The sequence below is a fragment of the Melopsittacus undulatus genome, chromosome 8 (assembly GCF_012275295.1).
Source record: "Melopsittacus undulatus isolate bMelUnd1 chromosome 8, bMelUnd1.mat.Z, whole genome shotgun sequence".
In the NCBI taxonomy this organism is placed as follows: Eukaryota; Metazoa; Chordata; class Aves; order Psittaciformes; family Psittaculidae; genus Melopsittacus; species Melopsittacus undulatus.
This window is the reverse complement of record NC_047534.1, coordinates 21,011,007-21,155,185: the sequence shown is the minus strand read 5'-3', so window position 1 is coordinate 21,155,185 and position 144,179 is coordinate 21,011,007. Positions and strand designations below refer to the sequence as shown.

The 144,179-nt window shown below is 39.1% G+C and overlaps 1 protein-coding gene across 1 annotated transcript; it reads left to right on the top strand.

Annotated features, from left to right (window-relative positions):
* The first annotated feature begins 48,567 nt into the window (after window positions 1-48,567).
* On the top strand, window positions 48,568-120,039 carry SYT9 (synaptotagmin 9). Its single transcript, XM_034065730.1, has 8 exons — window positions 48,568-48,741; window positions 80,139-80,490; window positions 83,422-83,968; window positions 112,089-112,209; window positions 113,261-113,432; window positions 114,049-114,178; window positions 114,749-114,905; window positions 115,972-120,039. The coding sequence occupies exons 1-7, from the start codon at window positions 48,594-48,596 to the stop codon at window positions 114,854-114,856; spliced, it is 1,578 nt and encodes a 525-aa protein (XP_033921621.1). The 5' UTR covers window positions 48,568-48,593; the 3' UTR covers window positions 114,857-114,905; window positions 115,972-120,039.
* The last annotated feature ends 24,140 nt before the right edge of the window (window positions 120,040-144,179 follow it).

Here is a 144,179-nt window from a genome sequence, read left to right as displayed (position 1 = left end):
ATTTTTTGGTTAACATATATTCAACCATACATGTAGCAGATACACCCCTACTGCAGCCTCAGCAACAGAGAAGGGCTGAGGCATTAACTGCAGACTCTTAACAGGTTTTCCTGTGCAATAAGCAGTTCTAATAGCTAACCAATATTTAATTAATAAAATTCAGGGATCATCTCTAAGATAAGACTACAAATGGGAAGCTGCAAATATATTTGTTAATATTTAATATGAATTGATTACATTCAAAGGAAACTCATAATTTGTACAAAGAGGACCTATTTAATAACACAAAATATTCATCAGCAGCAAAGAGCCAGTGGTTTAATATAGAAAAATAAAAGACCACTGTATCTGAAGCCAAGTACATCTACTTCAGGGTTATTCAGAATACAAAGGAAAAATGGATTCCTAAAAGCCTTCCTTTAGAGTAGCCACTATATTTTGTGCTTGCTCTCTCTCACACACACAATCAACCTGGGAAACATTAGTGGTTTTCTAAGTCTTGATGGTTTCTTTATGTACCAATATATTTCTTACTATTGACAGGATATCAGGCCAGTAATGTATGTTTCAAGGGAATAAAAGCTGTATTTAGAAGATAAAAATAACAAACCGACAAGGTAAAAACTACGTCTACACAGAACTTACAAGAGAATATATGATATGCAACAGAAGGGGGCATCCTTGTTGGAATGAACTATAAACATGGTAGCATTAAGCAAAGAGATTACAGGAAATTATAAGCAATGATGTCACCAGTTCAAGGAAACATGCATACTGAACTGTAACCTATCTATTTTTCACTTTTCAGGGTATTAGACACATTCAGGTTTTTTAATAGCTTTAATGCCTTTATTTTAAAAGATAAATTATGCACACAGGTTGCTACAGCTCATTTTGATGCCTAACATGGTGCCACCTTCCTTTAGTTTCCTTACCTCAGTTTTCAGGTAATTTCTTTAAATATCCTGAGTTTCATTTCCATTTTATATTCTCCATTTTCACCCTAATATCACATCTCTCTATTTACTTTTCTCCCAGATGCCTACATTATCTCCTTTATCATGGACTTTATCTTTTTATCCTTAAATCTTCTCATTTGCTCTCCACTCTAATTTCTTTTTGCTTTCTGTGATGCAGCCTGACCCTTTTATCAGCTATTCCATCACCTTCCTGTCTTTCTTTTCTCACTAAAATGACTCCTGAGAGACTCTGTAGACTTACAGAGCTGAATGAGAGACCCCCTAACGATCATCAGTGTCTGGGGGACAGAAATTAAAGTTCTTGACTTCCAAAAAGATCCTGTTTCAAAACTCTTCACTTTTACAAAATCAGAAATTTTGCAGTACCATCAGCATATTCTGAAATTGTCATTGCATTTTATATTCTTTTGGGGAACCTAAGGACTTTAAGATTCCTTTGTGACTTGCAAAATCTAAGTAACTGAATTATGTGATTCTCTTTTGTGCTGTAAAAAGCTAATAATTTACAGGAGACTAGAGGAATGAGGAATAACTAAAATAAACAATGCCTGTCTACTAGTTCTCAAAACCCAGAGTACATGTATGTATGAGAACCTGCCAGCCAACTGGGTATGAAGGTTTTTATAAATTAACCAGAGGATGAAATTTCCAGTGTATGGTCATGTGAAATGTGTTGCTAACTGTAATAAAACTGAGTACAATAATAAGCCTCAGAAGTATCATTAAATATAATATATATTTGAGATTGCAGTGAGTTATGGCTGTATGCAAAGTACAAAGAGAAACTCCTCTGATGACGTAAATTATAAATATATAGATGTCAATGAATATTTTCAGAAAATACAGTTAATATCCATCAAATCAGTGCTGCAATTCTGAAGAGACATTTTTTAACACTGAACAAAATTACCCTTAATCCTTGCCATAGCTTCAATAACTCAGCTGTTAATCACAGTGTTGTGACATGTACTTCTCTATATAAAAAGCTGAAGTAACAAAAGGAAAAAAAAATAAAATCACAGTTAAACACATAGCTGAACAGAGATCTGATGGTTTTAATATCCCCACTTGAGATCTAAACATGACTGCACTTGCAGTTATCTCCATCCCCCTCTCCCACCCGCCCTACTTCATGGCATATGATAGCTAAGAATCAAATCCTTCCATTTTATCATCTGGCCATTCACTGTATAAACTATATGCAATGGTAATATTTTAATAATTCACCCATAATAAACTAGAGGTATCAAAATAACATTTATTACGGTATCTAAAATGCCATTTATCTATTTTTTACTTCAAAAAGAGAAAAGCAGAACCATCGTGGACATCATGAATCGTCACCGAAAATTAGATACCATCATTACGTTTTATAAAACCAAGTAGCCTAAAAATACTGAAAATGTAATAAAATGTTCACCATGCTAACAGCTGACACTTGCTGGGAGAGAAAGTGGCTCTTTTATACCCCAAAGCCACAGTTTTCCAAAGAACCTGTTTACATCTCATCAAAGCAAAAGGATGTAATAGAGGACCTTACCAGTATAACCTTGCCCTTGGGTCTTACATCATGCGTTCTGATACATCAGAAAGAAGAAAAGACAATTCCTCAGAGGGACTCAATGCCACTTACAGTTCCACAGTCAGAAACATGCTAAGTCTACCCCAAAAACAAAAGAAAGAGCAGGAGCCTTAATGATGCTCCTACACACATGCACCTGTTTCTCACCATATTAAACAGCCTTAAAATGAAGCATCATTACAACTGCTTTCTCTAATCCACTTATGAAGATAAACAATTACTAAATTTTCTTTATCCTGCAAACATCACCCTTAGTCTCTTCATCTTTCAAGACTGACACAGACCTTTCAGGCTGTATGGCAACAGGACAAGGAAAACCATACATACCATATATTACGTTAACATAATAAAGTTGTCAGTGTTAGATACTGACTACTGACCTTATGCTGCTGGGTGTAAGAATATTAAGTGACAAAATGCATGGATTTAATAATATATGCCAAATATTTACTTTAAATAAATATTGTAGAATCAAGTGTTTCAGAAAATTAAAACATGCAATTCCAACTTAACACAGGATATGGGATGAACATCTTACCAAGGGCAAATGCAGCTTATTTCAGGACTTGTTGCAGTAACTTTTGTCACTGGGATCCACACCATGATTCGAATTCTGTCTCTCCTCTCAGGCTGCAGTGCACTTTAAATATTCTGTGAATCAAGAGAAATGTTTTTTCTTGAATGTGCTCTCAAAAAGATAAAAACAGTTCATGCTATAAGACAAGTATGAGTGAATAATTATCCAGGATACTCCCAAATGGCCAAGTATTGTATACTAATCAACAAATTACATTTGCTTACTAATATTGATCAAGATCATACAATGATTTTCCTATTGATTAACTGAAGAAATATCATAAAGTGTTAAGTTAAATAATGAAATACCATGGTTTTCTTCACATTATTCTATTTCCACAGTATTAATGTCTTATTTCTTTTTATTTACTCATAAAAATATTCTCCATACTGTAGCTATTTATCTACAAAAATTTCTGCCAGGTGAGCAATTACAGTCTTCTAACTTTCCTCTATATATTTATTCAGCATTAAGACAAACTATCTTGTGACACCTTGACACAGGTTTCCCACTGTGCAAACAACCTTACTATGCTTTCAGTTAAGCAGCACTTCTAATGTGGACTTCTACTTTACCACCTACATTAATACCCACTTTCCTGGTTTAGCTGTAAGGTGAAAAATTTCCTTGAAGCTTAATGATTAATAAAAGGGGGGGGGGGAATCCCCCAAAAATAGCCCACTTTTTTTTTTTCTGTTTACATACAAACTGCATTAAGTATCATGTTTTTGCATTCAGTTTGGGTTCACCGTTACCACTGAGAGTTGTGTTTTTCAATTAACTCAAAATATTCTATTTACTAGATACATTATTGAATCCTCCACATGCATGCAGCATAGTCCTGATCAAATGAACAGATAAAACATAGCAGAAAGGATTGCAAAAAGTTTCATGTAGAGCTTTCTAATCCTTGTACTATCTCCTGAAAATTAATGAATTCCCTTTCAGACAAAGGAATAGGATCTGTTGCTATTGCAAAGGCTGAAGATGCTCTAAACAACTAAGCGACAAGAGAAAGAAGTTACACATGGTCTTGCAAAGTTAACAATGCAAGAGACAAGGAATAAACAATCTCAAATTAAAATAACTGCATTATTTTCTACAATACAACCTAATCTCCATGCACATGAGATTTGAGAAGTAGTTTGTAGCTATGAACTGTTTAGGATGCCAACCCTTCCACTGTCAGTGTTTGACTCCTAACAGGTAATGGGAGACTCCTGCACTGAAAGCAAGCATCCCAGTTGTGCACACAGCACACCAAATGGCCAACTTCCCTCCTGGAGGAGCATGACCAGATACAACACTGTGGTACTATTACAAACAGTTAATAACAGAGGTCATTTAGGGTGCAGCATTTAAAAAAATAAATAAATAAAATCTAATTAAACCCCCAACATACTACTACAGCCAATATGAAACTGGGAAAAATTACAGGTAGATGCTGTTAATCAATATAGAAACAATCAAGAGTTTATTAATTCATATTAAATTGTCTTCTTGAGTGAAGAGAATTGGCAGAGAGGAGCCCCGAGACCAAATGCCTCAGAGCAAGGTAAGTGGGATTTTTTTCCAAGTGTCAGAAGGACCTAATAAAGTTTTTCCTCTTATTAATACTTGTTGCTTCTTGCCACCCTTAATCTTCTTCATTTATCCTTTTTCTTTTTTTTTCCCTCCATTTCATATAAACCATACACAAACTGTAACTGAACACTAACTATAACTGATAGAAACATGCCTGTATCAGAGCAACAACTGAGTCTTTCAAAACCAGCAAAGCCTGACCAGTCATTACTTGAGGGAAGTCTCTGAGCAGTTTCTGCTCTGTGAAAAAAAAAAAAAAAAAAAAACAAACCTAAAAATTATTCTCAGGGTTAAGTTCAGATGTTTTATAGAAAACGTTTAATTACATAATGCAGCCACAAGAGGGAAGCTCAACCCACCTGTTAATTCTTGTTAACTAGTTTACCAAAGCTCAAACCACTCACAGGCTAGATTCATCGATTTGCAATAAATCTCAGATTCATGACTTAAACTTCAAAATGCTAGTCTACACTGGTGCCAAAACCTACAATATAAAGGCATCAGAAGAGAGGGAACATACATAAGACTAAATGTAAGCTTTTCCCCTAGCTATTTTGTTTGGGCTAACCAAGGAGCAGCAGGCTACATGCCTTGTGGTGAACCTGTGAGAAGGAAAGCTCCTGGCTCATGTACAAGGAAGTGAAAGTGCCTCAGAAAAACATTTCAAAAGGCTGTTTTGAAGCCCAAGAACACTAGATAACCAAAGTACAGAACATGATACCAGTGCTGAAACAAAGACATCTACTCTTGTCTATACTAGTTACCAGCAGCCTATTACTTTATAAATATTGCCATATGGGTGAATCCAATTTGAGCTCTCCCTGAACTGGAAATGGACTGGACATCTGATAGCTTTCCCTTTGAGCAAGGATATCTCCCAAGGTTTGGGACTCCTTAGCTGAGACTAAGAGATCCTTCTTTGCCCAAGGCAGAAAGATCCCTTACCTCTGACAGATCCTCAGTGATTGATAGCATACCAAATTAATGCTAGTGAAACATTACTAATCCACATAGCTATTCAATATTATTATAAACACTGTATAGATAACACCATTTGGCATAAGTCTATGTCCAAGACTGAGGCTGGACCTAGCTGCACCTAGGCTCCCTAAGGAGTTAGAAAAACAAGGGGGTACGCTCTGAACCTCATGACTCAATGGAAGTGTCATCAAAATCAGGTAACAGGAACGTCTTCTTTACCCTTTGTGCCACCGCTCTCTGTATGAATTATTCCAACTCAGCTCTAGCTCAATTTTCCTTGTATGTTCCTTCCATGCAGTAATTAATGAGATGAATCTTGCCATCAAACATTTTAAACCTTGGTAAACCACTGTTAAACTTTGTTAAATTACACTGAATATATTGAACTATGTCTAATTATTATTTTACCTCAGTATTTTTTTGCTGCTTCTCTCTTTCAAGTGATGTGCATTCCACTCATCCGAGACAGCTGCACAATGATGAAAATGAAGATACCAGAACAAATGAAGAGTCCTTTTGTACAGAACTTAAATTATACCCAATCAAATTGCTGAATATATGGTCTCTGAGATTTAAGGCAAATAATACAGCCAGAGAAGGACCTGGCAGAGGCAGAGGAGAAACTACAGTTATTTGGTTAAGAACAGAGCAAGCGTTTGAGCAAGAAGAACCATGGCAAGCATGGGAAGGAGCCATGAGCTCTCTTGCCTATACTGACAGTTAATTCAGCAACCAGCTGTAACACAAAGAAATACAAGCTATTGGCAATATTTATAAAGTAATAGGCTGCTGGTAACTAGTATAGAACATCAGATTCCCTCAGACCAAGTTCCATTTGTTGACCTGGTGAAGTGGAGAGATAGTACACTGCTGGTCATTTTCACCTCTGAGCTACCAGCAACTGTTTTGTTGAGGAAGAGGCACATTCAGCAATCCCATACAGCAAGCTCATTTTGCTCACCTCCATGGGATGAGGACTCAACACTGCTCTGGGAAATGAGATCTGTGGTGGGTACTGCCCACTGGAAAATAAGCAGGTGTCCTCCTACACCAAAGTTATACCCCTGAAAACAGGAATGATTGCAAAAAGGAATACGTGAGTTTGACTGTATCAGACAAGAAGGCACCTAGGTTTATCCATCTGGAAAGGCCTGCCTAGCAATTGATTTTGATACACTGTTCCTTTCCATAATGCTTCTCAAATACGTACATAAGCAAAATTAAAAACTAGTGATTAAAAAATAAATGGTTATCCTTGAAAGTCTGCTTCCCTTAGATTTCAAGTTTAGCAAAATCTTGGATGCTGAAAAAAGCTTACAGTCAATATTTGAGTCTACAACCAGCCATTGTTTTTTATAATGTAAGGCCACAGGGACTTCACAGCCGGATATACACCATGTGGTGCTCAGCGTCATTCACAAATTCTTTTTCCAGAATCACTCTACACACATTCAGAAATAAAAAACACCTTTTCCTAATTTGATCATGTATCTGGGCAGTGTTTATGAAGAGGCTACACATCCGAACCCGCCACGTGGTGAGGATATATGCAACCAGCATTACACCAGTGCCAATCCCTTTCTTCCTTTCAGAACAATGTCAGACACCAATTAGGTCTCTTTTTCTGAGGCAAGATATGCTTCCCAAAGTTTATACCCGAAAGGTCTATCTTGACTCAGTGCAGCCTGGCAGAACTAATAGGGAATAACTAACCAGTAAAACATAAGGTTTTCTACCTGTATTCTTTCTTGCCTATAGCACTAGGTCACTTTTCTAGTAGAAACCCATGATGCTGCTTAGAATATTTTTTTTTCTGTTTGTGTATATTAATCTCCCAAAGGGAGAAGCAAAATTTATAAAAGCCATAAAACATGTAAGTACGTCTTTGTATAGTCGTAAATACAGAGAGCTTTCCAACTGCCAAATGACAGCTTAGCAAATGATTACCCGATCTTCTCTCTGATGGTTATTTCTCACTCTTACACCAAGGAATAAATCTTTCCAAATACTGGTATCATTGTATAAACATTACCGATTACTTTGCACTGCTGCAGTATCCTATGGTAGTAGTCCCAGATATGGAAATCGTGACCAGACATTCCTACTGAAGGATTCCCCAAGGGCTGGCCACAGCAGCCCCACTCAGACAGTCATTAGGATGAGGCATTAATGAAGCCCACACTCTTCTGCACAGCAAGGGAAGGGAAGGAGCTTCACAGCACATTTCTTACCAATGAATGTTGCTAAGCACTGCCTTTGCATCACAGAGCAGCTTAATAAAAAGAGAACTATCTTGCATGATACAGCTGCTGATGACAGCCCTCCTGGACTCAACTGAGACAGACATTAAAGTAATGCAGTGCAAACTAATGCAAAAAGCTGCACGCCTGTTTCTAGCTCTAAACAAAGGATGACATAATTTTTAAAAAACCTTTTTCTAAACCTATCTGGCTGCTGGATGAATAATCATCATGAGCAGCTTCATCTGGATGCTCACAGGTAGTGCAAATGCATCAGAGATGGATGCAGAGTTCTGTGTAGAAGCCTATGATTAAGAAAGCTAATGATCTGAGAAGATGATCTGTGGCAGAACTGGTTTGATTTTATTTTGAACTGACTTTGGAATTCTCAAAGAAGTGTTTTGCATTAGTGGATAAAACTCCCTGGTAAGTAATTTGTGCTTGCTGGTAGATGCTAAATGCCTCTCAGAAAACGTACAAGTCCCTGAAATGTTATGGAAAGCCTGTGCATACACAGATTATTACAGCCAGCATTTCTTCCAGTTAATGTATTCAATTGATAACAAAAATCACTGAATAATTTTAAGGTTGAAAGGGACGTGTGGAGTTCATCTGATCTAACACCTTACTTCAGTTGGGACCCTGGCACCCAACAGCAGTATTTTCAGTCCAGCTATATCCCTTGCAAGGACTGAAAACAATGATGTGTACCAGCCAAGTTTCAAATGTGGGTTTAAAGCAGGAAATGAATTCATTTTATATAGCACTAGTGACAGCCATTCTAGCCCTTGCAGCCACTACAAAATGGGATACAGAAAACAACTGATATTTTACTAGAACAGAATATATCATTTGGGAGTTCTAAAAATCTAATTTGAAATACCCCAGCAGTACCTTATGGTAGCAAAGGTTTACCTCCCCCAGGCTTCCCTTTTCCCTCAGCCACTGTGGAGGGGTGACATTTCCCACTTCATTCTCCTTTGATGAGCACATGTCATGCACTACAGGAATTGCATGGCTGCGCATCCAATGCTGGGCTGACCCAGAAGAAAGCAGTGGCTGGTAAGGCAAACTGTATCTGTCCTAAGGTAAATACCAAGACAGCTACAGAGAACTTGCAGCATATCCAGCAAAAACATTATCTATTTGGGTGTGGTTTTTTTTGATGGTTGATTGTTGAAAAGGATTTCCACGGTAAACAAACACTCGTGATGGACACTGAGTAAACACTACTGATAAAAATATTGGGCCAGGCATCCTGATGACATCTCAGATTTCTTCATATTATCTTTTTACAAAACCAGAAGCTGTCAGGATGAGTGACATCTGATTAACTCCATGTTACTTTTTGCTTATTATTTGTCTTAGTTTTAAAGGCGTTATTGAAACCTATTCTATGTGAAAACACTGTCCTTTGAATAATTATAATCATGAGATAGTGTATAAAATCTTTCTTCTAACATTTTTCTTTCCCACTCGTATGCTTATAAGTAGGTTTTACTTGCATTAGAATATTCATGGAGTATAAATAATAAAAAAAGCATGAAAGCCACTAGAGTGTAGGTAGAAAATTTATGCTCCTTTCTAGTTCTTATCTTTCAGTTAACTTTCTTATAACTGTACAATAACTTGAAGCAAAATCTCTCCTTTGAGAGAAACTGCTAAGCAACTTTTCCAGTTAACAGTGTACTCCATTTTTTAAATATACATATTGTCACAGGATATTAATGCAACAGTCTCAATCTCTGATAACGTAACACTGCTGGCTATTAAGAGCAGGAGCTGGGATAGCTAAAGAAATCCTTGCAAAACCAAGCAAAGGCAAATTCTGGTGCTTAAGCAGATGTTATGTGCAGGAAATTTTAAAATAAACTTATTTCCAGTCTTTGCCAGGTCAGTTCTCTCTTTACAGCCCATTTTCCCTAACATTGTTTCAGTTACCTCCCACTGGCTGGGTAGTTTTTTACAGGCATATAACTTTCCTTCACACCTCTACAGATACCATGCATTTAGTAGACAGAGTCTTGAGTTTGAAAACAAAACAAAGAGAAGCAACAAAAAAAAAAGGAAGAAATTCATATTTATGTTTTAAAAGTTCTGGCTCATTATTAGACAGTGCTTTCCCCAAAAACTGTTGTGGGTTTTTTAGTAGTTAATCAAACATTATTGCTTTATAAGCTATTAATATTGTATCTGCATAATTAATACTATATAGCAGTCTCAAAAAAGTACAAGTCAAAGTGAATTCACTAATATTTTGAGAGTCCTTTAAGAACCAACCCTTTCAGTACACTGTAGTGTGGGTATGCTATTTAGGGAAACACAAATTGAAATAACACAGCTTTGTTCTTAGCTTAATGGCTATGTCTCCTTTGCTAACTCCAGAATTTTCAAAATGCTAGTAAGCACTTAAATGAAGGTTTGGAAAATTTAGGTTATTTTAAAACTCTCCTTTATAACCTTACTTTGCTTTATGAAACTTTAATATGGTATTCCAGTTTTATTCTGAATCTTTTGTTTGCCTTTTTAAGCCACCTGATACAATGGGCCCTCTCAAAGTCCTGAAACTATCCTCCAGCAATAGCTGTTAGCAACCAAGTGAGATTAGTTTTATTGTGGAGAACTTTTCTGTGAGACTTTAGATGTTGACTATACATTTAGCTTACTAAAGTTCTTTTGCAAGACTGGTGGTGAGCATTTTTGCCATGTTTGACTGTTCCTTAGAAGAGCTAGCACAACAAAACATGCCAGTAAATAAGTCAGTAATCTTGAACGTCTTTGTCTTTAAAGAACAGAACATTAAGCTAAACAAAGCTTGAACTGAAAAAGCCACAACAATTTCCCCATGATAGCTTACAAGATGCAGTCAACATTTCAGGTTATTTGTCCTTTTGGGAACTAATACATTTCAACATTATACTGTTCATCTCTGAACTGTGAAAACAGATGCTGAAGATTCATGTGCAAGTGAGCCTCAAAGGCAAAGATTGACAAAATCTTTCTTGCACATACGTTATAGGAAGAGAAAGTAGTTTCAGAAGTGTGGGGTAAGAGGAGAAAGAAGCTGACAATATAGAATAGGAAAAGAAAAGCAGTAGTTTTTTCCCTAACAAGACTCCATCCATTACATACTTATATTTGCTTATAAACAGTAAAGGTATTTATATTCAGGGTGATAATAAAATTACAAAGGCAGTATACATTGCAAGGAGTGTTTCCATAGCTATTTCAGTATTCTTTCATAATTTGAATAATTAACATTAGTATTACCACGATTTTTAAAGCAAGGGTGTGTATCAGGAATTAACTGACAACAAAATGGAAATGCTGAGTACATTTGCAAGTAACAGACTTAAAATGGTAGCAATCAAGTAACACTACCTCATGTTTGCAATTATTCAGACTTATGCACTGTCCTATGAAGGATGAATAATACATGATTTTATTTTTTTCTAACCCAGATTGTTCAAATTTTCATTGAGAAATACAGTCATTATGTTATTTGGGTTTTTTTTGTTTGTTTGTTTTGGGTTTTGTTGGTTTTTTTTAATTACAACTTGGTCAAACAGAATTTCCTTTGCCAAAACTTCTCAGCAAATACGTATATAATTCTGAAAAGCATTTGGCTTAGAGCTACCAAGTTTCGTACATGGATGTCATTTTGTGCAAATTATCTCATAAACACGTTCGTATGTTTCAAAATAAGACAAGATAACAGACAAACTGTTCTAACTTTACCAGCTGTGGCAGATGGCAGGATGCAGAATGTCTGGAGCCTGCCAGATAGATGGCTTTGTCTAGACCAGACAGCCTCAGAAAGCATGGTACAAAGGATGGCAATGACCATTATTGTCTCCCTCCCTCCATCCCTCCCTCCATCTTTTTCTGTTTATACCTTCCACATCCAAATCCAATAGATTCAGGTCTTTAATCTCCTGTTGAAGAGAACATTCACTAGCCTGGCAGGCCAGCTGAAAATGGACATAGGCACAGAAATGCCTCAGCACAGAGGTGTAACTCCTTTCATCAGCTACTCTCTGACAAAAACCACGAGTGTCTTTAGGGAAAAAGAAACAAGACAGGTCACTTTGCATATCCTACTTGCTTCTGGAAATCTGCTGCTGTCTGGAAACCTCTTGAACCTCAGATGACTGGGCTACTAGACGCTCTACCTCTCTTTTTCTCCTCTGTAAGTATATCAGATTCTTTTCTGAACTCTTAGCTTTGCCCTCTATTGCATCCTGAAATAGTAAATACCATAAATTGACAATTTTTAAGGAAAACCAACCCAACCTCAAAATCTCCAAACCTCTGTTATAACAGTATTGTCCAGGAACTTCATACCAAAGCCCTGCAAAAAAATATCATCTCCAAACATAAAAAAAGATTACAAACAGAAGTTATCACAGAATACCTCAAGTTGGAAGGGACCTTTAAGGATCAAGTCCAACTCCCTGCTGTCAAACCATCTAGCAGAAGAAAAATTCAGTTCCCAAACCAGCCTCCCCCCAACATGCTTCTCCCAGTCTATAGAAACCCAAATGTGAAAGTCTCAGTGCTCCTCCCATGCAGGTGCAAGCAGAGAACAAACTTTGTCAACTCTGCTCTGGCCACGGTTGATACGTGCTCCCACAGCTTAACAGAACTCCTCTCCCAGATGGCCTTAACCACAAGATTCGAAATAGGTTATTCGTGTTATTTACTCCCTAAATAAAAATCTTCAGTTCAATTGCTAATAGCATCTTCTTTTTAAGTATCATAACTCTGACTTCTGCTGGATCGCACTATTAGGCTTCAACAAGGAAAAAGCAGGCAGAGATCACTTTTCACCATGCCATACCTTGAGATGAGCATTTTGAGAAATACAGCATATCGACTGTTCCCACTCAGGACTTGACTCTGAGTGCACATACAGAGTGCCAGGACTACATGCTAAGGAAGTAGCGAGGCATGGGAGAAAATATCCTAAACCACAGGATAAATTTTTCAGCATTTTGGAAGTTACCTCTTATCTCAGAACAAAGACACTCAACACAGGAACTCTAGAGGGCAAAGGGGAAAGAAAAATTTGTGTCCTGGAGAAACAACCTCCTCTCAGACCTCTTGGAGGGAAAAAGCATTTCAAATTGCAATAAAGTCAAAACACTCCATCCAGCCCTTAATAAATTTCTTTATGTAGAGATAAAAGTTTGTAGCCAGGGCCCAGAAGTTCTGCTCTGTTGCGCTTTTAATGCCAATACAACTTTTCTCTCACATGCACTCCTAAAATACATAAAGTTAGTGTCCAGCACAGTGCTGCTTTACTCAAAAAAGCCTGGACACACTTAGAAACTAAATGTTAAAGACCCTCACCTCACCTTGAATCATAACATATGTGATTCAATATGTTTCAGTACTGACTGAAATGTAAAGAAATACAGTTAGCAAAAACTCTAGCACCTGAGTACCCAGTAGAGTTCTACAATTTGTATCCCACACAGTGCCAACAGCTCCAAAGCGAATTAGGAAAGATGAAATTTTTCCAAGGACTTTGTGCACGTTGAAGCCAAAAGAGCTATCATATACTATTTCTTAAATGCTACTTTCTAAATGTCTGAGAGCAGCTATTTCTGTTTGGCTCAGAAACTGCTTTAAAGAAAGAGGGAAAAACCCCACCAAAACTAATTTAAAAATTTAAAAACAAAAAATCCCACCAAAACTAATTTCCTTTTAATGGAGAGCGGCACTTGAATCTTATGACTCTCAACTTTTATTACCAATTTACTGTATATTGCATCCAGCTGCCTGCATAGGAAGGTTTCATTTTGATATGCAGCACACCTTAAAGTAATGAAGGTCCTTTTTTATTCATTAAAAAAATATATAGGAAATTATCTAATTCTTTAAGATCTTTCCTCTGATTGTTCAGCAAAAGCTCTAATATTTGATTACTTTTCATATTTGTTTGCCAGATATTGGTTTATATGCATAGAAGAGGACTAGTAAATGCCTTCTGTCATATTCCATGAATCATAGAACCATAGAATAGTTAGGGTTGTGAAGGATCTCATTCCAAACCCACTGCCATGGGCAGGGACACTACACTAGACCATGTTGCTCTGTTCAGCCTGGTCTTGAACATTGCCAGGGATGGAGCATTGACCACTTCTTTGGGCAACCTGTTCCAGTGCCTCACCACCCTCAGAGAAAGGAACTTCTTCCTTATATCTAACATGTTTAAGTTTAAACCTATTCCTTCTCCTGTTGCTACAGTGCCTAATGAAGAGTCCCTCTCCAGCATCCCTATCGCCCCCCTTCAGATACTGGAAGGCTGCTATGAGATCTCCACACAGCCTTCTCTTCTCCAGGCTGAACATTCCCAACTTTCTCAGCCTATCAAATACACAGCTTAGATTTTGTAGAAGTAAATCCAAATAACATTTTTTTATCTAATGATTTCTGACTATTCACAAGAAATTATAGAAAGTCACAAGCACACTGCAGGAGATTGGAGTTACATGGCAAAAATAACAACAGTTATTACCTCATTTATTTCCACATGACCAGGCAAAAGAAGAAGCTGGATTTCCCCCAACATCCCATTGAACACATCTGTTGTATCTTTTCCCTGAAAAACGTATCCACAAGTGGAATCAGTGCTTCTGTTGCTTCTTACACTGCAACTCAACCTAGCACATTTCTTATTGACCAAAACCAGATTCTAGCAAACGGCCTTGATATCCTGATGCAGCAAACATGGCACCCTTATCTTTCTTTTGAAACCAACAAGAAAGGTCAACCAAATATTTATAAGAAACTGCAAAACTTCAGCATTCTTTAGGCTTAGTGCACTGTACTGAGCATGCTTGACAAATGCTTCAGTTTCTGTAAAACCAGGATGGGTCAATAGGATATGTAACTGTTGGTAAATTATCTTCTCCTGGCACTATTGCAGCAACAATGAGCACTATTGCAGTGCTCATGGATGGCTATGTCCTTTTTAGGAAAGATAGGTCAGCAAAGCGAGGTGGTGGAGTTGCTCTTTATGTGAGAGAGCGACTAGAGTGTATTGAGTTCTGTCCAGGGGCAGATGAGGAGAAAGTGGAATGTCTGTGGGTACGAATTAAGGGACAGGCTGGTACAGGTGATACAGTTGTGGGAGTCTATTATACACCTCCTTATCAGGACGAAGGAGTTGATGAAGCTTTCTACAGGCAACTGGAAGTAGCCTCGCGACTACATGCTTTAGTCCTCATGGGGGATTTTAACTACCCTGATATTTGCTGGAAGACTCACACAGCCAATCATTCACAGTCTGGGAAGTTCCTCCAGTGCATTGATGATAACCTCTTAATGCAAATGGTGGACAAACCAACTAGGAGAGGAGCGCTGCTAGATTTAGTACTCACCAACAAGGAGGGTCTGGTTGAAGTGGTGATGGTCAATGGCAGCCTTGGCTGCAGTGACCATGAGATGGTGGAGTTTAGGATCCTGTGTGGGAGGAATAGAATACCTAGCAAGGCCACAGTTCTGGATTTCCAAAGGGCCAAATTTGGCCTGTTCAATCAACTGCTAAGGGAAGTCCCATGGGAAAGGGTACTAGGCGGTAAAGGGGCTCATAATAGTTGGTCAGTATTCAAGGACCACTTCTTCCAAGCTCAGGATCAGAGTGTCCCAATGGGTAGGAAATCAAGTAAGGGATCAAGGAGACCAGAGTGGTTAAACAAGGAGCTGCTGGGCAAACTCACGTGGAAAAAGAGAATCTATGGATTATGGAAGGAGGGGCTGGGCACTTGGGAGGAATATAGGACAGTTGTTAGAGGATGTAGGGAGGCAATTAGGACAGCTAAGGCCTCCTTGGAAATTAATCTTGTTAGTTGGGTTAAAGACAACAGAAAGGGCTTCTTCAAATACATAGCAAATAAAACTAACACGAGAGGCAGTATAGGCCCACTGCTGAACGAGGTGGGTGCCCTGGAGACAGAGAATACAAAGAAGGCAGAGGTGCTGAATGCTTTCTTTGCCTCTGTCTTTACTCCTGCAGACTTTCCCCAGGGGCCCCAGATTCCTATAGCCCCAGAAGGAGTCAGGACAGAGGAGGAGTTTGCTTTGGTAGATGAGGATTGGGTTAGGGATCAGCTATGTAATCTGGACATCTATAAATTGATGGGTCCGGATGGAATGCACCCACGGATGCTGAGGGAGCTGGCAGAGGTCATTGCTAGGCCACTCTCCATCATCTTTGGTAAGTTGTGGGAAATGGGAGAGGTGCCTGAGGATTGGAAGATGGCAAAGGTCACACCAGTCTATAAGAAGGGCAAGAAGGAGGACCTGGGTAATTATAGACCAGTCAGCCTTACCTCCATCCCTGGAAAGGTGATGGAACAACTTATTCTTGACTCCATCTCTAGGCATATAAAGGATGAGGGGGTTATTAAGAACAGCCAACATGGTTTTATGAGGGGGAAGTCATGTTTGACCAACCTTATAGCCTTCTATGAGGAAGTGACTAAGTGGAGGGATGATGGTAGAGCGGTAGATGTGGTTTTGCTTAATTTCAGTAAGGCATTTGATACTGTCTCCCACAGCATTCTCATAGATAAGCTAAGAAAGCGTGGGCTTGATGATCAGGTAGTGAGGTGGATCAAGAACTGGTTGGAAGGAAGAAGGCACAGAGTTGTGGTCAATGTGGCAGAATCTAGCTGGAGGTCTGTGACTCGTGGAGTCCCTCAGGGGTCGGTGCTGGGACCAGTGCTGTTTAATATTTTCATCAACGACCTGGATGAGGGAACTGAGTGTACGCTCAGCAAGTTCGCTGATGACACTAAACTGGGAGGAGTGGCTGACACACCAGAAGGCTGTGCTCCCATTCAGTGAGACTTGGACAGGCTGGAGAGTTGGGCAGGGAGAAACTTGATGAAATTCAACAAGGGCAAGTGTAGAGTCTTGCATCTGGGGAAGAACAACCCCATGTACCAGTACAGGTTGGGGGTTGACCTGCTGGAAAGGAGTGAAGGGGAAAGGGACCTGGGGGTCCTGGTGGATAGGACGGTGACCATGAGCCAGCAATGTGCCCTTGTGGCCAAGAAGGCCACTGGCATCCCAGGGTGCATTAGAAAGGGTGTGGTTAGTAGGGCAAGAGAGGTTCTCCTCCCCCTCTGCTCTGCCTTGGTGAGGCTGCATCCAGAGTATTGCATCCAGTTCTGGACCCCTCAGTTCAAGAAGGACAGGGAATTGCTTGAAAGAGTCCAGCGCAGAGCCACAAAGATGATGAAGGGAGTGGAACACCTCCATTATGAGGAGAGGCTGAGGGAGCTGGGTCTCTTTAGCTTGGAGGAGAGGAGACTGAGGGGTGACCTCATCAGTGTTTACAGATATGTAAAGGGTGGGTGTCAGGATGATGGAGCTAGGCTTTTTTCAGTGATATCCAGTGGTAGGACAAGGGGCAGTGGGTGTAAACTGGGGCATAGGAGGTTCCACGTTAACATCAGGAAGAACTTCTTTACTGTGAGAGTGACAGAGCACTGGAACAGGTTGCCCAGGGGGGTTGTGGAGTCTCCTACATTGGAGATACTCAAGGCCCGCCTGGACAAGTTTCTGTGTGATGTACTCTGGGTTACCCTGCTCTTGCAGGGGGGTTGGACTAGATGATCTTTTGAGGTCCCTTCCAACCCTCGGGATTCTGTGATTCTGTCATTCTGTGATTCAACAACTAAACTGCAAGAATAAGGAAGTTAGTTGCTGCCTTTGAGGAAGTACCCCAACAGAGCTCCGTTTTCCCTGTGACCTAACAATACATTTTTAAAAAAATGTGTTTGTATAAACAAAGAGTCAAAACCCATCAGTTTAGAATTGTGCAGGCAGTACAGCATTAAGTGATGCAAACTAAATAACAGGCAATAGCTAAAATGAAACAAATGCATCTCTTGTGGATACTATTGATTAGAACCAGATTAAAAATACCCATATTCTCAGAATATCTCTTAGATAAACTATTCATGGAGTAAAGTCACAAAGTTTTCCATGGAGTAAAAACCTATCCACAGAGCAAGGGCTTCTCAGTCTGTCTTTCCTGCATGCTTATATCTATTACACAGGGAACACAGAATCACAGAATCCCAAGGGTTGGAAGGGACCTCGAAAGGTTGTCTAGTCCAACCCCCCTGCAAGAGCAGGGTAACCTAGAGTACATCACACAGAAACTTGTCCAGGCGGGCCTTGAATATCCCCAACGTAGGAGACTCCACAACCCCCCTGGGCAACCTGTTCCTGTTCTCTGTCACTCTCACAGTAAAGAAGTTCTTCCTGATGTTAACGTGGAACCTCCTATGCCCCAGTTTACACCCACTGCCCCTTGTCCTACCACTGGATATCACTGAAAAAAGCCTAGCTCCATCATCCTGACACCCACCCTTTACATATCTGTAAACACTGATGAGGCCACCCCTCAGTCTCCTCTCCTCCAAGCTAAAGAGACCCAGCTCCCTCAGCCTCTCCTCATAACGGAGGTGTTCCACTCCCTTCATCATCTTTGTGGCTCTGCGCTGGACTCTTTCAAGCAATTCCCTGTCCTTCTTGAACTGAGGGGCCCAGAACTGGATGCAATATTCCAGATGCGGCCTCACCAAGGCAGAGTAGAGGGGGAGGAGAACCTCTCTTGCCCTACTAACCACAGCCTTTCTAATGCACCCTAGGATGCCATTGACCTTCTTGGCCACAAGGGCACAGGAAGTTCTGCATCAAATTGTACTTTTTAATTAACTGCAACTGTATTCACCTCCAGCATTTTGCAAAGTCAGGTCACTTGCAGTCTCCTGGAAAAGCTTTTTTCAGAAAGTATCTGAAAGCTCTCAAAACCTAAGTGCTAGGCTAATCTAATAAAACATCTCAAGCATCCCAAATAAAAAGTTTTATACTGAAACTGCCACCTTGCTGATAAATAGCTTCATATAACCTTGAGTCACGTAAATAATTCATAGGATTATTCAGTAAATAGTGTAAAAGTTGCAGGATTTTTATAAATTTTATGAAACCTAAGCATTGTTATTAGAACAAAAGCATTTGCTTTTATTTTCCAGCTTCTTTTCGGTGGAATAAAAGTATTTTAAGCCAAGCTGGAGTTGGTTACTAGTATAATTATGTATACCAAAAAAAAAAAAATTGGTAAAATATATCTAGCTGCAGCTATTCTCCACAAAGCAAGGACCTATAAAGAGCAATAAAATGCTAACTTCAACTAATTACCTTTAAAAAAGTGGAGCTGCAGTACACAAACTTTGTATTTAACTGAAATTCAAAGTATCATTTCAATACATTTCTATCATGTAACATTTTAGAATCATTAATTCTGCTTTCTTTCTGCTGTTGAATACTCATACTAGTGCCACAGACACAGACGGAAAGTGCGTAAAAAAAAATCTTAGGTGCAGATAAGGAAATCAGGATTTTATCTGTAAATGAAGGAACATCAGATCACCTACAGTCAGCAAGGCTTTGTCACTCAGCTCTCCCTAGGACAACCATTCGCCTTGATGATTACTCCTAATAGGTCTAAAAACCTGACAGCACTAGTCAGTTCTGCTGGGTTTCACTATCATTGCCACTGACACTGTATGTCCAGCTTAAAGGTTTCTGGTTTATTACTCTTCTGGGAATAAAATAAGCATCTAGAGACTCCTAAGTCTTGTCATATCACCAAGTAAGATGGACTTATTTGCCTGGTGAGTCACTTGACCATATTCAAAGGCTAGTTAATGAAACTAGCAAAGACCCCTATAGGTTAATCCCTGGCATTGTTCACCAGCTATACAGACCCTTAACACCATGCTGGTAACAAGGACACAAAGGTAAGCACCTCTATAGAATAACTATAACACTTGTTCCTAACATTTTCATTTACTATGACTCGGTTAATAAAATGAAGCTTCCCAATTTTTGTCAGTTTTCATACAAGGACATGACAATACGTTTTCTGGTAGAAATTCACGTGTCTTTTGGAAAGCGACTTTGGCTTTTAAAAATATGTCCTATTTTTTTCTGCATCTAGATAGTTTCGTTTTCCTTTTCTTTTTGAAGTGTTGTACTGTATGTCAAAGTTTTAGAACAATTATCCTATAAAAGTACTTACAGTAGCTAAACATAGACCAGCTTGCAGGATAATAATTAAAAAAAAAAAGTTCACAGATGGTACCAATAAGGTATGGAATAAGCTAAGATCTAATGACAGTGTACCTATTAATTTTCATCCAAGTTTACCTATACATAGCTGGGCTTTGTATTACCTCATTAAATAAATTGGACAATGGAAGATACTTATAAAAGCAAATGTACACTATGATTAGTTATCCAGAAATGAAACAATTCTGATCTGGATAATCCTGTTCATTACTGTAGCTTTGCTCATCTAATTGACTACTGTATTTGTCATGAATTCACTGAAAGTCAGATCTACGCGTTTCAGAGATTTACATTATCATGTATTAGAGACCTTTGTATACAAGCAGCCATATTAACCTCATAGAATGCAATTCCCCAAAATGGTGAGTTGTGTTTTGCATTTTTTACTTACTGCTAGCTAGCTGCATTACAATACTGAGTTTGAAATTTATAGTACAAATATTAAGCTGTATTAGCCCTTGAACAGAAGTTAATTGCTTTTCCCATTAAGCAGAGTTTTTATTTTAGAGAGCATTTCAAGCTTGTGACAGTCAGAAAAAAACTTTAAATGTATGGGAAGTGCAATACAGCCAACAAGAAATATGTCAATGAGGAAGGTGTCTTCTGCAATCATTGAGAAAGCAGGATTTTACTTTGCATTTTACTTTGTCAAGAAGGTGCTGTCATACTAAAACTGTAAAATCTGTTACATGATTCCAAAGCACTCAGTACCTCCAGACTCTCTTAGACAACTCAGTCTTTTTATTTTTTTTAATCTAAAGGAATTAAGACAAACACTGACACTCTTACCAGGACTGCCACATTACACTTCTGTGGTTATGTGGTTAAGGAAGAAGTTCTTTTCTGTAAGGGTGGTGAGGTACTGGAATGGGTTGCCCAGGGAAGTTGTGAACACTCCATTCCTGGCAGTGCTGAAGGCCAGGTTGGACAGAGCCTTGGGTGACATGGTTTAGTGTGAGGTGTCCCTGCCCATGGCAGAGGGGTTGGAAATAGATGATCTTAAGGTCCTTTCCAACCCTAACTATTCTATGATTCTATGTTTTCAGCAGCCATGTTTCCAAGATTCCTAGTACAACACCCAATAAAACATCAAAGAATGCTTCAAACAGGCTGGTTTTAATGTCAGACACCCTAAAAAAGAGAAATAAAAACCTGAAACAAACAAAAAAAACCCCAACAACAGCAACAAAAAAAATCCCAAACAAACAAACAAAAACCAACAAACAAATAAACCTCCTAGTAATATGTCTCTAAAAGAGTAAAAATTAAGAAATGTTTTGGACAGACATATTTTTTTTTACATTTAGTGCTACACAATTTGTTATTCCTTGTTATATTATCAGTCAGGAAAACAAATCAAACCCAAACACTAGTGACTTTTTCATGGGAAAAAGTAACTAACAGCTAACCACAACAAAAATACTGCATAATACTAAATACTAATAGTGACTGGTGTCCATTGTTCCTTGGATAACTTAATTTGAACACCTGGAAACCCATTATCAAGCTTTGCACTCACACCAAGTGCTTCACCTCATATTCCTGTTTAAGATTACCAGCTTCCATTCAGGAGTATCATCATAGCATTAAAGCTAGGCTCCAGACATTATTAGGATGTATGAACATGAAATCAAGAAATCAGGTTCTCAGCTGGAAAGTCACAGAAACAACACGTATGCAGACCATTCCAATGCTATTGCAATTTCTTGCCACCTAACACTGCCATATCACTCACCCAAACACTCAACTGCACTGTCAGGTCCATCAACCATTTTCAGCCAAACCACTGTTAGCTCTACTGCAGTCTGATCAAAGCAGAACCCAGCAATGCAAAATCCAGTCTTCTAAAATCATAATTCAGTGAACATAGACACAAGATCTTTGGTGACAATCTGCAGTTGATTGGCATGGTGATAGAATAAAGTCCACTGACCAGGAAAAAAATCAGGAAAGGGAGTGAGAATGCTGGCAGAAGCGGTGCACTCCAACTCCACCAACAGTCTCCAAGAGCCCAATAACAACCAGAGCACACAACAAGGAGTGGAAAGGAAATGCACATTTTGCCAGCAGAGCAAGTCTTCCACATTTTTTAGCAACTCAAAAATTCAACAGAATATAGCAGCCTTGGAGACTGCATTTTCCACAAGAGACAATGTGGATTGCATGCTATACTAATTACACAATTGCTGATAGTACTAGCAAAACGATATGCCAGTTGGACCGCCTTAGCCCACAACAAAAACGCAATGTGTGAAATAAAGTCACCTCTCGAGGCACACAAGATGGCATAAACATAGCTGCTGTTCTAGAACAGTGCAATGCACTCCTGGCAATGAAACTATTTCTATAGAAAATGTTCAGCAATTTGTTTGAAGAAAAACACCAAAATACATCCTAATTCATAGAGATAAACACATTCTGTGCCAGTATGTTCAACTAGAGGACTCTCAAATTGTCTTAGTATGCAATTCCTCTGATCAGCCTAAACTGATACTAGATTTTTGTCCATCTGGAATTTTCACAAGTCAAAACTCATACCACCACACTGTTCTGTTCGGTCTTAGAAACTGATTTATACTAGTTCTTTTAAAAGTCTAGCACTGAAGCAAATCTCATCCTTTATTATAGAGGAAAACCACATTAGGAGTTGAGAAGCTCAGCTGTTTGCTGTTACTTGTGAAACATGTCACAGTTGGCATCAAGAGAGAATCAAAAATAGATCAAAGGATGAAATAATTATTTTTTTCCTGCACTGCAAGAATAATTTCATTATCTTAGAGCACATGCATTACACTACATGTATGTGTAGATATTATACTGGAGAACATTCCTATTACACTATCATCTTTCTAATGCTTGAATACAAGCCATAAGGTCAATAGTTGTATACAAATCAAACCCAAGTAGGCTCATTGCAGGTGGTCACTTTTTCTTGTGTTATATGCTGCAACACTCAAGAAATATCCTTGCAAATAAAGATGCTTAGAGACAAAACACTCAGAAGACTGTATCTGCCTAGTTACTGCTTGTTATCACACCAGGATTAGTAGAAATCACCTGTCACACCCTATCTACATTTTAAAGAGAACACAGTTCTTCTTTTACATTGCTAGAGTATTTCTGACCTACAGTTTTCCGACTTTTAGCACCTTCCTGTGCTTACTCTTCTTGCAGTGTATCATCAGTATCTCCATGGGAATAACAACTACTCCAGTGACATATATTATAAATGAGCTCTTTACCATTAGCAGTCTGAGTTTTATAGAAAGAACATATTCTACAAAGCTTTATTTTAAATATTTGCAAACAAACACAACCTTGCACTGAAGACAAGGCTGGACAAAAGACAGAGAAACTCCTCAAATTGGGAGCAGCAGGAGGCAAAGGGAACACCTTGTAATGCTTTGATTTCTAATTAGAAAGCAAGATGCTTGAGGCAAACAATGTATCTGTACCAGTCAATTAAGAGTGCTGTTACTGTTCTTCCACTGTAAGTCCCCTTGCCTTAGCAGAAGACAAAAAATCATTACAAAATGCTTAATGCCTCAGTGTCTAGGTAGCTTTCGGGAAACAAAAAAATTCTTACATCAAAATACAAGCTAGAGATAAAAAAAAATCCAGATACAACTAGAACTATATATACATATATACTAAATTATTTTGGTTTCTTCAATTCAGTCAAACTAAAACAGGGGAAGTTCAGATTAGATGTAAGGAAGAAGTTCTTTACTGTAAGGGTGGTGAGGCACTGGAATGGGTTGCCCAGGGAGGTAGTGAATGCTCCATCCCTGGCAGTGCTGAAGGCCAGGTTGGACAGAGCCTTGGGTGATATGGTTTAGTGTGAGGTGTCCCTGCCCATGGCAGGGGGGTTGGAAGTAGATGATCTTAAGGTCCTTTCCAACCCTAACTATTCTGTGATACTATGACTCTAATTTCATCTTCTGGTTTCCAAGGAGACAAGTGACCTCTATATATTTTTCCTAACAAGTGTATCAAAGTTACAGCAAGTAAAGCCATAAAATCTGTAAGAAAGTACCTTAATGACACAGAAAAAAATTGTCTCCTCCAAAATTAAATTAGTCTTAAGCAGAACAACTTGGGTAGTTAGTTTATCAATACAGCTTTCACTATTGGTGTCAGTTCACAAGCTTCCTTTTAAGAGAGCATACACTGTAATGTATGTTGCCAATCTTTATTTTAAAGAAGGAAAAATAAGGCAAGAAAGGCTCCAGTATGGAAGCACAGATAGTATACTACAACTAACAGATGATCAGGGCAGTATACATGGGGCAAAACTTCTTGTGATCTGAAATCCATCTTTTTGTAGTCCACCAGCAATTCTTTGAAGTAAACATTTATGTTGTACCAGCAATTCTCATTTCAGTCTTCCAGAATCTCAGGAGAATTCTGCTTTCTTCCTCAGTCAATTTCAGGGAACCTACTAGAGCCCACAGTACATATAATCACATTTTCAATACCCTCCTAATCTACAAAAAGCAGATTCAGTTTGGCAAAGCACGTAATTAAAGAGATTCCCTGTCTTCCCCTACTTCTCTATCAAGTATCACTCACACATTTACAACTATCTTTTTCCAGAGAAACTGCTTCAAGTTTCTCCATTTAAATTTTACCACCCATTTCCAGGCATCAGCACACATTTTTACTTTCTTGTGTCCCCCACCCTCATTTTCCTGCTGTCTTTCTTCCACATATTCATTTCAGGCTGAATACTCCAGTAATACAGAGATGAAGATAGCAAGCTGCAAGACTCTGGTATGCTGCTGTGAGTAGACAACAAGCAAATAGCAAGCCTGGGGTAAGTTAGGGCTAATTTCAGGCTGTCTCTAATCTATCTCAGCTGACCGTAAGAGGAAACCAAGAGTTCAACAAAATATCTCAAAGCTGTAGGTACCAGTTCTGTTTTGTAATTGTATAGCAGATGATCAGGTTCTTTGTGATGTTTCTGAGATTAGCTTTAGAGCCCTATACTACTTGCATAATAGGACTAGAAAAGGGGCTTTGAGATTTGCTATTGATGATGAGTCCCTGCATCCTCAAACACATACCTGGACACAGGCTAAGCAAAACATCCATGAAATGCACTGAGAAAAAGTTTTGTTTCAGGAGACAAGAAAAAAATCAAAAAATCTGGAAGTGACAGTTATTTTTGGCCTGGCTAATAACATGTGTGAGAATATCAATGTCTGAAGGTGTTTTGAACAAGATCGTGAGAAAGACGTTCGTGATTCTGAGGAAAATAAGAACTGAGGGAAGCTGAACAGCAGCAGAGCTATAGGTCAGACTCACAAAAGCATTAAATGAAGGGAAATGCTAATAAACACAGGAGAAAATAACAACAGCCTGTAGTGCTAGAATCAGAGGTTGCAGTGGAAAATGGATTAGCAAAATGACAAAAAAAAACCAATAAGAAACCTAAAAAAAACAGACTTAGAAAACTGTAAGTTTAGGACTTTCCCAAGAAGGCAAACAACTAATGCAAAACTGCAAACACATTCAATACCTGGTTTTTGTTAATCTTCAAAGAATACTAAGAGACCAAATATTAAGCACAACTGATTATAAAACAGAACAAAGAAAAGAATTTGAAAAATCCAAACAAAACACCACACAAAATACACACACACACAATCACAAATATACCATATGGAAAAAGATTCCTAGCTGTTCTGTTGCCCTTGATCCCACACCTGACAAAACACACGCAGAAAAAATCCCCACATAGAAGTGGCCTAGTGAATGCTTACAGTGCCAATACCACTGAGCAGGACTTTGATCCACTACAAATTCAACAGCAGAACTGTCACCCAGGTTCTTTTACTTACCAGCTACCTGGATCATAGACTTTCTGCTACTTGTGATGTTTTTTACAGACAAACAGTTTCTGTCTTCACAACTACTTTCCACTACAGAATTCTGTTTTCACACCCTTTGTTGACATATACATACTACAGTACCCTATTTTACCTCTTGATCAGTCAAGCAGGCCTTAGACTTTTATTTGGCTTATAATTCTCTCCAATTCTTTGTATAAAGGATAGTCTTTCACTGCAGAGGACAAATAGAATCACTACTCTATTTTTTATTTTTGAAGAATTTTTTTTAGAGAAAATGTGCTGAAATTACCACTTTTGTGTTTTCCTGTCCTCAAGGCTTTTTGAGAAATGTATATAGCCCATTACTATAGCATTTTCCTACTACTGGAGGAGCTCTTTTGTTACACAGATAGAAAGCAAACTGAAGCAAATAAAAAAAAAAAAGTTGAGTGCTCCTGTGCCCACTCTAAATTCTCCTTTGGAGCACAGCCTCATCTGATTACAAGACCCTTAGCATTCACAGATGTGTAGTACAACCTGACACAGGTATGCAGCATCATTGCACTAACAAGATGAGGAAAACATGGCTCTTGCACTGATATCTCTGTGACAGGGCATTTGCCAGAATTCCTGTGCTGATGAGCATTTCATTATACAGAAGCTTGCATAAATAGGCAGATAGACCAAGCTAGATAAGAGAACATGTGACACACATCGATAAATACATTTTTGGGGTACAAGTCTTACAGCACATTCAGCAGAAAGTCCATGGCAAAAATGGTATTTTATTAAGGTAAATCACATGGCATGAAGCAAGGCTAAGCAAGGTTATTAATCCTTTTCATCTAATCAAAAATAAAAAAGGTCTGCTGTATACAGTTTAAAGAAAGGGCAGACAAGTATGAACCTTAGCCCATGGAGTTCTCACTAAAACCACTGCTCTTACAAAAGGCCTTCTTTTCCCACAGACAAACAACAAAGCACCTGTCTGTTCAAAAGTTCGCAAACTAAAAGCACAGTAACAGATTCAAACCCATGTATGCTATAAAGCTATAAATCAAAAAGCTGTAGTATGATTTGGCTAAGAGTGAGTGATTTTTTTTTTTTACTATAATCAAAGCTCTTAAGATCTGTGGCCTTCATGACTACCAATAAACAGCTGAGAGATATTTGTAGCCGCATGTAAATCTCAATTGAAGGGGGAAAAAAAGGACCTTCTTTACCTGCAGCAGAAAGTCTTCCAGGGATTCACAGTTGCTGGGTGCAACTTCTTAGTTTAATATCACTGAACATTGTCTTCAGTCCGCCGCCTGGTGAGGCAGCAGGATGCTGACAAGACCTTAGCACTCAGAACATCTGTAGCACTCCAGGAAACTTAGGTATTGCCTACTTCTCATTGTTCTCTTTAGACAGAGCATTTACTGAAATCTCTTCATAGAATGAATCTAATCTAAGAGTAGGTCACTAAATTTTGCTAGGATCTTATTCAGTCTGAAAATTCAAAAACTGATTTTGCATTATACAAGCTGTATTAACAAACTGTGTTTATGGATTAATTCTAATCTGGGTTTTCTGCTTCCAGCCTACTTTTAGAACATTAACCTTCCCAGCTAAATTCTACTATTTACAGCTAGGATATTGCACTTAATTCACAGTGAGTTCTTTGCAAATTAGTGATCTTAGTTTTTGCAAGACAGAATTTATTTTATAAATACACTTCATCATCTAAAGGATTAAGTATTTTTAAAATTCTACCATTCAAATGGTTAAGATGCATACTTGAGCAGCATATTTCTTGAGAATGTTTTGAATGCATCAGTGAAAAACGTGCTTAGGCTGAATTCAAGCCGCATGAAAAGTCACAATATGTATACAGCTTTCTTACTAAGATCATCATGTGTCCACTGAGAAAGGCTGTACTGCATACATATATGCTGGTTCACTTAGATGAAAGCCAGATGTTCTAAGAGATCAGCTGCCATGCAAAGATCATAGCAGGTTGACATATTTTCAAGAGCGCACAGCACACAGAGTACTCCCTGTGCTCCTCCTAAAGAGAGGTGCTGCTTGGAGAAATCTAGCCCTAAGGGAAGGGAGGGGGTGGAGGGTTGAGCCCTTTCCCTTATGCTCTGAAAATGTAATGTAATTGCACAAGGACAGGCTACACACACACAAAAATATCTTTATATTAGTCCTATTAGCATATATATGATATCATTCTGTAAAAGAGGTAGTAATCTCTAACCATAAAAATGTGTATGTGTATATTCCATTGTTTATGTAAAAACATTATATCTGCAAGCTTTTCAATGAAAATTTTAGTTATGATTTGTACTGCTTAGTTATAAACTCTGTTTATTTATTTACCAAACTAAACACAGCATGGAAAATAACAGTTATACATTGCTAGGCTAGATTGTCAAGAAGAAGGTTTGAGTTTCAGAAAACATAATAAAGAACTAAATTCAGTACTGCATATACAACTGCCTCAAGGTTACAAGCAGGACAGGAGCAGCTGGACTAATTACTACTAAAGTTATGGATCTGCATATGACGGGTTGTAAAGCTAGAATTTTTAATGAATGAGTCTTTTATTTTGGACAAAATTTACTTGGCTAGCTGTGGAACAATGGCTGATGGAGTGTGGGCATGCAAATTATGAAGGGCTGAATAATCCCTGATTTTGACTTGCACAACCCAGGCTTAAAACTGAGTGAATGACAGTGAACTGTTACGGACTGGCTGCAAATCAGTGGGCATCTTGTGCCCAATCCCGATGTCTTAGCATTAGAAAATGGCATTTATGGAGAGTGCAGGCCACAGTCCTAAATCAGCAAGTGCCTACGTGGAGCCTGACATGAACCGAGGATGAAGAAAGCTGTGGGTAAAGAAGCAAAAGTAGCAGTGCAAGCAGGATGAGAGGAAACTGTGGACTGTTAGCAAGTTTTGGAGACCAGGCTCTCATCCGCTTAATGTAACAAATTGTATCTTAGTTGCTGTGTGCTACACTGTACATGTATCCACTAATACAGCAAGCTATTGATTATGTATCCAATCTTAATACAGACAGTTATTGTGTATGTATCAAAGTAAAATACACTGAGGCATTGTAAGCAGACAGACTAACATGGAAATTCTAGCTTAGCCAATAGCTATATATAGATAGGCAGGTGAACAAACTAATGCAACCAATAAAAGAGTGTTTAGTAGCGCACGGGCTATCAGTAACTTTATAAATATAGGCGATCATGATCAATAAAGTGGAACAAGATGTGTAACTCATATTGAGTCGTCCTCTTGATTCTGGGTTCCTCCAACAGCTAGCTACCTAGAAAATCAGGTTTGTATCACTGGCTAGGCTTATTATTTGAAATAAGGCTCAGACCAAGCTATGAACAGGAATTTGGAAAGCACAGGCTAAAGACCTACAACAATGCTTGATGCTAGCAACAATAAATGGAAATTCCTTTGCATAGGAATCTGAAGTATGCTTAATCTAGACTCATTGCTGAAGCTGGATATCTTCCAGAGAACAATATTCCAAAATGTAACTCTAATTCCAGTTCCAACCTGAGTAAGAGATACAGGTTTTTTTTTCCATCTGATACATTTATAGTGAAAGTACAAGTTAATGATTTATAATACAAATGGGAAATGGTCATATGGCCAGGGATCTATTCAGGGCTGAGGGAAAAATAATCTTTAGCACTAGATCTTTGAAACAGTTACATAGCATTATTACAGAATCATAGAAGGGTTTGGGTTGAAAAGGACCATAGGATTATTGTCATAGTTTAAGTCCAGTCATTAACTCAAAACCATGCAGATGCTTGCTCACTCATTCCCCCCTCACTCCTGGACAGATGGGGAGGAGAACCAAAAGAATGTAAACCGCATTGGTTGAGATAAGAACAGTCCAGTAACTAAGGTATAACATAAAACCACTACCACTACCACCAATAAAGAGTAGAGAATATTAAAGGGGAAAAGGAGAACAATAAACCCAAATGATGCACAATGCAATTGCTCACGACCAGCTGACAGATACCCACCCTGACCTGAGCAGTGGTCTGGGTCTTCTTGGTAACTCCACCCCTGTATATACTGGGCATGATGTGCTGTGGTATGGAATACCCCTTTACCTAGTTTGGGTCAGTTGTCCTGTCTCTGCTTCCTGACAGCTTCTTGTGCCCCTCCTCACTGGCAGAGCATAAGACTGAAAAAGTCCTTGGTCAAGGTAAGTACTACTTAACAACAGCTAAAACCATTTGTGTGTTATCAGCACTGTTCTCAGGCTAAAGTAAAAAATGCAGCACTGCACCAGCTACTAAGAAGGAGAAAAGCAACTGTTACAGCTGAACCCAGGACAATTATCTAGTTCCAACTCCCTGCCACAGGCAGGAACACCTTTCACTAGACCAGGTCTCTCCAAGCCCCATCTAACCTGGCCTTGAACACTGCCAGGGATGGAGCAGCCACAGCTTCTCTGGGCAACCTGTGCCAGTGCCTCAGCACCCTCACAGGGAAGAACTTCTGCCTAAGAGCTCATCTCAGACTCCCCTCTGTCAGGTTAAAGCCATTCCCCCTTATCCTGTCACTACAGGCCCCTGTAAAAAACTTGTCTCCACATTTCTTGTCAGCCCCCTTAGGCACTGGAAGTTGCTCTAAGGTCTCCCTGGAGCCTTCTCTTCTCCAGGCTGAGCAAGCCCAGCTCTCTCAGCCTGTCTGCATAGCAGAACTGGTCCAGACCTCAGAACATCTCCATGGCCTCCTCTGGTCTTGCTCCAACAGGTCCACATTCCTCTTGTGTTGGGGGCCCCACAGCTGGATGCAGCACTGAAAGAGGATCTCACCAGAGCTGCATAGAGGTGGAGAATGCCCTCCCTCGACCTGCTGGTCACACTGCTGGTGATGCAGCCCAGCACAGGATTGGCTTTCTGGTCTGTAAGAGCACACTGCCAGGTCATGCTGGGCTTCTCTTCAGCAAATATCCTCCAGTCCTAGAAAGTCAAGTTTCTAGTATGGGAAGACAACAGCCCAGCAGTCATGGCTTAGACTGTAGCTAGGGACTGCTCAAGAAAGGAGAGCCTATGAACCTGACATGGGTGTCAGATCACTCAATACAAGCAAAATCACAGGTAAAAGGATAATAAAAATGTATTAATAAGGTTAGAAGTTATAACAGATGTTTATCTGCTCCATTTTAGCCCTTTAGATACTTAAATACCCAGCACACATTTCACCCTCTCCCAAGTCCTGCAAACTGTATTGTATTTTTCTCTCCTGTCCATAGCACTCACTTCAGACCTCTGAGCCTTTCAAGAGTCAGCACTACCTTCAGTTCTGCAGATGCTCCCAAAATGAGAGTTGGAGGAAGCACAGCTAAATGAGCTGTCACTCCAGTTAAGGCAAGTACTAACTAGGATGCAAGCCTACAGTCGGAGTTAGCTTACAGGAAAGTAGAGAGGCAGGAGTGAGATGAATGCTGCAGGTTAGGAGCCTTCAGGGTGATATGAGGACTGGGGAACAGAGGTGTAAATATGCTGCCACTGGCTGTCGGGTATGTTAAGTCCCACTGCATTGCTGAAAAATGGGATTAAGGTTAAGGACAGAGTTTGAAAAAGGAGAGCATATGCAGCTGAGTGATAGAACTTGACATGCTCACACAGCAAAAATAAGAGCTTGAAGAAATAGGAAGAAACGTAATGTCACTCCTAAAACCTGATTAAGACTCGTGGGTACAGCTCAGGCTGTGACTAGTCAGGGAAAGAAAAACTCTAGAGGTGAAACCAGTCATGGATCATGAACGACTTAAAATGAAGACACATGAAAGAAACTGTAAAGGAGTTACTACTCCTGCTAAAGCAGGCAACAATCCAGAGCAGAGGTTGAGTTGGTGTAAAACTGGAAATGGATAGCTGGAATGCCAAAATTAATGGTGATTCTTTAAAACCTCACAGGGATAAAATGAAACACAGAGGAAGCAGAGGGAATTAAGCTACTACTTCTAAGACAGATACCAGTTCATGCTAGTGATAAGACTGGATTTTGGAATTAAATCTAAGGAAATAAGAGCCCACTAAGGACTGATAATGCTCCTTGAGTGCTAAGCAAGGTGTAGGGCCAGTTCAGTTAGCATAGGTCCAACAGCATAGTCTCTGCCTTCTCAAAGATCACCTACGCTAGGAAAGGTCTAAAGGCCTGTCAGAAATATCTGCCATAAAATACTGAAACTTTAAATTCAAATAATGGTGTAAATGGGCTCAAGATAGTTGGTCAGTATTCAAGGACCACTTCTTCCAAGCTCAGGATCAGAGTGTCCCAATGGGTAGGAAATCAAGTAAGGGATCTAGGAGACCAGCATGGTTAAACAAGGAGCTGCTGGGCAAACTCAAGTGGAAAAGGAGAATCTATGGATTATGGAAGGAGGGGCTGGCCATCTGGGAGGAATATAGGACAGTTGATAGAGGATGTAGGGAGGCAATTAGGACAGCTAAGGCCTCCTTGGAACTTAATCTTGTTAGTTGGGTTAAAGACAACAGAAAGGGCTTCTTCAAATACATAGCAAATAAAACTAACACGAGAGGCAGTATAGGCCCACTGCTGAACGAGGTGGGTGCCCTGGAGACAGAGGATACAAAGAAGGCAGAGGTGCTGAATGCTTTCTTTGCCTCTGTCTTTACTCCTGCAGACTTTCCCCAGGGGCCCCAGATTCCTATAGCCCCAGAAGGAGTCAGGACAGAGGAGGAGTTTGCTTTGGTAGATGAGGATTGGGTTAGGGATCAGCTATGTAATCTGGACATCTATAAATTGATGGGTCCGGATGGAATGCACCCACGGATGCTGAGGGAGCTGGCAGAGGTCATTGCTAGGCTACTCTCCATCATCTTTGGTAAGTCGTGGGAAATGGGAGAGGTGCCTGAGGATTGGAAGATGGCAAAGGTCACACCAGTCTATAAGAAGGGCAAGAAGGAGGACCTGGGTAATTATAGACCAGTCAGCCTTACCTCCATCCCTGGAAAGGTGATGGAACAACTTATTCTTGACTCCATCTCTAGGCATATCAAGGATGAGGGGGTTATTAAGAACAGCCAACATGGTTTTATGAGGGGGAAGTCATGTTTGACCAACCTTATAGCCTTCTATGAGGAAGTGACTAAGTGGAGGGATGATGGTAGAGCGGTAGATGTGGTTTTGCTTGATTTCAGTAAGGCATTTGATACTGTCTCCCACAGCATTCTCATAGATAAGCTAAGAAAGCGTGGGCTTGATGATCAGGTAGTGAGGTGGATCAAGAACTGGTTGGAAGGAAGAAGGCACAGAGTTGTGGTCAATGTGGCAGAATCTAGCTGGAGGTCTGTGACTCGTGGAGTCCCTCAGGGGTCGGTGCTGGGACCAGTGCTGTTTAATATTTTCATCAACGACCTGGATGAGGGAACTGAGTGTACGCTCAGCAAGTTTGCTGATGACACTAAACTGGGAGGAGTGGCTGACACACCAGAAGGCTGTGCTCCCATTCAGCGAGACCTGGACAGGCTGGAGAGTTGGGCAGGGAGAAACTTGATGAAATTCAACAAGGGCAAGTGTAGAGTCTTGCATCTGGGGAAGAACAACCCCATGTACCAGTACAGGTTGGGGGTTGACCTGCTGGAAAGGAGTGAAGAGGAAAGGGACCTGGGGGTCCTGGTGGATAGGAGGATGACCATGAGCCAGCAATGTGCCCTTGTGGCCAAGAAGGCCACTGGCATCCTAGGGTGCATTAGAAAGGCTGTGGTTAGTAGGGCAAGAGAGGTTCTCCTCCCCCTCTACTCTGCCTTGGTGAGGCCGCATCCAGAGTATTGCATCCAGTTCTGGACCCCTCAGTTCAAGAAGGACAGGGAATTGCTTGAAAGAGTCCAGCGCAGAGCCACAAAGATGATGAAGGGAGTGGAACACCTCCATTATGAGGAGAGGCTGAGGGAGCTGGGTCTCTTTAGCTTGGAGGAGAGGAGACTGAGGGGTGACCTCATCAGTGTTTACAGATATGTAAAGGGTGGGTGTCAGGATGATGGAGCTAGGCTTTTTTCAGTGATATCCAGTGGTAGGACAAGGGGCAGCGGGTGTAAACTGGGGCATAGGAGGTTCCACGTTAACATCAGGAAGAACTTCTTTACTGTGAGAGTGACAGAGCACTGGAACAGGTTGCCCAGGGGGGTTGTGGAGTCTCCTACGTTGGGGATATTCAAGGCCCGCCTGGACAAGTTCCTGTGTGATGTACTCTGGGTTACCCTGCTCTTGCAGGGGGGTTGGACTAGATGATCTTTCGAGGTCCCTTCCAACCCTTGGGATTCTGGGATTCTGTAATGCTGCACATGACCATCACACACACACAAACATGTGTCTGTGCTTCAAAAACCCAGTAATCATCAATAGCCTTCAATAGAGTGCTCTTACTTTTACCATTTAACAGATGTCTTAATACATCTTAAGTAGTGTACATGGTAGAAAAAATATTGGCCTCAGATTTCAAGTACTACCTCTCTTTTATTTGTAAGCTTCTCTTGAAAGGCGGAGTTTTAAGTTTTGCAAGGGCAAGTTTTGCCTTTGATGGAAGAAAACCTCCCTCTCATAGCAGCCTTGAACCATGTTTTCTTTTAGATATTGTCAAAAGATGGCTGACAAGATCTGCAGATGGCCATACAGTACATGAGAATTGCCTGTAATCTTAGGATTCTGTAAACTCACAAAGATAACCGGTGAATGCTTTTGTTCAGGTAGAGGCTAAAGAGTAAGTTAGTTATAATTTGGCTAAAATCAGGTTAGTGGTTATGGTTACATCCCTCACAATTTAGTAAAGTTAACAGTAAGAAAACATACTGTAAAGGCCCAACTGTTCTCTGAAAATACACTATAGACTATTTTTGGTGCTTCCTGATGAGGAAAAAAAAAAAACCCAAAACAATGTAACATTTGTATCACCTTATGTCTCAGCAAGAGAATTTATATTAATGGGGGAAAAAATAGGAGTTAAAGAATCTTCTTTAAAAGTGCATATTATGAAGTATTTCAGAATCCATTAGCTTTCTGCATACAGAAGCAGATACATAATGACAATTCCCATTCTAAGGTCTCACACTTTTATCTGACCCCACATGAGGATATTACAGTACTATGATGTTTTAAGTCTTCTCTCTTGGCATTCACAGTTCTAATGATGACCTACGCACCTTCTCCTTCCACAGCCTCTATGTACCAGTGCTCACATTGGTTTATAATCCTGTCTACTCGAGTTTAGTTATATACAACTCACTGTTTTTAATTTCATAAAAGTTTCTTTCATACTTTCAATGCTTTTAGACTTACAGTACTTCCTCCACATTGCTTTGTGTTGCTCCATATACTCTCTGTTGTTACTGATTTTATTCAGAGTTGATGCTCAGCATCTTTCAGAACATAATCTTATTTTATAGACAGAGGCTGTAATACTTCCTTAGGGCTTGTCTGGTCATTGCTATGTTCCTTGGTTGAGATGAACATAAAATGCTCAGAAAGTCAGTGATGTGGCACCACTGAGCCTCTCCCGCAGCAGGTGTAATCAGAAGCTAGGATGGGTGTAGCTGTGACAATAACTGAAGGTTTAGCAGCTTGCCACCCCCTTCATCCTGTTGCACAGAACATCTGCTGAATCTGCTGAACTGGACGTTAATGGCAATTAGCCCTTCAGTGCCTCCTGAAGGAAATATTACAAAATGTGATCAATCAAAGACAAAATACTGCATCTAAATTCCAACCTGCAAGAGCCACCAATTTCCTGAGGCTGTGTAAAGGTATTATCAACTATACAAGGAATGTTAGAAACTATAAAAAGGGATGAAAAATATATTTGAAACTGCTTTGTGTGGAACCCTTATTATTTTTTTTTTTCCATTACATAAACAAATATAAGCACACTTCAGGACTTCAGTTTAAAACAAACAAAAAACTGCAAACTGCACAATATTTATTATGTTGCCTTAGATCTACAGGGTATATCAAAAAGCCACAAATTCCACAAGGCAATTAAACTTTAAGGTCAGATGGAGATGTAGAAGCACGATGCATGCTGAACTGAATCCTCAGTAGTACTTGCTAAATTAAACCAAGGAGCATTGGAAGAGGCCTACCTGTTATGCTTAGTTTTTTGCCCTGACAACAATAATGAAGGTGTTGTTCCATGCACTTACGGAATTATAAAGAATTGGTCTGGCTGATGTTTTAGAATATTTAATCTGTTTACATCAGCAGAGGGATTCATTGGCAAAGAAAGCAGGCAGCAGAGTGAATGCTGTAATCTTTTTCTTTAAAAATGCAGTTGGCACAGAAACTGTCCATTTTACTCAGGAGGATGCAATTACATTTCAGCCTTCATGCAAAGCTGGCTTCATGAAATTGAAAAGCCTGTGTATGAAAAGAAACATAACAGCAGGGAAAAAAACAAAGACTATAGCTGGTTATGGATCATTTCTCCTTCTCCACATGGTTTGAGGGAAAAATTAGCTGGATACACTGGGTGAAGCCAATCTGCAGTAAGCAAGCTTGTACCAGCCCTGCCGACCTAACGGCAACAAAGAATCGAGGAATGAAGAGTACAGACTCCTGGGGAAAGCAGATAATCAAGCCTTCATGTCTTGAAGAAGAGATTTTACGAGCTGCACAAGAGAAAAAAAGCAACCAAAAAAAAAACCAAAACCAAGAAAGGCCAAAAACCCACAAACAAACAAAAAAAAAACAAAACCAATAAACAAACAACAAACTGAAAACCCAACCCACAAAAACCATCAGCAAAAAAAGACACAGAAATAGGAAGTCATCCTAGGTCTCAAGGAAAGAAGAAGAATCTTGCTGATTGACTCAAATCCAGCATCTGAGGCTGGAATAGAGAAGCCCCCCGCTTACCCCTCACTCTGCCAAAGCCTTTGAGAAACGACAACACAAATTGCAGAAATGCTTGAACAGAACACGTTTCCATAAGGAAGTGCCAATCTGTTTCTTTGATTTAGGAATGTTAATAAGAAAAATCAACTTTCTGAGCAAGAGGGGAAGACAGAAAATGTATAAGGTAGATTTTCTTCCTTCCTCTCAGCTGGATATAGCAAAACTGTCTGTGAGAAAACTCACAGAGAAGGAGCTATTAGGCGTTTGATTCAGGGTTCTCTGTTCCCAAGATGTGCTCCTACCACCAAAGTCTTTGGCTAAATGAAGACAGTCCCAATTTTATTAGAAAAAAAAAATAAAATAAAAAAAACCAACACACTCCAAAACACTGAAAAAAGCACATTCTCTTTCCACACTGGAACAGAGGTTACTATGAAATTCCTCAAAATTTCAAAGAACTGGAAAGACATTTCTCATCCAACTCTGGTCGTACCATAATAAACAGAAGGAAAGTTTGGACTCAGATACAAACTATAAATACAACTTTTAGGTCAGAAACTGTCAGCTTAAGAAGTTGCACTCCAATTATATAAGACTACAGTAAGTTAATTAACATTTATTAAGTAATGTTAGTTCCCAAAGTGAGAGGCAGCAAATCCAGTCAGAAGACTGCTTCTACATTCACACAAATACAGCTTATGTTGTGAGACAAGAACTGAATGCAAGTATTGGCCTGTAAATTATTGAGGTCATTACTATGTGGACTTAGGTACTTTGATTAATGTTAAGGACTATGACAGATAGATGTGCACTTAGAAAATAAATGGTGCTCACATTTTATCAGCACTTATTCTTTTTTTATGAGCATCAAGTCATTGGACAGAAGAAAAAGTTTGAAGAACTTTTTGATGAGCATCTTAAAAATGTCTAGTTGCTATCAATAATAAGGTTAAAATTCCATACCCTTGATAATTTGGAATGTCTGTCAAGAAAAAGGCAAGTTATTAATAATAACCTCTTTGTTAAGTGAAGAAATTTAAGTCACTTTTGACAGTTCAATGAGGAAAACTACCAATAAAATGTGTGATGTGATTTTTTCATAGTTTGCACACATTTATACTGGCATAAAACATACACTGAAAAGTAAGCATATCTGTCTGCTGTGACAACTGTATTTTTTAAATAAAAACAAAAGATGAAGTGTGATAAATTAAGACTGAACTATGTGATTCAGGAGGAACTGTAAAAGTTTCATATCCCAATCCTTTCATTCAATGCAACAGTGCAGTACTAAAGTAATCCCCTAATTACCCATGCTTATACTACAGCAGGACAGTTCAAACATGATGTAAATGAAATAAATTTGTTTCTGAAGGAAGTGAAGTATGCTCCAACAACTGATTAAACACTCTTCAAGTCCAGTGGGATTTTGCAACCATGACTGGTTCACTGGTCAGCTTTGAATTGCATTTACAAATGGAAACCTGTCATCCAGAGGACTAAATAAACTAAACCTTGAACTAAGATCCCACACACAAACAAATTTCAGAACCACTTCTGCAATATGTTGAAATGTACCTGTTGTGTAAAATCTTATCAAACACCTATACAGATTACTTTGCTTTTATCAAATTTTATGAAGTAAAGGCTGTTCTTCAGTGTAAATACAGTCACCATAGTCTTCACAATGAATTTGGTGGGAATTTCACTGGAGGTTAAATGGTCTGAGATGGGCTGCTTTTGAAATAAGGCAAGCTTTTATATTTTGTCTAAGCTTAATATTCAACAGCAACTGCAAAGCTATACTTATTTACTTAGAAAAAATATTTTAAATCAAAATATTTTTTTTGTTTAAACCACTTCTAAGACATCAAGACAAAATGCTTTTGCACGATTTGCATTAAAGATAAAAATTCATTGCTCACTTGAATTTCTTCATTATCCACCTAGATACCCTGCTATTGAATAAAAACTTTATTTTCTTTACTATTTGTAGAGTTGATTATGTTCTGTCCCACTTTTCTACGTAACCATACTCACCTTCTTTTTTGGTTTCTCTTTTACGGAGACTCTTCAGCTTGCCTATATCTGAGACTGCAGTACCCAAAACTTGCATGAGATGAAGCCTCAACAATTCAAAACCAGGATAATTCTGTCCTTAGGGTGGATAATTCATTCTTCACCTTCCACTTCCTAATGTGGGGGGGAAGGTGCAATCTACTTTTGTGCATAATCCTTGGGGACAGGCAGATGCCTCAACCAAATTCAAAACAGCTCAGTTACTGACCAAGGAGCTTATTGAAGTCAGCCCCCTCCAAGTACAGCCCAGGGGAATGCTGAGACTGGCACATTATTTTACATTTTCCCTGTGTCCTGTGGACTGAAAGGTGGATACCATCATTCACCTGCAGTACTGCTTAGAATCCTCCCCCAAAGACAGACACTCTTCCAGGAGGTTAGCATCTAAAGATACAGCAGATAAAAAGAAAGAACCTCAGTATAGGAGCATCTCATTTAGATCACATTCCAAAAAGGCAAGACTAGGAGTCAATTCTTCACAGAAAAGATTTTTGCCCACAGGTTTTGGCTCACAGAAAAACTTAGCCCAGTTACAGACACCCTGTGCCCTCTGCCTTACTGAAGCAACCTTAACCCTTTGGCTGAGAAGATACTGCTCTGTTGAAAAGAACTAGAAAATTCACAGTGCCAAAAGAAGAATGCACTTGACATTTAAGGCTAAGAGTAGCTGACATAGGATGGGGAACATTTCTGTGACAACTTCAACACTTAAGAAGAAAAGTATGGAACATTGAATCTCAGTTTCCTATGTAGTGGTCTACAGTGGATTTTTCTTCCTGCAGTAACTAACAGCAAAAGCAAACCCTTCTCACATAGCAAACTAGGTGCTTACCATCCTTTGTTTCTTAGCAAACAACCCATATGTTCTCCAGACACTGATAATTTGTAAGAGTTTATTTTTTAACATAAACTCTGGCACAATATGAAAGTTCAACTGCTAGCAATTGTCAATCTTCCCTAGATTTAGGCAACAATATATTTTGGGAGTATGACTCAATAAAGTATTCACATGAGCAAGTAAAGCAGGTGGCCAGGACCTAGCACATAGCATCAGCTTCATCAGAACATCCTCAGAGAAGGAAAATAGCTCTTAACTGTTTGGGGAGATGATCAGCGGGTGGAAGAAAAACTGATCTGTGTCGTAACTATTACCAATTACATAACCAGTAAATCAAATTTCAGAGTCTATTGCCTCAGCATCACAAAAAGACATATAAAATCCCAGACTCTTCTGATCAAAGTGTTTATCATGCTGTTGCCATTAAGTCTCAGAGAAACTCATTTACACACAGGACCTCAGTCATAAGTTATGCCTGCACCAAAGGAACAGCTTTCCTGAGTTTCTGTCAGAAGTATCTCATACAGCCACACAATTCATTTATTCACCTGTTTCAACTGCAGTAGAAGAAATTGTTTGTTAGTCTGTTGGGAAGGGAAATATCCAAGCTACCCATAAAACTCCTGCTGTCTTATGCAGATTTATGCTGGGCACTGGGTCCTGTGGTTGCAGAGGAGAGACCAGCAGTCACTGCACTGAAGTACCACAAGTCTCACTGCAGCCAAAATGCAAGTTCAGCTGGGATTTTTTAACCTCCTTCTTCAAGTGAATTAAGCAGAAGAGGAAACTGAACAATGTTATTTCTGTCATTTGTTTGCTTAGTAACAAGGCTGTGACCAAGTTATAAAAGCTGGGTAGTTTCAGGATAAAGTTTTTCATCTTTAGATGCAGATTTGAGAAAAGGATCCTACCATCTTTACTCACACAAGCAGTCCAGGAACATTATTGTAGGCAGTTCTGATTCAGAGTGACAACTTGGGAAATGTCTAACTTTAGGGATATGGATTGTCCCATTTAATTAAAACCAGAAGTATTCTGGTGATTGAATCAAAAATGTATGGGCATGTGCTTCAACTCTGATTTGAATTCACATCTGTGAGAAAAAGGATTACATGCCCAAACCCTGCCTTGACCCCAGAACAATGCATATGACACATGCTTCAGAGGGATTACAGAAAGAGTCAAGGCAAGGTAACTTCCAAAAAGAAGTTGCCATTCTGACCTCCAACAGAAGGGCTTGATCCCAAAGGTCCAATATGACTGTTGGGACACCATACTTGCAACAACATTACTGCTGTGGTAACAGTTTCTCAAAAATTTAGTTAACATACAAAAATAACAGGTACAAGTGATACATAGATATTTACTGCCAGAACCCAAATTCATAACTTCCTCTCCCCTTGCATTTCCAGATTTTTCCCTTTTTAGGCGTGTCAAATAAAATACAGAAAGAAGGCAAAAAATTCATGTCAGAAAGAAATGAAGCATTCCAATGAGACTAAAATTAAACGATCATAAAGTCCCCCTGTTTAAAACAAAGAGACAGGAATAACTTGAGAAAGAAAATACTGCTCTTAACAGACCTGAAGAGGAAGAGAAAAATGTTTGACCTCTCTACCCCTGTATTTTCTTTACCATCAGTCCACATCTGTTCATGAGTGTACTATCTAGAAACCATGGAGCTGAAGCAGAATGTGACAAATGAGGCCAACTGGCCTTTTCAGATTTTTACAATACAAAAGTTGAACTTTCTGACCAAGCAAATCCTCAATTCTGTTGAGGATTTATACTATTATTTCAGTTAGCATTTCTAACTTCCCACTTCAAGAACACCTAGCAGAAAGGATATTTTTCTTGCAATTAATTTACTATTTTTAACCAATACTGCCTTCTGCATGTCCTCTAGCTTATCTGATTATATGTTAACCAAAACTAAAGACAGATCTAAAAGGAATAAAACTTTTCATCAATCTATAAGGGCACTTGTGAATTTATTTTACTTGCAAGAAGATCCCATCTGATCTGTCATTTAATTAAAAATGTTTTTCAGACTTAACAACCTTTCAAAGAAGGCCATGAATATAGAAACACTAGTGATAATTATAATTTATAAGGCCTCAAATCACCAGGAATCAAAAAAGGATTTTCTTCTGGGTGTTTGGGTTTCTTTGGTCTTCTTGTTTAGCTGAAGGTTTTGTAATGTTTTAAGGTTCAAAGATAAGGGACTATATTGTCCTCACCAAAAGGTACTTTCTTAGCATTCTCTTACAAATTCATCAAACTGTAAAGCATAAAACCACAAAATATTTTTTCCTTCTTTTGGTTAGGAAATAGTAACATGCAGCTGTAAGCAGCTGAGTGGAAATACATTAGCAGAACCTTCCTGCAGTACACATTATGATTGAGGTCTTATATATTTATTCACATGAACTAAGAGAGACCAACAATTATATAAAGGTTCTACTAGACAGTATGATACCAATTTTCAGATTAATTTTTATCACAGATGATTCTGCTTCTTGAACTAGGGAAGAAACAAAGCTTTGGAGGTAATAGCATTTACATTACTCAGTGCCTTTAAGGTTTGTTAAGCCTAGTTCAGGTTTTATATACAGCCCTTCATACTAGCTAGGTTCTTATCTTTTTCTTTTTTCCTGACAAGCTGCTTTCAGTGACATTTACCACATCATCATTCCACCTTGCAGAAAATGGGATCTATTTTTCTATGCATTTACATATTCTCAAATGACATAAAGATTTTAATTTGTTTGTTTGTTTTGGGATGGGGTTTTTTTTGTTGTTGTTACTTATTGACTATAGATGCGCAAAGTATGGGACCAATTCCTATTTCACCTGGCTCCTATTAGCATGTTAACATAAACAACAAACTTCATGGCTATATCTGTAATAAGTAAGACACCCCACTTTCAGGAGATTTTTTTTTTATATCAAGCTTCCATCTTCCTTAAGCTTCCACACATGAGAGGAGGATACTAGGAGCAGTGTCTCAGAAAAGAACAGAGTGATGGTTGTCCAGATTAATGTGGGAAAACTTTCCAACATATTCCCTTTTTCTATAACACAGTCCACCAAGCAATGTAAAGGTCAACACTACTCCTCTTTAACCAGGAATGACTAGCTATTAGAGAGGGAAACGGGGCTTTGCCCCCAACCTAGCTACAGCCCTCGCACAGTTTAGGGGACACATTGTAGCAGTAAAAGACAGACATCACAGATGATGCTTTGGTTATTGGATCATCATTTTCTTGCAAGGTAAAATGAAAGTGATTATTTGATTGTTTCTGCCTGGAATATCAATTTCCTTCTTTCACACCATGCCTTCATGTGTATTTGTAAGATTAAAACTTCAGTAATAAAAGAAGCATGAGCTAACAGGCAAACATTAGGGCAAAGTGTGATAAATAATAGCCAATAGCACAGGAACAAAACCACCAGACCTTAGAAGTCAGAAAGGATGGCTTCATACTCAGCATGTTGACTCCATCAACTTCCACTTGATTTTCTTCAACATTTGGGTCCAGTTTCTGATTTACAGCTGCATAGATATATGCAGAACTTCAGCTAGAGAGGAGCTCAGTGTAGCTCATGCCATGGCTTTGGCTCCTCTTGGTAGCAGGAAGTTTTTTTGATGGTTCTCCATATGTTTATTCACAAGATCAGATTGCTGGCAGTAAGGGATGGAAAGCTGGACAAAATTGCTAAGGGGAGATAAAAACCACTGACTGTGGAGACAAGACTTTAAATCCATGTGAGCAGTCAATAACAAAAACCACAGACCACAGACTTGGGAATTCAACAGTTCTCCTCAAGCTCAATTCACTCTCAAGACTGAATTATTCAGTAAACATTTTTATTTTATTTTTTATTCCCCATTAATGTTTGCAAAAGCTGCTAAAGAAGAGATTGTCAAATTAGAATTAAAATTAAATCAGAAGAGGTGTTTTCCTCCCTCTCTCTCTAGCTTTGAGGAAGCTTTCTTAAGGTAGATGAAAATAGCAGCTGACAAGTTACAGCACCTATAGTCCTCTCTTAACAATGTGAGGTGTATGAAGATCAAGGAAAAAAACCAAGCAACCTGGCTATCTTCTGTAAAGGGGTTATGAAAACGGTTCATCATCTGAAATAGCTTGTCTTCATGTTACACTGTTTACAGTCTTCTGGGCAGTGTCTTCTACTTTGAGCTTGCATCTCTTTCTCTTCCCTAGGCAATAAAGCTTTGTCCAACAGCAACATGGGAAAAAAAAAACCTTCCCCTAAAATCCCATTGATGAGCTACAGTAGACATAAAGTAGCTGTCTTGCTTTTTTTCATAACCTTCATTCAAGCAACACATTCACTATCCACACCCCTTCAACTCATTTCATAAAATCTAGCTGAGACCCAGTTGTATCAAGACACCGGCTGTCAGATGTATATTCCTAATCCTCTAATACAGCACAGCTTCTAGTGATGCTTGATGGTATCTAAGAGATCTGACATACTTTTTTTCTGCTCAGTGAAGGACAGACATTTTGCTCTTCCTCCAGGACCTGCTATGAGAAAGCAACCAACCTACCTACCATAATTGAGAATACTCTGTAATGACATTTTACCAATTCTGACTAGAAACAGCTTACAGGCCTCCTGCAGAGGAAAGAACAAAGCTTTGTACTATACAGTGTTTAACACTGTTTTTATGCATTATGTTTTAAAAATCTGAACAGATGTCAATAAAAGACATGTGACTCTACATAAAAAGCCTTAAAATTTTATAAATACCATAATGAAAATACACCACCATCTCTTCGCATGTTCCTGTAACACAGTATTGAATACTGATCTCAGAATCTTTAAACGTCTCCATATTATTACCTCTATGCAAGAACAGCTATCAAGGTTTCATAAGACATTCCCTCTAGTTAACACCTGTGTCCATAGGACCTGTAGCAGTCAATGAGTCAAAAGCCCAAAGAGGGGAATACCTATTTTCTAACTACCCTCCCCTTATAAGCATTCCTAAAACCTTCTGTGAAGAATAACTAACGGACCTTAAGAAGAAAGCTGCCCAGAAAAGTACCAGCTCACAAACACTCAGTAGTCATTACCCATGTTACTATTTCTTGTACATTCACCTAAGCATTTTCTACTTTCAAGGAGTATAAAAAGATATATCCATTAAGAACAGAAGGTAAAGATTAAATGCATGTATGAGGGATAGTGAGGCAGAAAGTCTGGTGCAGCCAATAACAAAGATTTGATAGGCGTATCAATCTTTGGTCCTAGAATGGCATTTCCCTTCTCCAGCTGGACTTCAGCACAAGGGCATCCTTTAACCACAGCAATGTCCTCCTTGATTTCTGCCTTTTCTGTAACCACAGAGTTCATCCAATTTGATTTCTGGATTAAAAAAAAAACAAACAAACAAACAAAAAAACCCAACCTTGTTTGTTGTGTTGCATTTAGTAAGTCAATTGCTCTACATGTTTTCCTGATTCCCTGAAATACACTGGCCTCTTTCTTCCCTTTTGTTACAGAAAAAAGTATTAAGATGATGAGCTATATCCACGTATTTGTGGCCAAATGTCATTCAACCAGTTATAAATAGTTGATACTAATCTTTGATATGCTCTAGTTGCAGCATAGCCATAATAAAAATTCTGATACAAGTTGCCTCACTTTCTTCCAGAAAGGCATTTGTTTCATCAACGCCTTAGCTTTGAAGATGACTTCATTGCCAAGCAACCCCTCTGTGACTGCCAGAATACTGGGGGAAAACTTCCTTTCAAGAAAAGAAAGAAGAACATGGCAATTGATGATGACAGAACTGTTGCAGGTCAAACAGTTAAACTTATTCTGACTTCATGTATAGCAGTCTTGGGGATTTTTTTTTCTGACTTCTGAGTACACTGTACTGCATGAGGGCTGCTCTGAGCTAAACAGCAAAAGGGAGACTTATGGTCAGTACAACTTGTAACTTGTAAAATAAAGTTAACAGGAGTGATCCACTGCAATGCCCTTCTAGGACCAAAGTTAATTAGTACTACATTCACTAGGGGTCTCAAACATAACACCAAGCCCCTGAATGGGCAAAATCTGCAGCTGACACAGGAGAAAACTCACCACAACTAGGAGTGCCTGCAAGAACAGAAACATGCAATCGATGACAACAAAATGGCAGATAAGATCCAGCTCTCACAACAGGAAGGAAAAGTTGCATTTCCTTTGAGACACAGCAGATTGCATTTACTGCTGTTATGTCCAGAGAGAGAGATGGGAAATTGCTTCGAGAGTACATTTAGTACCTGCCCAGAGCTTCTGAGAATAGATGCCTTTGGTTACTAGCAGTAATGTCCAAACAATTTAATGGTCTTTCCTCCACCAGATTAAAAAATTTCCATTTCTCACCATCTTTATTACATACATCTCAGTACCTTCAAATTGCTGCTATTTAAAAAATTAGGCAAGATACTTTAGTTGAAGGAGAAAGGTACAGAAATTATTGCTTCATCACCAGCCTGTCCAGAGCTTACTCTGCAGCAAGCCAGATTCCCAAGCTAGTGATGGGCTTGTGGTCCCATGGGATAAAAACCACAATCTAGTAAATGCATTAATATCATGTTGCAGTTGATCTATTGTCTATCCTGCACAGCGTACAAGCTATAGAACAGCACAGCCACCTAGATCAGGGCCAGACTACCAAAATATAGCCAAATAAGCTGCATGAATAAGTCACGATGTACAAATTGTACAGTAATTCCAAACCTGGTCACATGTGATCGCTGAACGACTTGGACTGTAATTCACTAATGTTTCTGGCTGCGGTCTTTGATAGCTCCTCTGTCTTTCCTCCTCTTTATTAGGTATTGCCAGCACTGTCCAGGACTTGGATTTTGTCCATACAGATGGAAAAGTTCCTATTCCTAGAAAACTTACATATGCACAAGTAATTCACCAGCCCTCTTGAAACTGGTTTTCCTGAAAATGTATTCTGGTATCTCTGGTTCTATCAGGTTCTCTAAATTTTACTCTTTCTTCACTGAAGCAGGAAGAGCAGTAGTACTGCTAAAGCCTGCTCTCTAGTTTCAGAGAAGAACTGTGATTGACAGCACCTTTGCAAAGCTGTACCTGCTCATGCTCAGAGAAGAAAGCATGCTCAGAGAAGTAAGCCAATCACACTGGTATTTCCAGAACCAAATAAATATTTGTGCAGCACTTATTGAGATCAGTAAGGAGTTTCTCCATGTCTAGATGTGAAAACATATACTTAATGTTATAAGAATCCCTCAGCTTCAGAAATATGATAGCAACAATTGTAAGAGCTACACACCATTTTATTACCTATTTTCTTCCCTAATAACAGGCCAGTGTGAAAGAGTTGCCTGTTGGCTGACAGAATTATACCTGGCTTATACAATCAAGTTTTACAGACATTTTCTGTTAAAAGGGGAAAAAGTAATGGTTTTAAGACACAAGCAGTGCTTTAAATCACTAATAGATAACAAGCTATATTAATATAAAATTTTTGTTAACACCTACTCCATTCACAGAATGCACTTTATTTCAATGATGTACTTTTCCCTTAAAAGAAGGGAGAAAATAAAAAAAAAGTTTCTACTAGAAGATGTTGCTGCCTACACACTTTCTAGAAGTATTATTCACCAGCCTTCAAAGAGTAGGCTGAACATCCATACCAGTCTGAACTTCCCAAGCTCATCATGACCTCTAACATTTGCTTAAACTATGCCAAAAGAGGGGAGAGGGGTGGAATCACGTTAAATGGAGCAGCCATTTCTCAGCTTGTCCCTTCATGACACCCACCAGCCTCCCTCCCTACAAACCCAGAAAGCCAAGCAGCACCTTACAAATCTCCTGCTTGTCAGGATAAACATGCTTAATGGCAGACAGATTCTCAGCCTTCAGCTCCTCCAGAAGGCTCTCCTACCTTTCCCCTCAGGCTATGGCCGGTTGGCAGGTGCCTGAGATTTCTCATCGGTGCTTTAACTCTTTCTAACCCATCACCCATGCCAAACTATGAACTCGCTTAAGAGCATTCTCCCGTCCAGAGCAAATTTCTAACGTTTTCCCCTCTGCTAGGTTCCCGACAGTGAGGACACGCATTATTTATCGATTGTAATTTCAAGACAATTAGCTGAGTGAATGGAGTAATTTCTGAACAGGCAGTGGGACGCAGAGAACATACGGTATTTACCAGACTGTTAACATTAAACGCCCACCAGCAAGGCGGAGGTCTGGGGCCGGCCGGTGATGGAGGGCAGGATGCTGAGGGTCTGCCTACAGGACCTGCGCTCAGGACCACCCTCCATCAGACCCTGCGCCGCTTCTCAAGTTTTCCTCCTCACCCCTGTCCAGACACGTCCGGGTCACGGGTCGTGGAGTGGTGCGACCGGACCCCGTCGCCGAGAGGGCTCCCAGGCAGAGCGCGGCTGGGGCCGGGGGCCGCGGCCCGGGGCAGCCCTACCCTTGGGGGCGGAGGGGCGCGGCGCAGCCGGGCCGGGCGGAGGCACGGCCCGTCCCCGCCCGCTCCCGCCGCGGGGAAGAGCTGCGCCAGCGCGGCCGCGGCCCTCCCCACCCTCGCGTTCAACTGGTGGGACGCTGCCGTTCCCCCCGCTCTCCACCCCCGGCAGCGGCGCGCAGGAGCCGGCGGGACGAAGCCGGCGGCGGGGACAAGCGGCGGGCGGCCCGGCTCGGCCCGGCGGGGCGGGCGCCGCTGGCTAAGGATGCGGGCGGCGGCCCGGCGGCGCGGGCGGCTGCAGGCGGGCGGCGGGCAGCGGCGCAGCGCCTGACCGCAGGGCTCGGCTCCGCTCCGCTCCCGAGGATGCTGCGGGGCGATGCCCGGCGACAGGGAGGACGAGATTTGCGAGAAAGCGCTGCAGCTCCTGGCCGAGCTGTGCTCCGTCGGGGCGGTGGAGAACGAGAACTGCCGGGATTTCATCTACTACCTGCGGGACAGAGCCCGGCCCCGCCTCACCGACTCAGGTACGGCCGCCGCCGTTGGCCTTCAGGCACTGGCGGCCTCCCCCGTCCCCTGCATACCGGAGGAGGGTGAACATCCCCCGGCGTCCCGTGGAGGCCGGGTGCCGCGGGGCGAGGCCTGCCGCTGGGAGCGAGCGAGAGGCAGGGGAGTGTGTGTGTGGCGGGGGGGGGGTTGCCCCGATCTGGCTGGCGGAGGATGCTCGTCCTGGCTCAGCTGCTTGCCGCTACGCCCTAAGCTGCCGGCGTCCGGCGAGCAGCTCTTGGAGGAGATGCAGAGCCCTCCTTCGGCAGCTCTCCCCGCCGCATCCCGGTGCCGGCAGTGCGGGCTAGCCGGCAACTTCGTCCCGCCGCTGGGTTCGGCTCGGCTCCGCCTGGCCCGGTCTCTCTGCCCAGAGCCGCCTCCCCGGAGCTTGCTGCAGTGCCACAAGCCCGGGGCCCTGCCTGGGTTCCTGCGGCCCTCCCCGCTACGCCGGATTCAGTTGTAAAGACCGAGGGGGGGTAGTGTTATTGGGAGTGGGTGTCGTAGCTCAGTTTAGATGCAGCACAATTTAACCGAACTTTCTAATTCTGTGTATTTCACAAAGAAAAAAAGACTGTTTCTCGGTTTCTGTAGCAGATGTGGGGTTGTAGGTCTGATACTATGTACACTGAGTGCTTCTGTGCGTGTGTGCCTGGATTATGATTGCCTTTTCATGCCTTGGTATAACACAGAAACTTAAACTTAAGGAAGCTTTTTAACAAGAAAGCTGAGCTCCAGCTACATGAAAATGTTGAAAGATTGCTAATGTTCTGTACATCTCTGGCTATAAGGAAAAGGTAACTTGCAGTTTGAAGTAGGAGTTTGTTATATTTCTTTTTATACCGTCAGGTTGAGTTTGCTCAATTTGAGGAGAAATCTAGAGAGTGAAAGGTGAAGTTGATAAACATTTGCCGTACTGGAAAGCTTGGCTCAGCTCAGCTGATCCTCACAGCACGGTATTAATTTATTTAATATTCTCTGACATAAATTAGGTCATTTAGCATGGAGCAGTCTGATGACATGCTAGTCTTAAATATTTTTTCTGTAATTTGTTGTGTCTGAACTAACAGTGCAGTTTACTGACAAATGCTTGGATGTGCTGAAAGGCCTGGCAGAAACTAAGAAAAAAATTGGTGACAAAATGATCTGCTATGACAATAAATGAATAAGGAATTTTCTGACGTTCAGTTTGCTTGTATCCAAAGCTATTTGCAGCCATTCTGGTTTGTTTTTGTTTTCAAATTGAAGTGATTTATGCAATGTTTTATAATGATTCTATAAAATTTGGTAAATCTGTTTTGTTCATACAGGCAGATTGAATTGCTTTGTTCACATAAGCAGTCATTTTTGTGACAGACACCTGTGATTTTTTGTAATTTTCATTTATCAAGGGATCAGTCATGTATTTGTATGTCAGGTGATGAGTCCAGAAATGTTTTAAATCAGTGCTGACTTTGAATACTAAATTATTTGAAATGTGGATGGAGACTTTAACCTCAGCTACTTGGATAACAGCTCTTCAGATTTCTTTCAGAAGCTACCTCCTTCTTTTCTATCAGCCTTGGGCAAAAAGTCTACCCGGCATCTGTTTGGGAGCATTTTTAAAACACAGCCTGCTCAGTAAAAATTTATCACCTCTACCTAAAGATTAAAAAAAAATATAAATAGTCTGTGTTTACTTCTACCTGTTTTGCTTCAACCACTATTATACAACAGCCTTCTGGTATTGTTGCAAACCTGCTCAATTACACAGAACAGCGGTCCCTAACCTCTGCCAGCCAATGTGCAGCAACAGGGAGCAATTACGCTGCAGGCAGCATCTTCCTGTTGGCCTCAATTTTTTATTTTTTGCAGCTGCAGCCAGTCTCAGAGGGTCTAGCAGGCAACGTTTTCCATAAAACCTGACTGGCAACCACTTCCATAGGGAAGCAATGTCAGCAATGTATTAATTTACCTTGTCTTCTGTTTCTTTGATTAAAATACATAGATTGTCCCAGCAAACTGGCTGCCCATTGGTATGTTTATCTGGTCCTTGGATATGATGGTATGGGCTGCAAGAAGGCAGTGTACCTGACTTCCAAAATAAAGTAATGTGATTCACAATCAAAGGGTAGTACATTGACCCATCTAAATTTGCTTAGTGACTTTCATTGTCTTAATGATGGCGTTAAAAAGCCCTGACAGCTAATCCATTTGCTTTCCAGCCACTAGTGATCTAAACACAGGGGGATGAAGAAAACCTTTTCTGAAAGACAGCGTCTTCTTGTTAGAATTAGGCAAAAGATGAAGCTAGCCTTGTCATAATTTTTCCCCTTTGTGAAGGTGATGTGTACTTGCCAAACTGAGCAACTTCCTCTTAGGCCAACCAAAAGAGCTACCAAAAAATGTGGGCAACTTTGTTAGGTTGAAAAAAGTGCAGCTAGAAAACACATGCACTCAGCTTTTGTACAGGAATTAAAGGCTATCCTTATGGTAGTTTTTCTGCAATAAAGTGGCTACTTGTCTAAACCCAGGTATGTGGTGGATACAGATGATTTTACAGCACATTTGGTTTGAGCTATTCCTGTAGGGTATTTCTCTCACGTGAGTGGAAGGGTGGCTGTACAACAGCAGTAGTTATTGGAAAAATCAAACTCTAGTTGAGGGAGGGAGAGCGCGGAGGGGTTGCTGGGCCTTATACCAGGGTTCATCTACAAGCTCAACCTCCTGGCACCCCTCGGTCCCAGCACGAAGCAGCCAGATCCCTGGAGATCCGCTCACTTCTTGCCTGACATCTGATGCAGTTGGCTGTGTGGCTCCCCAGCATCTGGTCTGAGTATTTGGTGTGTGACTCAGCCTGTGAGGGCAACAGAAGGGGACTAGATGGTTGTGATATGCACAGCGTCTTCAGGTTTTGTAATTTGCCCTGTTATGGGAACTGCTGCACAGTGCTTAGAGCGTAAGCTTAAGGGCTGGTCTGCTGGATTTACAGGGTGACCTGGGGAGTCAGATTTTAGAGGTTTTTGGGAAACTAAAAATGCTAATCAGGCATTTGGTGAAAAACCTTAACTTAGTTCTGTAAGAGTTGTGTGTCAGAGCACTTTTAAAAATCCAAGAGGCATTTACATGCCTTAATAAGCTGCTTCTTTTTCTGTTCCATTCCTCCATTCCCTGTTTGTAAAATGTTCATAATATTTCTATGTTCTACCACTCTAGTCATACTGGCATTTGAAAACCATCATTCAAGATCATGTAATATCACCCCATGGCAGTGGATGAAGCAAATACTTAAGATGAAGAATAGAAGTTGCTTGACTAGAAGAATTATACTAATGTGTTTAAAAAAAAAACAAAACAAAACAAAAAAAAGCAACAACAAAAAACCAAACCAAAATCAAACAACAAAACCAGCAAACAGGAAAAACAACAACAAAAAAAAACCCTAAACAAGCAAAAAAACAAACAGCAAACCAGAAACAAATAAAACCCATGAAGGCAGAAAATCTTAATAGAGGCTCTGACTATTGGAAGAAGTATTAAGAACAAAACCAGTTGCATTTCCATGTGGATCATTTGTCTAATAGATTGGTCTTACAACTTCTTAACTGAAAAACTTGGTGTGTCATAAATCAAACCTAACAGAAAAAGTGGATACTTGTTATTGCTGTTGTTGTAGTGAATCTGTGTTTATAAAACACCAGCTTCCTAACAATTGAAGTGGGAGACTGGTATTGCTCTTTGTAGACATGATGAATTTCTGCACTCCTTTTGTTGTAGTGTTTTGCCAACTTTGCAGCAACTAGTGCTTCCTGCATACCTTCCAGTGACTGCTAGATAGCGCAATAAAATGTTCAAGGCATAGTTGCATGTTTGCTGGCATTTGCTGAATATCAGTAAAATTAAGTTATATATAGGAAAAGTATATGAGTTTCACACTGTGGAGCTTTGCACAAAACTTCATCTCCTTAGCACATTCTGCAGATTGAATTTTTCTTCCCTTAGTTAAAAAGTATGCAACCCTTGAAAACCAGGAATAAAAAAAATATAAAAAGACGAAGCCGTTATGAGCCCAATACTTACAAAGATAAGGGATATAAAAAAAGTCTAGGCCATTAATCATAATGAATTTTCATTAATTTCATAGCAGAAAAATGAATAGAAATAAAAGGTAAGCTAGGAAAAAAAAAAGCTCTCCTTTTCCGTTGTGTTGGATTGCATGTCTCGAGGATAAGCCAGTAAGTCTTAAAATGTTCTTAATTATGTGCTTATAGATACTAAAAGGTGATGAATCTTGTGGGCATAGTGATGGCCATTAGGCATGAAGAATGCTGCGGGTTATAAGATCAGTACTGTACAGTGACAGAAAGTCAGAATTTAGTACTTGATGGAGCGTAAAGGTAGTTGACAAATCAAGAAACTTAAAAATGTGGGAATGGAAACGTGATGGATATTGAAGAAAATGTATGAGAAGGTGCAGTTATGGCCTTGCAGTAGGATTAAAGAATGTAATCAGTGCTGTATTTTTAAATGTATACTTTTAACTACAGGAAGGAAAAGCACAAAGAAACAAAAGGCATGACTAGCATAAATGTAGCCTCAGCCCAGTGGTGGAGTGCAAGAGCCGAGGCTGTGGCGAGTGTCATTCCAGCGGACTTGTCATTTGCTAGGAAGCTGACACTTGCAATTAAAAAGTATCTGAGCAAGCTTGTCTTTAATTCAGAGCTGAGTTTAAAACAAAACCTTTTTTTCAAAGATTTTCAGAAAGTGATCTAATTTCTTAAGAAATTTCTGTAACTCAGATGACTTAGTGATTTATTCCCCCCACAGCTTTCGGCAACATATCAAGCTGCAGTTTCATCAAGATGATAAGCACATCTAGATTTATCTAGGTAAATGCGAGAAGCATTTTTGGGTTGTAAAGACATGAAAAAGATCCGAGTGGGTGAAGCAGCTTTCAGTTTTTTTTTTTATTTTTATTTTACTCGTGATGAGCTCACTGTATTTTTAAATCTATTTTCCTCCTGCGAAATTAATGTAAAATGCTGCCACTTCAAATTGATAGTATTCTATATATCATGCTAGTGCAAAATTCCACAAGATAGAGAAGAAGCATGAATTATATTCACTGACGTGATGTCAAATGACCAAAGGAGTGTGAGGCCCAAGTTCTTTTGGGTTTCAGGAACCAAAGTACTGGAAGGAGTTTAAAAAAAAGTACAGTGATGTTATATATTTTAGGCTGAAGGTATGTATTCTTTTTCTCTTCTGTAAAGTCAAGAACATGTTTGCAGAAGGTAAAAATTATTTCCTGTTGCTCTGCTGCTGTAATTCCCATCAAAGAAATAGGCTCTTAGAGGTTTTCCTGTCATATTGGAAGAGCTTAGTATTGTTTTTCCCTGCAGATCTGTTTTAAGCAGATAACTAAACTTTGAAACAAAGTGTAGAAAAGAGCAAATTAGGTTCAAAGAAAGGGGACTGCCTGTGTGCTTAATAATGGTTTGAAGCTGTAGTTAAATTAATTTAAATAAAAGTAAAGTAAATTAAAGATTTTACTTTAACATCATTGCATATAACAGCTAATCTAAAGATGTATAGATCATTAAGTTATAATTGACACTTCAGAACCAGAGAAAATGAAGGCTACAAAGATCATTCTTACAGTAAAACTGACGTTGGGCTTTGATCAGGTTGGATCATAGTCACATTAAATACTGTTTAAATATGAAAGGACCCTTGCACTACTGAAATCACTTTACAGTTTTCAGTGATGCAGAACAACTTTAGTGTTGTAGTACTTTCCTCTGACTTCAGAAGCCAAACATAAGTTTTCTGTAGTTCCTCTGACCAAGACTCAGGCCACTGAGTCTGTGGCTGCTCTTGAATGTTGTGAGATGGAGAGCAAGTGTAACTATGAGAAAAAGACAAGAGGATGGTGGCTTCCAGCCCTGGTTGGCCTCTGCATCCATGCTCAGTATAGGTGTGGAATCCAAGAACATTCTACGGCTTCCATTTTGGTTTCACTTCTCACCTATATGGGAATTGTACCAGATGTCTGTTGTTTACAGTGAACTCTTAGGCACTATAGCATAACATTGTATTATGCTTGTGTTAAATAGACTGATGCCAACTACACCACTTTGTATTTAGTAAAAAAAAAAGCATGTTTGCTCATATGCTATATTCATTATATATACATTAAAATAGTATCTATTTACTGAAGTCGTTGCAAGCAGTTTTGTGAAGTCATCCTAAAAGTTTGGATAACATAACTGACTTCTGGCTCAGTTGGTACCACAGTTTATGGAAGTCTCGTCCAATGTACAGTGAATGTTCAAGAAAATGGTTATTTTGAACTATAACAAAAATAGATCTCGTTGAAAATAATCTAATGAGTAATGATAAAAACATAAACCTTTTGAGAATCAGGATGGCTAAATAGCATACAGTCTGTCTTACTCCTGAATTCTCATCTGAAATGCCAGTTTTGTAATGCAGAACATTAGGGTAAATTTAGCCCTTATACATGTGACTTTACTTGCCAGTAAAAGTTATCCCTGCATTTGTCATAGCTCTTCAGTGGGATTTGCACATTTCTTCTAGATAGAGAGGAGAGGAGAAAGAGTTGGCTAATTGTAGGTCCCTAAGAAATATGCCTAAGCTTTCTACAGGCAACAGTTTGTGTTTGAGGGCCCAAAGCTCTGATCACTGAAGTAGAGGTGCTACTGTAATGGATTTATGGGTCATTAATTCCTAAAAAACCCATGAACCTGTGTTACAATAATGCCATTTTTAGTAAGGGTGGAATTCTAAGTTGTTACATTTTTGTGATTCATTCCTTTAGTGACCCAAGTACAGATGATTTGCCTCACTTCCACCCAGATAATTTTCTGTAATTTTCCTTTATAAACTAATTAGTGAGAGTTTAATTACACTGACAATTCAGAAACCTAGAAATGTAAGTCCAAAATGGTTGCTGTCGTAACAGCAGATGCGTTTAAATTTGGTCTTGAGGCTTTGCAGCTCTATGGCATCTGTGTAATAAGTAGAGGTTGAACATAAACTGCAAGTTACGTATTTGTGTTTAAAACCACATTTTTAGGTTTTGGTTCTTCCTCCACTGAAAGTAATAATCACTGTTGGCTTAGTGCAAAGCTATACTAAAGAACATTGTATCGTGCATCTTATGCTATATTTTGTAGTTAATTTAAGTGCTTCTGTGGTTTTATTTAGACCAAAGAGATAAAGAGAGATTATTTTGGTCTAAAGCTTTATGTCCGTTTTCTGTTGCTAACAAAATTTTAGTTTGAAGGGTAAGAATTTATAATAATTAATTACAAATGGAAGGATTTTTCATAAAAATGCTGACCATTGCAAGTTAAAGGATCTAATTCCCAAAATTCATCATCTTACAAGGTAAGTCTTTTTTGCATGTTCTGTAGACTAAGTAGTGAGTACTTGATCCAGTTATTGGAGAGTAGAGAAAAAAAATTGTCCCATTAAGAAAATGTTACATAGAACAGCTGATGGCTTGCACATTTGTTACATTAGCTATTGTAATCACCCTGAATCTTTGATGTTCTAAATTCCTCAGTATGTTCAGCTGCATTTTTCTTTTTTGATTTTAGACATTCATTAGCCAAGTAAAATCAATTTGGCTTCCTTTGGCAGACATGTACACTTCAGGATTTTATCTTGAATACTTCCTATGGTTAGTTGGAATTCAGGAAGACAGTAGATGCAATTGAAACTGGCACATGCGTTTGTGTATCTTGAACCAGTTTACAGTTGATGTGTGTCTACCAAAGATGAATGTTAGATTAGTTAGAATGGAATAGTCAGAATATATAATCAGTCAGAAAATGCTTTTAGATTATTGATGTAAATCCACAAAAAAATCAGACACTAATGTTTTTTGGAGCTAAAACTTTCAAAGGACATATAAAATCATAAGAAATAGGATTTGAAATAGGGTCATGCCAATGGAGTTAATGGTTTCACTAATGCATATTAAGATATTACAAAAGGTGCTTATCGTATCAAAGTATATAAATAATTACAACTTGTAATTCAGTAAGAATTATCCTACTATAATATGTAGAAAGAAATGTACAATGCTAATTAGAAAATTATCAATGAGGTTTTGTGACCTTTGTTTCCATTTGTACCAGATTTTTTTATCCATTTAAAAAAAGTTTATTTATTTGGCTAAGGTCTCTCTGCACAGCATAAAGAAAGAGAGTGTTTCCTGAGTCTGGCTAGAAGGAAATAAAGCAGGTATTGGATTGGTTCTCAGTGAGTGCTATTCTATTCCCTATAGTAGGGCTGATGTAGGATGTGTAGCAGTGGCATTATGGCAATTGCTACCTGCTGAAAAAAGCTTTTAGATCCATTAGCAACCAAATACAAGGGAAAACAGATCTGGTATTGCTTAAGAAAATACGGAAAGCTCTGAACAGAAAATTCTTGTATCAGTACTGTTTGTTTTTTTAAGCTTTTCCAATTTGCTTGGGGTAACATAAGGCACAGGTCTAGACTAATAGCTCCAATTTTGTTTAATTTTATGATTGTCCTCTCTTTGCAGTAGATCATGCTATCAGAAAAAGCTCCTATTTCTGCAGATGTCACTAAGGCAGCCATGGTAACAAAAGTCTAACTTCTCAATTTTTTTTGTTTAAATTAGTTACTAATGATTATTAATGTTTGTTCTAAATTTTCTAGCTGTTACACAAAGAAAGAGGTGAGAGACCTCATGGTGCAGCAGGCATAAGCATGAAGCCTGTCACTTATGCTGCACAGGAGATGGGCATGAGGAGCAGGACAGGCAGCCAAGCATCTGACAAGGGAAATGTCACTCATGTTCCTAAGGGACCAAAAGAGCACCAAGCAGATTTGCTGTCACTCAGAAATTAGTTAACAGAGTTGAAGCCTGGGATTTTGAGGACCTGGCTAGAGAGATGTACTAGTCAGAAAAAGTTGTAGATACGCCTTGTTATACCTTTATATGAAGTTAAATTTCCTTTTTATATTGCACTAGAATTTGCCGGTTTTCTGAATTTCAAAGCCTTTTGAGCTTCTTCTTAGAAAAAAGCAGATCTGTCCAAGTACTTTGTCTCAGAGTTGCATCAGATGCTCAGTGCTTTTTTTGTTTGCTTGGTGGTTTGGGGTTTTGTGAGGATTGGATAGTTTGGTAAGCCTGACTAGGGAAGCATGATTTGACAGTGACAGCAGGGCTGTAGCTAGGCAGGAAAGAAAAAGCTTGGCCATTGTGGCTTCACCTTGTAAGGAAAACCTGTTGCCTTGGCTCTTCCCTGTGCATCACTGTTCCCACCAGCTTCTGTCAACTGCAGAAGGTGTAACATTTTTATATCTGCTCCTGCTGTCAAGTTAATGTCTTGTTCCTACCTACCTTTTTAATTCTCTACCTGTCTTGTGTTGTAGTTACGTTATGAAAAATTGACTAGTCAAGATGATTTCTTTCATACTACTGTATTTCATACTGGTTCTATGAACAGCGATGATAAAATAGCTAAAAGCAGTACCCAAAATAGCACTGCACAGGTACAGGTTTGCCAGAGTGATTTGATAGTAATTATTGTATCCATCCTGTGGTGTGGTGTTACAAGTGAGACCCAGCACTGTGAACAAAACCTGCTCTTTCTTCCTTCATTGTATTTTTCTTCCTTCTTTTCTGTTTTTCTTGGGAGCTGGAAAACAGAACAGACTTTAACATCAAGAGAACCAGAAACATCTTCAGACACCTCAATATTTTTTCCTTCCCATACTGAGGGAAAGCAATTTTTCGCCTTCAGGAACATCTAAATTCAGTCTCAGGATTCACTTCTCATCCTAAAGGCTCTGCGCATGGAGAGAAGAAGGAAGAGATATTTTGTTAAAATGGAACTCTTGGGATTTGACATTTTCAGTGTTTTGGCTGTTTTGCCTCCTTTTTTTCTGTACCCCTTTTCATGAGGAAGATTTCCAGTAGTAGTTGTTGCCATGGTACTAAGCAAGGTGTCATGTTTTACTAAACAAGGTGTCTACTCCAATCTTAAAACTGTATTTATGGTCATATTGTGAAAAATTATCTCTTCTACAAGTCAGGCTTGTTTACACAGAATTAATGCAGTACCACTTCCCTTATTCCAAAGTGGAGGGAGGTTCTTCAGATCATTCCCTGTGTGTCAAGGCAAATGTGAGCTTCAGCAGTGCTGGAAAAGCCTTAGAATTAGCTCTGTCCTTCCACTCCCTTGTTAGCTGTTCAAATGAACAACCGCTTCACGCCCTGCCGAGCAGCTGATTGGCCTTGGAGGGAAGAAGCATCTGAAGCAGTATTAATGTTTCATTCAAAGCCATGAGAGTCAGGGAGGAGAGATGGGGAACTGGAGAATTCAAACCCCCAATTCAGTACTGTTTTTTATTTCACCAGGCTCCTTTCTCTTAAGCAGCATCTCTAATTGTCTCCCGCAGTGGATTTCCTCTCAGGATGGTTCTGATGACTTCGTGAGATTTTTTTTTTTTTGCCAGGGGTATATTTAACCATGTACGCAGAGAGGAGTTCAGCCCTCTCTCTTTCCTTTGCTTGTCCCTCTTCATTCTATGTTCCTTCTCTGCAACCCTGTTAACAGTACCTATTATGAGGTATGCTGTATGCAGTAGCAAAGAAGCTGTGCAGTCCGTCCATCCTCTGCTATTTTCCTTTTTCAAATCATCACTGTTACATCAAGACCTAGTATGTTTGCCATTTAAAAATCCCTTTTTATTTTGTCAGAAAGCAAAACAGATCAGAAATTTGAAAAATTGGTGTCTTAAAATGCTATCTCAAAGATATAGGAGTAAGCTAGATGTGATAGAGCCATCAGTAAAGGAATGCATGACAGCAAGATCAGCCAGCTGCATCTGGTAAATGCACAAGTGCTTGGACTTCAACAGTAAAAAATGTCCAGAACTGTAAAAGAGGAGCAATTCTTACTTTTCCGTAGCAGTCCCAGCAGTTTGAAACATGGTTGTCAGCTATTCCAGTGTATTTATTGCAGTCACAACATCATTGATGTTAAAATAAGCATCACCTCAAAGGGGATATTCACATAAGATCTTGGATTACTTGTAAATAATAGACAGGTGCCAGGGTTATTAAATCTGGAAATGTTGCTAATAGATAAAAGCAGTTGTCTTAGGACAGGAGTAGAAAAAAATGTTAGCTACAGAAGCGTTGCATCACTATCCCTTGATTAACAAGGATGGACCCCTTTTACAATGTTTCTAGCACTACTCTTGCCAGTAAATGACAGCAAATAGATGCTAAATCATTAAGTACTTCTGAAGTAAACATTAATATTGTTGAGTTTAAAAGTCTAAATGTTGCTTTATTTGTTTACTTATTAGTATTTGGAGAAAAGAAGGAACAAAAGCAAGCTTTTCATAAGTATTTCCAGACTCAGCAATTAAATGAATGATGCTAACACATTTCATTCAAGGTAATGGGAGGACTTAGCCCTAGCTAAGAGGAACTAGAGACATACAAAACAGCACAGGAGATGTCTACCTATAAGTCCTGCAAATCAGTTATTACTCTATAGTATGTTATTACAAACTTGTTTGATTCAGGAATGTTGTCTAGAGACAGTATGGTTTACTTGACTGGAAAAGATTGCTAGTTGGGACTGTGAAAACTTAGGCTCTCTTCTTAACTGTGCCAGTCACTCGGGGTGTGATCTTGGAGGAATCTCTCAGCGCTGTTTTTCCCCTGTCATTTCAGTTGCCTTTTCAGCATTGATATGCAGTTAAAATTCCAGCTAATCTCCTGTGCTCAGTGGTGAAAGCAGGGCATGTCTCAAGCATGATGTCAGTAAAGTACTGAACAGAAAACTGTCTAAAAAGCAGGCAAGAGAAAAGAGTGGGTCCAAGGACTGAAGTGGAAAGTAATCTTCCTGAATATGGCATGTTCTGTTTTCAGAGTGAACAGATAGCAAGAGCCTGTACTATGCTGGGACCTCTCAGCACTTTATTGTTATAAATAATAAACAGAATATATTTTCCTCCTGTGTAGTTTAGCAAATAGAAATGTGCCTCTCTTATAAGCAAGGAAGCTGTAATAGACAGAGATTTGATGGAGTGCACATTCAGATGGAAATAAATAAAAGCATAAGAAGGATTTCAAAACTTCTGTTTCTGTGCTGTCAGGCTTAATCTGAATGTTTAGCTATAGAATTTATTCATGATATCTGTTTGCAAGCTTAGATTTATGTTTCAGACCTAAATCCCACCCCACACTCTAGCCTGCTTCTGTCTGTGCAGCAGTACTAAAAGAGTAACTTTTAGTTATCTTTCACGTAGCCCAGCATTTTGCCATTTACTGCCTCTTTTTCAGCATGAGAGTTTCAAGCATTTGCTCTCCTGGCCTGGGTTGGACTGCAGATTCACATCTTGACATGATACCATTTGAGATTGAAAGTAAAAGGACTGTTTACATTATTGCAGCAGAAATGCACAGTACAAAGTATGCTTCTTGAAGGAAGAAGACTTCTAATGGGCCCCATTCTCCAGTTTGACACACACACACGGGATTAAACAATGTATTTTTATTGACTCAATTTACATGTCATTAAGGATGTATATTTGTTTACTAATGTCAGTATACCTCAACAAGCAGGTTTTGCTCATGTTTAGGAAACTTATAAAACTAATCACCCACCCCTTACATGTAAGTCTGCAACAGAAATTGTTTAATAGTGGGGTAGCTCTACTCAGAAACCTGCTAATAGCCTCTCTTGCACAAGTTTGGAAGGTTGGAACATGCAGCTCTTCGAAGTGCATGGTCCTTTTCCCTTCTTCTTCGTTTCCTCCTTCCCTTTTTTAGTTCCTTTTTGACAGTTGGTTTGTTTTTTTCTTCTTGAAGTGAATGTAATCTTACCCTTACAAGTGAAATGTTTCGTGGTCTTAGCATTCACATTTTAGTTGTTAAAAAAGTTAATCCTTTTTCCTACATTCATCTGAGTTTCTATCATTTGGGGGTAAAACTTGATCCAGCTGTCAGTCAGATTTCAAAACTAGCTAAACAAGAGCCACTAAATTTGACCTCATGGCTTCTGTAGCACTACTTTCACTCAAAATTATCTCCAAGAATAAAATTGGCAAAGAAACATCTGTGAGTGTAACTGCTCATACCCCACTGAAACTCAGTGGGAATTTGACATATAAGCCCTTCACATATTTTTTAAAATCCAAGCCCCATAGTTTGTGGTTGCATAAAATAAGCAAGGACTGCTGTTCAAAATACTTAACCTGGTGTTACAGCAATCCATTTTGAATGATCATATATTCCATCTTACTTAAATAATAAATGTATGCTATAACAAGCATTATGGCAGTAATTGGCAAATTCTTCCTTAAAAATATAAGAATGTGGCCAGCTTTCACCTCAGTGCTATGAACTGTCAGCAAAAGTTAGAAATCTGCAGTGTGAAAGGTAATCTTTGCTGACTTAGTGAGGCAAATACAGGTTGTTAAATGTCAGATTAATGGTAGGAACAGTGTTAATTTAAGGGAAATAGGATTGCAGGCACTTCCTGAGAGAAGGATGTGCACAGGCACCTGATTCCAGAGAGAAGTTTTAAAATAATGTTCATGTAACATTAAAATAATGTTCATGTACAGTTTTAGGTAATTTTTTTTCCTAGTATAGTCAAATGATCAGAAGTGTGGGTTTTGGTTCAGTTTGGTTTTTGGCCATGTGGGACCACAAGAAGCAATAGAAATTGGTGGGTGCCTTATCTACCTACGGATGTTGGATGACAAAGAAAAAAGTACCCAATGTTCAAAAAAATTATCCTGAAATCATTCAGCTGAAGTAGCTGAAAAATTAGCAAATCCCATCAGTGCGTTCCAGTTAGCAAGGAAAGTGGGTTGTGGCTGTCTCTGGGGAGCTGAGAAGAAAACCCCCATTACTATTTTTAGTTATACTTTTTTTCTAGGCAAGAATAAAAACTGTAGAGACCAGAAGATGGAAAAACAGTGACTAGAAATTTACCATCAGTTTAGTCTGTTACGTATGTTCTTTTTTCCCTTAGAAGTAGGAGAAATGTTGGAGTTCTTCAAGGAGTTCCCTAGATCTGAGAGCAATCCAGCTGAGCAATGCCTGGGCGAGAAGACATGAAAGCTGTGGCTCAGTGTTTCCAAACTGTTTTCTTAAGTGTCCCACTGCTGTGGTGTTAATGGTTCCTGGGAACAAGGGGCTGCTGCCAACATTTTCTTCTTCACACTGTTTTTGTAATTCTGAGGGGGAAGTCAGGAGAGGAGCTGTTCTCCCCTTGGAACAGGCCTGAGGAAGAGCAGCGGGGAGGCAGCAAGAAGAATGTTGAAAAGTTGATAGTCCCTTCTCTACATCCCATTTGTTTATGTGCACCCACCTGGAAAAGCCAGTCTGCAATGGGGAGGGTATATCAATGATTATAATTGAAGTAGTCTTAAAAACACCCTGAACTGTATACCTTGATTATAATTTCTCTCTCTGGTAAGGTGGTTTTTCCTCTGTTTCTTATTTATTGCTTGAGTGAATCTAATACATTTGAAATTATGTTTCAAAAGAAGTAAGATATTATGCAACTGGTGGTATTTCACTGCAGAATAACCCCCAAAGGGATTTGTAATCTCTTGGCACTAACATCATCTAACAGTGAGCCAAATTGAATAATAAGCTCAGCACTATGAACACAGGTTTGTAATCAACCTCATTCTGTGCCGGCTAGTGTTGCCTAGTAATTAATTATTATTCCATATTTATGCTATCAATGACATGCAGAAGCTGGCCTAAGCATGCTCAAGCCGCTGGCAGCAGCTGCAGCAGTGTATGTACATAAGGATATGTTGGTCTCCCACTGTAAACGTATGCTGTAGACAGTCTCGTAAAAGATTTGTCAGTAAGTCTTCTCTGTAGCTAAACACAAGACAGTATGCTGGGCATCAGTCAAAGATGCACAGTGACATGTAGTTTACTAATTAGTATTAATGTTTACAGGATTTGGAATGTCCTAATTGGCTTTGGCATGGAAAGTGCAGTCTACTAAATTGCTTGTCACCTTTGTTTCATTCTAGGGCTCACTGAGAATCTCATATGCAATTAACTGTAATTGTTATACTGTATTTATTCTAAAGTACACAATAGTTTATTATTTTATTGTTTGGATCTCAAAATTGGGGAGTTAATGGCTTATAAAAATACAATTCAAAATAAGGGAATCTTTGTGGTGAGGGATTTTTTTTCAGAGTAGAAGTCATAGTCCTGTACTTGAAATCTCATTGACTTCAGGGAGAGTAACTTGTGCATAAAGATGTGTCAGGTGACTCTTATTACCAACTTGTGTGGCACAAGGAGAGGAGTTTGATGTGCTGCACACCATTCTGGCTATAGTACTGAATGTCCCTGTTGTGCTGCTACCAGGAGTGGAATTTGATCCATTTGAAGGATACACCAGGTGGGCCTAGAGCACTAACTGCAGGAGGATGCTGTATCCACCTGCTGAACCCTCATGTCTAGCTTCAGCATTGGTTGTGCCGGGAGGAAAACTACTTAAAACATACCCACCTGTGATGTGTCTCACTCAAATGAGTACTACCAGGCTGCAAGTATAGATACAAGGCAAAACTGCAACAAAACTAATCCTTCCCCCTCCTCCAGTGCTGTGTTACGAACATGGACACATCCTATATTATTTAGGAAGACTCCAGCTAAAGATGCTGGGACAAACTGTTATGCTGTCTGTAAGACAGGCAAGTTGTTTTCTGCATATGGAACTGTTCTGTAAATCTTGAAAGGAATGTATTTCCTCCACATATTCTAGGTTACAAGGTGCAAGAAGCACTGAATTGCTCACATGAATATATCTGCCAGCTTGGACTGGCAATGTTTTCTGTTTAAACTGCCAGAGCTCCAGAATGAACATGGACTGCCTAGAAACTTCAATAAGAGAGAGAGCTTTGCCAAGAAGTAGTCCAGCAAAAAAAGTGAAGCCCTTCATACAGATAAAGGAGAGGAATTTGGAAATGTTTCCTTTACAGGAATGGGAAGTTGCATAGTCTTCTGGTGTCATCCAGGGTTTGCATGGTGGAGCATAGGTCTCATTCTCAAGTTCAGACTGACAACACCTGCTCTTTTCATTTCAGTGGGTTGTTCAAGGGCTAGCTAATCATAAGTTTCCTTGCTGTCCTTGTTAAAGCAGAGGATATATGCTCTTTAGTTCCTCATATTAAGAAAATAGCTGTTCTAATTTTTCTTGAGAAAATAATTTTAGAAGATACAGATCTAGCTAAATTAATTAAAGAAAATGTAAATCCAGTAGAATGAGAGTGTAGGATCTACTTGCTGCAAGCACAAAATCTCTCCAAGAGTCTGAATATGGCAAATAATGACAATAGTTTTACGTCTAAAATATTAGAAATATCTTCTATCAGGATGTAGGATGAGAACAGACTATTTGATTCAAATTTGCTTTACCTGCTGCAAGTGGAAAGGTAAGCCTAAATATGGACTGATTTCCAGCACCCTCAAACTATTAACTATTTTAGAGCTTATTTTTAATCCAGTTAACTATTTTGCTATTCTCCATTCAATCAGTTATCAAACATTTTATATAATATGTAAAATGGTGTTTTGATAATAAAAATTATAAGAGGAATACTGCAGAGTTTGCATTAGAAGAAAGCATAACAAGATTGGGATATGCATGGGGGATTTTAACTACCCTGATATTTGCTGTGATTCTGTGATGCAGAATTCCAAGTTTAAAGAGGCCATTACTTTGGTAGTAATTACATATATATGTATATACTACAAGAAGATGGGATTGCATTACATGGGATATGAAAGACTACTACAGATCTTTACTGTAGGAATCATTTAGCATTGTACATGAATACCATTGCTTGGATTATCTGCTTGGATCTTCCAGCATAGTGACATTTACCAAAGCCTGTATTTTTTTTTATTACAGATGTTGACTGTAGTTGCTTTTTGTGACATTTTAGGCTTTCTGGTATCTACTCTAAAAAAAATATTTTTATTTACAACCAAAGAATTTATGCTTGGCAGCCCCTATGTGCTGCAGAGCACAGTGACATGGCTCTCAGTTATCTGTACCACTTTGTTTCTGCACAGGTCTGTTCATTGTGGGTTGGTACTTTGTGTGTTGGCATTATGCCTGCTGCCTCACAGAGAGCAGGTGCAGTGGGAGAGATGACAGCTTTCTCAGAACTCAGTTATTTAATTAATTCATTTATAATAGATTATTTGAAAAAGCCATACCATCTGTTTAGTGGTCAAAATCTTACTTGTGTGCTAAGCAATGCTTATTAAACTCTCTGCATCCCTTCTATTTAGTCACATGTTTCACTAGAAGCAACTGGAAACTTGCTAGACTCAATATTAGAAGTGAGAAAATCTAGGTTCCATTTTCAGCTGATTTACCTAATTTCACCTTGTATCTGTGCTGCATCTTGGTTTCTGTTGCCTGCTTATATAAAGACATTTAAATAAGATTGACATTTATAGGAGGGAAAAAGCTACTTAGTGATAAACAGTTTAATCATTGTCATAATTTAACAGCTTTGTTCTAAAAGCTACTTGGTAATGTGTGTTGAAAAACACTACAAACAATTCTTTAAATGTCCATTAGGGTTTCTAAACACATTGCTTGCACTGTTTACATGCCATTAGAATTTGTCAGACCCAGATTTACTCCCAGTAGTTTTAACTATGTATGTCCAGACAATTGGAGAGCACACAGAAAAATTGTAATGCTTTCTAACAGCTTTCAAGAATAAACCTCAATTAAAAAAAAAAAAAAGATAATTCACTCATTCTATCAACAAGGGCAATATTACTAATGAGTTAAGGACTGAAGGCTGTGATTTATGTCTCAGATGTATAGCAGAGGTCTCTAAGCTGGTAAGTAAAAACAAAATCTGAAAAAAGATAGCTTGCAAATTTCTCTTAACAATCCTTAAATTACATCTTTCTCAAAAAAATCTGGATTTGCATTGGTTTTCCCATTCATATAATATTTGACATTACTGGAGGAAAATATTTTGAATGGACCTTGTCATCATCCAAGAGGGCAGAAGGCATACTGTTAGTTGATGGACAGTAATGATACATGGTACGTCAAAGGTAGGCTGAAGATTTTGACAAGAAAGGTGTCAGATAGCCCCTTATCTTAGTCACTCCTGAATAGTTTCACTCCTGGCCGTACACTAAGCCTATTCGTAGCTGCTAGGAAAAATCAGGGTCTCATAGGTGCACAGAGGGTTTATTTTTGTAATTCTGAGGTCACTGTGATGAGCCATCAACTGATGATTGTCATAGAACAAAATCATTTAGGTTGGAAAAGACCTTTAACATCATTGAATCCAATACTGCCAAGTACACCACTAGAGCATGTCCCTAAGCGCTGTATCTACATGTCTTTTAAATACTTCCAGCAATGGTGACTCAGTACCTGTATGGCCAAGGAGGGCAGCTTGCATTTGACACTGCTTTCTCACATAACTTGTCACAACTCAGTTACAACAGAGCAGGGTTCCTACAGTAAACTATGGCTCCAGCCTTACAGATCTGAGAGTTGTTATCCCCCTTAATATGCTTTACTCATCAGAACTTACTAATTTTTTTAAACACCAAATCCCTAGAAGCAACATCATTTATCAGCTTTCTATGCAATTATCGCTTTCTATGATTTTAATATATACTTCAGAATCTTAGCTTTCCACCCATGCTGATTTATCTTAGGTTTGAGATATACATATGTGTGTATCAGAGGGAAGAGATGGAGTGAGGGAGAACAGAAAGCAAAGGAGAAACTTTTGAACACAAAACAATGTAAATCAGTGTGGAGCCATCTGCCTAAGTCTAAAGTGTTTGAAAAATGGAGTATCTGAACTGCTCCTGTTCATTATCATCAAGGAAAGTAGGTAATCTTTGGGATGCCTTTAAAATTAGCTGTTAATTTTTTAACTGCTGAACATTTTTAGGTGTATTGAAGTACCTCTTGATGTACGTTGGAGACATTAACAGCTTTCCCTATGAATCAAACAGAATATAAGAAACTCCTGACCTTTAACGTAACTGATTCTTTGAGAATGTCCTTTGACAATGTGGTAGGGCTATGTTTCTCGAAGTATAACTCAAGGAATTTAAGGGCACGTGAGCATACTAATCTTTACCAGTCACTGACAACAGTTTGCATGACAACTGTGAACACTTGCATCTAGATTTTGGGGAGTAGCAATCCCATGGGTACTTCACTGATGCTAAAATGCTCTGTTCTGATTTATTATCTTGATTTTTTTTCTTTTTTAATCTATTTTAGCTCAATAAAATGCTTAGATCAGCAGTTGTAGAGAGTAAAGCCCTGAACTGATTCCTACAGTAATCTATATTACAGCAAGCTCCTGCCAGTTTACTGTTCAGTGAGAAAGCCGCATGTTTGGATGCCTCCTGCATGATATTGGGCAAGAATACTGGCAAACCTCAGAAAGTAACTATTGGATGTGAATATTATTACCATTCTTCTCAGTACTGAAACTTCAGTGCATTCATTTTTGGGACCCAGTGCGCAGGTTGAGTACACTCACTGGAATGACAGGATTAGATTCCACTGCCAAATACTGGTCAGGGTGGGTGCATTTATTTGGGGTGGGTGGGCATCTGTCACTACTACATGGTGTTCAGTATTTGCTTTGTTAATCATAATTATGGTATAATAGCATTCTTCTCCATAAAACTGGTTGAACACAGGAAGAAAAACGCCTCAAGCTGTCCAGTGTCAATTTTGTGTTCACAAAGTACAACATGAAATTGTGTAGTTTATAATAATAGTTCAAAGAGTTGTTGCTACTATTTCCTCTTATAGATTATTTTAAGGAATGTCTTGCATACCTATACAATTACACCCAGGAAAGCAGAAATACAGATATGTTCAATTCTCACTCAAAGCATACATAAGAAAGTTTATATTCTCCTTTATATTTGGATTTTCCAAAATTAGGAGGGCTTTCAAGAGCATCTCAGCTTTAAATTGATCACTTTCTAGGAATGAAAAAGCAGAAGAGCAGTCTGAATGATTATTTTTTATCAAATCTGTTTCTCAGTTCTATTCTTCAGCTGTTGTGTCTTTAAGTGATTTCATTTTAGATTTCTCTTGATTTGCTGCACTTAGTTTTTCTGGTTTCATATGTGTTCTACAGTTTTCTCTTAGTATTTTAGACAGACAGGATTTCTAGAATTACCCACTCATAAATTTGTAAAGCACTTGAACTTGGTTCTTTTGCTCTCTGGAGATGAAGAGGAACGTGAAAGAAGTATGTTCTGTGTATTTATTCTAACAGTAGACTAGATCTGATTGTAAATTACTAATTCATTATTTTTCCTAGTAATAAATATCCCCATCAGTAAGACTTCTGTTAGACCTTAATACATATGGATCAGACCAAAAAGCTTCATTTTATAAAACGGGAACCTTACATTCACAAAGAACAGATGCATAATACATTCACCGTGGCTGATTTTCTGAAGTACTTCTCTCAAAAAGTCAATGTATTACAGTGCATCTGGCTTCTCATATAATAAGGATAAATGCTTTCAAAGCTGTCTTTATTTCCCTTTATGCCACCAGCTACCTTCTAGAAGAAAAATCAGGCTATTTAATGAATTTAAGATGCTAGTGGTTTGTGAGAGTTTACTTTTAAGGAAGAATAATGTGTAACAAGTCCATGACAATCAGTTAATATTATGAAGTCCCAATCAAAGCAGTTTGAAAATATTGTCATCTTTCGAGTCTAGGTATTATGTAGGAATGAGGGTGCATTCATTTATTAAAAAGCAAACATAAAGACCAGCCACGCTTAAAACCAGATATAAACAACTTATTAGATTCATGAAGGTCAAAATAAGTAATAAATTTCCTCTCTATCCAGATCAGTCTATGCAGGCAGTTTCCCTGAATTCCCCTGGGATGTTTCAACACCTGTGGCAACCATTTTATGATCTGCCAGTGTACACAAAGCAGATGAATTTTGGCTCTTCCTTGAATGTACAGCAAGGATTGTAAATATTGAACCACTGTGATGTGCCAAATTCCCATAATATAGGCTTAGAGTAGCTGATTCTGAAAAGGAAGCTAATGAAATAATTGACCTTATTTCTATTCCAGGCAATCTGACTTTAAAGAGAAGCTTGCACTTTTATTCTACATAAATTGCCCAGAAGAGTAATACTGTCTTTTTATGCCTTGCATTTTTATTTCCTTTAAAAAATCCCTAAATTAAGAAAGGTTCAAAAATAGACAATTTTTTTTTAGCTTATTCAAATTTAGAAAGACTAATGGTTTCCACTGGGCTTGTGAAACTTAGAGACAAGTAGCCAACTGGTAGATGAAATTCAGTGCTTCCAGTGAAAAATGGAAATTTGAAAGAAAAATACCTTGTATAGATTTGTTGCAGAACTATATGAGCAACACAACTCCGATTAATCATTATACCCAGTTCTGTGAAAATATTTTTTCATCATATAACATCATAGGCATTGCATTATGGATGTCTCTGTGTATTTATATATATTTATATATACATGTCTTTAGATATGAATGTGAAACTTAAATTTTGCTAAAGATCAAATAGGTCTTTAGGCACTTTAGTGGTCTGTCAACATCTCCTGTGGCCCATTAAAGTCATTTAATTCCACAAATTTCCCTACCAAAAGAAAGGTATTGAATGAAACATTTGGGTAATCTCTTTTTTTCTGTTTTTTTTTTTTTTTTCTTGCCTGTAAGATTGTGGTCCTAAAGGGAATAAAAATTAGAAGGATTTTGTTAAAAATTTACAGAAAATGCTGCTAAATCATTATTATTCTTCTGTATTTTTTATTGTTTTTATTGCTTATTATTCTGTATATTTTACTGTTTTTGTTATTCTGTATTGTCTTGAGCATTTTGGTACAGTATTGCTGTACAGTTTATACCAGGGGTAAATTAAATTCTTCTTTCTTATTTCTTTTAGTGCTCTCAAATGCTTCTTTACTATTTATTGTAACTTACTGGGCTTTCATGGAGAATAACAGAATTTAGAGTTTATTGACATGATTCATTTAAGCTGTTTGCTCTTCTGTAACCTGGGGACTTCCGGCTACTGGCTATACTTTGCAGAAGTAAATGGCAATTTCTCTACATTGCTATTCATAGCATCATGACATACAAGATTAATGTGTGCCCTGCTGGCTTATTCATAAAAATATTCACAGATCTTGAAAGTTTCGTACTTTCAGCTACTGCTGAACCCAGGACAGTATCCACCCCTTATTCCATACCATTCACGTCATGCTCAGATCCCACATTTTCAATATACCATCACTTTTATCTCACATATATACACATCCACATGGAAAGAGAGAGGGAGAGAGAGATCATTCCTTAGAACATGGACCCGATAAAGCCGCTGAGTCCATCCAGTTCATGATGTCGGGCTCCATCTCTTGTAACAGTCTTTCAGAGCAGAAGAAAGAGTGTGATATAATCAGTATGCCAGGCCTCCCCATATTTGTACTTCAGCCATTGTCCTCCATACCAAAGAGGCTTTAACCGCTCGCCTTGCTTAATTGCAGCACGTTTCACACTCGTGAATAACCTGGGCAATAGTGTCTATTGCTAAGTCCACCCCTCGATCATGAGTCCATCTGTATGTTGCATCTCTGCCCTGATGCCCTGAAGTGTCATGGGCCCACCAGGCTCAAAATAATTCACCCTGCCCTTCAGCAGTTTTTGCAACCTGTTGTAGAGGACTCCACACAGCTGCCTTCCATCTCTGATACTTCCAAAGCACTGGAGGGGCCCAGTGGACTAGATACTTGTCCATACTGTCCCACGTAGCCTGCCACTCATGACTGTCCAGCCTCGGGGGATATCCCTTGGTTCTCCTACATCGTCATCTAATCCTAGGAAAGACACAAACACAACTCAGCTTAACTTTCGAGGTCAGACGAACTGGTCATGGGTAAAACACTGTATGTGTGCCAACACGGTGATCCCCATCACAATCAGCAGGCAGGTCTCAAGGGTACCCCGAGGCCATTCAAAACCTTCAGAACTCTCAAATGATGCTGCTGAACTTGTCACTGGGGCTGGTATAGCTGCTGTGCTTGGAGCTGGAGTAGCTGTGCTGTCTGCTGTGGCTGGAATTTGAGTAGCTGCTGTACTTGTCGCTGGGGTTGGCGTAGCTGCTGTGCTTGTAGTTGGAGTAGCTGCATTATCTGTTGTAGTCAGAGTTTGAGTAGCTGCTGTACTTGTCACTAGAGTGTGTGGGAACTTCTCCCTCATAGGCTGACCACCTGAGGAGGGGAAAAAAGATGTGTAATTGTTATACACTTCTATTATATACCTCCCAAAGTATAGAGGTGGTGACCACACTGGGAACACAAGCCAAATCAGTTTCATGATCAATGATTCTATTGTATTACAAGTCATTACCATAAAGTACAATGAATCAAGAACCTTAGCCCAAGGCCTCCAGCCAATAAACACACAGCAAATACAAGTTGTAAGGTACGACATGCTGAAACTGTGAGATCAAGAACAACAACTTTGAGAGCCAATAAATCAGCATTCTGATGTGTGACTATTAATCCAAAACCATACATGCTTATCACAAATACGATTAGACACACTCTGGTCATATCTGTTGTTATCTTATCCCTTTGGGCCCATGTTGGGCACCAAAAAGAACTGGTGTGGTTTAAACTCAGTCAGGCATGCAGTCTCTCTCTCCCTTCCCCCCCCTTTCCTCCCCCAACCCCTGAAGGGATAGGGAGGAGAATCGAAAGAATGTAACTCCCACAGGTTGAGATAAGAACAGTCCAGTCACTAAGGTATAACACAAACCAGTACTGCTACCACCAAGAATAATAAAGATAAGGAAAATAACAAGGAAAGAGAATAAAACTGCTCATCACCAACCAACTGATACCCAGCCCGACCGAGCAGTGATCTAGCCCTTCTGGATAACTTCCCCCAGTTTATATACTGGACAAGATGTGCTGTGGTATGGAATACCCCTTTGGTTGGTTTGGGTCAGATGTCCTGTCTCTGCTTCCTCCCGGCTTCCCCTCCTCCCTGGCAGAGCATGAGACTGGGAAAGTTCTTGGTCAGAGTAAACATTGCTGAGCATCAACTGAAAACATCGGTGTTATCAGTGCTGTTCCCAGGCTGAAAGTCAAAACCACAGCACTGCACCAGCTATTAAGAAGGGAAAAAATGACTGCTACTGCTGAACCCAGGACAATAACACACAATTTGTTCAAGATTTTCTACTACAAAACATGGTTGTTTTTTACTCATTCTTCATCATTCATGTTTCTATTCAAACTTTACATTCTGCCAATGAGGGAACATACACAGTATGTGCCAAAAGTGTCTGGTCACTTCCTATGACTAGATGAGAACTTAAATTCTTCAATACCCGTAAACTACTATTTTCCACCTCCTAAAAAAACTCAGGGTAAACATTTCCAAATTATTAATTAGTAACTCAGTTCACTTTGTGAGTGATCCTACAAGAAAAAGAAAAGCCTTAAGTGTTTCATATTATTTAGTCCAATCTGGTAATTAATCTGATTCTATTTAACACGTCTTAACATAGCAGAAAGAGTAGGTGGGTGGCAGTATACATTGCAGCTCTTGAGTACAGTTGTGGCTACTGTAACTCTTACGAAGCATCACTGCTTGGTTTTTACACTCTGAAGGACCTAACAGGACTGATGGTTGTATGTGTTTGCAGTATAAATGTATGCCTCCAAAATTTCTTTCAGTATATCACCAGATTCCCTTTTAGCTAACAAGATACAAGTATGTCTCAAATGCCAAATGGCTTTTAGATTTCCTATTCATTTCCTTCAGCTACATTCCGCTCCTGCATATGGAGCACCCTAGCTGATTCTGCATAACAGGATGAAATAGAGACATTTAAGCCATCTCCATGACATGTTACACAGAGTACTTGGCAATCTGTAATAATATCTTTAAAAATGGTGTTCTCTCTTCTGTTATTATTTATGCATTTTTCCTGATTATAGTATTTTTCACTGGATATTAGAAGACCAAATGTATACAGTAATTTTGCATATTTTATCAGCTGTGCAAAGTATGTATTCAAAGAGAATATGGAAATAGCCAAAAAGAACCAAGTCTGAGATATGGGAACCTGGATGAATCTTATTACAGTTGTATATACACAGTCCCAACAAATTTTATTTTCTACTATGCTTTGTTTGCTTGTGAAACAGAAGCTTTAGTTTTTACAAAAGGAACAATGTAATTCTTTGTCTATAGATATTACTGCAAGATGTCAGAAAGGCAGAACATATGATTCCTCTCAACTGTGTCTTTAAGAATCCCCACTCATTCATCCGGATTTGTAGATATTTTTTGTTGCTTATAAACTAGCAGAATATTACATGTCAGATAAGTTGTCGAGGAAATTTCATTAATACAGACTAAATATATTAAGAGGAAATAGATGTGCAAATAAGAAATTATTCTTAGAACAGGTTTAATTTACTGTGTTACAGATGTTAGGCTTGATCGTAGTGAGTATGCTTTTGAGTGTTGTGCTCACATACAATTTTGGTTGCAAATAATAATTCATATCTCAATATGAAGTTACCTTACCTGAATTACAAACCAAACATACTGCTTCTATAACTTTTTTTCTTAATAACCAAATTATATATCACAACAATTGCTGCTGGAAAAAATATGCTGAGCAAGCAAATCTCTATTGCTTATGCACTTTCTGTTGTATTTTGTATGGCTATTTAGTAATTCTGATTTCATATTGAAATTGTGCTATGGAATGTATGTACATTTAAACTAATTAATAATTACCTTGGTGAAGACCTAAGATTATATTTCATTGATCTAGTTCATTTTTGAAACTTAATTTTAAACAATATATTACACACATTTGTAACCCAAGCAACACAGAGAAAGAGAAAGCACACACTGATAAACTGAAATTCATAACACTGTTTAGGAATAAAAATATAAGCAAGTCACTCAGAGGATCAGAAGAGTGTCTTAACCAAGACAAAACTTTATGTACAATAAGGCCTATCTATATAGAACCCATAACTTGAAAAAAAGTAACTAAAAGCTGCTAGCAGCTTCAAATTCCAATAAAACCCAGTTACAGATACATTTTTAGATCATGAAAATGTTTTTACTGTATGAAACCCTGACACTGATCTCACTTAGGCCTGTTTTGTTGGTCCACATTCCTAAATTTCAGGGTTGGAGTAAAAGTTGGATTAATATGTGCAATAAACTTAATATAATTGGAGAGTCAGTCCCTTGGTTTTCAGCTGCCTTACTTTAAAGAATTTCCCAGAAAGTTTTTAAACACAGTATTAAAGATAATTAACTGGTTCTGGAATATTTCAGAGAAGAATATATTAGCTGAGTCTCAGGAGTCTCTCAAAGACGCACCTTTCATCCTGAACAAGTGTCAGCTATGTTAATTAAGAAGAAGTTGTGAAGCACAAATGAAACAACCCTGCAATATTAAGCCAAAACTGCTTCAGTAGGTACTTCAGATACTTCCTCCTAAGACTTCTCTGGAAAGTTAGGTTCTTAGACTTCTGTTCTTATAGTTAAGGAGCTGAATTACGGCTAACCCTTGTATTAAAGAACAAACAGCAATTGCATCCATGGAGCCAACCACTTTATTACCCAAATAATTATATTACTGATCAACAGTTCCTTTGATCAAATGTCCTGTCTATTCCTGGTTGATCAGGGATTCCCAGCTGGTTTTTCTTCTTCATATGTTTGTTCATATTTGCATCTTTTGAAGTCAGATTAATCCAAATAGTTTAGCCTTGTGCCTTTTAACTCTGTAACTCCAATTACACATGTGGAGACATGCATTTTTCTGAATTACCTATTGGTCTCTCCTGTTGTTGGCTAATTCAGACACTTGATTTTGTATAATGTTTAACAATCAAAATAGTAACTTAGTAAACAGAAGAAGGAAAAAAAAATCCTTGTTTCATATATGAACAAAGCCACCACTATTATTTCTGTATTTCATATCTTTTTCTACTATATAATGTACAAAGTGCAGTTATATCTTAGTGCTTTATTGATATTTTTGTATTGTGATCTAAGAAAGTGTTACCCGTTTAGCATCTTGCCCCTAACAAAATAACTATTAGTCTATTTGAGGGTGGTCAGACTGTGAAATAGGTTGCTCACAGAGGCTGTGGGGTCTCCGTATTTGGAGAAACTTTGGGCACAGCCCCAGACAGTAGAGTCCGAGGCTACTCTAAGGTGTTGAACTAAATGATAAGCAGGTGTTGAACTGAATGGTAGGCAGGATGTTGAACTAAATGATCTGTAGGGTCCCTTCCCCAGCAATTCTGTTTAATTGGGTAATCTGAAGACAAGAGTATTTAAATGCATATCATACAGTCTCTTAACATAAAGAGTTGAGCCTTACTTTTCTGTATAACAGATCTACTTTAAAATGTAAGTAAAAAATGTAAAAAAAGATCCAGCTATGACTTCATAACCAAACTGAGTCTTTTTGATAAAGCTGTCATAGAACTGATTGTAATAAAATCTGTCACAGAGAAAGGCCATGCTCATCTCTCCAGTCTGTGATAATAGGTGATGATGTGATCCATTGGCAGAAAATTCTGCATTGGTTTTAACCTTGTGATTGCTACCAAAAAAATGAACAAATGTACAAATGTACAAATTATGCTGACAGGCATAGGAGACTAATAAGAAATTGAAAGTCAGTAGAGTAAAAAGGATTTGAACATGAAAACCTGGTCAAAAACTGATTAGTACATTAGAATATCTGTAAGACATGCCATGAGCAAGATATTCAGGGACCCTATGTGTCTGTGGCCTTACTTCAAGCCACAGCTGAGTACCTGCATTGTTATAACTGTATGGAAATAATTACGTCTTCCATGCCCTCTAACAATGAAGTTACAATCTTCATAGACAAAAAATTAGATGAAGCTCACTAGTGTCGAGAGTGTTTGATCTGAGGTCACTCTTGAAGTTCTGTCTTATCTTCTACCTCCTTTATTGGTATATGAAAGCATGTAGCAGAGGATGTGCTTGTAAAAATGAGCTGCATGTATATGCAAGTATATTGATTGGTTCCTTTAACCTATTTTAAAAGTGCATGTTTTTTACAGAAAGTTTGGATTTACTTTCTATGAACACATTACCCATTATCAACACACTGTAATACTGTCCAGTATTCTGACATGGAAGAATTTGGGAGTTCAGGTCACGCTGCAGCCGTGATCAAGAAACAGTATTTGAGAAACTTTAACTTGGACTCATATCTTAAGACAGTTGGCTGGCATTGTGGTTGCACCATGAAAGAGATCAATGCAAGTAGCTGTGGCACAGGGGCTTTCCTTGTGTTCATGAGATTCTTCAGTGCAGAGATTCAAGATCTCTTATCAGTGCAAAGTAGGGACAAAGTAGATACAGTAGTTAGCAACTAACAGAACTGGCCAAATGCTATAAGTGAGCACAGATGATCATCAAAACCGTGGCACACTGAATTTATATGTTGCTTTTTTTTCAGTGCTACTGAAGAAAAAACCCTGTTCCTTCTGAAATAATGCCTTTCCTCACTGGTCCCCAAAGCTCATGCCTGCTTGTAAGCTGCTCAGCTTTGCCTATAGTGCTTGCCTGCACTTTGATTCACAGTTGTAGTTTAGACTTATACTGCTCTGGAAAACACATTGCCCTAATTCTTGTGAAAGCAGAGTGAATTGAGAAGTAGCTGGATTTTTGAGAAACACTTACTGTGCTGCAGAGCTGCAGAGGACAAACAAGTAAAGACTTATCCTGCTTTCATTACAAACCAGAGGAAATCACTGACATCAGATGAGTACTGCTGCCACATGGGAATACAGATAAACAGGCTTAAAAAAACTGAGACATATGGAAAGATGGGAGTAAAAGTTACAGAGAATACAGTATATAACAGTACAAAAGGCTAATGTAAATGCAGCACCAGGGTGCAGCCAAAAATCTCTTCACTTGGGACTGCACTCACCTCAGCTATTCAAGAATCTTAAAATAGTTTGGGTTGGAAGGGACCTTAAATACAGGTCACCTAGTTCCAACCCCTGGCACGGGACATGCCCAGTTGCTGAAGATTGCCAGTGAGATGTGAAATATATGAAAAATACTGTCCAATGAAAGTGCACAGTTTGGAGGGGTGCTCTTTAGCCCCACTGTCTTTCACGGAAGTAAGACAGATACATGATTGTCCCTTTCCACCCACAGAACTGAAAATTTCTAATGAAAATGGTTCCTAAGGAGTCAGAAAAGAGTAAAATCAAGATGATGAAGAGTAATCCCTTCTTATTCTGTGACTTGGCAAGTTACCTGAACTGCTTATTACCCAGCTTCTCTGAAAGTAAACTGTGAGATAGAGTTCTCAGTGTTATGTTATTAAACACAGAGGTATATTATTAAAGCCCTTCAAACTCTCCAAATGAAATATTCTCCATATTGTTCTCATGTATTTTATCTCATTATGTCAGTTCTCTCAATGACTGTGTCCTCTGCTAAAGTTATCCTCAAGGTAGGAGACCCTACTGCTGGTCTACCTTTCAACTGGTTCCTCACCTTCACATATTCTTGGCATTGGGCAGTCTCCAGTTCTTACCTTGCAATCTTCTGGCTGGTTTATGATAGCTCTCAATTTCTCATTCTTTCAATGCTGGATCATTTACTTGAACCAGTTTTATGAAAATGTGACCTTTTTGCAGACCTCTTGACATATTTCTTCCTTCTCCTCCAAGGAATCCAAGACCAATTGCTTCTTTCTGAAGGTCTTATTTCACTGCTGCATCCCAATTCCTCTGCTTTTTAATCAGAGGGGGAGGTTGTGCTCTGCCTCTGCTGCCAGACTTGTTTACCAGTAAATTTTCAGAAAATACCAAGAAGCACCATTCCACTTTCTCTCAGATTGCCTTTTATGCACAGGAGAAATTTCTTTAATTAATTTCAGCTCTGAAACTCTTCACTATAATTCAAAGCAGCTGCTGTTCTGTCCACACTGTTAATGAGCTTTGTCTTCATATGTCTGGGAGAAGGACAGAAAGGGCCATGCTGGCTAAAATTGTTTTAAATTGGTTTTCAGCATGCAAAATAAACCGGGCAGTTCCTGGGTGAAACTGATTGTAGTTTCACTGCCCCCTCTGCAGGCATTTAATCTGGCTGGCTGGTGAGGATGAGACTCACAGCAGGGACAGAAGGTATTGACTTCCCACTTTTTTGAAAAATACTGTTTCCTTCCCCACTCCTCCCTGCCCCGTTTCCCAACTGACTGAGGCAGTTTCATCTGAATTGTCGTTCTTAAGTAATTGTGCTAGTAGGAGCAGTACATTTCAACTTCATGCCATCCTTTGCAGATTTAGGCTAGAGAGATGCAGCCTGACATTCTGAGCCTATACACACTGTGAAGGATTGCTTTGATCAGGTTGTGTTTATAATTTGAGTCAGTAAAATAGAATTCTTACTAATTGTGTTTAAGGCATGATGCATTGTGTAATCCACAGAGAAACTCGTTTCAAAAGCACTTAAAAGGAAAATAAAAGATGAAATAAAAACAGCTCTTCCACTGAATCATTTTCCCAATGTGCAACTTAAAGCAAAACAGAGAAAAAGCCTCTCCCAGTTGTAACTTACTTGTGTTGATATGATTATGGAATAGGATAATGCTAGGAATATGGGGAAAACTACAGAAAACTCATCTCCACATTCCTTTTTAGACCAGAAGTTTGAAACAGAAAAAAAAAAAAAAACAACCCAAAAAGCCTTTGGAGTAAAAAAAAAAAAAAAAAAACCAGAAAAATCTCAACTTCTTAAGAGATACAGGTACCTAACTAAATTATAAATAGCAAGCCATGTACTGATAGTCCAATATAATTCGCAAAAATGAGTGTAAGATGAAAGGAAGGGAATTAAAATAATGAAACAAGATACTTCAGTTGAATACCTAAAAAAATCATGTCATGTGTGCATATTTTCATGTGCTTGAGTATAATTACAGTCTCTGGAAAATAATGTAGTAGATTTGGTAAAGGAGATGAAGGTAACTGCACTACATGAAAATAAAGACAAGACAAAATGTACAGCAGGCACTGCTTTTTCATCAGTAGAAAGCTGAGTGAACAAGTGAACAGCCCTTTTCATGCTTAGAATGGCCTTCATCCCACCCAGCTTTCAGAGAGAAAATGTAAACTAAGTTCTATCAAGATAAGCCTTGAAAATGCTCCAAGGAGTACAAAGATGTGACATGCATGTATTTTTCTTGTTTCCAGATATCTCAATAAGCTTGCTGTCCTTAGTTGTCACAGCCTGTGGCCTTGCTCTCTTTGGTGTCTCTCTCTTCGTATCTTGGAAGCTTTGTTGGATCCCTTGGCGAGAGCGTGGTCTGCCATTTGGGAGCAAAGACAACAAACAAGAATCACTGAACTACACAGATACAGAGACCAATGACCATGACTACAGTGAGGATTATCTGGGACAGCCTACAGCCTATCCGGAATCCTCCATGAAGATCAGCCACACCTCCCCTGATATTCCATTAGATGCTCAGGCAGGAATGAAGGAGAACTGTGTACAGAATGTGCGAATGCATCGTCAGGTCACTGAACCAACCTCTTCTGATAGGTCAGTAACTCCAATTTCTCTCTGATATTAATGAATACAGGTACAGTCAAAAGAGCACAGCTTGATTATCCAGTACACTGAATGTATAATTTTTTTGCCACATTCTTTTTGAAATAAAATTGCAAGTTATTCTTTGAGGTATGCAAACCTCATAGGTTAAAAGGACAGGACCACAATGCTACTCCACTCTTCTATCAACTACTATCTCATTTGTGCCTTTCCCTCAGAAGCTGGACAAAACAGAGCACTGTGTGTCTCTTAAAGCACCAGAACAACCTAGATTTAGCTTGTGAAGCATGTTCATTTGCACTCAGCACTGTTGCTGAATACTCAGTGATATGTCCTCAAAAATTTTACAAGAGCCAAAGGAGAAAAGTAGGGCAAGCTAATGCAGCACTTGGAAGTTAGAAATAGGATTAAAAATCATAGATTTTAGATATAATCATGGCTGTGGAGGGAATAGTGACAACTATTGTGGGGGGAATGTTGTGGAGAGCATAGAGTCAGAGGGGTCTTCAGGGCAGCTGAAGGAGGGCAACTGAAGGAGGGCAACAGGAGGGAAGAGAAAAAAGAGAGGGCAAGTGTGTGTATAGGGGCAGGTGATAAAAGCATTATGTTTCACACAGTAAGAAAAAGGATCAACATGTGAAGATGTATTGAGTCAAAGCAGATGTACTTCAGCTGGAAAGGTACAGCACTAGCCCTAATGCTCTTTACTAGCCTCCTTCCTGGACATCTAGGAAAGCAAATTTAGCCAAGACTTGTGCCTGCAGGCATACCTGAACATGGGAATGATGACAACAGCCAATTCAATAATTGCCAGTTGTCCAAAACACATCACAGAAAGAATTTGAGAAGTCCCCAGAACATTGTTAATGTTACACAGTAAAAGATCGAGGTGCCCTTCCTCCTTATATTAGCATAAGAATAACTTGGGTTTATACTGTTGTAGGAGGTCAAAGCCACAGTTATGGGTACTGAAGCATGCACACTGCCACACACAAGATTGAATTCCAGCTAAGGACTAATAGCCCATAAGTACAGTACAGGGCTAGTGCTGCTGTTTTCAGACTGCTGGGAAATATACATGTAAGACTCATTAGCAACAGAAATTCATATCTGACATAACACCAAGAGCTCTCGTGTGTCTTTGATACAGTGAAAGTATTGTGTCAGATACAGACTTCCTCTGCTACAACAGGGCAGCAATTCTGATATTTAATCAAATGATTAATGCAGAGTATCGCCACAGCATAGTCATCTCACAAGGAGTAGCAGCAATCCCAATCTGTAAAAGAGCTTGCCTTAGCTTCCTCAGTGCATGCACAATGTCTTCACTCCTGTCAATCTCTGCAGACTTTGCTTCTGGCAGCTGTTTCCAGTCTGGCTCTCTCCAGCAGGTTTTTATTGCACTGGCTCTCTGCCCACAAGGGCATGACTTGTCCAAGTCCCACCCATATCCAATATAATTTCCTGATACAGGCTTTGTATTTTACTCCTCTCTTTCATTGCCTGTTACTTTTGATCAGGTCTTCTCCAAAAGACTCTTTCACTGATCAGGAGGGGCCCATCTTCCTTGCACTGCACCCTTTGTTCACCTTTGTCTCTGCTGCTTTCCTTCATAAACTGAGTGGTTGTGGCTTTCCTCTGTGGCCACAGAGACCAGGCACCAGCCCCACCACAATCCTTGCTAAACTGTCTCTCCAGCCTTTCTCCCTTCATTTTATTCCTCCCACTTTGGTGAGGAGCGTAAAAGTTGAATGATAAAAATCTTTTTTTGTAACATACTAATATTTTATCCTGAAATGACTATTATATAGCTATAAAGTTATGTACTTATTATACAAGAAAATATAGGTTAGTATATAAGAGGCTGTTCCTGTTTTACGCATGCATAAACATATGTTCACAAGGAATGAATGAACAGTGATAGCAGAGGAGCTATTGCTGATTATCAACATAAATAGCTTCGGACTAATCCCATGCTAGCATTTTTCACATGCTCCTTATATGTACAATCACAGCTCATGGTACTCCAAGACTCTGGATGATTGCTGCATATGAATAGGAAAAAAAGTGGAATCCAACTCATATAAGATTAGGATTTTACCTAATCCAGTTTTCACATCCCACTACCCCAACAGTGTTTGCAAATTTGATTTCTGTTACTATCTCATGAAGTGGAAATTTCAATCACAGTAACTGAGTGACTCCAGGTAATAAATTTCACTGGACCGAAGCTAAAAGCAACTTTCTCTCCTTAGAGTAATGAAACTAAAGGAGCTTTTCAGCCAAAGTACCACAGAGCTTATTACATCAGGTATGAGTGAAAAAACAAAACAATTGTTGAGGAGGTCAACAAACCATTTCAGACCAGAACAGCCCACTTGTAAATGTAGTCATAATAATCAAGTAACTAAGTAACTAAAATGCAGAAGTCTCCTCCTTTGTCCAGCTTTGCCTTAGAACCAGAAATCAGCAAGCTCAGCTGTCAAAATAGGCCATATCCTACTCCCATTTACATAATGTAACTCATTTCACTGGCAGAAATCCAAAGACCTCAGTTGAAAATGGTAAGTGATAAGAACATCTACAGTTCTTATATCGCATTATACTTGCCAGTAAGGCAGATCCTTTGGTTTTGCAATGGCTGTGAATTTGCCTTTGTCACTGTCTTCAGCAATGTTTGGAGAGTACATACCACTAGGTTGAGACAGAGGAACAGAAAATTATGTGGTATGAGCAGTCTAATGCTGAAGGGGAGCTCTCACAACTGTTGGGTATCATGCTTTATCACTTTGTGGAAGTAAAAATCTGAGCCCATTCTACATTACAAATATATGTCAAATGAGAACAGTATCTTTAGTGTATGTGCACACATTCTCATCATATTCAACACAATCTGTTTCAATTCTTTCATTTCCACTTAAGGCATAATTCAATCCGAAGACAGCTCAACCTCTCCAACCCCGACTTCAACATCCAGCAGGTTCAGAAACAGGAGCAACTGACAGGGATTGGCCGCATTAAGCCAGAGCTGTATAAACAAAGATCAGTGGACACAGACGATGGCCGGAGGAGCAATAGCAAGGCATGTGGAAAACTGAACTTTATTCTGAAATATGATTGTGATTTAGAGCAGTTAATAGTGAAGATACACAAGGCCATCAACCTGCCAGCAAAGGACTTCTCTGGAACTTCAGATCCATATGTGAAGATATATCTGCTTCCTGACAGGAAAACAAAACACCAGACTAAAGTGCACAGAAAGACCCTAAATCCAGTATTTGATGAAGTTTTTTTATTTACAGTCCCATACAATGATTTGAATGCAAGGAAGCTCCATTTCTCTGTGTATGACTTTGACAGATTCTCCAGGCATGACTTGATTGGCCAAGTGGTAGTGGATAATTTTTTAGATTTGGCAGATTTTCCCAGGGAATGTAATATTTGGAAGGATATTGAATATGTCACCAATGTAAGTATTACAATTTTCTTTTTTAAAATTTTTTGTTTCTGATTTTATTTTAATCTGATAGTAACTGAAATTGTCTGATACATTTGTGAAGGAAACTATTCTCTCTCTTTCTGAAGCTTTGAGCTTAATCCAAGGAAATTGATGGTAAATTTTCAGTCTTCACTTCTGATTCTTTGGACATATTAAAGAATGTCTTATGTAGGAGATAGTGGATTTAGTCATTGCCCTGCTGATGAGATAGAAAAGCTGGAGAATGTTTTCCTCTTAATCATACTTAATCTAAAACTTACTTAAGGACATACTGCTTCTCTTTTTTTGCCTTTCTGTGTTTTGCGTGATTCGCCATATAAACTACAGCATACTAATCAGCCAGAAGTGGAGATTCAGAATTTCTCATGTGGTACTCTTCAGTCCTTCAGAACACTATATTCTTATAAAGCAAGATACCACCACTCTATAAACCGGGAAAATAGATTTCAGACAGTGCTGTTCCATGAAAGCAATGAAAAACACTGAAATAGTTTAACTCTTTGTTTCATATCTTTTTGTTACATAGGGGAATGGGAAACTTAGAAGTCCATATTTCTGCTATCCCAAAGTCTCTGTTATCAAATTCTGTGCAGGAATCCAATTAGTGATTAGGTACAAACCTGCAAAAATTACTTTTTGTAAAAGAAAGAGCTTTCTTCTCAAAACATGAGCCAACCTCCTTGTAATGCTCTTAGAAATTAATCACACTCATCCTACGGAGATCAGACCTTCAATGAGAATGATACATTACAGAAATCCTTGAAGGTACTATTGCCAGAAGTCAGTAAATATTTCTATGTCAAACTATACTCAAATGTAGTACGTATTTTAGAGTCAAATAAACCAAACATCATTAACAGTAAGACAAAGTGTGAGTTTGTTAGACCTCGGTTCAGGAAAGCATTTAAGCATATGCTTAGCTGAGCGTAAGTAGCCATTGAAAGTATAGGATGTTCTGAGCCAAATAACTTTCCTGTATTCAGACCCTCATTTTACAACCTCTGTGGTTGGGTAGCATGCCCATATTACTGACCAAATTGATTAAATCCATCTTTTCGTTCGGAATTTCTTTTTGAAAATTGATATTGACCTTATTTTAAGGTGACTTCTCGGTGTTCTTAGTCAGTGTTACATATATTCCTGTGTGAAATGTGCTCTGCACCCACTGCACAATACTCTTCCACGCTAAGATGAAATTGCAGCAGCAGCAGCACTAGCAGTTCCCTCACTCAAGGTACAGGCAGGGTCATGGACACTCAGTGTCACAGGAGGATGAACCTGGCTTTTCTATGAAAAGTCAGTGCTCTTCAACTGCAAGGGAAAAGTAAGAAACTGACAGAGGAGATGACAGTCATTCTAAGTGAAAGCCTGTCTTCATACAGCATTAAGTGTCCCAAGCTCAACTTCTCTTCAGTTTTAAAATCAGCTAAAAGTTGAATGCACATGCACACTGGAGTTACTTTGATACATACTAGGCCTTTTTCCATGCTTTAATTTAGGCAAGAGTGGCTCTGGTATTTTCTTTTAATCACTTCCCCTTATAAAGTTCAGAAGCAATGCAGCATATATTTTGTAATCAGATTTCCTGTCATCTCTGAAATTGAATTCAGGACTGAAGTGATTTATTAATTCTGATGAATATGAATTCCTGTGTGAAGTGTAACCCTGTTTATCCAAACAGAATACAGGACCTGCCATCTAGACTCGTCACTGGGTTTTCAGCTAACAGAGACCTTTTCAAAGCAAATGATGCGTAGTACTTAGGAGACAAAATCCAATTTTGGGTAATGTGAGTTCTGAGATAAAAGTACCAGATAAATGAAAGTATGGAGTATTCCACTTACTAATTAACATTTTCAAAATTTCAAAGGTTAGAACTTACTCCATGAAGTTATGAGAAACCCTCCAAGCATCATTTAAGAAACCAAGTTTCAGCACTTTTTCCTGTCTGCATAGCTTAGATATCTTGCAGACTGACAGCAGAAGCTGAACCCTACAGGCTACTCAGTGAAACAGCTGAAGTGAAAACTCCTGTGGCTGCACTCCAAACCAGGCCAGCAAGCAATAGTAATGAACCTCTAAAAGAAATCTCAGCAAAGTTTAGAGTGCTGTTGGCCTGTTTATAATTGCAAACAGAAACTGTATCAACTGTAGCAAGTGTTCAATAACTTTATATTTGAATGTCTTGTTTTAAATAGTATTTACAGAACAGACCAATGGTGGGCAAACTTACCGAAGGAAATTCACTTGATGTAGATCAACAAAGAGTGCAGCACAGGAGGGATAAACCAAGGAAACACACTACAAAAAGGAAGGTTCATGCAACTACACAAGTTTGTCATACTGCTGAAGAGCACATTCATTTTAATTCCTTGTGCATCTTATTACACTGCATCGCCTGGAATCCCAGAGGGCTTTATTTTACGTTCCCCATTTTATTATGTTCTAATCCAATTTGGTACAGTAATATAAAAGAATGTATTGAATCCTCCTTTGTCAAGCAAAATAGCCTACTTCAAGAGAACACTGCGGATATGACTGAAATATCAGCTTTACTGCAAACAATGCCATTCAATTGTCCTATTATACCATATGTTTTCTTCTGTTTTCTAATAAGACTGAAAGATTTTTTTTTATCCAAAACCAGGAGTTGTGATTCTTTGGACTATAACATCTGATACCATCCCAGAGTTTGAAATTATTTCATAACACAGACGAGTGTCAGCATAAAAACTTTCTACACACTCAAAAGCAATCTGCCCCCAAACACAAATCTCTAATATAAATATGATTGTTCTTCTAATCCCAGGTCATCTGAGCATAAAATCTCTTTCCTGTAACACTGGCACTTTCTGCAAGCAGAAAAAAGCAGCAGTGGACTGTTTAATAGAAGAAATAATTAAGTGCATCAACCTGAGATGAACATGAAATGAACTAGATAAGCTTTTTGTGTATTTACCGGACAGATTACACTGGTTTCCGGCTCATCAAGGAAAAAGATATATGTCATTTTTAGGCTGGGTTCCAGTAGTTGGCATGTTTTTTTAGTAGCTTCTAAAACATGTACACGGTTTGGGGTGTTGGTTTTTTTTCTGGTTTCTGTAGTGTTCATAGATTGATGGCATTTTTTGAAGAGGAAAAGAGTTGTTAATATTTCCTTGGTTGCAGTCTTTAAACTCAGATGTGATCAGGCAAAAATGCATGGCTTGTCACAAAAGATAGGTTGTTGTCAGATGGTCCTTTTCAGGTAAAGGAGAACTTTCTCTTTGAGAAGATGCTGGGTATCCACTTGCATAACTTGCTGTGCACCCAGAAAGGAAAATACTTTCTCAAGAACTGCTAGTTAAACACCAGCAGGCAGCTATAGAGAGAAGGATTTCTGGAAACTGGAAATCTAGTTCTGGTTCATACTGGCTGTTTGGATTCTCAAAATGCTTGGCGTTTGTCACTTGCTAAGCAAGTGGTCTTTCTAGATGAGTATTTAAAAGTAGCCTCCACTTAGAGCAAGGTGATAATCAGAGTAAAGAACAATGCACAATTCTATTCTTACCTGGGGCAGCATTTTCAAAAATGGCTACTCACTTTAGGAGGCAAATTTGTTGCTTTGGTCTTACAGTATAGACAGCTTTTGAAACTTATGCTATCTTTTCACATATAGTTATACTTGAGATCTAGGCATGGTACAATGAAAACTGTTCTTTTTCTGAATGTCTAAGTTTATATGCACACTTTTTAAAAAAAAATCTCAATTTCATAACACCCCATTGGCACCGTTTTCTCATCTCACCCTAAGGTTGTACAGTCCGGACCAACCTGTTTTTGTGACTCTTTCGATTACATTCTAAAGGGATATTTACAACAGGATTTGCAGTGATTATGCACCTAATAGTCTATAAATTGTAACTACCATATTGACTCCTACCATTTATCCTTATTGTGTGATTCCTTTGAGGCCCTTTGCTGTATCTACCTCCTGTAAAGGTGTGAAGTAAATTGAAATTGATAAAGGTAAAATCAGTTGCTCAAATTCAAACCATGGTTTACTCTTTATTTGCCAACAATTGGAAAGGACAACAGAAAGAAAGGATAAAAGGTTACTTTGTTTTGAAGTACTTCCACTTTTGTGTTTAGGTTAACATTTAAGAGTGCAGCATCCAGCCCCCCAAATTAAGAGATAATATATGACTATATGATAATATATTCATATAGTCATTTCAATATGATAATATATTTCGCTGACAAAAGGAGAGTGAAAATATAGAAGGAAAATATTTCTGAGAGACTACAGAAAGACAATGCTGCGTAATACACATAGAATTTGAGAAGTAACATGTCACAGATTTTGGAGAATGTGTATGGTTTGCTGAATATCCAGAAGATAGTTATAGATAGTTTAAAACTATAAAGATGCATAAGCTCTAAATCAAGGTTTACTCTGACATCCAGAAAGAGTGAGCATGTGTTTGAAGCTGCAAACCCAAGAGACTGATTGCGTCTGTTTTTAATAATCTTCAAGCTCTTTTAGGGTGTATATAGTGGTCAGGAATACTATAGTGTGTCAGATCATGCTGAATTCCTTTCACACAGAGCAATGAAGAAAACCATACTTTTTTTTTTGTTACGAATTGAAGTTGCATGTTGGTATACAAGCTAGTGTTTTGACAAAGAGAGAATTAGAAAGTAGGATGGCTCTAAGTGTTTGAAATTCTGCATTTTAGAAATGTTAATTGTTCACTACTTTTATTATCGAGTTTGCCCAAGAAAGATTTGAGAATTTGTATTTTTAGGCATTTATGTTGTATAACTGAGATGTAGCTGGAATCATAACATTACCAGAAGGAAGTTTCAAGTTCCCTGTTTCAGATATGTTAATGCCAAGCACAGTATGTGTGGAAGAGAGACAAAAAGAGATAACATTATTTCAGTGGGTTGTTTATGGAAAGCATAATAAAAGTCTAAAATTCTGAAACCTGACCAAACCTACCAGATTTTTTGAGTTCAAAACCATAAAAAAAATAAAATCTCAAAGGTTGTATTGCTCAGGAGCATTTCTGCTGAGAGGCTGTGAGCTGTTTAACGTGTGCCAAATGCACATGCATGGGGCAGGTCATAATCCTTAGGGTTTATACCCTCAAAACTTCCTTCTTTGAAAGAAGTAGGTAAATACTGTCCCTAATGCATGGGCAGTGGAACAGATGTGGACAAAAAGGATGTGACTTGCTCAAGACGTGACACTACTAAATAGCAGAAATGAGACTGGGTCCAGAATCTGTAGATTCCTGGCACCAGCTTTAATCAACTCTATGTAGCACAGCTTATGTTCTTTGACAGATACTGTAGCTGGCAGTAAGTCAACAAAGTCCACCTACTCTGATTTTAAAAAATGTTTAGCTTGTCAAGATGTTTTAGCTAGTATTTCTAAAATTCCTCTTCTGGCAAGTTGTTGGGTGTGGAAGAGCAGTGGCATTAAGCATGATCTCAGGAAAGCATTTGAAGTGTTTACAATGGTTATCAAAAATTCTTGAGTCAACAGTTTGAGCAGGAACAGAGTCAAACCAAATCTGTCTCTTTATGAAACCTGATCCAAGCCATCCATGTTATGTGCCAAATCTACTTTTCAGGACTATAGCAGTAATTGGGAAACATTAGTTGGTTTATTTTATTTTTTTTTTTGTAATAAAGAAATCAGATCCAGTATTAATCTGGTGTTCCATTGCATACAACAGTTAGCCTTTGGCATCAGGGAGGTGATCAGTTGTTGATGTGGACAAGTACCTGTTTAATTGATTTGCAAATACAAGTCTCTCTGGAAGAGATAGAATTGCAAACCTGTGAGTCTTGCCCACATTAAAGCATGCCAAAAGCTTAAGGAGTGACAACAATTATTTTATGGCTAGCTGAAGTAAGGCAGTAAACACAAGAGGCAAGATTGACCTCACTGAGATTTCAGATTTATTTAAAGAACTCCAAAACCAAAACCCACAGCCAAACCCCGAAGTACCCAAAATAGTACAAGAAGCATAATTGACTTCAGGGGGTAGATCAGTGGACATTCATCTTCTCCTAAGTCACAAAGGTCACTCTTTGTCTCATCATTTTTCCTGACTCTTCTTACTTAATCAAATGTACAGAAAAAAATAAAAGCCCACTTATAATGAATCATTTCACAGCCAGAAGGCAATAAAAAGTCATAGATTTTTAATCCTTCAGATTTCTAAGGATCACCACAGTAAGGATGAAAAAGCAATTAATCAGTCTTTAGCATCAGTACAACAGGTACAGCGGTTGTGGTTTTTACATTGTTTAATGACCACGTATTTAAATTAGTTCATTTCAAAACTGGGATTTTCCTTTTGTCTTTCTGTGTTTTCTTTTTTAATAAAATGATTTTGCTAATTGCTTTGTAAGAGAAGATTTGTCAGAAATGGCTTGCATTTCAATGATGAGGAGAGCACTCAGCCTGGCTAACCAAAGGGCAGATACAACTATGTACAATTTAAACAGGGTAAAGATAAAATATTGACATGTTTTCAGAAAATTTAAAGACAGCAGATACCTACTTACGTTTGGAGCAACTGTGAAAATGATATTCAGTAAAACTGGGAAGGGTCTGAAGTAAAAAAGAGTCAAATGCCTTGAAGACATATGGTATGGGAGGCAACTAGGCTGGTCCCAGTCACTGGTATAAGCACTCCAAGCTTGGCTCTGAAACAAATGGAGGCTCTTCAGGGTGATTACCCAACAGCCTTGTAGCTCCACAGGCATGCACGGTCAGAACCAGGATGAACCTTGTAATATCACCGAAGCCTCAGCTAACACTTATTGGGGGTTTTGGGCTAGTTTAAGAAAATGCTAATTCAGAGAATTGTGTATATGTGTGTGTACCACTGGAAGTTTGCAGAACCCGGGAGTATGGCCATCAGAATTTACAAGTGAGCTTTTTCAGTCTGGATATTTCTCTACAAAAAGCATATAAATAAACAAACCAACAAAGGAGGCAAACTCAAAATTAAAGCAGACAAAAAACCTCCAAACAAACATTTAGCAGAAGTGAGACCATTTCAGTTAAAGAATTTTAAAGTTTTTGGGTTTTTTTTTAAGTTAGGGTTTTGAGAAATTTCAGAATAAGGTGTTTTGAGTTCTCCTTTGAGATTTTCTTCTACTGCAATATTTTAAAACATTTTGAAGGTTGAAATAGGAACAAAATGTCCTGTTTTCTATCAAAGCAAATTCAAGTCAAGTGAGGCATATTGTGCTTCTAAATGGGCATAGCTCAAAATTCCTTATGAAATTAAAAGTCTGCTTTCTACAGTGATTCTTCCCCTGCACATTGTATTCTTGAGCTCTCTCTTTTGTCTTTGTATCATACTTGTTTCCCTGGGGCAACAATCCCAGAACAGCAATAGTGTACAAAGGATATTTTCATCTATACATTAGCCTCATGTTTAGATCCAATCCTAAATTCATATTTTTCTATATGTAGAATCTGTAACTAGCCCTGTTCTACACATTCTTCTTCTCCTTTCTTCTCACTCTCCTCTGCTAATTCTTTTTCTCAAGAAACCTCTCTCCAACCAAGGCTCTCGGGGGTAGCCTTCAGTGAAATAGCTCACAATAACATACACGCTGCACATAAAACAAAGCCAAAATGTAATCCTGATCAGCCAAGCCTGTCCCTCAGTTATACCATCCAAAATTGGTTAGTGGGAGCTGCAAACACACACAAAAAATTGCTCTAGCATTTCAGAATTCATAGGCAGCAATTCTTCCAGCTGAGCAAAGAGCACTTGCACAGTGTTAAGGCTAAAATAGCTGTATTAAGGTAATCTTGGCTGTAACCGTTCTGCACATAATTCAAGATTCCGCTGTGCCGCAGCCTTTTTTCTACAGTTATATAACTTTCAATTTAAACATGTATTTAGCCAGGCAAGGAAAAAATATCACTTCAAACATGCATTTAATTATTGAACAGTTTGAGGAATGCTTACTTCGTCTTTTTTGTTTTTCCTATCAGAGGTCATAGAAAGCATTTTGAGAGCTTGTGCATTCACCCGAATGTCTGAAAAATCCTACTCTTTAAATTTAGTTTTAATATTTGAAGCCAAACTTGAAAGCATTCTTCCCTCTGAACATACTGTGCTTATGTGAAAAGCCTCAAGCCATTTTTAGTCTTTAATCCCCACAAGATATCACAGCCATCAGGCTTCTTTCTCCACCAAACAGTATTTCAGAGTTTTACAGTTTTCCTCTGTGTACAGTCTGTTTACCCAGTTCTCATGTTATTTTCCATGGTCTTATATTTTAGCAGTAAGTAGGCTTTTTTATTATGTGTATTGTTTACTTAGGGATTAACTGTAACTGTGCTCCAAATTCTTACTGATACACAGTGGATATTTCTTCAGAGGATAGCCTACCTACTTGGGAAGCACCATACTTGACATGCTGGCATCCCAGCACAGTCCAAAATATGTAATTGCTGGGGTACAGTCTTGACTTCACCTTTCCTAGTACACCTGTGTCCCAGGTAAATAAGTAGAAAAGGAAATGCCACTATAAACAGGCTTGTCTTCTTGTTAAAGATTTGTCTGTCCCCATTCAAACTCTTGTTAGAGGGTGTAACTTGTCTTATCTTTAACCATTCAGGATTACAGGGTCTTTCCAGGGTACTATTGGAGAGGACAAAACATTTTCTGTACAAAAGGAAGGAATTACTGGATCATAACTGTAGTGATTCAGAGGCATGGGGTTTGTGCTTACAGGCTAAATTCTAGTGCTTGTTGAAATTAAGATTAGGTTATACCATTTGCTAAATAATCACACCCTTCAGACCTCCCCACTGCTTTTGTGGCGGGGAAGCATTAGAAGTTGCAGCTGAAGTTTAAGCTGACTGGTTCCCACACTATGGCCTGTATATGTATCTATAGCTTTTCTAACGTTTCTCCTAGTCTAGGAGACTTTTAGCAGCAAATTATATAGTTTGAAAGAAATAAAATATTAAACAACTGAATGGACATAAATGAGTCGAAACTTTAAAAGACACACACTTCATTTTGCTAAGATATGATCAACAAGTACACTTCCAGATACTGTAGAAGCCCTAATTGTCCCTGGGAGGCCTCAGAGATGTACATGACAGCTTTTATCTCTTCATTCCCCAGCCTTTCACAGCATTAGCTGTCTTTTGACACTCTGTAGAGAACCTTGATCAGGTTATTGAAGGAAGATACATAGCTATGCTCTTCATTCTTTCACTTTGTAAAAAAAAATAGGTCACTTGGCAGACAAACTCTCTGAGGGAAGAGGGACAGAAAGGCATCACTCTTCCATGGTGAGCTATTTTTCTGAGAGCAGAGCCAAAGAAACAATGGCAAAACTAACAGTTTTTCCATCAAGATTTGTTAGTCCCAAGTTTGCTACCTTTTTGCGGCAGGGATCTTAATTTTAACTTACTATTTAACTGAATTTTTCCTCATTCCTCTAGTCATTCAGGAAGATGTATCTGTATCAGAAGCAATATATAAAGTATGTTTCATGGAAAAATCCAACAGGCCACTACCACATCCCTTTGTGCTTGCATGGGCAGGATTAAATGACAAACAAGCATACCTTTAAATTCTGCACCAGTCCTCACAAACACGGACAGACAATTTGCAATGCACACTCAAATTCTAGAATTATGGGTATGATGACTTCCATAGTTAGTCTCACTAAAGTCACTGGAAGTATTCACAAGGCAAATGAAGCATACAGCTGTTTGCAGTGTCTGAGCCTTCCTATGGCTCCCTAGCATAGAATTAGAATATTTCACACCATGTACTTTGGTGAAGTGACAGGCTTAAACAATGAGACTCTGTTAGAAAAGTCTGTGGTATCGTGACATTTGAGATGTGTATAGCTACATGTTTCTGGCACTTCGTTGCCTGATTAAACACCTTGCTCTATTTACTCAAGAAAACAGTTACAAGCTACAGCTTACCTTAGTGAATGCTTAATCATTCACTACTCCTTTCATCATACAAACTCAAAATTAAAGCTACATACATCATCTGGAAGAAGATTTCTGACTAGTGATGACATCTTGCTTGTGATGGGCATGGAAGCAGAAAACAACTGACAGCTGGAGGGTTTCACAGTTGATTATATGTAGTATTGGGATAAAATTCCCCACTCAGATTCTTGGGCCAAATCTGGCATCTTAGAAATAAGAGTTTATTGCAACATCAGAAAACATAACCTTGCTTGCCAAGTATCCAAGTACTAACAGCCACAGTGCAAGTGGCTGAAATCCACCACTCTTAACATTTGCTCTTCTGTTTCCTGCAGTAAGGTTATTTTAAAAGGAGTGGTGAATAGAAGACTTGCAATATCATCCAATGTCTAATATTTTCTTGTCAAATAGAAACTGCTACCCAAACACAAAGTTAACACAGAGGACTCAAAGAACAAATCCCCATACTGTGTTTGGTATATTTGTTTTCAGAACTCATAGAAAACTTTATGTGTTTTCTTTTTAAAAGCATGTTGGGGTTTTAAAAAAAGCCAGCTGTGTTTAAATTAACCATCTGATCTACATTACGGTAACTTCTGAACAACCCCAGAAATAAAATAAATCTGTATGCCGTAAAGGGAAACAAAAGTGTATACCAAAAATGATAGGAAGAAAACAGCAGACTTTGGTTTTGAGCCCCTGAGAATTATTTATGATCATCAAGAAGAAAGAAGTCACTTTAAAAAATGAAAACCTTTCACTGTCTCTACTCCATTGAGCACAGAATCTTACAGTAAATGCTAATCGAACAATAAAATTCACTCTACTGGGACCACAACATTGTATACAGGTAGAAATTAGTAGTACTCAGGATGAGATCTTGACTCTACTTTACAGTCAGGCAAAGAATTCCCACTGAAGCTCAGACTTCATGCATATCCTCTTGCTATAGTTTGAAAATACTCTTGTAAACAGTACGAATAACTTGAGTTATACAACCAAAAATTCACTATGACAACAGAACAAGTAAATGACCATCCTTTTATTCTTGTCTGCAAAATAAATATATGGCAATGACCCTCTCAACAAAGATTTTAATCTTCTCCTCACTAAAAATTTGATGGCTAAAATATGTTATCAAATTTGGTCCTGGAGAAAGCAGGTAAAAATCTCTCAGAAATTGCCTGAGTTCTACATCCACATCTTCAACTTCTGAATTGGGCAGCAGTCATAATAGAAAGAAACCAGAATAGGTTATTTTCCCTCAAGGTTTCTGCTCGAGTCCCCCTAACCCATTTCTCTCAGTATCTCAGCAGTGTTTATCATTTGCCAGCTCCTTTTCCAAATCCTTCACTTAATATAATAGATAGAGTGGCAGCATTCTTGGGAAAGCTATGAGAAAAACTTAATACAATGCAAAGCTTTTATTATAAAACAATGTGTAAAAAGCTTTTAATCCTACCTATAACTGTAATATGTTGTTCATAAAAATACGTGTATTTTCAAAAGCACACCAGCAGATACAGCACTAGATTTTCACTCTCTTCACCTCCATCCAGTCACTCTCTTGTTCATCTCAAAAATAATTTCTGTCAGGAAAACTTCCAGAGCTGAAGCAGCACAGTTCTTCCCAGGCAGTCTTGCTCCAGAAGTCAGGATGTTCAGAGATAACTACACTAAATTCTTTCAGAATTTTGTTTCCTTCAAAAAAGTTGAAGTCAGGCCCTTTTAATGGTCAAACAGTACCCCAAATCATCGGTCATTCTCAAAGTAACAAAGAGTTCTAAAGTGAACTCCCCACTTAGGACAAATCAACTCACAGCTTTGATTTCCTTTCAACTGTCAAATTATTTAAATGACAAGCAACTAAACCAAAACTTGGAGAAGGCATCCAAGTGACTGCAAGATACTGTTTACTAAATCACTCACAGATCTTTTGAAAATGTACTTAATAACACCAGTTATCCTGAACAGAAACATAACCAGGTTATAGTCTGGGCAGCTCACTGGACTATACCTCACACAAATGCATGTGATGCCATTGGAAAGGCAGTAAAACAATCCTCTCTAGGTACCTTTCACATGTAGCATGTTAGAAGACAAGTTTTCTAAGAGGAAGAAGTGCTGTTGACTCACTTTTATGGACTTACAGCACTAAAGCACTTCTATATTTAGTGCTCCCTTTATCTCACATCTTACACTCCCCCCTGTGCATTCTTCAAGAGAGAAAACATGCTCACCAAAGTAGTCCTGAAATTGCCTGCAGTACACGTCTAAATATAATAGGGAGGCACAAGCATATTTGATAGAGAACAAGTATTACAGAAAAAGAACTGTTATCACACTGCACAATCACATCTTCTCCTGCTCACGCTGTAGGCACCTGGATGGTACACTTGATTTCATTTCTAAAATTTATTTTCTTCCTTCCCCTTCCTTCAGCATCCTCACAATCGTCAGTTTCACTTTAAAGCTCTTTTTTCTATACAGCTCCTAAGTACATGTATTAGTGTACTGGTAAACTGCCTAACAGCTTCAAGATTAAAATTATTTGCAAGGTAGGTGAACAATCCACAGCAACAACATAAATTCTCCTTCACTAAATTCACTTAGCCTAAGTGTCCTAATGGCAACAGTCCAGAATTGTCTGTGAAGAAAAGAGAGTAGCTGGATTTGCATGAGCTTTGGGGCAGCATCAGCAATGAGATACTGAGAAATACTGAAATGTTCCTGGCATCACCTAAGAGAAGTGGTAATAGTAATCCCTCATTCCTAGATCACCACAGATTCCACAGCACTGATTCAGGAAGGCTTTCCCTGAGAGAGTCTGATACCAGCAGGCTGTCAGTGTGCTTGACAGTCAGCAAATTTTACACAGTCTGTTATGAAATTGTCAGTAGCATCTCTGGGAGGAAACAGAGGAGCCTACCTTCTTGCCCATGTCCCAACCCACACCCCACGAATAGAGCCACCAAACCATCAGCTTCTCTCCTGATTCAAATATGAAGTTTTCTTTGTAGCATGGTTTAAGAAATAGAGGATGAAAGCAGTTCTCTTTTTCACACTTCTGGAATGACAGTGTCTTGTTGTCATTAATTCTATTGTCATTCTCATTCTTCTTTCCTTCCTCTATTATTTTAATTTCTTTTGTATTTGAAAACCAGAGAGCTGCTAAGGCTTAAAATTAGACAATTTAAAAAAATAAAAAATAAAAAAATGAGGCAGTATTAAAGATTTAGGGGTTTTGTCTATTTTGGCACATTTAATGCATGTGTTTTAAAGGATTAACCTTAGCATCCATGATTATATTCTTCCATTTATCTTGCAATTAAAATGGAATTGCTGTGCAAGGACAATCAAAGCAGTACAACTGCCCACTTTTTCCCCCAGTCTATTAGCAGAATATTGCTAGCAGTGAAGTAGTCTCTTTACCTTGATTGCTTTGCTTTGAAATTTGCAGGGATTTTCATTCCATATGACCCATTTAAATAAATTAAAAAGAAGTAAATGAAACTTCTGTGGAAATTTCTGTTGTTAAAAGTAGGTAATATTATAGAGAAGTGTTACTAGTAAAATACATGTTGTGAAATTTAGTTGTGCTTTCAGCCTAACAGAAGTTAGATGGAATGCTCTTGGACATGTTTTTGAGCCATAATGATCCCTTTTAACCATTTTTCTTATATTGGTCATTTCTGTGAATGGTGCATTTGAATCTGATAAGGCACCAGCGTTACTGTTTATACAGGTTACATCACAAGCCAACTTTTTGTATTTAGTTGCACCACTAAATAGTAACCAAGTCAGTTTCAAAGGGAACAGGATTTCAACATCAGGCAGTGCTAGAAAAAAAAAAAGCTACTTTTAACCAACAAAACCCCATGAAATATTTGCAGTGGTTTCTGACCTGAGGGGGTGCATGACACAGCGTGACAGAATTGTCTATAGAGAAATGAAACACATGGAGAAACTTCGACACAAGGATACTTGATCTTGGGCTTTAAAATCATGAGGAAACCCAGGAAAGGTACCTTTTTGAAAGAAATAATATCTTTAATCTAAATAACTTTAATCTAAATCACGATGAAGATCTCCGTATAACTTGTAGAAAAAAAAGAAAAGAAAAAGAAAGAAACAGATTCATAAAATGATGCTTCTTTCCCTACCTGCTAAATGGGCACTGAACTTAAAGTGACTTGCACGTAGAAAATGTTATTTTTGGAAAGTCTGCCTTAGGTATACCTTATTAACAGAGATAATAATTCTTTTATTACTTTTTAGTGGGATGAGAAGCCAAAAAGGATCAGAAAGAGAGGAAGAGCACACCAAAGATTTCATTGAACTTGGATTTGATATCCAGATAATCAGATGAATTTTTAAAGGATTATACAGAGTTTGAATTAATGGCAATACACTGTTCACTAATAGTAATTTTAATGTCTGTGAAAGGAGCCCATTACGTTCAAGTGGTCAAAATCTACGGGCAAAATGCTTTTTTGCTGCCTGTTTATAATGAACAAAGCACATGTGCTTCTCCAGCTTCTGCATTCATTACACTGGAGCCCTGAGCAGAATTAAGCCCTCCTGGCCTTCCCACGGCATGTACCCAGATATGTTTATAGCAGACCACTATATCTTCTCTACTGAAATTAGACCAAAGATGGAATTACATAGCTGATGAGAAAATACAAGAGATGTCTGTTTTAAAATAAATTTAAAAAAGAAAAAAAAATAAAGAAAAGTTCTGGAAGGGCAAGAAAGACATGGTACTGCAGCTCAGAGATTGACAGTAGCTTGATGTTTTTCAAGCACATTATATTATTTAGACTGTTCTCTTTTTCCTAGAAGCTTCTTCAAAAACATAATCATAGAGCAAAGTTTTACTTAGACTAAAAGTAGATTAAAATTTATGAAAATGGCCTTTCTTTGTTATTCATCTTGCATACAACCTGTGCTAAGTCTCAGTAGTAAGGAAGTCAGTACAGAACAGCTAATGTAAGTATCATGAATATGTCCACAAAACACTATAGGTGCTTACACGGACTGAAGAGAAAATGTTTGTTTGGTTCTCCCTGATACTGTGATTCTCTCCATCTTTTTTCAGCACTACTCAGATACTTAGTTTCTCTCCTTTTCAGAATTATGTGCTCGGAATGCATGATACAAAAAATGGCTGCTTTACAAAACACAAAATGCCTGCACCGATAATGACATTCAGTGCTAAGAAAGGGTGAGGAACTGTTCACATGGTGCGAAGCTTTAGTATCATCTCATTTCAGCAGCGTGCCTATATTAGCATTTTTAATATGGAATGGCCAGTCTGCAAGCCATTATCTGTAATGAAGACTGTGTCAGCAGGGCACAAGGGCTGGCTGCTCCATGCATCAGGAGCATCAGCGGGCCCTGCTGCTGCTGAGCAGGACCTCGCCAGCCAGCTTCCCTTCCCCTGCCCCAGCCAGGTGAACTGGGGGACAGCCTTTGGCATCAGTCAGCTCCCTGGGGATGGACCAAGCCAGGCTGAGATGTTTGCCCATGGATGGACCCAGCTCAGCGAGGCCCATGGGCAGGCAGGGCAAGTCTGTGGGGAGCTGGAGACCAGCATCCTACCGTGTCACTGGGGCAAGGTCCAACAGCCCTGGATAGGGCTGAAATGGGACCTTTTGGGGAAATGGCACCATTGGTAGGGTGAGCATAAAGTCCTGTGGGGTGGTCAGGGGCAGTAAGGCCTGTTAATACCTTCATGGCCCTGACGTGCTGATTGCTTTCAGGTTTGGTACGTGAACAGATAATTGAGTGGTGTTAGAAGATGGAGTATCTTTTGATATTTTAGTGGAGCTGGAGGTGCAGGTGCAGGCATTATAACTCAAGGTAGAGTGAAAGGCCGGTCCATTAATTTCCATGCAGATTTAGTTTAAATTGACATTTTAATTTTAACATACTAGTTAGAAAATACTAACAGGCAAGACATTTTGGCTTAAAATATTTTGATCAGTTAACTTATTTTTAAAACCAGCTTTCTCCCTTGCAATTTTCCTTGAATTTATTTGAGATTTTCATTATTAGTGGGATATTGAGATAATTAAACATTACTTTCAATTTATATCAGAATAGAAGCAAGAGGTAACTGTCAAATAATTCATGGTAGAAATAATTTTATGCATTAGAATGGATTTGCTGCTTAATTTTCTTCAACCTTACATTTGCCTAGTAGTGAATACTTAACATGTAATTTAGCCTTTCTTGTTACAAAGAGCTATCATTTAACCTTGAAACCATGAGGGTTTATTTTCTCATTGCTTTCCATCTGCGTGATGTTTGTTCATCAAGAGTTTCCTATAAAGTGAGCAAGGCTGGCCCACCCACATTAGCCTGGATGGTAAGGTATTGTGCACTACAGTGCCATTAACCTCCATTTTCCTTGGGTTTTTTCAATCTCAGTATTTCAGAAAAAAATTGAGGTCTAATCCAAATCAGTTGCAGCCTGCTGATAAATTACCAGGTTGGAGACCAGTAGCGAGTGGTGTCCCTCAGGGATTGGTGTTGGGACCAGTCTTGTTCAACATCTTTATCTGTGACATGGACAGTGGGATTGAGTGCACCCTCAGCAAGTTTGCTGATGACACCAAGCTGTGTGGTTTGGTTGATACGCTGGAGGGAAGGAATGCCATCCAGAGGGACCTTGACACGCCTGTGAGGTGGGCTGATGCCAACCTTATGAAGTTTAACCATGGCAAGTGCAAGGTCCTGCACCTGGGTCAGAGCAATCCCAGCCACAGCTACAGGTTGGGCAGAGAAGAGATTCAGAGCAGCCCTGTAGAGAAGGACTTGGGGGTGTTGGTCGATGAGAAAATGAACATGAGCCGCCTGCAGTGTGTGCTTGCAGCCCAGAAAGCCAACTGTATTCTGGTCTGCATCAAAAGGAGCGTGACCAGCAGATCAAAGGAGGTGATCCTGCCCCTCTACTCTGCTCTCGTGAGACCTCACTTGGAGTATTGTGTGCAGTTCTGGTGTCCTCAACATAAAAAGAACATGGAACTGTTAGAACAAGTCCAGAGGAGGGCCACGAGGATGATCAGGGGACTGGAGCACCTCCCATATGAAGACAGGCTGAGAAAGTTGGGGCTGTTCAGCCTGGAGAAGAGAAGGCTGCATGGAGACCTCATAGCAGCCTCCCAGTATCTGAAGGAGGCCTACAGGGATGATGGGGAGGGACTATTCATTAGGGACTGTAGTGATAGGACAAGGGGTAACAGGTTAAAACTTAAACAGGGGAAGTTTAGGTTGGACATAAAGAGGAAGGGAGTTCTTTACTGTTAGGGTGGTGAGGCACTGGAATGTTTTGCCCAGGGAAGTTGTGAATGCTCTGTCCCTGGCAGTGTTCAAGGCCAGGTTGGATGAAGCCTTCGGTGATACAGTCTAGTGTGAGGTGTCCCTGGCCATGGCAGGGGGGTTGGAACTAGATGATCTTGAGGTCCTTTCCAACCCTAACTATTTTATTATTCTATGATTCTGTGACATGTCAGATACTGATGAACATTCATTAAAAGGTTTGGTTCTCATTTTGGGAAACTACTGCCTGTTTTTCCCAGTTGCACTGTTGAATTGTCTTGTGAAACTGCCCTCTGTGAGGCATCCCCTGTCTGCCTGACCTACTTGTCCTTCCAATTTTACTATCTTCACCTAACATCAAAACTCAGTTCTCCCTTACATTTCCTTTTGAGAAAACTGTTGCCCTCCAAGATATCTATTCACATAGAGATCGAATTCTATTTAATTGCCATTCCCAAGCTTGTCAACATTTCTAAAGTACCACTGCCTTCTCGGGGGAGGTTTGACTTAGCTCTGTGCTCAAGTACTCTCCTTTAAAAGTTTAGCATTTTGAAATCAAATGCACCCTCAAGAGACTTCCCTTTCAAAAGAAATTTGAAGCCAAATACCAAAGGTGGCAACCTGTAAACACTGACAAGGTAGGATACACTGAAGTGGGATATACTAGAACATAAGGAGCAGCAAATCTGCCCAGAGCACCTTGCTTGTAAACTCACATCTTACAGGTTATGACATTTTCATTTATAAATAATAGATCAGGAAGATGAAGTTATTTCCTCTAGCTCTCAAGCATTCCCTATCCTCCACACATGCACCACCTGTCCCCAGGTAACAATCAACATGATAAAAGGCAGCCTGCAATGCCTGAAAGAGTCAAAGCAGACTTTTCTGTATTATTACATCTATACTGAACTTCATATTATGTAGAAAGCAACAAGTCACAGAAGACTTGCAAAAAACTGTAACAAATCAAGAAAACCAGTTTTCAGAGGAACAGTTTAACTTGCAAGGAGAACTTAAACCTTAATTTCTTTCTCTGGCCAATGATGCCATCTAGCAAGACTTCAGAAACAACTCTATGCACACTCTTTCCTTTTCTCAGTAACTGAAGTTACTACAGAAGTTTTATTTTCAGAATACCTCTTTTCTGTTTTTCCTGTTACCTAAATTTCTGACACAGCCACACATACATAAACAGGAAAAGTACTCCAGCTTTTCCAATCACGTTTCTACTGTTTTTCATTAGCTTGATTCAGACTGTCTCCCCAGTTCATTAATTTAGTTTGAACAAATGAAGACATTAATTCAATCTCAGTAGCTGTGGGATAATTCATTAGATTCACTCTTTGATCCAGATTCAGCAAGGCACTTTAGTTGTTGGGAACTGAAAACGTATGTAAAGGATTCAAAGCCAGTAAAATCTATAGGATTTCAGCATAAAATAAGTATGTATATGCAGTTTACTGAATGGAGGCTTTTTTAAAGTGAGGCTCTTATTACAGAACAGTTTATCAATAAAGACTTAAATTACTTGATCAACTGAGGACAATCACTGCCATCCTATTTACAGGTTATAAATTATGACAATGCAGATGTTGGGATTTTAGAGAGATAGGTACATTGACTGCCTGACCGGAAAAGGCCTCTGTCCTTGACATACTAAGGACATTGCGGCAAGAGCGAGTTATGGGTCCTTGACGTACTAAGGACATTGCGGCAAGAGCGAGTTATGGGTATGTTCTTCTCAAAAACATTAACTGGATTTGTTTTTAAATATGTAAAGGTGAAAGGCTTATCCTTTGACTCCAGCCATCACATTCTAAGATATCTTGACTAACTGACACAACACAAAGTCATGTCTGGAGGATCCTCCTTATGTGGACTGCAGTCATCTGCCTTAAAGCAGTTATGACACAAGGATGATGGAAACAGGAGAGAAAAAAAAAATCCATATCAAAAGATCTTCAGGCTCTGAAGAGGAGATAGGGGATATGCTACCTGCTGAGTGCTTTACTTTTGATCCTGTTTTATATAGAAATTGCCAAGATACTGGGCAATACTATGAGTAAGTTAAAATGAGAAAATAAACTCCCTGAGCTCATATTGGCTCTCTACAACTCAGTCTGAAGGAAGGATTCATGCTTCTTTCAGCCTTTACGAAGTACAGCACAATAAAGTGGTATTCAGATTTGGTCTGTCAGGTGAGATTTCTGACTGACTATAAGGTGCTTCAGAATGCCTCAGAGATAACGTAATAGAAACTCTGTTGTGGTATTACCTTAATGTTACTAATATAAATTCTAATAGAGAAATATCAAGCCACATAGCTAAGCATCAAAGTTGAAGTTAATCTTCACTGTTAAGAGGGCATTTTATTTTAAATTACAACACACAACATCTGTTTGCTGGATGGCCTAAGTGCTTTCTTTCTTCCCTGTAAGGGTTTTTTGCTTAGATTCTTTAGCTGATTAGTCATGCAAGAACCTTCCAGCTCCCCAGCATTTTTATCAATGTGTAATAGGAAATGCTGTAACACAGACCAGCCCTTGGAGTGAGTACTAGGGATTCAAATGTTCATTTTCTTATCCCGCCTTTTTGTGCATCCCACCAGACTAGCTTCTCTATATATACTCTTTGTACAGTTGTGTAGGCATAATAGTTGATAACCAGTCCGTGACTTGACATGAAAATTATATTGTGTACCCAAAGCAGTATAAAATCCAGAATGAATTACATGCTTCCTCTTTCTTGTATTCCTTCACTGTAGGGAAACCAAGCTTCAGATTTTTTTTAATGTTCTTTCCTAGGAAGTGAAATCAGACTCATTTTTGTATGCCTAGGTCTAAAACCTTCTTTACTTACTTGCTTTCATTTTTTAAGGAAAACATGAATAAACACAGACAACAAAATGCAAAAAAACTGAATCACTCTGAGAAAATAATACAATTTAAAAATTAACTTAAAACATGAAGTATAGCCTGACACTGATGTATTGAGAAAATAATTGTACAGGACCATTCCCATTTTTCCACAAACTTTACTTAATCATATTTCTATAGATATATTTTGATTGAGGCATTAATAAAAACCTGCTTAACTAGAGTTCATTTATAGTATCATAGAATCATAGAATAGTTAGGGTTGGAAAGGACCTCAAGATCATCTAGTTCCAACCCCCCTGCCATGGGCAGGGACATCTCACACTAAACCATATCACCCAAGGCTTCATCCAACCTGGCCTTGAACACTGCCAGGGATGGAGCATTCACAACCTCCCTGGGCAACCCATTCCAGTACCTCACCACCCTCACAGTAAAGAATTTCTTCCTTATATCCAATCTAAACCTCCCCTGTTTAAGTTTTAACCCATTACCCCTTGTTCTATCACTACAGTTCCTAATGAAGAGTCCCTCCCCAGCATCCCTATAGCCCCCCTTCAGATACTGGAAGGCTGCTATGAGGTCTCCACACAGCCTTCTCTCCTTCAGGCTGAATAGCCCCAACTTTCTCAGCCTATCTTCATACAATGCACAGAAATAAAGTATGCAGAGATGTCTATACATACAGATATGGGTCTGATGCCGTAATCAAAAATTTGAGAGATTACACCACCCATCTGCAATTTTTATGCAGCTGCTATGATAATTCCTTCGCCTTCAACCTATTTACTTGCCCCCCTAAATCTGTGAATTTCCAGCTCAAATGTTTGTTCAGACTCTGTTGCCATAGTCCCTATCTCTGAAATTCTTGGGAGTTTCTGTGCCAGGATTTTTACAGCCAACAGCATTTCAGTTACTTGACTTGCATAACCTCTTCTGTCTTGTTTTATAATATACGTTTAACACACAAAAGCCCCCAATCCCTTATGATGGTGTTGAGAACATCTAGAACAGGGATTTGTTGACTAGATTTCATGCTCATTGGTGAACAGAACTGTAGACATTTATTTCTGCTTCCTGGATGAAAGTGATTAAGAAGCTTTCTAACTTTAAAATTTACATTCATTTTAATTAATTTTATTTCTAATTTGTTGTGCTCTTCTGCAGTTCATGTTTTTTATCGCAGAAGTGAACAAATGTGGAGAAATCTAGATGGAAGGGATACTAGCTGCAGCTGATACTACAGATAATACAAAAAAGCAGAGTCAATGACAAATATGTGACAGATGAAATAATCATAGAATCATAGAATAGTTAGGGTTGGAAAGGACCTTAAGATCATCTAGTTCCAACCACCCTGCCATGGACAGGGACACCTCACACTAGACTGTATCACCCAAGGCTTCATCCAACCTGGTCTTGAACACTGCCAGGGGTGGAGCATTCACTACTTCCCTGGGCAACCCATTCCAGTACCTCACCACCCTCACAGTAAAGAACTCCTTTCCTCTTTATGTCCATTCTAAACCTCTGCTGTTTAAGTTTCAACCCGTTACCCCTTGTCCTATCACTACAGTCCCTAATGAGGAGTCCCTCCCTAGGATCCTTATAGGCCCCCTTCAGACACTGGAAGGCTACTATGAGGTCTCCATGCAGCCTTCTCTTCTCCAGGCTGAACAGCCCCAACTTTCTCAGCCTGTCTTCATACGGGAGGTGCTCCAGTCCCCTGATCATCCTCGTGGCCCTCCTCTGCACTTGTTCTAACAGTTCCATGTCCTTTTTATGTTGAGGACACCAGGACTTTGATCCTAAGATGTCGTGAAAATATAATTTTCCAGTCATACTTTCTCTATTCATCTAAAAATGTGTAATGAGAAAGCAGCTGGCACTCTTCTAGTCACATGCAAATCAATTAAAATCAAACATTTCTAAAGAGTTTTTCTCAATATACATTTCTCATAGATAGTAACTCAAAGTAAATCTATGATTAAATAATCAAAAATGTAGAGTTAACTTCATGAGTTGATCATCCTAGATACTTTAGATTTACTATAATTTCCAAACAGATTACAGTCTCAAATTTGTTTAATATAGTATTTGTGTATTACTTATGTTCTGGACATGTACCTCAACTTAGATCTGAATCTAGGCTTCTCAACACAGATGAACAACTTAATAAATCTATATCCCCAAAACCAGATAGCACTCCTTAACATGTTTTTAATTCATTTATACTCAGCACTTATACCTAGTGTACTTAAAATATCTTCAGCAGAGTGAGGCTCTTCTAACATAAATCTTTGCAAAATTAACCCCCCCACATTATCAAATATTAGAACGATGTTCACGAAAATTTGTCTTGCATTACAGAAGTATAATTCCATTAATTCCAAGAAAGATTATGAAATAACTAGGAAGGTTTATTTTTTTTTAAATAAAACTTGTATTCTTCATTTAGGAGGGGAAAAAATAGAGAATTTAATTAAATACTGGTAATCAATCCTTTCTGTGCTTTAAAAGCTCAAATGATAACATCTCATTTTATGAAACCTCTGAAATTTTCCTGTTTTCCAGTGACCTTTGCGGAGATATGCATAACTGCAAAAGGAGGTCATATGCTAAGTTACCATTGCCTGAGCTATACAGCTCTGACATAGCAATAAGAACTTACAAAGTCTCTAAAATCACTAGTGCCTTAAAAACATTTTTCAACAGCCACTTTAAAACAGGTGAGCAAGGTCACCACTGCCTGTGAATGCTCCCATTAATGGTAAGTTGATGAGATGCATAAAAATGCATCAGAGCACAATCCATAATTAGTGTTATTTTTGCAACATACCAGAAAAGTAAATAAGTAGTGTCTGTCTTTTTATAGCTGGGGAGCTGAGGAACCTGGTGTATTCGAGACATATGCTTTAATTAGAATGGCACAGGCACTACATGATAGCAAGCCTGTCACAGCTTGGCTGCTCCAGAAATAAAAAACACAAGTTTCAGAAAACTGTGATTGCCTAACTGGTGGACAGCATACCTTTTCCTAGAGAAAAGGCAAAAGCAGAAATTGGAACCTATAATTTGTTTTGTTTCCTTCCATCCTTTGCTGCCTGTTTTGCATGATTTTACATACCCGTTCTCTGTACCCAAATGTATTTGTGAGAAGGGAGAGAAGAAATATGATCCCAATATCATACCCATTTGTCAGAAACAGCTCAATGACCAGGTAACTCACAGTTTTCACTGAGAGGGTTTGATCAAGCCTGAGCTTCTTAACGCAGCCTCCAAGGAATCAGCGTGAAGCCATTTAAGGGCCCATTGTCATAGTTGTCTTTAAGATTATACATCTCCATGTTCAATGTGCTGGGTCAGACTCAGATGACAAGAAATGCTTTCTGGGAAAATCAGGAACAATAAACCTTTAGGTAAAAGCCACAGAAAATTACTCAAGTAGTATGATTTTTACAGTACATTAAATATTTCCACCAGAAATGGAACAAGAAAGAAGCATAATGGGATAGGGGTGTCTTATCTCCATGCTTCTAATGGCAGTGAAAGAGTCCTATCTATTTTGAGGTTGCAGTACAGGATTCGTTCCTTTTGTGAAGATGCGGTTTTCAGGCTAAACTTGTGATTTACCTCCAGTTTGAACTCTCCAGCTGACTTCTTACTCAGGACTGAATGTATCTAACTCTCCCAGGTAACACCAGGAAAATTTTTAAGGAAGAAACTTGATGCTCTTGCCCTGTCAAATAAAGGGCTGTATTAACAGAAAAAGGGTTCAGAGACAAATCTAAGAGGGATTATCAGAAATAGGCTGTGCAGCTCACTGTAGGACACACCCAACAACATTGAAGCACTCAGCCATCACCCCAAGAGTGAAGCTGAAGACTGGGACACTGGAAAAGCAGACACCAATCTTGTTCTACAATTTTCGAATACAGGAATGAGCAAGTTACAGATTCAAAATGGAGGCAGTGCTTTCTTCCTCTCAATGTGGACAGTTTTTGAGGACAATGAGAGAGGACCCTGGACCTTAGGCACATTTATTCAGTCCTTACAATATGCTACCTGCTGAACAGGACTAGAAGAAAAATAATATAGGCCATACTCATATTGAAAAGATTTATTTAATTCTCTCCTGAATATTTTTTTCAAGTTATTAATACTATTAACCAGCCTTTTGGTCTGATTATATTAGGGCTGACCTGGTTGCTCTGTGACATGCACAGTACAGTCTTACCACCACACCAAATAGTTAGCACAAATTTGGAATGTACAAAATGCATGACTTGATAACCTACAATATTATGAAATCTTTTCCTAAGCAGGAGTTTTAAAATGTGTCTCTGGCAGTGTAATATTTATATCACCACATTTTGTTAAGCATGCACAATAACGTGCAAGTACTCAATTCAAACAGAAGCATAATCCTTGCAGAAGATCCTACATTCTATGCTTTTTAATTCTGTTCCTTAAGGCTATTTCTTGGTAACACAGTACACCTCCAGTGATAATCTGTGGCTTAAGCCATGTGGCTCAGTGATTTTAAACCAGTGAAGATACGCAATAATCCTCTCTGTGCTCTGTTACACAGACCTCAGTTCTGTTAAAATAAATTTATTACAAAGGACCTGTGTTTACTGGGTGGAACAGCCATTCCTGCCCGCAACACCACTAATCTCCAGCCAGAGCATGTTTCCTGTTCCACTGTAGTTACCCAGACGGATGAACACTCACAAGCAAATCCTGCAGTGCAATCACAGTTTTTGCTTCTCTTTGAAACATATTCTCTCCTTAAGTCGAACCTTGAAGCCCCAAAAGCAAAGTTTAAAATGTTAGAAACAGTTAAAAATGTTGCTCTTTCATTACAGAAAATAGGGGTAAGCAGGGTAGAGTAGCCAGAGCACTGGGAAAAGATGTCTTTCCCGAATTAGAAGAAGACCTATCCCAAATTAAGAAAACATTTGCAAGTAACCAGTATTATGGAGTAGTACTTAATTCCCTACAAATCAAAATGAAATTGTGAGAAGACAGGGCTTCTTTTTCAGACTCAGAGAAGGATTTGCATGTCAAAAAGTGTATTTCTTTCCTGCTGCTGCCTGCAAACTTTCCTTCAGTTTCATTCTCAGACTTCCATGGTTAGATTACTACTAGCATTGGCTTATGAACAGACTGAATCTCACAATCATCTGTGACCTACTGCTATAACACATCCAACTTCTAGAATTGGAAAAGATTGAAGAAGTTACGGGCTCTGTTTCCAGTTTAACAATCTTTTTCTTGTACAATGCCTAGTGCAATTTTTAAAAAAGCATCAACAAAGTATTATTGTTATTGCGGCATTTGCAAAAAAATGCATCACAGTGTAGGTGATTATTATTTTTCAAGCATAAGGCAAATCTTGTGTATTATTATGGCATATTTCCTAACACTACATTCAACACATATGATCTCTTCTTTCCTAACCAGTTCATTTATGCAGAAGGTTAACATATTTTTCCTGGAATTTGTGTCTAAAATAATTGCACAGTAATCCATTTACTTATGAACACCTTGATAAGAATTAAAGAAAGGTTTTAAAATGTTTATTCAGGATGATCAAGTCTAGCATGGAAACGCCTGTATTTGATAGTAACTGCAAAGCACTTACAGTACTCACATAATGAATTATCATGTCACCATGTGGAGCACTGGAGTTGTACAGAGAATGACTTTGCTGTGGTTGACAATATCTAAGTATACCAGATACAGAGTTAAAACAACAGCTGCCTGAGGGCTTCTTTATGTTCAGAGAAGACCTGAGTCAGCAAGGCTATCTTTTCCTGAAAGTTTGTGGCCAATTCATTAAATATAATCTCTCAATCAAAATTTGCAGTGACAAACTCCCCAAATTGCGAAAAGGTGACTTCACTCAATAATTTCTTTAAATGTCTTATGAAATTCTGCTCCCCTCAGAGTTCCTGCATGAGGGAGAATTCCACAGCTACAAACCTCAGCACCTCAGAATTGGGGATGTACACTTAAATGCTGGAAGTTGTTCTTCCTCACAATAGGAAGGATCAGTGAAATTGCTGCTTCCTGTTCCCCAGGTTATAGGAACAAATCTCCAGCTGACTGCTGGGAAAATTCCAGAGATCAGTTATTCCTCCTGTAATGTTAACTGCAGGTGTTAGCTAAGAGAACTTTCTCCTGGATGTGCTGACAACACTTTAGCCTGTAGGACTTCTTAGAGCATCACCTTCTCAAACAGCACTTTGATCCTTTCATAGCCCAAGCAAGTCAGTGACACAGTGTTGCAGCAGGACTGCTTCCAACTATGAACCATCAAGAGACACTAAACAGGGTGAGTCATATCAGCCTTCTTGATATTGTCACAACCCTTATTAGCTTTACAGCTACCATGAAGCACTGATCTTCAGAATGCAAAAGATGATAGTTGATGAGGTCAAGTCAGGGTTAAAAGCTAGTTATTACTGATAAAGGGCCTATATCAGCTTCTTCTTTCTCTGTTAACATTTTTCTTCAATAATAACACAAGGAAAGTACCTATTTCTGTACTAATGTATGTGGTTTTGTTGTTTGGTTGGGGCTTTTTCTCTTTGCATTAGCTGTGAACTAAAGTGAAGAAGTTTCTCTTGAGCAAGGGGCTGGGCCAAGTGATATCTAGAAAACCCTTCCAACATAACACTTTTCTACAGCTCTGTGACAGGGATTCTTTCTGTCCTGCCCATCTCTCCTGCTAACTCTTGAAGCTGTGTAAAGTGGCTGTATAGGGTGTGGGCATTGGTCTGTACACCACCTAGCTTAGAGACAAACACTAATCTCTTAGGTGTATTTCAAGGTATTTTCATTCAACACCCTTCATTTTCTGATGATTGACACAGAAGGATCCAGCCTGGGAAAGGAAGTGAAGCTATTGCACAAAGCTAGTAGGCAAGATACACATATTCGACAACAGCTGTATTTCCCTTCCTTATAAAGCCTAGAATGTAGCTTTGAATTTGATGGACGGAGTAACTTTATTAGGCAAGAATGATACATTGAGGTTACAGGAGGTAGCTCTATGAAAGTACCACTTCACTGCCCTGTCAAAAAAAAAATGCAAGTCAAATCCCAAAAATCATTTAATACAATCCTTTATTCATGATATTTTTATAAAAGAGATGGATTTTACTGAAAAAAAAGAAAAACACCACAAAACAAACCAAACAAACAAACAAACAAGCAGATGCTTTTGTATGAGAAAACACGATTTTCTCATTTTCTACTACCTTTCCGAAACCCTGATGCGACTGACACAGGAAAGGGTTACAAATCATTCTGTCAGTGAAAGAGGTGGATAAGGTTACAAAAGGGAGCTTGCCTATGCATGGCACAGCACTCTACTTCTGGTGGAGACTGTCAAATTACCACAGTGACTTCACACCTACCACACCTCAGTTTATGCAAGCTTGAGGGTTGCATAAGGCTTTGACCTGCACAGCCAGTATCTTTTTTCAGTGTACTTCTCTATGGGTATCCTTCTGTAGATGAGAAGGAGAGGAACAGAGATCTGGTGCAGCCTGTCAACAACTCACGCAAATCACTACAAACATAAAATAGAACAAAGGCTTTCTAGTGCCCCAAGTGTATCTCATCACTTAAATGTGTTTCATCTCCAAGTACTGAGTGCTAGAAACTGTAACCACATTTACGCTTGAGAATGTTGGTTGTCTATCAACAAATGTTGCAACCTTCTATGCAGATGGATGTCTGGTTTTTCAGATATATTTCAGAATGAGAATTCAGCTTTTGCTTGCATAACAGTAGATCCTCAAAGGTATATTTTTATCTTTAGCTCTTGTCATGGGTAGGAAAGTTTCTATTATTGCTTCACATTATCTTTCTTTCCTTGGAACAGGATAACGTGGATCTTGGTGACCTGATGTTTTCACTCTGCTACCTTCCAACAGCTGGTAGACTAACTATTACAATAATAAAGGCAAGAAATTTAAAAGCAATGGATATCACAGGAGCATCAGGTAGGAATGAATTTAATGGCCCATGTGGATTTCTGTCCTGTTTCCCTCCTGAGACACAGAATCAGCACTGTCAAATCACAGAATGATATTTGAGAAGAGGGTTCTACACTGCAAGCTTTTGAGTTACTGGAGCACAGGAATTTCAGAGAAATAAATAATATATTTCGGTTTGCTCCATTGCAACCAACTGTTTAAAATAACATGCTTACAACAAGACTTCAAGATTATTACTTCTAAAGTCATTGTGATTCAGAATAGCACAAGTTAGCCAAACTGTGTTCGTAACACTGAGAAACTGTACAGCAGACTATTTGTTACGGCTATGGCACAGAGGCAGACTGACCCTTTCTAACAGTCTCCCAGAGCCACAGAGCCAATGTGGATGTTGTTGGTGTGTGGACAAAACGGGATCATCCCAGATCCCTCTCAGCAACGCTTTCAAAGCTTGATGTTGAAACCAAGAAACTAATTTAAATAAGAGTTCAAAGATGACTTTTAACTACTAGCAGGGAGTTGTAGAGTTCCCAGAAAGGAGCTACAAAGAAATACCTTTTTTTTGCTACACTCAGGGGTTTAAACTTACGTATAATTCTCTTGAGAAATATAAGCCATTAATTGTTACACTTTTAATTATTTAACCATACATCAGTAAATCCCACTGTGAAAAATATTGTCATCTTCTGTCTGTCCTACAAATCTGCACAAGTAATTAGGCTGTTCTAAATAGGCTGATACACAGGCTGTTGTATAAAACAGCCATGTGTAACACGGTTCAGTGGACATTTTAATACCCTTTGAGAAGCTGGTACACAACAAAGAGCTTCTTGAACCTAAATTTTTCATTATAACCAGTCAATCAGGTAAAGCTTTCAAAGCTCTACTGCTTCCCAGGCATTCCATGGTAATAAAGAAGCTCAAATTCTGGTCAGGTCCAGGTGATTAATTCTGCAAGCAGGTATGGGCATACAAAAAGGCTGCTTCCTTGACTTTCCATTTATTTTTGCTTAAAAACAGCAAAAAAAAAAAAACTTTGTTCTTATGATTCACACAGATCCCTACGTGAAGGTTTCTTTAATGTGTGAAGGAAGGCGACTAAAGAAAAGAAAAACTTCCACCAAGAGGAATACCCTTAATCCCGTTTACAATGAAGCCATAGTTTTTGACGTCCCTCCTGAAAACATTGATCAAATTAACTTGTCGATAGCTGTTATGGATTACGACCGGTGAGATACCTGTAGCTGTAAAATAACATAATCTATTGACTTACAAAATCTTGCATAGCAGTTTTGCATCCAGAAACAAAGCTATATTTTTTTCCCAATATACGGAAAATTAATGTCATGTTGAGTTTCGTAGAAGACTAAAATTTCTCATAATACCAGGCAGAATTTCCTTCCTAAATTTTAAAATACAGATTTGCATCCATAACTGACATAACTAAGCTGCATATATATCTACCTGAAATAACTGAACGTATCAGACAGTCGACACACTGATTTTCTGGTTTTCCACATTTCTCCATTTCTAAAATTGTGGTTTATAGCTTATTTGTATTTGCAACTAATTACAGAACACAGGCAACTAACTTTTAATGTCTTCAGGCAAAACTAAGAAACAAATGCACACAGACACACAGTGTATGCTATAATGGGGAAAATACAAAATTGCTGTGATTAGTGAGAAATGGAAAGAGCAAACCTATGTATTTTATAGTTCCTTATATTTTTCAGGCAATAATTAATTCTAAAAATCCGTGATTATGTTTTTAATGAAATAAGTAAATTATATGGTTCTAAAGGTAAAATTTTAAGAAAAAAATATTATGGAACATTTTCACAGTGTAGGTCACAATGAAGTCATTGGAGTATGTCAAGTAGGCAACGATGCAGAAAGTCTAGGCCGTGACCACTGGAACGAAATGCTGTCATATCCTCGGAAACCCATTGCTCACTGGCATCCCCTTGCAGAGGTAAGATTTTTATTTCTTGCTTCCCCATTACTATAATTGCAAATATTCTTCTTTATGGCATTAGAAGTTGGATAAAATTTTATGAACAAAACCAAGACCCACATGCATGCACTAAAACATAGAAAAGGGCTCGGAAACACTGATATTAAAAGTCAGACATAACACACAAATTAAGTCTGCTCCTTTCAATCTTAGGGAGACAGTAATAAATGTATTTAACATATATACATGGGAAAATGAGCATTATACACTGGATTAAGGGTTTGGTTTTGCTTTTAAATAAGATCTTGCGTAGCTTTCACTGCTAATTAATATAAAGAAATGGACCTTGTTTACAGAACAACCAAGACCTATTTTTTTATATATAACAACCTAATATGACTTCTTCTCTCGTAACAATATATCATCCATACCACTAGCACATCTCGAGGGATGCCTAACTGCACTGAAAAAAAAATGTTTAAGTGTCTCTGGAGATCTGAGGTGCTGATAAGAAGCGACACAATCAGAAAAGTTTTTTAAGGTTCCTATGTTTTTTTTGTTTTGTTTTGTTTTGTTTTTTGTCTTTAGGGCCCTATTCAGCAGAAATGTTATGCAGGTCTTCTGCGCTTGGATGGCTGCCGAAGAGGCTTCCTCACCCTTTTAACCTATTCAGCAGAAATTTGGCATTCCTGTTGAACTCTTTCTTAGCCATATCCTCAGGGGCTATTCCACAGAGTCCAGTGGGGTAAAGATGTCCTTTTAATCCCTCTGTCTAATCCTCTCCCCAATACAGGGAATACTAATCCTGACTCGTGATACACAAAAATTCGTCAAAGATCTAACTAAATTGCTTCCTAAGAGTTACCATCACTTACTTGTATTGTTGCTATCACTGGCTAAAGTCAGGCAGTAATCCCAGTCCAAAGAAACTACTATGTTTTAGCTATAATATTACCCCCAATGCAGAAAGACAGGAAAGACCATAGTATTCATATCAAGCCACAAACAATGCCATAAGCACCTAATATACAGAGGCAGAGAGTTTGCAGTCTCTCTGAGTATACTTTACGCATCAGAGTGCGGCCATGAACACAACTGAGGACTTCACCTACTTGTCTGTAAGCACTAACCCTAGGTAGCTGCATAAGTAATTGTTGGGCAATAGGAAGATGCTGAAAAAATAGCAAAAAAAAAATCCCAGTCTTGCCCTGTGTCCATAAGCAATTACATTCACTGGTGCCTGGGACCCAAGCAGCACAGATTCACGAGTGAGAACTTTGAGTGCTCACAGGCTCTGTTGCAGTGGGAATGCACCATGCCTTTTCAGTACAAGGGTGCTGACAACAATTAAGTATGCTATGAAAGAAGATCAAGCAAAATGGAGGAGATCTGCCTGTATGATTGTGCCCTCAATGACAAGCTAACTATGAGCTGAAGTGCCACATTTGAAAAGCCTACCTGGGCATTTGGGAGCTGGGTTTAGAAAACTCATCACCAAGTACTCAGCTGTAGCCAAGCATTGATAGGAATGGCTTGACATACACATGAGGAGTAGTGTAATTGTTACCATTTCCCAGAATACAAGAAGTGTCTCTTAGCAGAAGTTATCTACATCCTTACGTCCAACCTGTCTTCCCTCTTTGATAAATTTTATTGCAGCCAGAGCCCACAATTAGGTTTTGACAGCTCTTCCCTTTTTACAGGCATCCTGTTCTTTTCATACATGCCTGGCTAACTTCTTTAGATTGCATTACTGTGGATTGTTTCTCATGTCACTGAGCTAAACAGAGACATATTTTTTTCCTTCCCAGGAATCAAGTGGGGGAGGGTGTCCAGCGCATCCAGGCTGTGCAGAGAAATATATACACAGCATATCATTTTGGTTCCTGAATCAGGATTAGACTCAGCGAGAGCTTCTGGAACCTCTGTGGCCACAGCCATAGGACCCTGAATATTTGCTGAATAGGACCCTCAGTCTTCTACTGTGTGAAGAGCTATTGGTTTCAAGTAGCCTAATGTTATCCATTTATAGTATTAACTCTCCAGCTGACAATATTGCTACTGAATAGACTATTTGTGTGGTCGTAAGCATTACCCAAATTCAAGTCATAATTTCTCTTCATTAGAATAACCCAGGTTTTACAAGCAGCATGATAGCAATGAAAACCAACAAATATGGGAAGCAGAAATAAATATGGTTCTTGGATTTGCAAAAAAAAAGAAGAGTGCAGTATTGTGAATGGATGCTTTCTAAATATTTTTTCAAGAATTACTGATATTTATTTTTTTATGACAAGTTGTGCTCTCACTCTCAGTTGGTGCCTCCTTTCCCCTTATAGGAAAGCTATACATTAATATGATTCTTTGCAGAAATCCTTCAAATCCGAAAAACTGAAAGAAGTTCTGTTAGGTGAGAACAAGATACATATGGTATTTGTAATGACAGTATGTTCTTTTAGAAAGGAGGTAACCATCTGTGTAGCAAGGAAGCTGTTAGTCCTCAACCTTTGTAGGTGATTTTCCAATGTTTCTTAATTGTGTCCATGACTCTGCAAAAAGTTGGAAACATATTGCAGGTGGCTATGCTCTGTCATACCAACAAGCACACACATGTGCGTGCATGTGCACACACACACTGTCATTTTAAAATGCTGTTCCAAACATAGAGTGCCTGTGAAGACTTTCTCTATTATTTGTAGTATGATTAATGGAGCTGTTTTACATGATGGTATATTGTAAATGCCAACAAATTCTGACCATTAAAAAAAATAATCCAAGCACTGAACTCTTTCACATAATGAAATCTGTGTCCTGGAACAAGAGCCCCTGGGATAAACTTACTTAGCCATGCATGGAGTTCTCTCTTTCTTCAAATTTTTGTAGGGAGAATTTGATTGAAGTTTTTACATGGGAAATTTTATTTAAAAAATGCAAACTCAAAGTGTATTTTATACAATCTCAGCTTAGTAGCTGGCTATGTACTTAGCAGGTAGGGAGCCCCGATCTCTATATAGTCCGGGTAAGTTGATGTGTACCCCCACTGCTTCATGTCTTGTACAAGTTGAATGGTCACCAAGCATTTTGGATTTACAATTTTCCCAACAAAAATATGCATGCACAGATTGAGTAAAATATTTGAAGTTTTGACCCAAATTCTGAAAAATTTGTTTTATAACCTGTTAATGAGGATCTTCAAGAAAATCAGAATCTCTGTTCAGTGAGCATCCAGCAAACCACAAAGGCTTAGAGATGAGCAAGGAAATCTAATTTTTTATTAAATTCTCCTAATTCTTGCTGACTCATGACTTGCAAATTGTTACTCAGGCTGTGACATTACCACATGCTTTTTAAAAACCTTTTCATTGCAGTTCATATATGAAACAGGAGCTATTTTCTATATTTGGGTACTTTACTCTTCACCATTATACTCCACTTAACCAAGGCTATTCCCTAGACCCAAAATATTTTCATAATATGGTTCTGGTGGGAGAGTAGACTGGACTGTCTTTGGACTGCAGTACATTGAAAGAACAAAGGGTATGCTGCTACAATATCACCTGGAAAGCCAGAGAAAACTATGATCCCAATACTCTTCATTCTCTCTTTTCTGATCTATGAATCTCAGAGGTAAATTAGTAGAAGTCTCATAAGAATAATTTCTAAGCTGCAACCTTCTTTTGTTTTATTTCCTGTAAATACATAATTATGCTGTATGACAAGTATCATAATTCTTACACAGAAAAGAAAATCCCTTAGAAATGCATCTCAAAGATTTTAATCCCACCTCCCTCATTAACAACATGCTATTAAACTGTTACTTTTAGTTTTCCATAAGAAACCACATCAGATGAAATGATTTTTTTTTTAATGAAAAAACAGTGACACTGATGCAGACTGTAATAGGCAATTGTGTGATACTCCCATGCCAAAATACAGCACAACCCTTCTGCAGTCAAGTGCTTAAATATTTCTTTATCTGTTTCTGCTGAAATCACAAGACATTAAAAGCATTACTATTCTCTTTTGTTTAATTTTTCTCTGTAAATAATCCTGACAGAGGACAAACACACATGTATCTCAAAGTGGGAAGCAGGAACTACCAGAACAGAAAGCAAATATGTAGCATAAAAACCCCAGTGCTCAAACTGTTCCTACCAATCAGTGCAGACCAGCTTTATATGCGAGTGGATCCATAAGTACCAAAGCAGTACATGTAAGAACCTTGTCATATAGAGGTCAACTTTAACCAGCAGTAGAGGAACTGCTGGTTCAATCCAAAGTGAGATAACACTAAAAGGCAATGCAAATGAATGAAAATAGAGGGCCACCCCTCTTGGCTGGAGGGGCTAGATGTTGGGGAGGGAGGTGGTGGTTGTTTTGGTTCTTTTCTTTTTGTTTGTTTTGGTTTTGTTTTGCTCACTTAAACACCAAACATGGTATGTAGCTATATAAACATGAGCACTGAAAGTCAGAGGTACAAGAGAGATATTTACATGTTTGTCATTCAGTGGCATTGGAGCATTGAAGGGACCTATTTGCCATTAAAAAAAAAATAGCTGCAAACTCTCTTATTGCTTTAAATGTAACAAACAATACACAGGAGGGGAGAAAGAGGAGTAGAAATGCAGTTGAAAAATGTTTGACAAAGTTAGGAATATCTGAAATCACTTTACTGTTAATGCATTTCGTTTGAACAGGAAAGTGAAAAAATCAAGGACTAGGTGACTTGATCTGAAATGTAATCAAATTAAATGCTTTCTTCACTTTAGAACAGTGCATTGTCAAATGATTACAGCTCAGTGTCAAGTGAAAAAGCAATCACTTTCATATCTAGAAGGGACAAAGCATGTAGAGAAAGTAATCCACAGTCCTGCAGAATTTAATAGAAGCCCTCTGTGCTGGGAAAAATGGCAGCAGGACAGACTTCGTAACAGCATCATCTTGCAGTAATTGGTTCAAGGCCTTGCTTGCAACCCTAATTCTGTTCTGAAGTGATAGCCTTGCAGTATGTGAACTGAGCTGTGCAAGGTACGAATTATCTTCTAAGGGCACTCTTAACATGGCGGAGTAGTTTCAAGAGATGCTTTTAGAGTTAATTTGTAACACAGCGGGTTGCTCAAGGGACCACAGGGTGCAAGTTATCCAGGGTCCTGCAGTTCTCTGAAAGGACCTTCATCTCCTTGAAGGTCCATAAAGTGCACTAGTCCGGATGGCAGTGATGGACACTGTTCAGGAAAGGTATCATCAGGACATACCTCAACTGATGACTGAACACAGCACACATGGCAAAGAGGGGAAGCTGACATGAGGACTTGTAAGCATCTGGGGTGTTTGTTTGTTTGTTTGTTTGTTTTGTCTGGGTTTTTAGTTCCTCCTTTTGCTCAATGTAGACATTGTAAAACTGGAATGTTTTATTCAGTTGCATGCTGGCCAGCTGTCATTTTTAATACCCATTGCAAAGGTGCGTGAAGAGAGGTGTGTTGTTTTGGTATACTTTTGTTTTCAATAACACATGTACATTGTAGTATACTTTATGATTTCTTGTCCAATAAATAGAACTGCTATCTCTATGTTTCATGTCTAATTTTGGAGAGTAGAGCCATACCTGTATCAAGGCTCTCTCAATTAGGTGGGCATTTTGTTCATTTAGTAGAAATAATGCATGATTCCTTTTGCAGTGATGGTTTGAGGGACAAAAAATTTCTTAATTTTATAATATGTATTACAATCTTCTAAACACAAGTAAAAATGTACCGTGATTTATTTATATAAATCTAGTCTGAATAAATAAGTTTTGATCTAAATAAAAACTCTGTAAGAAATTGTGCAATTGTAATTTATTACTATTTTGTATTTAAAATATTAAAGCTCAAGTCTTTAGTCAGAAAACTAGCAAACACTTTGGAAATGTTTTAACTTATTTTTTTGTCCATAGATATTGTGTTTTGATAAAATAAATGAGACCAGAGAGACAAAGTCATTAACATGACAGTTACTTGACAGCACTTAAAAGTAATTGGGGGGGTTGGGTACTGAAATCTCTTGTTTTATCCCAAAGCCACAATCATCATTGCAGAATGATTTTTAAAGCTACCAAACATGAATCTCATATATACTTAAGAAAATCAAGATGCTACAGAAGTGCTTCTACCAAGTGACAGTGTGTTAAATTACCAAAATTGGTATTTAGCATGGCAGGCGAGCAAAATTAGCGATCCTCCTGTCAACACCTGACACGTAGCTCAGGGAAATTCCCAGTGGTCCCTTGGCAGAGCCCAGGAACAAATGGAAAAGAGAGCACAGATGTATCTGGTCTAACCACACAAACCACACCCAGAAATGTGATACTCTTGTCCTTTTTTCTTGTCTTTTTTTCACACCAAGTGAAATTACATACCTGTCAGCAAGGGTTCTAAATGTGTGACGTTTGATCATCTCTTCAGGGATATACTCAGTCTCTTGTCATTTGGAAGATATAGGATAGCACATTAATAAAGGGCAGCTGACATACAAAATGTGGCACAAAATCATTTCATGCAATTAAGAATTGAATATAGTTCTGTTCATTTCTTGTAACTATTTGATATTGCAGACACATGGAAAATTAAAAAGAACAGGACAGTAGTTCTGAAGTTGATGTTATCCTTAATAATGGTAGCACCTTCAGGTCCTACATAGATTCCTATTTTTCTGCATTACATACCTGTACATGGTGCTCCAGACACCTGGCATGCTAGGATAACAAGGGAGGTGGAATATTAATGAAGAATACATGTATAAGCTTTTCATCCCTGGCAAGGAATGTAGTGCTAATTATCCCTCTCTGTCCCATAAGCTACTATAAAAGTAGCTGTAACACTACTACAGAAGAGCAAATGTATGAACTTCAAAACTGCTTTTAATGTATTTCAAAAACAGTTTTGCATGTTTTTATTTCTTTGTTAAAAAGCAAGCAATACCCTTTCTTCTGTCAAAGGAGGTCCATATACGTCTCCTTTCAAAACATTTTTCCTGCATGATCATCCTATATGTCTATACATAGCCTACAGACTTGAAACAAAACTCCAGTAAAACTGGGACAGCTGAGCAACTGATTGCAACAGCCTGATAATGAACTGAAAGTGAAAAGCTGAAGGTTGAGAATCCTGAGAAAGCCTAATCAATATCAAATAATGTATCTCACATAACATTAAACCTGAGAAGCCTAGTGATCCTGCACAGCCAGTATCCAGTGAAATGAAAATTAAGGGAGACACCTTGTTAATAATAAGCTTTACTAGCTGCTGACTGTGACTTTCCACAGGGGAAACCTGGTGAGGGTATGCAACAAAGTCTATAAGATTCCTGAAGTGACGTGTGCAAGTGCACAGTGGTGTCCCTGAAGAGTTGAAGACAAAGTAAGAAATCAGTAACTCAGAAAGCAGAGATGCAGAACAGGCAGAACCTCCACATCTAAAGACATGATCAGGTTTGCAAACTTTGTGACTTCAAGAGTAACCTTTCCAGGGGAGGAAATCACATAGTGTTTTGTATCACAAACTAATTGCATTCACATCTGACAATATTGTCAGTAAAATTTGTCATGGTACAGCTGACATAGTGTTCTCTATGTAAGCAACATGAAAGTTTTTATAAGCCTTGTATAAATTCTAAGCAAAATAAAAAACCACCTTGCTTTCTTGAAACAGTAGATTGGTTGGAGTTGAATTCTTCCTCTCCATAGGTTGTACAAATAGGAAGTTCCAACGCTCATAACTGAGACCCAAAATTGCCCCTTAGTAGTGAGAAGAACAAAGTATTTCAAGTCACCATTTTTATCACCCTAATCAGTATCCTAATGTTGCCATTTAAATACCACCAAATAATTGACTAGCTATATCATTTCCAAATTAATTAACCACACCATCCAAAAGGTCATGGCCTGAAAACACTTAATAATTTGCAAATAACTGTTAGGGAATTTATGTTCCAATAGAAGCTCAAGCAGGAAAAGCTGTAAATTTCCATTATGTAAGATGAGCCTCTACAGTCTGATTCAAAGACACTAAAGAGGGCAGATTTAATATGAAAGAATCATTTTTAAATGTAAGAAATGTTAACAAGCCTTACTCAGAAAAAAAAAATGGTACATTTTTGGTCAGTTAATAAAATAACTTTTAGTTGGGCCATCATGAATGGTAAAAGACTTCCTTAAGTGGTACTATGCCTCAAAGGTAGCAGAAACCTACTGTACACCTGAGAGGGTGATTATACCCAGGAGCTAAGGTTTTCTGTCATATTTTCCCAAATTAGTGCATTTCTTGCCTTTTTATCCAGTTATTTCAAAACTTCCCTTTCTATGCTCCTTGAACTACTTGAAAAGTTAAAGTGGATTGAAACAGGAGGAACTCTCAGTATGACAGTGGAGCTGTATCTCCTCTTGGTAAGAAAGAGCAGGAAGTTGTTTCCTCCTACTCTTAGTTTAGATCCACATTAAATCAAAATTAATTGTTCCAAATACCGTCAAAAAAGCTCACTCAAAAAAAAGAAATTCCTTCCTTTCATCAGGAGCATCTTTAGGTGTGGCTCTGCTGAACCACTTTTATGTTTCCTCCAGTCTGAGACTTGGGGTGTCATTCTCTCCCTCTCCCTTTTCTGCTTCACCTTGCTAAGGCAGAACAGCACATTTCAGCTAAACCTTCAAAAGTTCTGGAGCTTTTCAAACAAGATCTAAGATGCTTTGCCTTTGAAATTCTATTGCAAGTAGATCTAACATCTAAGTTGCATCTATGTGTCTGCCTAACAGATTTTCATTTTAATTGTCCACTGGTTTTACTGTGGGTTTTTTTGCACTTCTGATAGCTGCCTACCCTTCTCTTCCCTCGTCACCTTTCCCTCAATGACTTTTACTAGACAGATTACTTCAGTCATTTTCATTCTTTGTATACAAGAAAACTTTCTCCCAACACATTGATTTCTCCTTCAGTTTTCCCAGAAAGACCAGGTCCAACAGACAAGGCTGGTAATGAGCTGTTTCAGCCTTACTCACATGTTGTCTGCTATTACCTCTCAGAAATAACATTTTCATTAGAAATACTGTATTTTGTCTTCACATAATAGATCAAAAGTGTAGGGACATAAGGGCTGCTATAGAATGTCATAACACGGTAGAATAAGTTGCCAGATTGCAATTTAATTAGTTAATAATAGTAATAGCCATGCCTGAAACACTTCTCATGGATGCTGCAAAATTGAAGGTGATAGCAAATCACAAAATCAATAGCTACTCATATCTGCTCCTAAGGACATCAAATATTTGTCGATAATATGAAGTTTGAAAAAGTACATGTATAAAATATTTCAGGCCATGACATAGCCTGAAATGTCAGAGCATTCTGACACTTGTCCGAAATAATGTTTAGGAACACAGAGAGCAAATGGACAGGCAAGAGAACTGTGTTTAGAAAAGGTATTCCCATAGGATTCAGATGAACTGACATCATACTTATGCTATCCAACTGCCCAAATAACAACAGTTAATTAATAAATACCTTCTGGAAGTTTCATATAAACTAAATGCACAGCAATCTTCTAATACTACTGGCCTTAAGAGAAACACATTTGGATTTACTGCTCTATAGTAATTTCCTTTACCTTTTGCCACAAGCTGTACCTTCTTATGAACTGTTTCAAAAAGGGCAAATACATTAAAAAAAGCAAAAAAAAAAACCTTATGAAATCTCTAAATCTCTATTTGTTCGGAATTCTTCAGTAAAAAGCACTTTTTGGGTGGTAAGACAAGTCAGATCTTCAATCTGTGAGGAACACAAAACAGTGTGCATTTAGTATTACTGATTGCTAGCTACTTGCAGAAATAAAAGAATTAGCTCATTTTCTGTTCTTCTGCCAAGATCCCATCATACATCCATTTAGGTATATCCTTCTGAATCAGTTCTTGAAAATATGCATGGAAAAGGCATGTGTTCAATATGCATGCTCATATGCCATACAAAAAGAATACTCCATATGTACTTCAGAGAAACACCCAGGTACAGAGACAGCCATAGAAAACAGAATCAGGGACATCCCAGGGCAGGCAGGCTACGTCTGCTTTGCTTTAGACAATATTGTAGCTCCTGTATAATATGGGAAATATCAAACCAGCTTACAGCCACCACTGCCCTTCTCTCCGAAATGTTTCCTGTAGGAATATAAATATAGTATCGGACATTTACTCACATCTCGTGTCTAACATACTATTACAGGAATAGCTTTCACAATGCGTTAACAAGCCTCAATTTTTATCATGAGTTTACCCTGACTCTTCCAAGCTCCCAAATACCAACACACAGTGATTTTTACGCAACACAGTCTTCAACTGAAACCTGAGCTTTTGGACGCAAAAGATTCAACATACAACTTTAAAAAAAAAATAGTCCCACCAAAACCACAGTCATGCTCCATGACAGTAAAGCCAGACAGAGATTATTAGAATTATACAGTGCTTCTATAGCAATCCATGTATCTATGCATGGTGCCACATTACCTTAAGTGACTTTAATTCATCTTTCTGCCTTAAGTGCTCCAACAGTGGTTTTGCTTGTTTTGAATTTCAAATGAAATACCATGGATGTGATATAGACTGTGCCTAAAATAGCATCCAGGTTGTAATTACTGTCTAAGATCTAAATTACAAAAAACTGTCACACCATGAAATGATGTAATTATCAGAAAGATCTTGTATGCATAGTTTGTCCACATGCTCAACCATCAATTAAATCATTACAACCTAATCCTGCTCATAAACAGAATTTCACAGATTCCCAAATTCCTGAAGCTACAAAAATTTGTTTCCAAGAGAAAAGTTACCACATCTATTGTATGACTTAAGATACTTCTCTGAAGATCAGGGCTGCAAGCAGAGTTTTTATGTCTTTTCTCAATGAAAGGACATACAATTGCCAAGTTGCTAACTGAGGGGTAAAATCAAATATTGTTTATCTACTGCAGGTAAGTGGGACAACAGCCAATTCAACTAAAATCTATGGGCAATGCTGAGTTTTGTAGAATACCACACAAATCCCATCTGCATCTGCCATCACCACTTCAGTCTGCCAGCACAGCTTTTTACTTTAGAATTTTGCCCAGACTTCCACTTTCTACCTTCACTAAAGTAAAACTTTTCTTTTTTTTTTTTTCCCTGCAAATAGATTGTCATGGTTTAAGCCCAGTTGGTAACTCAGCCATGCAGCCGCTTCCTCACTCCCCCCACTTCCTCCCTCAGCTTCCGGAGGGACGGGGAGGAGAATTGAAAGAATATAAATCCCAGGGTTTGAGATAAGAATAGTCCAGTCACTAAGGTATAACACAAATCGCTGCTGCTACCACCAAGAATAATAATTATAAGGGAAATAACAAAGGAAGAGAATACAACCACTCAAAACCCACTGACTGATACCCAACCCGAGCAACGCTCTAGCCCTTCTGGGTAACTGCCCCCAGCTTATATAGTGGGCATGATGTGCTGTGGTATGGAATACCCCTTTGGTTAGTTTGGGTCAGATGTCCTGTCTCTGCTTCCTCCCGGATTCCCTTCCTCCCAGGCAGAGCATGAGAGTGTAAAAGTCCATGGTCAGAGTAAACATTACTGAGCACCACCTAAAAACGTCAATGTTATCAGCGTTGTTCCCAGGCTGAAAGTCAAAACCACAGCACTGCACCAGCTACTAAGAAGGAGAAAAAATTACTGCTACTGCTGAACCCAGGACATAGCCACACACATCTGACACTTGTGAAACTTCAGATATGTTTACCAAACGAACAGGACAGTAGAACAGTAGCAGAAACACACAGTAGTCCAGGGTTGTGTGTCAAACAAACTCAAAAGAGTGATATATATTTGAAGAGTTTAAAAAATATTCTTAGTCTCGTTCTCTTTTCTCCTACTGACACAATTTCTATGCCAAATGTGACAGCTCAGAAGCAGTATAATGCCTTGGATGCTCTGCAGGGAGTCAGTGGAGAGTTCAATGCTTCCTTTTGGGGAATTCATAGAAAGAACTCCCAGACTAGAGCAGGTAGAGGAGGCATTTATTCTTTTCTGATGAACCTTTACAGTCTGCAGTCTATTCTCAGTGCCTTGAAACTGCTAGAAAACCTATGTGAGAGCTTTCTTTTCCCAATTTTTCCCTTCTGATGCAATGTCTAAAATACAGATCTTCTCTAGCACAAAGACGTTCTCTTCAATATAACATATTCTTCATCAGTTTACTGATGGTCAAAAGGAGTTACCTAGAAAGGGAACTGTTACTCAACTTTCCTTAGTCTCATTTTACTGGCTTCAATTTTGCTGCAGCTATACTGTGGTAAGAAACCTGTGAAACAATTTCAACAGAAGGCCAAGTGCAAAGTCCTGCACCTGGGTTAGGGCATTCCCAAGCACCACTACAAGATGGGTGGAGAATGGATTTAAAGCAACCTTGAGGAGAAGCACTTGAGGGTGTTGGGTGGTGAGAAGCTCACCATGACTCAGCTGTGTGTGCTTGCAGCCCAGAAACCACCCATGTCCTTGGCTGCATCACTAGCAATGTGACCAGCAAGTCAAGGGAGGGGATTCTCATGCTCTACTCTGCTCTGGTGAGACCCCACCTGCAATCCTTCATCCAGCTGTAGGGCCCTCAACACAAGAGGGATGTGGACCTGCTAGAGTGAGTCTACAGGGTGTCATAAATATGCTCCAAAGGCTGGAGCAGCTCTGCTCTGGAGACAGGCTGAGAGAGCTGGGCTTGTTCAGCCTGGAGAAAAGAATGTTTAGCAGAGACCTTAGAGCAGTCTTCCAGTACATAAAGGGGTCTACAAGAAATCTGGAGAAGGACTTTTTATAAGGGCCTGTGGTGATAGGGCAAGGGCAATGGTTTTAAACTGACAGAGGGGAGATTGAGATTAGTCATTAGGAAGAAATTCTTCACCTTGAGGGTGGTGAGGCCCTGTCACAGGTTGCCAGGGAAGCTGTGGATTCTGTGATTCTATGAGCCACGTACATATTTTTATTAATTCATTTAAGATAAACCTAGCTACTCTGTTTACTTTTCCATAGCATGACAAAGAGTCTGGGAAGTCAGCTGACCAGCTGGTTTGGGTTTTCACTTACCTAACCCACGTTGTACAGCTAAAAGAGATTAATGCTAAAAGATAGCGTTGTTGAAGTCACTTAATTTCTGTTGTCTGTCAGCTGGCAAAGTACTTCAATGGGAACCAGGGACTACACACCTGTGTTTGAAGAAATGTTATTCTGATCCCTTTTACTGCTTAAATCAAATGTTCTCCAGCAATCTGCAGAAAAACTTGAAAAATACATTTACAGCTGTGTCCTTTTCAGTAAGAGATCAAAAGCTTTAAGACTATTTCAAACTTCACATAATCATTATTATTATTCAGTGGTTATGTTCTGATAATTCTGCGAGGCTTACCATGTTAGGCATTAACAAAATGCCTGACATTATTTCCAGAGTGAGTGAGAACTGGATAACACAAATAGGAAGAAACACTGGCTACTTACATGCACACGCAGGAAGAACTTGGACTGTAATTTTCGATTGGCCAAAAACCACTTAACTGGATCATTTTTCAGGGGACAAGAACTCGCACATGTTAGCCTGCATCATCAGTGGCCATTAATATTCATGAACCACAGATCTGAACTGCCTAGTCCTTTTAGTCTGAGTTATAGACACTTACGCAAAAGCTGAATGAGTGACTGGGGTTCTGGGTGGGGTTCTTGTAAAAAAGTACATCTATCCCTTGTATTATGCATGCCTGTTTTTGTTTTCTTTTTTATTTCCCTCTAGATCCACAAAGAGAAATTTTCAGCTTGTAACAGTTCCATTTACTTCAGATTTTCCTGTACACTCAAAAATCACTGAGTAGAAAACCACTGTGAAGACTCCAAAGCTGGGCACTCATAACATCTGCAGATTTCTTCTCTACTCATTTGTTCCCAAACTGCCATGAATGCTTCTAGGATTGGCTAGTAATGATAAAAGTAATAATAGCAGTAACATACCTGATCTTTAAAATCTGAAGTGTTTGAGTTCTCCCACTGCATGCATAAATATATATATGGATATATATATGTAGCATCACTGAAGGGGACTAGCATTCTAGAAGAATGCACTAGGCACAACAGCAGCTTCACAAATTAATGCCCTATTTCCACTAAGTACCACCAAGACAGAGATCTCAAGACTTTGCAGTATTTCCGTTGGTCTACCTTTAACTATTAATCACAATCTTTATTTGCTAGGTAATTCTATAAACAAATTCTCTTTAATGTTATCTTTTTTAATTAGATCAGTCATAAATCTGTTTTTGACTTCTTGGTGTCATGAGCGATGGCCATCACTACTGATGATGTAGAGGATACTGAAGACAATGAAGGTCACCTTCTTCTGTCATCCATTGTCATGTCATTCACAATGTCTCTGAAAAAAGCCTTTTGCTACATTTCTGAATGTAGCAAAGAAGAATTTCTGAAAGGCAAAGATTTGGGTTTTGCATGGATCATTCATACAAATGTGAATATTCATACAAATTCATAAAAATGTGTTTGAAGCTCTAAGTCTGAAACATGACCATGGAAATAAAGAACAATGACAGATCATATCCAAGAGGCCTAGCTGCAAGACTGTTTCTAGTATTTCCTATCACTAAAACTGGATGTTAGATTAAAGTCTCTAAGTTTTGCTCCTGATCCAAGCCTATCCATAAATGCTCTTGGCTATTTGTACTGAGGTCAGACCCAGTGCTGCCTCATATGCATAAGCTGCTGTCCACAACTTCAACTGGAATCCCATTAGATGGTTTGAATTCTGTCAGGACGATGAAGTGGACAGGGTGCCAGTAACACAACAAGAACACAAGTTTTATTCCTTCTTTTATGATGTTGGTTTCTGCAAGTGTAAGTCATAACCCATGCCTCAGTTTCCCTCTCTGTAAATCAGGAATACGTATTTTCACCTGTGAAATATATCAAACTTTGTAGATGGCAATGGCAACAGTAGTTCAGTGACAGTTTATTCTAGAATTAAAAAATATAATTTTTGCTATTAATCTAAATTACTCCTGAAACTAACTCACAGAAAATGGAGAAAGATTTTGAATAACCCACTATTACAGTGTTCCCAGTTGTAAATAAGCCACTATGAAATGAAAAAAAACATTCGAAAAGGGAACATTTACAAAAACATAATAAACATCTAAGAAATTATAAACTTCTGAATTTTTTACAAATGTGATAATCCAAATTACTGGCAATGTCAAAGGACAGTAATAGTAGAAATAATAAAAGTACTTGTAAACCTATAAAGCAAAAAAAAATTGTTTGAGAATTTTTGTTATTCAATATTATTTCCCAAATAAGCTTTCAAGGATTGAACAACATCTGTGGAGACCTCATAGCAGCCTCCCAGTATCTGAAGGGAGCCTACAAGGATGGTGGAGAGGGACTCTTCATCAGGGACTGTAGTGACAGGACAAGGGGTAATGGGTTTAAACTTAGAAGGGGAAGTTAAGTTGGATATAAGGAAGCTCTTTACTGTTAGGGTGGTGAGGCACTGGAATGGGTTGCCCAGGGAAGTTGTGAATACTCCATCCCTGGCAGTGTTCAAGGCTAGGTTGCATGGAGTTTTGGGTGACATGGTTTAGTGTGAGGTATCCCTGCCCATGGCAGGGGGGTTGGAACTAGATGATCTTGAGGTCCTTTCCAACCCTAACTATTCTGTGATTCTATGATGCTATGACTTCAGTAATTAATGTGAAAACATTAAAGATAAGTTACAGTTAAAATGAAAGAGTAACATATAGCATAGCTTGTAATTTTCCTGAGGTAATAACCATTTTTTTTTGCTTCAGGGCTTTCGATAGATCATCACACAGCTAGTTGCCTCTTTAGAGCCTTATGCCATTCTTTGACATCAAATGATGTCGTGGTTTAAACCAAGTCCCCCTACTCCCGGAGAGTTAGGAAGGAGAATTCAAAGAATGTAGCCCCCACGGATTGAGATAAGAACGGTTTAATTGCTAAGGCATAACACAAAACCCCTTCTTCCATTTACTACTACAAATAATAATGATACAGCAAACAGCAAGTGAAGAGAATACAACACCCCACCAGCCACCGACCCATAACTCACTCCACCCTGCCCGGCCGAGCACCATGTGCTCCCTCCTCCATTTTTTCCAGAGCTCCCCCCTCCAGCCTTCTCTTTCCCAGTATGCATCCTGGGCATCACGTGCTATGGTATGGAATACCTCATTGGCTAGCCTGGGTCAGGTGTCCTGTCTCTCCTTCCTCCCAGACTCCCCCTGGCTGGAAAAAGCCTTGAACAAAAACACCCTCAAAACATGCTCAAACCATGACATTATCCACCCCTTATTCCATACCATTCACGTCATGCCCAGATCTCACATTTCCAATACACAATCACTCTTAAGTCCACCCCTCGATCATGAGACATCTCTATGTTGCATCTCTGGACTGATGGCCTGAAGTATCTGGGCCCACCAGGCTCAAAATCATTCACCGTCCCCTTCAGCAGTTCTACAGCTTGCTGCTGGGGACTCCATACAGCTGCCTTCCACCTCCAATGCTTCCAAAGTACTGGAGGGGCCCAGTGGATCAGATACCTGGCCATACTGTCCCACATGCCCTGCCACTCATGACTGTCCAGCCTTGGGAACAGTCTCCTGGTGCTCCTATGTACTTGTCTAACCTTAGACAAGACCCAGACCTGACTCTGCTTAACTTTTGGGATCAGACAAAATGGTTGTGGATGGAACACACTCTGTGTGTGTGCCACCATGCCGAAAACCATCACAATCAGCTGGCAGGTCCCAAGGGCACCCAAAAGCCATTCATAACCGTCAGAACTCTCAAATGATGCTGCTGCACTTGTCACTGGGGCTGATGTAGCTGCCGTGCTTGCCAGTTCTCCCACTATCAGCTTCTCTTCTCCCGAGTCCAGATCTTCCTCCTCTGCCTTGCTGGGAAGTGCTGCCTGGTCTCCTGTATCTTGCTGGGGCTCGGCGGGTGACTTCCGGGGAATATTCTCGGATGCTGCGGGGTTCGGAACGGCGGCAGGACTCGGTTCCTCCTCTGCCTTGCTGGGAAGTGCTGCGTAGTCTCCTGCATCCTGCTGGGGGTCGGCGGGCGACTTCCGGGGGACACTCTCGGTCGTCGGAGGGTCGGGAACGGCCGCAGGACTCACCCCCCCTACTGCCTGATCCTGCTGCTCAGCTACCGCCCTGCTCCGCTCCTCCCCCGCCTGCTCCCGCTGCTCTGCCACAGCCGTTTGGCTCCCCGTGCCGCTCTCCCTGGCAGCCTCAGCTGCCGGTGATGCGCGGATAGACTCCACAACTAGTTAAAGTTGTAAAGTAGGTATGCTTTTATTCAGCGCTGAGGTGCATGGGGATAGCTCCTGCAAAGCATGCACACCTCAGGGTTGTTCTCCCTTTACACTTATTCTCTTAAGGTATACATAGACATGAGATTGCTCAATCCGCCTATACATATGTATTATCTATCCCCGCTTCGTATTATAATGAGCCAGAAGGTCCTTTGCACTTGCGCAGTGCCCCTTCTGGTCATGGGCAGGGGTCTCAGGATGAAGTAAATGAGTCTTCTTCCTGTGGGCAGGGGTCTTCCAGATGAAGTAAATGAGTCTTCCTCTTCTTAACCTTTTCACCTTTTAATCTTCAGACATGGACTTAGGGTTAGTTGGCGCCCAGTCTGCTTCTCCTGCCACTTATCAGTAGGAACAAACATCTGTGTTTTTGTCATGGTCTTAAGGCTTGATCGCCCAGTCTGCTTCTCCCCGGCTTATCAGCAGGACATTTCATCTGCTTTTGTCAGCAGAACTAGCATCTGCTTCTTCCCTCCAGCAGTAATCAATGCCTTGGCAAGGTGGCAATGGCAGATACTTAGGACAGACAATACTTTTGTTTAAGCAAAGGAATTCCTTTAACTCCCTTGTACAATTTCTCTGTATTACCCCCCTGTACATTGGTTACCCGTGTATCAGTCCCCCCTTTTTCTATAAAGTGAGTAAATTCTTTTACTCTATTATTTATGACAGACCTATCCATGTTCCTTCTATTGATTTAAAATTATACCTGGAGAAGGCCTTGGTTAAGTATATCTCTGAACCATCCAGTAACTCCTCATCCAATCCACTTCCAACAATTTTAAGCTTTTGCATATTCCCCTGCAGTTTTCCCAGCTTAGCATGGATTGATTCAGAATGGTCAGATTACGTTCATGCAGCACATACCTTTGAAATCCTCAAAACCTGTTCTACAAGACACCCACTATATCTTGCAGGACTCAAACCACCAGATGCCTGCTGCTTAAAAACCAAAACTTTTTCTACAAGACACCCACTGTGTCTTGCAGGACCCTAACTACAAGATGCCCACTGCCTCCTGTGATTGTAAACCATAGGACGCCCGCTGCCTCTCGTGCGTAAAACCTTTTGTACAAGACATCCACTGTGTCTTGCGGACCCAAACCACAAGATGCTCACTGTCCCCTGTGACTGTAAACCACTGGATGCCTGTTGCCTCTTGTGGGTGTATACCAAATGGACACTAGCAGTCAGGTATACACCTAATTAGGCCAAGCTTCATGTAGTATGCGCAGCACTTGTACTGCCCTTATCTCATTCAGGTAGTAAATGATACCTGGATTTATATTCTGAATACAATTGCAACATTGTGTTAACAAATTTGTCTGTTATTACCGCTCTATGTGATTTTCCAGGGAGCTTTTGGAGCCTTTTTTGAATCCAGACTCTTTGTTCTCTAATTTTGATAGTAGTGCAAGTTGTGAGTAATACTTGGAACGGCCCCTTCCACCTTGGTTCAAGATCTTCTTCCTCTGTGGTCTGAAAGATTTTATGTGTACATAATCTCCAGGTTGTATATTATGTACTGGACTCTCCAGTCCTCTGCTTCGAGTTCCAGCCACATGGTTTTCTTCTCCCACTTGGAGAGGCACTCCCTGTTGGACTCCATATGGTCTTCCATATAAAATTTTACATGGTCTAGCCTTTTCTTTCGACCGAGGTTTAGTTCAAAGCCTTAATAGAGCCAGTGGTAAGGCTTGGTACCAATATTAATTTATTTCCTGACATATTTTACCAGTCTGATGTTTTGATCAGATGAATCATCTTTTCTACTTGCCCACTGACCTGGGGCCTGTATGGTACATGTAGTTGCCAATCAGCTTCTAATTTTTGCTAGTTTCTTGTAACTATTTTGCTCTAAAGTGCGAGCCTCGGTCGGAAGAAATTGCCTCTGGTACTCCAAAACAAGGTATATCATACAACGATGTTCCAATTACTTGTCTTACATTATTTATTCTACAAGGGAATGCTTCTGACCACCCTGAAAAAGTATCGGTTAACACCAACAAATATTGGTAACCTGTTCTCGGTAACTCAGGAAAATTTATTTGCCCTCCTGAAGTATCTTCCAGAATTGATTACAGGGAATTAAAATTCGCCCATCATGTATCTGAACCCAACCCCCTTTTTTCCTGTCCTTTGAGATCTTCAATCAATTTTCTATCCTCCTTTGAATATCTAGGTTTAGATTTCTCAATTGTTAGTTTGCCATCAGGGATTAAAAGAATGATTTTAGATTGTTCAGCTTCTTGTTTGGCTTCAATATTGGCCAAATTATTTCCAGTTTCCTGATCAGAGTCACCAGCTTAAATTTAAAAACCAAAAAAAACCCATGAAGGAGATAACCAGTGGGCTTCTTTCTGTTCCAGAACTGCTAATACAACATGAGACACTAGTACAGTAATCTTTTGTCCCAAGGTAAATTTGCAAGCCTCTTCAATGTTCATGACAACTGCAGCCACAGCCCTTGGGCATCTGGGCTATCCTTTGCTTGCTTCATCCAGCTGTTTTGAAAAATGCACCACTGTCTTCTTATAGGGTCCTAGTTTCTGAGCAAGGACCAAAGCTATTCCCTCTTCATAGGAATATAGCCAAAATGATTTAGTCACATCCAGAAGTCACAGAGCTGCAGTTCTCATTAGCTCTGTTTTAAAGCCCTCCTCTACAGAATCAGTCTATTCCAAAGAGAGAGGTTTCTTTTAACAGTTCATATAGTGGTCTTACCAGAACACCATAATCATGTATCCATGTCTGCATCATCCAGTCATTCCCAGGTACGTACTCCTTGATGGCTGATGGTCATGGTGTTTGATAAATGGCTTCTTTTCTAGCAGTTCCAACTTCTATGTTCTCCTGTTGTTTCATATCCTAGGTAGGAAACTCAGGTTTGAATTAGTTTGGCCTTTTGTCTGGATACCTGATAATCATTCAGTCCCAGAAAATTCAACAATCCCACCATTAACGAGACATATTCTTCCTTTGTTCCTGTACCAATTAATAGGTCATTCACATATTGTAAGAGAGTCCCTCTGAGTGGTGGATTCCATGTTTCTAGTTCCAGTGTTAACTGATTTCAAAACTCGTCGGACTGGTTTTAAACCCTTCAGGTAGTACTGTCCAAATTAGTTGAGTTTTCCTTACAGTGCCAGGATTTTCCTTATTCAAAAGCCAATAAATTCTGGTTTTCTTTGGCCAATATTAAGCAAAGAAAGAGTCCTTTAAATCCAAGACAGCAAACCATTTGATTATTATTCAATTTAGTAACAAATGCCTATACCCCCCTTCCTTGGCAGTTCTGTAAAGTCAATCTGCCATTGTTGGCCTGGTCCATTTGTTCCCTTTTAGATTTTTCCAGACCGCAGGGTCACTTATATTACTCTCCATTGCCTCCCAGGGCCATCTCTCTCCCCGGTTAGTTCCCCCAAAAACACAACAGTTACATTCAATGCTTTACAAAGAGATTTTTTTAGCAACTGTGGGAATTTCATATTGGACTCCAGTTTAATACATGATGTTGTATTGACTCTTTATATTTTTCTTTGATCTTAATACTAATAATCACATTTGGGTCTTCTCCAGTTTAAGTCCAATTTTAGTTACTTTTTTTTTTGTTTCCAATTTTTCAGTTAAATTTCAGTTAAATTTACTGGCTTGCAGGCACGGGTTGTACAGCTATTCCTGCTATTAAATTTCATAGAGTCTTACATTGATAGTCATATCTCCAGCCTGCAGTATTCCAGCATACACAAGACCATCCTTTTCTTCCACAGAGGTGTGATGACTGATATCTAGCCGTTTGACTAGGTACATCATCAGGATTTATGTGACATTGGTATCCACCTGGGCAAATATATTTTGGTTGGCTACTATAGTACCACCTCCACTCTAAACTTCCACAATTAGTATCTAAATTATCATCTATAATATCACATGCATCAAAAATTATTGACAGTGAGGTACTCAAATTGGCTATAACTTCATTATAACTTATTCCAATTAACCTTCTTTCTTCTGAATTTGTTCTCACTGAGTTTGATTATATATATACAACTGCCTATCTTTGTTCCTTTGCATTCAATAAACAGTGTGATAGACCAAGGTTTTAGAGGTTATCCTCCTTCTTCTAGTTGTGGTAATGCATTCAACTACAGTTGTTGTGAATGTTTTTAAAAGCCACGGCATTTTCCCATATGGTTCCTATCAGAACCGACACCAAAAGAGGTCCAGTCAGGATCATAGTGCTCAGCGGTCACAGCCCCAGGGGTTGCAGCCCTTGGCAGACCTTTTCAGCTGCAGCACCGACTCCCTCCGGTCTTGCCCTCTCTGGTAGGTTAAAGGTATACCCCACAACAACTATTCCAACGAGGTGGTAATTTCACACCGAATGCAAAAAGAACTGTAATTGATTTCTCAAAAACTATTCGTGGTCTCCCCTACCAGCAATAATATACTTCAAACAACTGGGACACTTGGCTCTTAAAATAATTTCAACTATATCTGCATTTCCCATATCAAATTTACAGGAGTCAATATGAATTCTCTCAGTTACTTATCCAAGTCCTCTTGAGGGTCAGCTTGGTGTCGCCGGGTTCAGTCACAACTTTCCATTCTTTTATGGATCCTTTTATCCATGACGCATGTGTCCACCTTTTTCAGCAGTTCTTATCACCGTTTCTGTAGTTAAAAGAACAAGAAATGGTCCCTCCCAACGAGGGGATAAACTCTCTTCTTTCCAGCTTTTATGTCATTCTAGTTCTAATTCATTCACCGCAGCCACCCCATGGCACTCCCCTCCAGGGCAGTCTCACTTCCAGGGTCCAGACTCCCCATAGCACACACCGATCTGGTTCCACAGAAGAGCCTGCTCCCCCACCTCTGCTCAACATTCCTTCTCCACCAGTTTCAAAGCAACCGCTTTCTTTTTATCCACTTTCCATGTTTCCTCCTTTACTCCCAGTCCGCATTTATCAACATGTCTGTTTCCACTTGTTTGTCAATCCCGGCACCCATCCCATACTCAAACACAGGAGCTGCTCGAGCTCCCTCCTTAACTTTAAACATCTTTCCCCAGTATCACAATCTGAACATTTCTTTAGCTTTTAGTTTTTCCTGTTCTTTTCCAAAGCAAAAATTAAGGGATCAGGAAGAGGTATATTAATTTTGCACTGTCACATCTGCATACATTCCATTTTCCTTGTCACCTCAAAACAACATTAATTATAACAATGTATCATAATTCAAAGTTCCATTTTTGGGCCATTTTCCTTCATCTTCCAAAGTATATGAAGGTCAGCATTGGTTACAATATTTTACCAACGTTTTCTTGTTTACAGAGGCCCCAGAAGATCCTCTCAGTTCTTTCTAATGAGCCAAAATGTAACCCAATGGGCTTTTCCTCAGAATTTCCTTGTTTTGACCGGCTCCCATTTCAGTCAATCTTTTACAGATCTCTATAGCTTCTCAGTGCTCTGCAAATGCACTTATGAAAATATGAGAGCACCTACACAAGTTTCAGTTACAGAAAACCTTTGCAATCATGCCTCTTAAATTTTTTTTTTTTTACATTTTTTACAATTTTTTTTTTTTTCAGTTTGTGTTTTTTCTCTCTTTTTAATCTTATACACAGGACCACAAAACATAGACACTTCGTCCATCTCCGGCCGCTCTCCTCGCGGAGACACGGAACTGCGGATTGGGACTCCACACTCGCTTCGTAGCTATGCTACGTCTCAGTCACACAGAAACACCAAGTTACACATGGGATCCCCCACTCACACTATGGTTCTGCTTACCCTCTTCACGGTTCTCAGAATTTGAGATACAGCAGAAACCTGGTGGGTTCGCTTACCCTTCACCTGCCCCCCTAGCAGGTCCGTCCTGGCTCCCAAAACTTGGGATACAGCGAAAACCCGGGCTCACCCGATCCGCTCCCAGGATCGCTAGCAGCCGCTCTATCGGTCGGCGAGCCCCCCGCTTGCAAGCCATACCAACCAAGGGGAACTTCGCTGTGCGCCAGACGTCTCTGCGCGCCTTACCAGCAGCCCCGGGCCACGCGTACGCCTTACAGGCCACCTAAATTACCAAAACCTAAATTACCAAAACCCAAATTACCAAAACCCCAAGCATACCGTTTCTCCGCAGCCGGCACAGGTTGTTGTCTGTCCCCGCAGTGAGCAGACGAGAAGCGGAGCTCCTCCAGGCAAACAGCCTGTGGCGCCGAGGATGTCCACCCCTTGGCCGATCCTGCAGCCGGACAGAGGTCTCCTGCCTGGCTCGCCAAATTGATGCGCGGATAGACTCCACAACTAGTTAAAGTTGTAAAGTAGGTATGCTTTTATTCAGCGCTGAGGTGCATGGGGATAGCTCCTGCAAAGCATGCACACCTCAGGGTTGTTCTCCCTTTACACTTATTCTCTTAAGGTATACATAGACATGAGATTGCTCAATCCGCCTATACATATGTATTATCTATCCCCGCTTCGTATTATAATGAGCCAGAAGGTCCTTTGCACTTGCGCAGTGCCCCTTCTGGTCATGGGCAGGGGTCTCAGGATGAAGTAAATGAGTCTTCTTCCTGTGGGCAGGGGTCTTCCAGATGAAGTAAATGAGTCTTCCTCTTCTTAACCTTTTCACCTTTTAATCTTCAGACATGGACTTAGGGTTAGTTGGCGCCCAGTCTGCTTCTCCTGCCACTTATCAGTAGGAACAAACATCTGTGTTTTTGTCATGGTCTTAAGGCTTGATCGCCCAGTCTGCTTCTCCCCGGCTTATCAGCAGGACATTTCATCTGCTTTTGTCAGCAGAACTAGCATCTGCTTCTTCCCTCCAGCAGTAATCAATGCCTTGGCAAGGTGGCAATGGCAGATACTTAGGACAGACAATACTTTTGTTTAAGCAAAGGAATTCCTTTAACTCCCTTGTACAATTTCTCTGTATTACCCCCCTGTACATTGGTTACCCGTGTATCACCGGCAGCTCCCGGGGCCACTCCTTCCCGGCTTCACACAGCTCCACGCAGACGACGACGAGGATAAGGACAAGGACAGCGAAGAGCAGCGGGACGGCCTGGTACAAGTCCAAGTCCACAGCCACGTCCATCCCCCCCTGCTGCCGGAGCCCCACCGTATTACAAGCCTCCGACACAAACACAAACACATCCAATCCATACACCAAGTACCCGGTAAAATCCCGAAACAGCGAGATCCAGAGAAAAACCTCTAAGAGCCAATAAATCAGCATTGTGACAAGAGACCATAAATCCGCTCAGATCTGTTCTTATCTCAATCCCTCGGGCCCCACGTTGGGCGCCAAAAAATGTCGTGGTTTAAACCAAGTCCCCCAACTCCCGGAGAGTTAGGAAGGAGAATTCAAAGAATGTAGCCCCCACGGATTGAGATAAGAACGGTTTAATTGCTAAGGCATAACACAAAACCCCTACTGCCATTTACTACTACAAATAATAATGATACAGCAAACAGCAAGTGAAGAGAATACAACACCCCACCAGCCACCGACCCATAACTCACTCCACCCTGCCCGGCCGAGCACCATGTGCTCCCTCCTCCATTTTTCTCCAGAGCTCCCCCCTCCAGCCTTCTCTTTCCCAGTATGCATCCTGGGCATCACGTGCTATGGTATGGAATACCTCATTGGCTAGCCTGGGTCAGGTGTCCTGTCTCTCCTTCCTCCCAGACTCCCCCTGGCTGGAAAAAACCTTGAACAAAAACACCCTCAAAACATGCTCAAACCATGACAAATGACAAACATAACACTTGACAATTATGAAGCTGTTGGAATGAATGATTACTTTCAATATTTCATGAAAACAGCCTCTTTGGAGTTAGGATGATGCACACTTCACAATGGGATGCTAATTAGCGATAAGTCAAACCAGCCAGGTATAAACTAGATTTTGTAATTACTGTAGGTATTAACTAGCTATAGCCAAATCCTATGAAGAAAATGTGAAATTCTGATCTGAAGCAATAGCCATACCCTTATAATTGGAGTAGATTATAGAGAAATTAAAACAAAAAAGTATATAGGATCTTTAAGTTCTTCATTATCTGGGGATTGCAAAGCTACAAGCTGCAAGCTCCGAAAAGAATCCAAAACACCTAACTAATGTGGTAACAAGTTAGACTATAATGTAATAACAGGTTATGTGAGAAGAGCGTGGTTACACTGCCTATTTTCTGAAGTCAGCAGGGAAGAAATGAACTGAAATGGAGTGGCTTAATAAGCAAAATAAAAATTTAAAAAAAAATAAATAAAGAGGACACAGTGTTTTTGTTAATGGGAACAGTCAAACCCATTTTCTGGTCCAAGGCTGTTTCTGAATTTTGTCCATTGTGTCCTTCATATTAAAGATAACTGTATATCCAGGGCTTCTTCAGGCACTGATTCTCCACATATAAATTTGGCAAGTCACTTAAAACCTTAGTATTTCACAGACATAATGCTTCTGCAAAACTCACATAAATATGTTAATAGAGCAAAATATTCAAAACTGCAGCTTTGGGTTTAAGCACCTGAATTCCATCAAATGCCTACTTCATGCCTTTAAAACATTATGATCATTACTTACAGAAACCATTACATTTGTTTTTTATCGGTGTTACATGTGGCGCATCAAAGATGGACTCCAGCTCTAGTGAAATCTGAAGACCTTTATTTCACATCTGGCATCCCTTTTTATAGTTTACTAAGTGCTAAGCAGTAACTTTCCACTCTTTTACTCCCTTATCATCCTGATTTAGCAAAACTACTAAGGGTTACAAATATTCACACTATTTGGTCTGTCTTTGAGATGCACATCTTGCTTTATCTTGCAAACTGACTGCTTTGTTTTGCTAACCGATCTTTACCCTTCATTGTTCTCTTTACAGTTCCCACGGCTTAGGCCTGAGCAGGGCATTAACACCTGGTGTTTTCTTCACCATTCGCAAGGCTTAAGCAGGTCCTGGGCTACAGCACCTGGTATTTTCTTTACCCCCAGGGCTTAAGCAGGACCAGGGCGATAACGCCTGGATCCATTTCTTTAACTATTTCTATTTGTCACCCACAGTTACATATCCAGCCTTTTCCCTTAAAATCAAAGTAATACCCAGATGCTGAATGAGTATCTCAGCTTTCACTTAGTTTTTGAGAAGGTATCTGAAAAAAATCTGAGTGTTCAGAAATCAGAGAATAAATTAATCCTGCCATATTAGGTTTTGGAGACCTTCAGGCCATCTGCTGAGAAACTGGAAAACCACAAAGGACTACTCATCCACCTAATTTCTGAAAGGAAGCCTTCTATATTCTCTGCTAGAAGCCCTTTAGTCTAGACTAACACAGAGTTTCTGTCTCAAACAACTGTTGCTTCCTAATTGCAGGGAACAGTCCCTATCAGAGAATTACGTTCCGTTCCAAAGCACTGAGTTTGCTTGACACAGTCCTTCATTTTGCTTATAATCTAACAGATGAAGGCATTAGTACAGTCCCTTAGTGACTAATTAAAATATTTTAGTCAAGTTCTACTGCACTTTTCTTGAAAAAACAAAACCAAAACTATTTGTTCCTCTCTTACTAGAAAAAAAAAAGGCACAAATATTCTGAATAGGCTCCAACTTCATGAAAAAATAATCTATTGCTGATCTCCTTAACTCAAGCAAAAACAGCTTTTTGGCCTATTCCTGCACTAACACTACCACGAGTTTGAAACTTAAACAGCAGAGGTTTAGATTGGATATAAGGAAGAAATTCTTTACTGTTAGGGTAGTGAGGTACTGGAATGGGTTGCCCAGGGAAGCTGTGAATACTCCATCCCTGGCAGTGTTCAAGGCCAGGTTGGATGAAGCCTTGGGTGACATGGTTTAGTGTGAGGTGTCCCTGCCCATGGGAGGGGGGTTGGAACTAGATGATCTTAAGGTGCTTTCCAACCCTAACTATTCTATGATTCTATGATTCTATGACTACAGTGAGGAAAAAATATATCTAGTTTAATATACATGCTTCAGTTTATAAAATACTGAGTCAACAAGCTAAGATGTTTCTGCTCATTTAGTTTTCACTTAGTGTTCATATAAAAATACAAGGACTTCAACACATAGGGTAGACAGAGGTTAGGACATTAACAAAAGATTGCAGTGTTTCTTTTCATTCAGTATTAAAAAACCTAAATTCTTGTCTAAGGATACCATTAACTTATTATTAACTTGTTAGTGTGCAAACCATCCTTTTTGGAAGAACATGTTGCATTCATGGATGTCAGAATAAAAGTAGAATGACTAGCAAAGGAAAGTATTAATAGTCTCTGTCAGATTCCATCATGAGCCCCAGGCAATTCCTGCCACCTCACATTTTTAACCATTCAACATCTATATTCTGTTGCCTCAGCTCATCAGAGACTGGAATGACAGTGTTCAACAACAAATTAATAACTTTCCCAAGGGCTTATCATTCCCAAGTTAGCAAATGTGACTTACCATGCCATCTAGTAGAAACAACTCTGTTATTTAGCAGTCATTCTACAATTAACTCACTTGCGTTTTCAGATTAGTTACACTGGAGTCATGTGAAGATTATATTGCAAAACCTTCTTGTCCATTTATCCCATTGATAACATATTAAATGGAAACTTTTTGCCCATATCCTGCCAAGCCAGTGCATGGACATTACTAAAGTGGAAGAGCAGTAATTAATACTGCTAATGATTCCTTTTACTAGTCTTGTTCTCCTATATGAAACAAACCCCCTATCTTTTTGACCTTTCTGCATCAGAAGCCCCTATTTGAGAAGGATGACAATATTCTCTATTAGAATTACTTTAAAGCAAAATTAACAGTTTTTACTGATTAAGTATGCTTCCATTTTTGATGCCCAGCTGGGAACATAGGGATGACACTAATCTGCAGCAGAGGTTTAGCAGAGATCCTTTTGCAACACGAGAAAGCAGGCACTCAAGATTACTCACCATTTCTGAAAATCTTGTCCATATAAGTGCAACAAATTCAGGGGTACCATTTTAAACAGCTCCAGTTGCTCAAGACATTTCACATCTGTATATCTGTTTGTCTACACTATATAGATAGAGTATGTATTTGATATATTTCACAGTTATTCGAGATATGAGTAAAAGTGTCTAAGTGTTGAGTTTCTGCAACATGTCATAATAAATACACCCCCAGTGTTAAGCCTTTTTTATTTTAACAAGGCTTTGCTATTAAGGGACTTTGTTTTGTTCCAGTGTTCTTTCTCCTCACATCAAATTCAGAATGGTCTTCTTGATTATCTTTTCTACACTACAGACAGTCTTTTTAACTTTAAACAACATTTTAAATGTTCTGCTGAAACTTCAGGGTTTCAACAAATACTTGTCAACCACATTATTCAAGGGTTTCTGCACACAACTTGGAATAAATATCTGTATTTGTAGAATGTAAATATCATGTAAATCATGCCTGTGATTCTTCATCATATGGAGAAAAAATAAAAAATACTTTGAATAATGAATCAAAAAGCAAAACAGCTAAAGTAAAAACAACAACATAAAAATAAAAGCAGCAAGAGAGATGGAGAGGACAGGAGAACACAATGGAAAAAAAATGGGACAGGACTAGAATCAAAAGCAATGATGTATAAAAAGTTATGACAATTTTAATGGATTGTCAGAAAGATCTCCAAAGGCTCTAAAACAAATGTAACAAAAAAGAACAGCCATATAAATATAAATGAAAATGGAGAAAAGTATTTCATCTGTTATTTCAGGATGTGAAATCAAACTACCCTACCTAAAAAACTAAAAACGGGGCTTATGAAATGCTGCTTTAGTTTATCACATCTGCAGCCTGTATTGGTTATAAATATGTGCTGGTTTTGGCTGGGATTCCATTTATAGTAGCTAATATGGGGCTGTGTTTCTGATTTGTGCTGGGAATAGTGCTGATAACTGAGGGATATTTCAGTTCCTGCTGAGCAGTGCTTACACAGAGCCTAGGCCTTTTCTGCCTCTCACCACACCCCACCAGTGATCAGGATGGGGGTACATGGGTGCACAAGGAGTTGGGAGGGGCCACAGCCAGGACAGCTGACCCCAGCTGACCCAGGGTATATCCCAATCCGTATGGTGCCATGCTCAGCATAAAAATCTGGGGACGAAGAAGGAAGGGGGATGCTGGGAGTGATGGTGTTTGTCTTCCCAAGGAACAGTTATGCATGATGGAGCCTGAACACCTGCTGGTGAATGAATTCTTTGGTTTTCTTGCATATACAGCTTTTACATTACCTATTAAATTGCCTTTATCTCAACCCATGAATTTTCTCACTTCTACCCTTCTGACTCTTTCTCCCATCCCACTTGGAGGGAATGAGTGAGTGGCTGGGTGATGCTTGCTTGCTGTCTGGGGTTAAACCATGACAAAAGATGAACCTGCATCAAAATCTCTCCTGTCTGTTTCTGCTGGAAAATATTCTTAGCTTCCATGGTCTCTGATGCTAAGAAACCATAATAATGTTATGCTTTCCATCTTTCTTGAATACAGTCGAGTTGATTATTTACCTCATTTAACTGCATTACACACAGTAAATGTACACACATG

What these genes read in the sequence shown, in the direction of transcription:
- SYT9 (XM_034065730.1), top strand. Translation starts at nt 48,594, where the DNA reads ATGCCCGGCGACAGGGAGGACGAGATTTGCGAGAAAGCGCTGCAGCTC. An exon ending in GCCCCGCCTCACCGACTCAG is followed by an intron (nt 48,742 to 80,138) that starts GTACGGCCGCCG and finishes TCTTGTTTCCAG; the next exon opens with ATATCTCAATAAGCTTGCTG. An exon ending in ACTGGCATCCCCTTGCAGAG is followed by an intron (nt 114,179 to 114,748) that starts GTAAGATTTTTA and finishes TTTTGTCTTTAG; the next exon opens with GGCCCTATTCAGCAGAAATG.